This window comes from Rhineura floridana, chromosome 3 (assembly GCF_030035675.1).
Source record: "Rhineura floridana isolate rRhiFlo1 chromosome 3, rRhiFlo1.hap2, whole genome shotgun sequence".
In the NCBI taxonomy this organism is placed as follows: domain Eukaryota; kingdom Metazoa; phylum Chordata; class Lepidosauria; order Squamata; family Rhineuridae; genus Rhineura; species Rhineura floridana.
Genome location: NC_084482.1, coordinates 19,794,082 through 19,932,990, shown reverse-complemented (window position 1 = coordinate 19,932,990; position 138,909 = coordinate 19,794,082). Strand labels below are relative to the sequence as shown.

General features: G+C 45.7%; 3 protein-coding genes and 1 long non-coding RNA gene across 6 annotated transcripts in view; 1 reads left to right on the top strand and 3 right to left on the bottom strand.

Moving 5' to 3' along the window:
- Positions 1-9,286, bottom strand: part of ADCY6 (adenylate cyclase 6) — a 64,168-nt gene extending 54,882 nt beyond the window's left edge. The window contains exons 1-3 of the mRNA XM_061614814.1: positions 8,493-9,286; positions 3,691-3,809; positions 2,339-3,179 (exon numbers count right to left, since the gene is read on the bottom strand). Coding sequence (XP_061470798.1) covers positions 2,339-3,178 — 840 coding nt within the window. The 5' untranslated portion in view covers position 3,179; positions 3,691-3,809; positions 8,493-9,286. The remainder of the gene's footprint in view (positions 1-2,338; positions 3,180-3,690; positions 3,810-8,492) is intronic.
- Positions 9,287-77,245: 67,959 nt separating this feature from the next.
- Positions 77,246-111,704, top strand: CACNB3 (calcium voltage-gated channel auxiliary subunit beta 3). Of its 2 annotated transcripts, none has more exons than XM_061614813.1 (13): positions 77,246-77,525; positions 91,539-91,661; positions 93,854-93,976; positions 97,365-97,480; positions 99,504-99,556; positions 102,101-102,120; positions 103,066-103,146; positions 103,274-103,332; positions 103,458-103,567; positions 106,102-106,253; positions 106,965-107,060; positions 107,753-107,911; positions 108,779-111,704. In XM_061614813.1, exons 1-13 carry the CDS (start codon positions 77,484-77,486, stop codon positions 109,094-109,096), a joined length of 1,452 nt encoding a protein of 483 aa, XP_061470797.1. In that variant the 5' UTR covers positions 77,246-77,483; the 3' UTR covers positions 109,097-111,704. The 2 variants fall into 2 exon arrangements, with proteins under 2 accessions (XP_061470797.1, XP_061470796.1); XM_061614812.1 differs by lacking the exon at positions 77,246-77,525 and adding an exon at positions 78,955-79,203.
- Positions 99,391-109,231, bottom strand: LOC133379468 (uncharacterized). The gene is made up of 3 exons (XR_009761182.1): positions 108,718-109,231; positions 104,586-104,694; positions 99,391-102,100 (listed from the first exon to the last, which is right to left on the bottom strand). It is a non-coding gene; the product is annotated as an uncharacterized LOC133379468 (long non-coding RNA).
- Positions 111,705-114,050: 2,346 nt separating the features above from the next.
- On the bottom strand, positions 114,051-137,921 carry DDX23 (DEAD-box helicase 23). 2 transcript variants are annotated; one of them, XM_061614811.1, is made up of 17 exons: positions 137,762-137,921; positions 136,027-136,235; positions 134,901-135,011; positions 133,503-133,599; positions 132,947-133,012; positions 132,568-132,706; positions 132,297-132,430; positions 130,935-131,047; positions 129,965-130,108; positions 123,089-123,314; positions 122,648-122,793; positions 118,712-118,889; positions 118,184-118,426; positions 117,289-117,440; positions 116,292-116,400; positions 115,605-115,779; positions 114,051-115,051 (listed from the first exon to the last, which is right to left on the bottom strand). In XM_061614811.1, exons 2-17 carry the CDS (start codon positions 136,233-136,235, stop codon positions 114,828-114,830), a joined length of 2,466 nt encoding a protein of 821 aa, XP_061470795.1. In that variant the 5' UTR covers positions 137,762-137,921; the 3' UTR covers positions 114,051-114,827. The 2 variants fall into 2 exon arrangements, with proteins under 2 accessions (XP_061470795.1, XP_061470794.1); XM_061614810.1 differs by lacking the exon at positions 137,762-137,921 and adding an exon at positions 137,359-137,734.
- Positions 137,922-138,909: the final 988 nt, after the last annotated feature.

The following is a 138,909-nucleotide window of genomic DNA, read 5'->3' as shown; positions in this document are numbered from 1 at the left end:
GTGGCTGGTCTCGTGCGTGCGTGCGCTCACCACACACTCCAGGCTAACGGTGGAAGGCCCGTCCAGGCTCCACCGCCAGCGAGCGGGCACCTGCTTTCGGTGAGCACTGGACCGGGTGCCAGGGGGCAGCGGCATCACTAGCGGGAGTACGGGGTGGTGGCTCTGGGTGTCACCCCCCTCATGGTGCCACCCAGGTGCGATCCGCACCCCCCGTACCCTGGTAGTGACCCCCCTGTCGTACAAACTGTTCTAATCCACATTCAAATACTTAAATTTCCTAATTCATTCAGGATCTGGGCAAGATCAGAGAAAAAGAGCAACCCAAATTATCAAGGAGCTGAAGCAACTTTAGAATGAGGAAGGCTACAATATTTTGGGCTTTTTAGTTTGGGGGGGAAGCAAGCAAGATGAGGAGGGGAGAAAACACAATAGAGGTATATGAAATTATAGTAGAGAAAGTGGATAGGGAGAGGGTTTTCTCCCTCATTATATTAGAAACAGAAGGTCATTCATTGAACGTTGAGAAATTCAGGACAAACTAGATGATGACCTTCTTTTCACAGTGATATTTAAAGTATGGAATTTGCTACCATGATGAGGAGAGCCCCACACAGCCATGAAGCTCACTGGGTAACCTCGGGCCAGGCACTGCCTCTCAGCCTCAGAGGAAGGCAATGGCAAACCCTCTCTGAATACCGCTTACCATGAAAACCCTATTCATAGGGTCGCCATAAGTCGGGATCGACTTGAAGGCAGTCCAACACAACAACACCATGATGAGGGCCACCAACCTGGATGGTTTTAAAAAGGGATTAGATAGATTTATTATTTTTTTAAAAGGCTATAAGAACATGAGGTAAGAAGAGCCTGCTGGATCAGGCTGATGGCCCATCTAGTCCAGCATCCTGTTCTCACACTGGCTAGCCAGATGCCTGTGGGAAGCTTGCTAGCAGGACCTGAGTGCAACAGCACTCTGCCCTCCTGCAGTTTCCAACAACTAGTGTTCAGAAGCATGCTGCCTCCGACAGTGGAGGTAAAACATAGCTAGTGGAGTGGAGGTAGAATGTGGTTAGTATCCATCAATAGCCTCCATGAATCTGTTTAATCCTCTTTTAAAGCCATCCAAGTTGGTGGCCATCACTGCCTCCGGGGGGGGGGGGATTCCATAGTTTAACTACGTGCAGTGTGAAAAAGTACTTTCTTTTGTCTGTCCTGAATCTCCCAACATTCAGCTTCATTAGATCTCCATGAGTTCTAGTGTTATATAAGGAGAAAAACTGTTCTCTGTGCACTTTCTCCATGCCATGCATAATTTATACACCTCTTATGTGTCTCCTTTTACTCACTTTTTCTCTAAACTAAAGAGCCCCAAATATTATAGCCTTTCCTCATAGGGGAGTCGCTCCATTCCCTTGATGATTTTGGTTGCCCTTTTCTGAACCTCTTCCAACTCTACAACATCCTTATGAGGTGGGGCAACCAGAACTGTACACAGCACTCCAAGTACAGCCACACCATAGATATGTATAATGGCTTTATGATCTTGGCAGTTTTATTTTCAATTCCTTCCCTAATGATCCCTAGCATGGTGTTTGCCTTTTACCACAGCTGCCACACACTGGATCAACGGCTGCAAGTCATGATGGCTACCTGCAGCATCAAAGGCAGTACGCATGTGAATACCAGTTGCCCACAAATATTCAACCACTCCACCACAACCACAAAGACTGTTCCCGTGCTAAGACCCTTATGGGAAGAATCCTCTAGTCATGCCAGCAGATTCTGTACGGGGCAAAGTGATTCAGTGCCAATTCAGGCCAAACAAGACTTCCAAGGCACTCCTCTGCTATCACCAAGCAATGAAAGGTAGGCAGGAACACACAGATAAAGGGCAGCAGCAAAACGACGTTTTCACACACAAGTTTTATATGACCAAATGCCAAGTTCGGCATATTATTTGGGGAGCTGTAGGAACAAAGTATTCACCCCCTCCAGAAACTGGGCCAATCGCAACAGTGGGAGGAGCCACAGCATAGGCTCCTCCCATGTGACCCAATTCTTCTCCCATTCCCTCCACCCCCCTAGCGGCAGGCCTCACAGGCCAGCAGCTCCCATGCTGCTTAATAGGCCACTTGCCTGCTCCCCCAACAAAAGCCTGGAGAACTAGAACCAATTACCATACCAATCTCTGACTTGGCAGTCTCTTTGTTTAACACCCAAGGCCTGGGTCCAATTAGTATACGGTTTCAGCTCTGCCTTTCCTAGCAGTTTTTGAGTCTTTTCTTTGTCACCAAGGCACTCATTAGCCACAGCCTCTGCCTCATTCCTTCCTCCTTACCTGCTTCCAAAGGAAGGAGTCTGTCCTGTTCTGATGCCAAGAGATTACCAGGTGAAGCACAGACAGCAAGGCTCCGGCCAGCACTGCCACTCGCATGCGCACGGGCAGGAGGGTGTAGATGATGTAGATGAAGAAGACGCTCCACCAGACCCCCTCAGAGGCACTACGTGGCAAGACCAGAAGCGTGCCCAGCACCTGCACCCCACACAATGCCCCAATGACCAGGTAGCTCACAGCCCACATGCAGTCCTGGTGGAAGCCAGTCCGATTGCAGAGGACCATGAGGGAGAGAAAGAGGGCAGCCGCCACAGCAAGGGCAGTGGCATAGGGCACACGGGGGGCACCAGGCACACAGTGGAACAGCAACATGATGCCACAAGCCAGCACCAAGACTCCCATGAGCACCGTCAATGAACTCTGGTTCATCTGGAAGAAATAGCGCTGATAGAGGCGCTCCAGCTTGGCCGAGTGGAAGCGCTTGGAGCGGAACACCTGCAGGAGGCGCCGGCCACAATCACCGGCCGAGAGCCCCTTGGCCTCACCCGCTGGGCCGCTCCCATCCTCGAAGCCCAGGTCCACGGCTTTGAGTCCCAAATCCCCTGTTCCAGTACCAAGCGGAAGTGGCGGCGGCGGCTGCTTCTTGCCATAGTGGTCCTCCTGCCATGAACAGTTCAGCCCCAGCCCCCCACTGCCTCCACGCTCCAGCTCCGGGTCCTGTAGGCAGCTCATGTAGCGCGGGCCACAAAGTGCCGGGCGATGGCGCTTGGGCCCATTGCGCTCCCCCCAAGCAGTCTTCCGCTCGTCCACTTTGGGCACCAGGATGCCGCTAAACCAGGACATACTGTGGGAGAGTGGAAAATGGGGTTAGGAAAAAGCATGAGCAGCAGACAAAACTAGAGAGAGAAGGTTTGCTTGGGCTTGCCTCTCTGCGAGGACCAATTACATGCCCTTCCCCAAGCAGTCTAATAAGGGGAGCAGTTCCTGCCTGGGAGTTCATGCCACAGGCTTACAGCCCAGCAGGGAGAAGGTGCTTACTATCTTCGCAGAGCACAAAGTAAGAGGAAGTATGAAATCCTGACCACTAGCAGCAAGGGTCCCCATGAGTCTCTGGGACAAGCTATTCCTTTCTCTGGGGGCTGGGCCACAGGGGCAGAGCTCAGGGCACTGGGATGTTTCCAGCTTAGATCACGGGACTCACAGCACAAGGACAGTGGCCACCAGACAGGATATGCTTCAAGCACGGAGGTCAAATCAGAAGCACCAAAAAGCAATTCTGCAGAAGCCTCTGGAACACCAATGTACAGCTGCCAGCTCCAGGGGCCCCCCTCTCTGCCATGGGGAAGCTTCAATACCTGGAAGGCCACTCGGAACTGGGCACGATGAGGCGACATGGATCACCGTAGGGAAGACAAAGCAGAAACTGCGAGGGGAATTTCTTATTTCCTCTTCAGCATTGAGCTGTGGCTGCAACCTGCAAGAAGGAAAGAAGCTGGTCCTACATGCTAGATACCATTCCAGAGCCGAAGCCCCCACAGTATCCCATTCCCCAGCTCTCCGGAACTCGTCTGGGTATTTCTCGCCATGGTGGTCTTCACATATTCTCTTTCCATCTCCACCCCCCCCACAAGTTCTGTTCCATCAGCTCCAAATACATTCCCCAACAGTATATGATCCCCAGTGTATTATTCTTTATGCTGCGTAATGCAAAATGGCCATCTATCCCGTATTCTCCTTGCAACAAGTATGAACATGATGCTCTAATGACCAACATATGGACAATAGTAAAGACATAATTACTCTGAATCAGAAAGACAGCCCACACAGTCACTTTTAACCTTAGGGCTGCGTGGAACTACAGCAAAAGAGGGAGACACACAGGTACTTTGGTCACCCAATAATCTGGTGCCGATACTAGGAATCAGAAATATTTTTTTCAGCCCTGCACAGAGCAGAAGTGATGGGTAACTTTAACTAAATGTCACAGGTGGAGCAAGGTGCAAAACAGACAGCAATAGTTGTATTTCCAGAGGCTGCTCAAACAACCAAACAGTGATCAATATGCTAATCTCTTTTTCCATCTTAACAAAAAAAGAAGAAAAGTTCTCAATGTTCAAACCCACTTGAGAATGACCAAGAAAACAACAACCCATGACTGAATTATGAATTATGCAGATAGCTGGGGGTGGAGGATGAGATCTTTACTGAAAGGAAAAAGCTTGACTGTTAATGTCTGGGATCACCAGAGGCAGGGACTGGGATTAGCCCTACCCCAATGGTGTCCTTGAATGCATCTGTTCCACTTCTTCCCATAGGAGAGAATGGCTGTCAATAACTCTTCCATAGAGAAAGTGAAAGTGCTGCATTTGGGGAACAAGTGGCTATCAACACTGCATTGCTCTCACCAACATACACCCCATAGAGGTCCTCCCTCTATACACATCCTGCGCATCATAGCAATGAGGTGGTGTTTTTTGCCAGCATTTATCAACACCCTTATAGAATGCTGTTGTAGGGGGTATAGCTAGGGCAGCCTCCCTGTTTAAGCAGCATGTTAAGGTGGTTTGTGGCATGTGAGTGGCAAGGTGAGTTGATGGAACAGGCTGAAAATCTGAATCCCCTGCCTCCTCTCACCCCTGAAGTTTGATGAGTCTTAGGTAGTATCAATCTGTCAATAAAGGCCAGAGGTACCCCCTCATTTAATGCTGAAAAATGCATTGGAAGATGATCTGAAGGAGCAGATACATGACCATCTTTGGAGCAGGCTGAAAGAAAGCTCTGGTTAAAGTGACATTGGCATCTATGAGGGAAAATTCATTAAAATATATTCAGTGATGGTATTTAACAGTGATTTGTGCCAACCTCAGACATAAGTCCACTAAATCTTTATGCTGAAGTTGCACAAGTACAAGAATGTTCTATCATACGTGTGGGAGTGTGCACATGTGGCAAAATATTGAGAGATAATCTTTCTAGAAATAAATGCACCAACACATCAGACCATTGTGGGGACACCTATGCTAGCCCTCCTAAACATATGGGGGCCTGATAACGAGGAAGCTATGCATAAAGGGTTCATAACTTTTACGCTAACAGTTGCCAGATTGGAATTGGCCAAAAACTGGAAGGGTGGAAGCAGACCGACCGTGGAGAATCAATGTAGGAGACTCTGGCAAATTGCTATAGTGGAAAATTTAACTCATAACTTGAAGGTGGCCAGGGGCAAGGGTAATGTAATAGATTTCTATTCTAAGTGGCTCTGCTTTATTCAATACATTAAGCAATAAGGCTGGGACTTGGGACTTGCACCTGCCTTCTGAAGGCCTTGGGAGAGAAGGTGATGGCAGAAATTGTTCTGAATGGACTTACACTGGGATGAAGGGCTTAGAACACTGGGAATGGGATCAAGAACAGTAATTTGTTTTCTACTGGACATTCAAACACCATCGTAGTTTTTTCCTTTTTTACAACAGCCTTGCAAGGCTGTCAAAGGATGGGAGTTCAAATTTGAATTCATCCCTGGATATAGTTTATTTCCTTGTTACGTTTTGTTCTGTTGATGTGTATTGTTGTGTTGGTGAAAGCAAATAAATATATTAAAAAAAAAAAGCCAGTTCCTAACGTTCCAGCACACTCTTATAGTGGCCAAGAACAGAACAGAAGGTGGAGTTATGCAAATGAAGGGACAGAACTATTCAGATACAACTCAAGGCAACTCCAGCTTGGGGTCACCATGGACAAGGAGCAACCCCGGATGCACCCTTCACTTTTTCCCAAATAAATGAATTGTTGCCAATAACTCTCATTCAGAAATTGGGGGGCACCTTTATGGTGAGGGTAAAAACCAGACCTCTTCCAGGTCACTGGATGTTCCAGCCCTCACTGACAGTGATCAAGTGGAGATACTTCTGAGGCAACACTACAACACACACATACACACACCCGCAACAAAGCCTTTGCAAAACACAAGTCCTTTTTCCACATATACCCTGCTCCACCACTATGATGGGCACTTTGCCAGTGAATATACAGATAAACACACAAGCTTAAAAAAGAAAAATGAGCACAGCCTATGATATGCAGCCTTCTTTATGACATCCAGAAAACTCCAGAAGATCAGACACTTCCCCAACCCATCTCCCCCACTTGCTGGCTCACCTGATCCACAAATCAAAGATACAAAACAAAACTCAATTTACTAGTCCCTTAATTTCATCTCAAGATTCCTCTGCTCTACTAGCCTTTTCCCCATCCTTTCTAACTCTGACGAGTTTTGCCCAGTATGCAACAGGACAAATTATGAAGCCCAGGAAGGTGGGGAGGGGTGGGGGAGAGAGAAGAGAGAGAGCTAGTTTCTGGCAGCTGGATCCCCTTCCTCCAGCCTAACTTACAATTCAGTGCAAAACCAGACTGGAATAGTTTTCCCCTTTTAAACTCTATTTGTCTTGAGTGCCAGCCAAAACCAGGGCTTGTTTTAGCTCCAACCGCTTCAGAGAGCAATTCCAACGCCCTCCCACACAGTTCTTATCTACATCCATCGTGGGAGATGGCGTCAACGTCATGACATCATTGCCCTTTACAGTAGAAACACATGGGGAAGCTTCAGAAGCAGGACCCCTCTTCCCCTCCCCATACCACACATACACACATGAGGAATAGCTTCACACACCAGCAGCGCACTGTTGCAGCCTCCTGTACTGTAGGAAGCAGCAGCCAAAGTAGCACATGAGGACAGCTTTGTGGCAAGCTGAGGGGGTCAAGGGGTGTAGGACATAACCCATCAGACAGAAACTGGGCTGAAATAAAACTAGAGTGTATGGAGAAGGGAAGGGCTTCAGCTTCATAGCAAGACTTTTCACAGCTCAGCTCCTCCAGCATGATTTTTTTAATTTAAAAACACATTCATAAGTGATGCAATAACAAACAATAACAGTGTGATAGGATAGAACAGCACAGCATATTCCCGCAGTCAGAAGAGCGCATGCTTTTTTGCTGCTCCTCACAGAAAGATTGCATTTATCCCACCCCTTGTCTTCCAACATCCCTCACTAAATAGAGCTTGTTCCCTATACCACAGCACCCTTTGCATTTCACCAGGTTATAGGTCAACAACATCCCTGCCCCTTTCTATCCCCTCCCCCAGGTCTTCCCACGAGGGAGGGGTGGGAGCAGCGTTTGCAAAGTTCAATGGGAAAAGAGCTTAAGGCCCCACAGTGACCCTGACAGATCCCCTCCCCCCACCTGACACTGGTGACATGTCAGAAAAAATATCCAGAACACAATATAGAGGTAAAGATTAAGGAAAGTCCACCTGCTCCTCCTCCAGGTATGTAACCTGATCAGGCTGAGAAGCAAAGCTATACAGGCCAGCCCACATCCTGGAACCAACCAATCCCCGCAGAGGGATCCCAGAAAACCAATCCTGGGGGATCCAAAAAGGGGTAGTGGAGAGAGAACAAGTCATACACAGTTTTTAGCCCTTACAAACACAAGAAAGGTTAAATCTGTAAACTCCACGAGTTGCATCAGCACCCCCAGCGGGTAGCTAGGACCTTTTCACTTGTGCCATTCGGATCAGAGGGGAGTTAATGCACATTTGGGCGCCTCCTCCCTCCCCACATAATGCAATAGGAAGGTCCCAATGAGGGGCAGCAACGGAACTTTCCCAGCTCTTGACCGCTGACACTTAAAGGGTCCCTGCAATGACCAGGTGGACAAGTGCGTCCCACGCCCCTTCCCCGGGAACCAGTGCTCCCCTCTTGCGCTCCTCATGGGGCTGCACTATCCGACCCCCACCCTCTTGCATTCCCTGCAGTCCGCTGTATTTCTCGGCCCATCTAGCGCCCCCGGCCGACGTGCTGCGGCCGAAATTCGTTCACCACCGCCCAAATCCCCGAAGTCGCGGTGGGCACGGCCTAACTACTCCCACCCCTTTCTCGTTGTTCCTCTTTCATCCCTCTCGGTACAACCTTCCCCCGCTCTCTCCCCGAAGGCCCAGCCTCTCTGGAACCGGCTGCTCCCAGATCCAGCCCACCCACCCCGGCTCCCTGCGTCCTTTTGGGTGCAAAGCGTTTTCCCCCTAGGAGAGATGTTTTTGCTCCCTGCGCTCTCCAGCTTGCCCCCGTTCACCTCCACCTCTTCCTTTCCCTCCACTCACCTCCTTGCGGCTGGGCCGTCTCTGGGCACGGCAGGGCCCTCCTCTCCCGCGGGTGGGGCGGGGGAGGGGGTAGCAAGCGACGATCTCTCCCTCTCTCTGCCAAGCGGATCCTTCTCCAACCCTTTGCTCTATGTTTACAGCGCGTCCCCCCAGCTCCGTCTTCGCCTCCTCTCCATTCCTGCCTGCTCGCTCTGGGCCCGTCCCCTCCTCCCTGCGTTGTCCAGAGTAAACGCCCTCTAGCCCGGATCCACAAGGCTCGCCCCGCTCCCTGCGCTCCTGACCGGGATCGCCAAGCAGGACGCCTTAAAGGCACACGGTCCCTTTTGTCTGCTTCCCTTTGCCTGTTGCGCTGGGATGCGGGGGCAGCTATGGGGGGGGGGGAGATGCAGAGAGGAGCTGTGATTCCAGACAACGGGCGCGCTTGGCAACAGAGTCGGAGGATTCCGGGCACCTGCTGCAAGCGGGCAGAGAAGGGAGGGAGGATAGTGGCCGAAGCAGCTTGACCCAGGGGTGCAACCCACTCCGGCTGATTGATTCGCTCAACTAACACACACCTGCCCTCCGGGGGTATACGCGAGACCTACCACCCAACATCCCCGGTGCCCTAAAGCACAACTGTAATCTAAGCTACAAGAGTCTCTGGAGTGCACAGTTTGGTCTCCTGGTGCCTCCTCCTCTCCATACACACATTTCCCCCAGTACCTCCTACCCCAGGATAGTGGTCCCCCAACTATTGTCACCTAGGGTGGGGGAATCTGTTAATGCAGTTACGGTTTTGTTAAGTGACCACCTGTTGTTCCTACCTCTTCAAGCAGGACTCACTCTCCTCTGTTTGCTTTATCCCCACGCACCATAAAAACAGGCTGCCATCCTGTATGCACTTACCTGGGAGCAAGCCTTATTGAAAACAATGGGAGTTACTTCTGAGTAGATATGTACATGCTTGCACTATCACCCTCCGGTGGTGAGATCCGGCCATTTGGGTGCCTTCTGACTCAGTAATAATGAGATAGACTGTCCATTAAGAAGCGGCCTTCCAGCGTGTTTGCCCATCTAGGAGGATACCCTGTTTGGCCCCCGGTCCTAGGCAATTTTAGGGCTGATTTGAGTATTTTTCTGCAGGCTTCCAAGCAGCTAACAAGCGGAGGGAGGGGAACGGTAAGGTACCTGCTGGCCCTTGGCTGGCATGGGGACAGTGGCAGGCACAGAAGAAGCCCTAAATCTTATTGTCCATGTCACTCCCTTCATTTGTGCCAGTGAGGGAGCAAGGGGAAGCCAGGCCTTTCTGCAGCACAATCCTCCTAAGAGGTGAGCTTAATTATTAATTAGAAATGAGCCACACTGGGGCCTTGGGAAGTGCCTGTAGTGGCAGGGTTGGCACTTCTTCTTTTAAGAGGATGTTTGAGCGATTCTTCCATTGCATCTGCATCCATGTTCTCCTGCCTTTGGGTGTGTAAAAAACCTCCCCTCTGCTCCCTCCCTTGTAGATTGGCTTGCTATGGAATAATGCCATTAAATCTCCTTAACAGAGTGACTTATTAAAGCGCTGTTTGGGGAATGATTATCCCAGGCACAAGAGGTCTGGGCTTCCCCTGGGCCTTCTTGATTTGCTTCTCCTGGGCGAGGAAGCTGGGGAAGGGGTTGTTAATTAATTAATTGATTCAGACGCCTTTCTCCTGAATGTACCATTGCATCATATTTGGAAGCGTGGGGATTTGGACTGGGTGTCATGTGATGGCCTTAACCCTTTCCAACCTTAACTGGACACAGAAACAGAGCCTGCAAATGTGTCCAAAACTTGTTACATCATGTTTTAAGTACTACGTTTCTTTTCTTTGTCTTCTTTATTTGCATTCTTGCTGCTGAAGGCTTAATACGACTACTTTTCTTCTGCAAAATAAATGGATGCATTTTACTTCTTTCACCAATATCTGTGTGTGGAACACCCTGGATTGTTAATTTGATGTGGTTAAATTTCTTTGCAGTAGGTAAGTTCCCTTTTTAACCCTGGCTAGGAGCAGTTGTTTGGAGCCAAGCTTCCGAACGCCCCCTGGTCCAATGAGTGTATGATAGTGTTTTTAAACTGAATTCCGTGGAACCCCTACAAAGGTTCTGCAAACATTTTCAATGTTCCACTTCAGGCACTTGGCTTTCCTCTCTCGTGCTGGCCAGTCACTTCTTTTCCGAGAGTGGGGTTGTCCCTGAGCAACATGTCGCCAAGTGTAGCCTCATGATGCATATTGCAGCCTTCTGTGCTGAATACTCAAAATCAGTCTTAATTTGAGTTTTGCAATTGTTAAATAAACATGCTTCTAGACAGGGATTTTATGTCTCTGATTCAGATCCAATCTTTCCGTGTGCACAATCAGCATGGAACCGTCAACACACTCCATTTTTAGTCACAGAGCATTCATAGGTTTTCTGCTGTTTACCATCCACACCAGTGGGCACCTTTCACGGAATGTTTCCGTACCAGATGTTCTGGTTCCTCCCCTCAGCCATTACTCTCCTGACATCCACTACCCTTTCCTGTTCTGGGCATGTGCACAGGTATTTCTGTGGCTATGCACATACACTTTTTAAAAAATCACAGGTAGAGCACAAGAGCAAATTTAGCAGCCCATCCTTTATCATGCTTAATAACTATGGGTAAAAGGAAGGCTTGTACTTTGGGGCGGGTGCATATGAGATATTTTCATTTGTTTTGTTTTTTTCTTCTTCTGGAAAACTGAATTACCTATACTGAAATTCTGATAAAGAGGTCTTGTGCAAGACCATATATTCCTTTTTTTTTTTAAAGTCCTGATATATGTGCTGTGATGTCTCCAAGGTATTCCCCCACACGTGTTGAGATGTTAAGAGAATAGCTGTTCCAAACTGGGTTGTTTAAATTCTGACTTGCCTTCAGCATGCGGTAATTGGTGGAAGCAGCCACTCTTATCATTTGGGTTGTGGGAAACAAAATGGCTAGGTTGTGCTCAGGTGAGGAGCAAATGAGTGTGAGTGTGGCAAGTGAGTGTGGCAATAAGGACCACCCACTGAAACATTACCACAGACATGATAAACAGCCCACCCCAAAAATGTGCTAACAAAATGTTATTTGTACTTAACATATTTTCTGTATTAGGAAATCTGGATAAACTGTTTAATGAAATGGACTAGCCTTTTGGATGATGACTGATGACATAATGTGGCTGGTGCAAGAACAAAAGTGTGTGCATTAACAGCAATTCTTCTATAGTAAACCTCCATCTGGAAGCACCATCAGGCTGCAATAGTATACCCAGTTACCTCTTGGGAGTAAGCACCACTGAACTCAGTGGGCCGTACTTCTGAGTAGATGTAAACAATTGAACTGTAAATCACTTACTACTAGATTTTTTAAAAAAATTACATTGTGGGGGGCAGGGGAAAGGGTTGGGGTTCCACTAGAACTCACACGTTATAGGGGGGTTTTAACCAAAAAAGGGTTGAAAACTACTGAATGTAGGGTAGCAACAAATACATAGTTTATTTTAAACATATATATCCTGCCTTCTAAAATCTTCAAGGCAGCTAACAACAAAGTACAATTTTTAAAAATACAATAAAAGCCATAAAAACATTATCAGGGAACAAGCAGCAAATAAAACTAATAGATAAAAACAATTAAGAGCAGCAGTGTAAACACTGAAAGAATCCAAAGAAACTCATTGTTTCACTCAGAGGTAGGCAGTTAAAACCCATTTCAAACCCAAAAGGGGAGGAGAACTGAACCGAACCCACTTTGAAGTTGGAGAGTCAACACAGAAAGGTCAGGCAGGCTTCCACAGGGCCACTAGAAGCCAAAACCCTACCTAAAAAAAGGTAAGTCTTCTTGCTCTGGGACATGGGCATCAGGAAAGGAGAAATGCAGGCCTCCCTAGACAGGGAGTTTCTGAGCCTGGGCATGGCCAAAGAAAACATAGCACCCTCTGTGGGTGTACATGGTAATTTATAAAAATAGCATCAGCAAGTCCCTATCCCAAAAAGCTTACCTTCTAAGTTGCAACATAGGCAAAGGAAGGAAGATGAGTGAGGCAAAGGTAAAGGCAAGAGGGCAGGAATATGCACAAATGTCATTTCATATTCATAACCAGCTTTTCTTTCCTGAAAAAACACACAATGGCTAACAGAAAAAACACACAACGCAACAGTTTTTTAAATGCTGGTGGATTTAGCCTTAGTTTCTCTCTGTGAGTGAGTGAGTGTGAGAAAGAAGACCAAAGGGTGCAATACAACACTATACTAGAAGGGAAGCTTTGACGCCAGGGGTTTCCAGATTATGATTTGGAGCTTCATTCAGGTGGTCTGTGGTGTGTCTGTGAAGAACTCTTAAAACTTAAATTCCATAGAATTCTACGGAATTCAAATTGTAATACAACAAAAACACACTACAAGAAATACAAGTGACAAGAATACAGCATCTAGCACAGCACATTACATTGTGGTCAACCAAAACCCACAGCAATTTTCAAGTGGTCCATGGGGGAAACAAAGTTGGGGAACCACTGGTCTACAGAATTAGAAGCCTGGGCTTTGCCCCCACATCTAAGAAGAAAGGGAAGCTAGAACTATGGCATTTCAAACTGTCTTCTGGAGAACCCTAGAGTTCCTTGGAAATGTATCAGAGCTTCTTTAATTAGAACATCTATCAGTCATTGAAGGCAAACTTCCCTGAAAGGCTGTTTGCCCACTTCTGTCAAACTTCCTCTGTGATGCATGGTCCCAGGAGAGTGCAGGGTGTGTTGTAGGTACATTCTCAGTTCATGCACAGTGACAGTGAAGCCAGACAGGCCTGGCCAATGTTCTGGATGAACTGTGAGCTAGCAAGCACACCCTAGAACAGCCTTTCCCAACCAGTGTGCCTCCAGATGTTGTTGGACCACGACTCCCATCAGCCTCAGCTAGCATTGCCAATGGTCAGGAAGATGGGAGTTGTAGTCCAACAACATTTGGAAGCACACTGGTTGGGAAAGGCTGCCCTAGAATATGCCCCCAGAATCCTCTGAAATGTACTAGGTTTGTAGAAAGTGTCCTTGAAGGTAGAACGTTTGAATATTGGATAGATGAAGGATGCAGGAGGGAGCTAAACACTCTGAGTTCTGTTCCCATTTCTATTATTGTCTCACTCTGTGAGCTTGGATTAGTCTCTTTGTACCTGAGTTTACTGTGTAGGGGAAAATGAGGAGGACAATGGGATTTCCCTGGCCTTGTAAAACACTTCCAAGAGCAGCTGCAGAAAATGCCTGTTTGTGATCATTTATAATTGTGCAGGGAGTCTGGAACATCCCAAAAGCTACATAGACTGCGAATGAATGAGCCAAAGCTGAAACCCAGCACTAGCAGAGGATTAAGTAAGAGAAGCTTTCCTCTCTAATTCTTAGCAAATTGTTAGGAGTGATTTCTGTGGCAGGAAGAGTCCTCTGCAGAGACCAAAATGTTTAGGGCCAGCCTGATCCTGAGACAGGCTTAATCCAAGTCTGAAAAGGTTTTTTGAATCCTGATATTAGATAACCACCTGTGGCCCAAATTTAAAAAGCTTTTACAGCTTTATAGCCAACCAGTCATGCCTCAAGCATGCATTCTGGTCTTGGTTTGGGATGTAAAGTGATATGCTCTGGAAAGCACACATAGGGAATCTCTGGCCAAGGGGCCAAATGTGACTCTCCAGGCCTCTCTATTTGGTCCTCAGAATTCTCCTCAGACCACTATTCCCTCTCCCCAGGCCACACCCTTCACTGGGCCTACTTCACACCTTGAGTGCGTTTGCCTGGCCAGAATGTGCCCCTGAATTCCGATTACTCCCATTGCTTGCCTGCTTGGATGGATGGAGAGGTTATGTGATTGTGTGTAAAAATTAGCCTACTGAACAAGGGTAAAATTTACATTTCTTGCTCCACCCACTTTTGTGTCTGACTCCATGCACATGTGAGCCTTGGAAGGTTGCCAGAACAGAATGTGGCCCTCAGACTGCAAAAGGTTCCCCAATAGGGTTGCCAGGTTCAGGGCCTGAGACTGATGCTATATCTTTAGGAGAAGAGAAAGTCAGCCAAGTGCAGGTGTTGTTGCAACATTGTAATGGGAAAAACCACAAGGTGGATTTCTCCCTTCCCCCTTCCCAACCTTTAAAGATACAGAAGACCTCTTGGAGGCTGAGCCTGGCAACCCTATTCCCCAACGCTGCTGTAGAGGAAGGACAATGAGGAATGTAAGAGCCCAGTACTAATGCAATACACTAGAATTACATTAGTAAGGCTGCAAGCCTATGCTCACTCACCTGGGGGTTAGTTCTGTGGAACTGAGTGGTCATTCCATCAAAAACATGCATTGACTAGCCATGCTACTCAGAATTTTGCCATTGAACTTAATGGGACTTTTTCTTAGTACAAATATTTGTAACTAGGCTATAAGGATGCAGATAAAAAGCATGAAATGCTGCTGCTGTTTCAGTCAGTACCACAGTACTATACTATGGGTCATGAGAAGTCAGCTTTTGCAGTGTGTGGGGCAGGGAAATCTTTAGAGAAGCTTGCCTCAGACACTGCTAAAATAACAGGGGCTGATTCTAGGGCAATGTTTCCTAAACTTCTGGTTGCTGAGGCACAATATTTATCTGAATTGGAAAGGAAAGCACAGCACTCCTAGATCCAAAAAGACTGAAAAGAAACATGGCAGAACAGCAACTTCTGCAAAGATGCAGCAGACAATTTCCTCTAAGGGCAAGTGATTTTAGTGTATCTCTTCAGCAGGTAAAAAATGGAAATGGACTGCCTTCAAGTCAATCCTGACTTATGGCAACCCTATGAATAGGGATTTCATGGTAAGTGGTAGTCAGAGGGGGTTTACCATTGCCCACAGCTGCACAGATGGCAGGGCACGTAACCCCTGAGCCACTCACTGTGGGGGTGATCTTTAGCTGGCCCTTGGCACCCAGGAGACACAAGTGGGGATCTGAACTCACAGACTCTGGACTCCCAGCCATGTTGCGTGTTCCAGGGGTGGGCCCTGGCATTAAATGTATGTTCAGAAGCTGACCTCTGTTTCAAATTCAGCTTTTAACTGAGCTTAATTTGAGCTAATATACCACATCTGTATATTTTCCCCTCAGCAGCTAATAGCTCTTGTGGGGAAGGAGGGTTTGCATCAGGGAACTGGTGTGGATAAAAGAGTTAAACCTCTCCACGTGTTACTTCCTTGATCCAAAGCATGTGCTCTTGCTTGCACATGAACGTACACACACAGCAGCTGTTTTTCAAAAGAGAAAATTATGTCGGAGATGTACTCATGGATCTCCATCATCAGATATAGTTGGGACCTGATGAATATCTGTACGGGAAAAAATGTTGGGGTCAGCCCATAGCAATCCTGGTATGCCTCTGTATACCAGTTGCTAGGCATCACAAGTGGGGAGAGTGCTGCTGTTGCGCTTGGGTTCTGCTTGTTTTCTTCCCATAGGGCCACTGTAAGAACAGGATGCTGGACTAACTGGACCTTTGGTCTGATCCAGCAGGCTCTTCTTATGCTCAGTCCCCAGATCACAGGTGATCAGGATCCACCACATGAGGGACCCTCTTTCTTTAGAATTGTTCCTTGTTGCCACACATAACCCATGCTCCCCAGCCTCACATGCCTCCTGTTCCAAACATTTGTGTAGCTCTGTTGCAGCCCATTTCATGCAGCTACTGCATCTCTCCCCTCCCTCCCCTAGAGAGGCTTGCATCCCACTACTGAGTAGGGAAATCACTGCCACACACACTATTTGCCAGCTCAGTTTGCAGAGCTCTGCGGGGTTAATTATTACAATGGCATTTTTGCTGGGAGATTCCAGAGCAGCGATAAAAGGAACCCACTGACACATCTCAGAGGACTTAAAGTTTATTAACTGAATGCTAGAATCTGCCATGAAGCAAGATGAACCAAATCTATTGTATTAAGGAAGGGAGACTGAGGCTGGGAAAATAGGGTGGGAGACTTACCCAAGGTCACAGAGTGATTCATCACCAGGCAAGACAGGAACAGAAAGGGTTGCCAGAACTACCATGTTTTAAAGGGACTGTACCTTTTACCCCAGAACATCACAACTTCATGGAACATTTCAGAACATTACAGCACCATAAAACAGACACCACAACTTATTTTTAATGCTTCCCCCTCCCCCTTAGCAGCCCTTAAGTCCTGGCCTCCTACCATCTGTTTTTCTTCCTTGTAATTTAGGTTATTCCAACATGGAATTCTCCACACTGAGACTCAAGCTTGGAAGCTGGAGTAAAATGAGTATGTCACGTATGTTCTTGTTGTTATGTGCCTTCAAGTCGATTACAACTAATGGCGACCCTATGAATCAGAGACCTTCAAGAGCATCTGTCATGAACCACCCTGTTCAGATCTTGAAAGTTCAGGTCTGTGGCTTCCTTTATGGAGTCAATCCATCTCTTGTTTGGCCTTCTTCTTTTTCTACTCCCTTCTGTTTTTCCCCAGCATTATTGTCTTTTCTAGTGAATCATGTCTTCTCATGATGTGTCCAAAGTATGATAACCTCAGTTTCATCATTTTAGCTTCTAGTGACAGTTCTGGTTTAATTTGTTCTAACACCCAATTATTGGTCTTTTTCGCAGTCCATGGTATGCGCAACGCTCTCCTCCAACACCACATTTCAAAGGAGTTGATTTTTCTCTTATCCGCCTTTTTCACTGTCCAGCTTTCACATCCATACATAGAGATCGGGAATACCATGGTCTGAATGATCCTGACTTTGGTGTTCAGTGATACATCTTTGCATTTGGGGACCTTTTCAAGTTCTCTCACAGCTGCCCTACTCAGTCCTAGCCTTCTGATTTCTTGACTATTGTCTCCATTTTGGTTAATGACTGTGCCGAGGCCTTGACAAGTTCAGTGTCCTCATTGTCAACTGTAAAGTTACATACATCTTCTGTTGTCATTACTTTAGTCTTCTTGACATTCAGCTGTAGTCCTGCTTTTGTGCTTTCCTCTTTAACTTTCATCAGCATTCGTTTCAAATCATTACTGGTTTCTGCTAAGAGTATGGTATCGTCTGCATATCAAATTATTGATGTTTCTCCCTCCAATTTTCACACCTCCTTCATCTTGGTCCAATCCCGCTTTCCGTATGATATGTTCTGTGTACAGATTAAATAAATAGGGTGATAAAATACAACCCTATCTCACACCCTTTCCAATGGGGAACCAATCGGTTTCTCCACATTCTGTCCTGACAGTAGCCTCTTGTCCAGAGTATAGGTTGCGCATCAGGACAATCAGATGCTGTGGCACCCCCATTGCTTTTAAAGCATTCCATAGTTTTTCATGATCTACATAGTCAAAGGCTTTGCTGTAATCTATAAAGCACAGGGTGATTTTCTTCTGAAATTCTTTGCTCTGTTCCATTATCCAACGTATGTTTACAATATGATCTCTGGTGCCTCTTCCCTTTCTAAATCCAGCTTGGACGGCTGGCATTTCTCACTCCATATATGGTAAGAGCCTTTGTTGTAGAATCTTGAGCATTACTTTACTTCCATGGGATATTAAGGCAATAGTTCGGTAATTACTGCATTCTCTGGGACCCCTTTCTTTGGAAGTGGGATATATATTGAACGCTTCCAGTCTGTGGGCCGTTGTTTAGTTTTCCATATTTCTTGACAAATTTTTGTCAAAATTTGGACAGATTCAGTCTCAGTAGCTTGTAGCAACTCTATTGGTTTGCTATCTATTCCTGGTGATTTGTTTCTTCCAAGAATTTTAAGAGCAGCTTTCACCTCACATTCTAAAATTTCTGGTTCTTCATCATATGGTTCCTCCATGAATGAATTTGTCATCCTGTCATCTCTTTTATAGAGTTCTTCAGTGTATTGCTTCCATCTTCCTTTTATTTCATCTCGGACAGTCAGTGTGTTCCCCTGTTGATTATTCAACTTCCCTACTCTTGGTTTAAATTTCCCTTTCAGTTCTCTAATCTTTTGGAATAGGGCTCTTGTTCTTCCCATTTTGTTGTCCTTTTCTATTTCTATACAATAATTATTGTAATAGTTTTCTTTGTGTACTAGTCGTTGTATAGTTGCATTTAGGGTTCTGACCATGTTTCTATCTCTTTTTGCTTTTGCTTTCCTTCTCTCTTTAACCATTTTAAGAGTTTCTTCAGTCATCCATTGAGGTCTTTCTCTCTTTTTAACTAGAGGTATTGTCTTTTTGCATTCCTCCCTGATAATGTCCCTGACTTCAGTCCATAGTTCTTCTGGTTCTCTGTCAACTAAGTTTAAAGCTTCAAACCTGTTCCTTATTTGATCTTTATATTCTTCTGGGATGTTATTTAAATTGTATTTTGGCATTATGATTGCTTTGTTCTTCTTCTTTAGCTTTACTCTGATTTTCGATACAATCAGTTCATGATCTGTACCGCAGTCTGCTCCTGGTCTTGTTTTTGCAGAAAGTATGGAACTTCTCCATCTTCTGTTTCCATTTATATAATCAATTTGATTCCTATATTGACTATCTGGTGATGTCCACATGTATGGTCGTCTTTTTGGTTGCTCATAAAATGTGTTGGCAAGAAACAAATCATTGGCTTCACAGAATTCAATAAGTCTTTCTCCTGCTTCATTTCTGTCACTTAAGCCCCATTTCCCCACAATTCCTAGTTCTTCTCTGTTTCTTACTTTTGCATTCCAGTCCCCCATGATTATAATCATATCTTGTTTTGGTGTGTGATCAATTTCCTCTTGTACTTCTGCATAAAATCTCTCCAATTCTTCTTCTCCTGCGTTTGATGTTGGAGCGTAGACTTGGATGATGGTTATGTTAATAGGTTTCCCATTTAATCTCATTGATATCACTCGCTCAGACCTTGCATTGTAGCTCCTAATTGCTTTTGCTACATCACTTCTCACTATTAAAGCAACCCGTTTCTTCTTGAACCGTTTCTTCTTGATTTCTCATTTCCCGCATAAAATATTTTGTAGTTGCCTGATTGAAAATGTCCCATTCCAGTCCATTTTAATTCACTCATGCCAAGTATTGTAATGTTGAGACGCTCCATTCTTGCTTGACAATTTCTAACTTTCCCTGGTTCATGCTTCTCACATTCCATGTTCCTATTGTGTGCGTCATACAACTCCGGATTCTCCTTTCGCCTCTGTGCGCATCAGCCTCTGGGCTTCTTTTCGGCTTTGACCCAGCTGTGTCATTAGTCACAGCGCTACTCGTACTTGTCCTTTGTTCTTCCCCAGTAGCTCGGTGAGTGCCTTCTGACCTGGGGGTCTCATCTTCCAGCACTATCTCATGTTGCATTTTGGATACTCTGTTCATAGGGATTTTGTGGTAAGAGGTATCCAGAGGTGCTTTACCATTGCCTTCCTCTGAGTTTGGATGCATCTTAGTCTGGTGTCTCAGCTTTGACCCTTCCACCTTGGGTGCCCCTGCTAGGAGTCTAGCCTCTTGGTCTAAACTCCTGACGGCATTGCTCTCAGCTTCTTCAACACTCTCAAACCCCCTCACCATGTTAACGTGTGCATCCTAAAGGGGGATGTCACATATAGCATTGCTATTTAGCTGTGGAGTTGTCTCCTGTCCCTGCACTGTACAGTTCTACAATGCAGTGGAGATCCAGAGTAAGAGAATAATAGAGAGCTGATGCAGTGGACTGGTCTCATATCTGTGCCACAAACATTAACTGGTTTAATAGTCCTTTCCTCATCTGAGGCAGTGCACAATGGATGAATTCAGATGTAGACAACTATCTGGTGTACAAACGGGTGTAGTGGTTCAAGGACACGGAGGGTCAAAGAACAGGGTCCCAGCTGGGTTCCTATATACAAGCCACTGAGAAGAGGCCTTGTCCTTTTGTGCTGATTGGAGCCAATTAGAGTGAAATGAGATGAGTCTGCCACTGAGAAGACTCTTCTCAGTAGCTGTCGGAAGGCAGAGCTGGGGGCCCAATCCCGGGGAGCTGGATCCCGGAGAGTTGGGAGAAGAGTATTCGGATGGATGGCAGAGGGAAGGGGGAGGAACTTCCCCCCTTTGGAGCGAAGACGAAACAGAGGAACTGCCAGTGATAAGGTCACTTAGCGACGGGGAGCCTGAGCCCTCCCTGGACATTCTCACGCCTCCCCCTCTTTCAGGCTCAGAGCAAGAGGGGAAAGAGGGAGGGCTGCTCACAGCCGAAAAGCGGGGAGGCAGTTTACCATCAGCTCCTCCCCTATCCCCCATCCTGGAATCGGAAACTTCAGAAGAGGAGGGGGTGATGCTTCTCCCCTCACCGTGCACACGCAGACAGCTGAAAAGACAGGAGAGAAGGGGGGGAAGGCGGGCAGTACCTGAGGGGCAGTTAAGGAGGAGTGAAAGATTGCGCGCCCGTTTGGCCCCTTCTTAAAGAACAGGCGGGAAGAAGTCCCTTGCTCTGTCAACTTTCTCCCAATGCCGCAGGACCTGTATCCCTGTATTGCTTCATGAGAAAACGCAGTCTTTGTTTGGACATTACCCTAATAAAACACGAATTAACTACAGCCCTTGGTCTGGTTCCTGAGTCACATCCTGGGCCTGACAGTAGCTAACACAGTCTTCCCTTTCATGCTGATTGAGTGCTAGAGACGTCTGTTGTACTGGAGCATGGGCTTGGAGCTGACATAGAGAGCAAGAGAGATAAGAGAAAGTGGAAAAGGGGGCATGACTGTGTAAGGGTGTGGTGTGACTACCATGAAGGGACCCTGCACTTCCGAATTTGCCGCTACACTACTGTGTACAAGGATGCCCCTTAAAATGCAGAAGTTAGCCAGCCCTGTACTATACGTGATAAACAGTATAGTATGGTATCAGAAGAATACATATACAGGATTGTGCACATGCATGATAAACACAACAGTACTAAACTCTCAAACTTTTTCTAAAATTGTCTCCCTGCTGTGAGTCAAATGTGATGCCAAAAGGTTTTTGTGAGTCCCCCTCCCTTGTCCTTTTGGGATTCACTGCATGACATGGTGGTGGGCTACTGGTTTATCCAATATACACTTACCCGGGAGTAAGTCCCATTGAACCCAACGGAACTTCCTTCTGAGTAGACGTACTGGATTGCAGCCTAAGAAGTCATTTTTTAAAAAAGGCGATGGCCTTTGAATGGCTACTAAGCCATTAGAAGACAGAAAATAAATAGGAACAGGCAGCTTATGTGATGGATGCTGGGGACACATGGGGGGGGGAGTGTTGTCCTCATGCTCTGCTTATAAGTTTCCCAGAGGCAAATCTGGCTGGCTATTGTGGGAACAGAATGCTGGATGAGATGGACCTTTCATCCGATCTAGCAAGACTCTTATGTTCTTACATTGTAAAGCCTTTTGTTGGAAGATATAAGGAAAGTTGGTGTTAATAGAGTTGCCATGATTTAGATGGTATAGTACCCAATCTAGACCTTAGTCTGCCAATGCTTGGTTTCTGTAGATTTCTGATTATAGAGGGCAACTGTAAAATTCTCCTCTAAGCAGCAGAGGTCACAATTTTCTAGCTAGCCTCTCATTTCCTTAGGGAGAAACACAGGGAGACCAAAAGTCATGGAATGCAGCTTTGACCCTGGGCTGGCCTAATGCAGCACTCCCACCCTAAGTGATCTGATCTAGTGGGCTTCTGACTTCACTGAATGGCTTCTGTGTAGAGGAGCAGAGGTCAGAAGTTACTTCTTCCCAATTCCCATGTGCTCCAAATTTCTGCCAAGCTTAAAACAGCAGCAGCAGCAGCTGAAGCAGGAAATGGGCCCCTTGAACAATAGCCCTTTGCAAATCCATGTCCCCAAGGGTTTTGGACAGAGATGGAGCCAACCCGGAACTCTCCAGGCCTAAACCATCGGGGACTTAAGGGGTTGAGGGCGGGGGAGGGAGGAGAGAGAGTAAATCCAACCCTGATTGGATTCTTGAAAGCTGAATCATTTTCAGATTTTGAATAAACTTTTTCTTCAACCCCCTCTCCACTCCCCCGCAGCATTCTTTCCTATGTTTTACAGAAAGGAAGACTCCTGTCTGTCCCACACCATCAAAAGGTTCTGTTTATTTACTTTATTTCTCTCCTGCCCCACTCTTTGCAACTCAGGTGGTGAGAAAAATAGTCCCAAACAGGGACCACTGAAGAACAAGAGGGGAGATATCAGCACATTAGATATGAACACCCAACATTATTTTAATTGTCAAAACCGCCCAATGAGCTAAGCATGTTGTTGTTTTGTGCCTTCAAGTCAATTTCAACTTGTGGCAACCCTATGAATCAGTGACCTTCAATAGCATCTGTTGTAAACCACCCTGTTCAGATCTTGAAAGTTCAGGTCTGTGGCTTCCTTTATGGAATCAAACCATCTCTTGTTTGGCCTTCCTCTTTTTCTACTCCCTTCTGTTTTTCCAAGCATTATTGTCTTTTCTAGTGAATCATGTCTTCTCATGATGTGTCCAAAGTATGATAACCTCAGTTTCATCATTTTAGCTTCTAGTGATAGTTCTGGTTTAATTTGTTCTAACACCCAATTATTGGTCTTTTTTGTAGTCCATGGTATGCGCAACGCTCTCCTCCAACACCACATTTCAAAGGAGTTGATTTTTCTCTTATCTGCTTTTTTCACTGTCCAACTTTTACATAGAGATCAGGAATACCATGGTCTGAATGATCCTGACTTTAATGTTCAGTGATACATCTTTGCATTTGAGGACCTTTTATAGTTTTCTCACAGCTGCCCTCCCCAGTCCTAGCCTTCTTCTGATTTCTTGACTATTGTCTCCATTTTGGTTAATGACTGTGCCGACGTATTGATAATCCTTTACAAGTTCAATGTCCTCATTGTCAACTGTAAAGTTACATAAATCTTCTGTTGTCATTACTTTAGTCTTTTGAAGTTCAGCTGTAGTTCTGCTTTTGTGCTTTCCTCTTTAATTTTCATCAGCATTCGTTTCAAATCATTACTGGTTTCTGCTAGTAATATGGTATCATCTGCATATCTTAAATTGATATTTCTCCCTGTAATTTTCACACCTCCTTCATCTTAGTCCAATCCTGCTTTCTATACGATATGTTTCACATAGAGATTAAACAAATAGGGTGATAAAATACATGTATCACTGAACACTAAAGTCAGGATCATTCAGACCATGGTATTCCCGATCTCTATGTATGGATGTGAAAGTTGGACAGTGAAAAAAGCTGATAAGAGAAAAATCAACTCCTTTGAAATGTGGTGTTGGAGGAGAGCTTTGCAGATACCATGGACTGCGAAAAAGACAAATTATTGGGTGTTAGAACAAATTAAACCAGAACTATCACTAGAAGCTAAAATGATGAAACTGAGGTTATCATACTTTGGACACATCATGAGAAGACATGATTCACTAGAAAAGATAATAATGCTTGGAAAAACAGAAGGGGGTAGAAAAAGAGGAAGGCCTAACAAGAGATGGATTGATTCCATAAAGGAAGCCACAGACCTGAACTTACAAGATCTGAGCAGGGTGGTTCATGACAGATGCTCTTGGAGGTTGCTGATTCATAGGGTCGCCATAGGTCGTAGTTGACTTGGAGGCACATAACAACAACAAACCATTGTCTTCCTCTGAGTCTGAATGCATCTTAGTCTGGTGTCTCAGCTTTGACCATTCTGCCTTGGGTAACCCTGCTAGGAGTCTTAGCTGCTTGGTCTAGACTCCTGACGGCATTGTTCTCAGCTTCTTCAGCACTCTCAAACCCCCTCACCATGATAAGGTATGCATCCTAGAGGAGCTAAGCATGGAATGCCAAATATCAGAAGATAAAAATGGGAAATGAGGTGATGGGGAATAGGTTATTCTGCTTTTCAGGAAAATTGCACGTTGGAACCCTGAAGCAGAAGCATTCATGTTCGGTGGGAAGGATACACTGCAATATTTTGTATATAAAGATATCAATGTGTCTTCAGAAGAGAGCATATATATGTGCAGTTTCTGGGCAATTGACCTTCCAGACAGGGCCAGCGCCAGAGGGTGACCAAGTTGGGCTCTGGCTGAGCGCCCCTGCAGCCCAGAAGGGCCCCTGAAGGACCACTCTTAAGGGTGGGAGGATGGCACTCCTGTTAAGTGATCTGTGGCAGCATTGGATCCTGCAACCTGACCTGCTGCAGATCGCAGAAAGCTCCCAGGCACCCCCCAATACAGACAGCATGGGCTTCAATAAGCCTCCCGTACACCCCACCTACCTCTCCTATCAGTGTGAATGCCATTCCACTGTGCGCACATGCCTGACATCATCCAAGATGGCATCGGGGACTTCCCTAAAGGGCTGACACCCCCGCCGCCATCTTGGTTGATGGCAGGCATGCGTGGAACATCATTCACACAAGAGGTAGGTGAGGCCTGTGGGTGGGATTATTAGCCCCACACCGCCTGTATGGGTGTGTTGGGCTACAGTGCCATGGGCCCAGGGCAGGATGGTGCCCAAGAGCCTAGTCATGCCTGGCACCAGCCCTGCTTCCAGACACAATAAGCAGACAGATGAAATATTTATTTATTTATTTATTTAAAAAGAGCTTGAAAGGAGCTTGAAAAAGGGATTTGTGTTCCGGATGTGTGTGCCCTACCCTTATCCCACTGTTGCCTCCAGTAAGCATATTTTTGCATCGTTTCAAAACCTGTTGTGCCAAGGGAGGCAAAAGACATCAAGCACATCATGAAAAGTGAAGGATGGCCACCCTCCCATCCCCCTCTCGCAAACCATGTTCAATTCTCTTATTGTCTGGCTGCAGTTTTGAGGCCTGCTTGAGTTTCTACTTTACGGGCTATCAGACTAGACTCCGTGTTTACCACAGCGCCCCCTATCGTCGATTGACAAAGAATCCTGTCACGTGTGGCTCGCACCAAGCATTTCCCACGCCGCTTCCACGTACCTGGGAGACTCTTCCCTGGGAGCGCTCAAGCTCCTTTAAGGGCTCTCTTTCCAGACTCACCGTGCCTGAAGGGGCTAACCCTTGTCCCAAAGCAGTCCTTCCCAACTCCTTTGAACTTGGAGGGCATGGGCGGAGGGAGAGAATGAGGGATGAGAAACGCTACGAGTTGCAGACATCCAGGCTTCTCGTTGCCTAGCAACTAGCCCCTTGTCAGATCTTCTTAGGATTCCATTGATCCAAATTACGCTGTAAACAAAGTTGCCGTGGCAACCGATAGAGGGGGTGAAAGTTGGTGAAGAAGACCAATTTCAGGAGGGGGCTGGAAGTGCCTCCGGGGGGGGGACGCGGGGAGAGGGGGAGTGGGGGTGTAAGAATGGAAATAAAAAGAGCCCTGGGGGAAAGCCACCAGTGGTTGAAAGCAATCCTATCTTAGGGGCAGCAAAGTCCCTTGTACCTGCCATCACCTTTTACGCATATTCATCTCTTCCTACCTAAGATGGGGAGAAGACTTTGATCTAGCTCTGGAAAGAGTATTGGGGGTGGGATATATTTGGCGTACATGTGTTTCCAGGAGGTGATGATAGTGATATGAAGGTAGGTTAGCCTTTTTCCAATCTAAGAGTAGGGGACCTGTGGCTCTCCAGATGTTGCGGCTGGACTCCCAACTTCTGTCATCCCTGACTATTGGCCATGCTAGCTGGGATTGATGGGAGTTGGAGTCCAAGAACATCTGGAGGGGCACAGGTTCCCCACCCTTGGATTAAACAAAAGGTTTCTTGGTGACTCGAGGAATCTATATTACTACTGTCCTGCCATCATCGGCAATCACTCATGACCGAGTAAGATTGTCTTCCAATATATTTGGAAGATGCCTGTGCGTGAATTTGTTTTATGTGGGGAGATCGGCACACAACGATCAACACACAATCTTGACAGAAAAAGGCTTTGATCCAATGGCATGGATACCATGACAATTTGAAGTCTTTTGTTTGCTGCAGCCTTCATCCACCTTCACAGCTGTTGTAACACCGTTGTAACATACACATTGTTATCCGCCGCCTGTTCTGCTGTAGAGGACATTCTTGGATCGTTCTTTGTCTGGTTCCTCTCCCTTGACCTTACTGCCATGGGTGACCCTGCTGGGAGTACATGAATCCCGACGGCATTGTTCCCAGGGTTCATTGGAACACTCAAGCCCACTCACCACTACAAGGTGAGGATCCGGTGAGTGGGTGTCCTGCCATAGCATTAAGCAAACCATAGGTCTGCTACACAATAAGTGCAGGAGAATGTTAAAGAATCTCCTCCTCAAATAGCAAATGCAAAATGTGAAAACTTTGCAAAGAGGCTTAGGCATGTCTTCTGCTGTGCGGGAGCTGATGTCCAGACACTCATTAAGAAATCAGTGTATAGTTAACTTACAGTACAATGGCACACATGTCTACTTCAGCAGTAAGTCTCCTTGTGTTTAATGGGGCTTACTTCCATGTAAGTGGGTACTGGATAGCAGCCTGGTCCTTGTTTAGGATTGGCATTGGAGGAAACAGGGTTCTTGTGACTTTAACAGGTATATCTCACAATCAGGACTAGCAGGACATTGCAGATTTCACATGGTAAACAAGAGGTTGGGGGGCAGGGAGAAGCAGCAATGACTGCATTCTCTCTCACTTTGTGTTATGACATGCCATCTTGTGTTCTACCACTTCCCCATGACAGTCATTTTATGACTGGTGCCCACAGCACACTCTCAAAATTCAAAATGTGCCCACTGGTCCAAAAAGGTTGATGAGCCTTGTTCTAGAGCATATGCATTCTAGAGAATTTATTATCCATGCCATTCTGATGCTTCCCATAAACTCATTTCAAAACAAAACCTTACAAAACATATAGTCCTGAACTCAGAAACGCTTGCTTAACAACCCTCTCAATATTCATGGCAATACACAAAACAGTCAGAGAGAATAGAGAGTTCAAAGTCTAAAGAGAGAGGAAAAAAACCCAGGCCCCTTTTGGACTTTTTTCTCTGAGTGTTCTCCTAATCTGTTGAAATCCATTACAAATCAGCCATGTTCACAGAGGACCTGTAATCCTGTTACTGACCTTGCCCCATACTCTGACCTTCATCTTCTGCAGTTTAAAAGTTTAAAAAATGCCTGGCTGATTTTTAATTAATTTAATAAATTTTGCATTGAACTGAATGATAATGTTGGGCATGCTCAATAAGAACCAACTTTCAGGGTTCTAAAAGCCAGACTCCTAGCTGCTTGGCTTAGCTAATCAGGGGGCCACACCCACACCAGACTTTGATTTCATTTGAAACAGTCATGGCTTCCCCCAAAGAATCCTGGGAAGTATAGTTTGTGAAGGGTGCTGAGAGGAGACATCAGAAAAAACTCTAACTGTTAGAGCCATACGACAATGGAACCAATTACCTAGACAGGTAGTGGGCTCTCCGACACTGGAGGCATTCAAGAGGCAGCTGGACAGCCATCTGTCGGGAATGCTTTGATTTGGATTCCTGCATTGAGCAGGGGGTTGGACTTGATGGCCTTATAGGCCTCTTCCAACTCTACCATTCTATGATTCTGTGATTCTATGAGACTGCTATTCTCCTGACAGAGGTCCAGTGGCCAGAGTGGTTTAACAGTCAGCCACTCTGATTGAAGCTCTGTGAGGGGAACAGGGCATCTCCTACCAATTCTCAGCACCCTTCACTAATTACACTTCCCAGAATTCTTTGGGAGAAGCCATGTCTGTCTAAAGTGAAATAAAGGTCTGGTGTGGATGTGGCCAGCAACAGCTTTGGTTGAAATTTGGGTGGGAGGCTGCATGTGCCTGCTGTAGAATAAAAAGATGGGGGAAACCCTGAAAAGCAGTGATGCTATTCACAATGTTTTCCTTTTGGAAAGGAAAGGGTATTCCCCTCTGTCCAGTACCCACCCATCCAATCTCCTCCCCTCCCCGTCCCCTCCCTGCCCCTCCCCCAGGTCAGTGTTGGACTACAACCTGGGAGACCAGGGTTCGAATCCCCACACAGCCATGAAGGTCACTGGGTGACCTTGGACCAGTCACTGCCTCTCAGCCTCTGAGGAAGGCAATGGTAAAACCACCTCTGAATACCATTTACCATGAAAACTTATTCAAAGGGTTGCCATAAATCCGGTCGACTTGAAGGCAGTCCATTTCCATTTTCAAACATGATTGCACAGAAATAAATCCCATTGAACTCAAAAAGTATGCAACTGATCAAACCTACCCTCCCTTCTTCTCCCTCCCATCCCCTCCCTCTTCCCACTTCGCTCCCCCTCCCTCTCCAATCCCCTCCTTCTCCCTCCCCCTCCCCATGGTCAGTTTTACCTATCTTAAGCATGATTGCACGGGAGTAAATACCATTGAACTCAATAAGCATGCAAATGATCAAACCTGCCCTCCCCTACCCCTTCCTTTGCCCCTCCCCTTCCAATCCCCTCCTTCCGCTTCCCTCTCCCCTCCCTTTCTCCTTCCGCTCCCCTCTCCCCTCCCTTTCTCCTTCCCTCTCCTCTCCCCTCCTCCTCCTCCTCCCCCATGGTCAGTTTTACCTATCCTAACCCTGACTACATAGGAGTAAATCCCATTGAAATCAATAAGCATGCAAATGATCAGACCTGGCTTTCCCATCCTTCCCCTCTCCTCTTCCTTCCTCCTCCCCTCCCCTCTTCCTTCTTCCTCCTTCCCTGCCCACTCCAGCCGTCCCTCCCCCCCCAGTCAGTTTTACCTATCCTAAGCATGATTGCACGGGAATAAATCCCACTGAACTCAATAAACATGCAAATGATCAATCCATTCTCAGCAAGCTTGCACAGGATCTCATTTCTTACCTTCCAGATTAAAAAGCAGATAAATTCACTAATAGGCAAAAAACCTTGCGGGTTAAGAATGTACTGTACCTGTAGCCCACAGATATTTCTATCAAGCTTTAAAAAGCAGGGAAATTGGGCAGCTATAGTGAATGCACCAGGGGAGCAGGAGACCTGACCTCCTCTCTGAGATATTGGACTGCCCTACAAATTTGTAAAAATGCAAACACCATTTGGGTTGGTCTTTCACAGTCCAATCCACTTCCTGTGTAGCTTGGAAGAATTTGGTAACATGTGCCTCTGAGCATGTGGTAAGTGGTGGCAACACCTGCAATCAGCCCAAATAATAGAAACAACACATGTGCTGTGTTGATCTTGTTTTAGCAGGGAGGAAGCAACATTATTAAGACAGTTGACATAGTTCAGATAGTCACTTTAAATATGTCTGATTTACTTTGCAATTTTAGTGAAGTTTCCTATAGGAAATCATTTGCTTTTATTTCTGTGAATATGTGAAGCACAGCAACACTGCAAAATTTACACTAAAAGAACTCCAAAAACAATTTTGGAATAATGGCACTGACTATTCTGCAGAATAGTCTCCAGTGAATATCAGGAGTGTCTCAGTTTGCTCAGGATAAAACAGTGGGAGGTGAAATAATTACTCTAGCAAAATCCTAGGTGTGCTCTATGTTTTTAATTGACTGTGCCCACCTTGCCTTAAATGAAGGGGTTTAAACATAGCAGGCTGAAAACATGCATCCTCTTTTTCCCAACAGCTAGAGTCATTGCTGAAGGAGCAACATATTGGAATCAGTCTGATTTTACATCAAACTGCAGTTTCAGATTCAACTGGTAATGCACCCAAAATACAAATAGAACATAACCTCCAATTTGAAACACAAAAGGCTGTCTTCACAATCATATGACACTGACCAATAAAAAGGCTTTGAAATTAATAAAAATAAATTTGACACAGGTTTCTACGATGAATAATGAGAGAAATAAAATGTTCTACATTAGATTCTCTGTAGAAACAATAGTAACAGAGGAATGAAGCAAAGTAAGAAGAACACCAACAAACATACAAAAATCATAGAGTCATAGAATAGTAGAGTTGGAAGGGGCCTAAAAGGCCATCAAGTCCAACCCCCTGCTCAATGCAGGAATCCTAATCAAAGCATTCCCGACAGATGGCTGTCCAGCTGCCTCTTGAAGGCCTCCAGTGTTGGAGATCCTGCTACCTCTCTAGGTAATTGGTTCCATTGTCGTATGGCTCTAACAGTTAGGAAGTTTTTCCTGATGTCCAGTCAAAATCTGGCTTCCTGCAACTTGAGCCCATTATTCTGTGTCATGCACTCTGGGATGATCGAGAAGAGATCCAGGCCCTCCTCTGTGTGACAACCTTTCATGTACTTGAAGAGTGCTATCATATCTCCCCTCAGTCTTCTCTTCTCTAGGCTAAACATGCCCAGTTCTTTCAGTCTCTCCTCATAGGGCTTTGTTTTCAGTCCCCTGATCGTCTTTGTTGCCCTCCTCTGAACCAGTTTGTCTGCATCCTTCTTGAAGTGCGGAGACCAGAACTGGACACAGTATTCAAGATGAAGCCTAACCAGTGCTGAATAGAGGGGAACTAGTAGTTCATGCAATTTGGAAACTATACTTCTGTTAATGCAGCCTGATGTAGCATTTGCCTTTTTTGCAGCCACATCACACTCTTGGCTCATATTCAGCTTGTGATCAACGATAATTCCAAGATCCTTCTCACATGTCGTACTGCTGAGCCAAGTATCCCCCATCTTATAACTGTGCATTTTGTTTCTTTTTCCTAAGCGTGGAACTTTGTATTTATCCCTGTTGAATTTCATTCTGTTGTTTTCAGCCCAATGCTCCAGCCTATCAAGGTCCCTTTGAATTTTCTTTCTGTCTTCCATGGTATTAGCTATGCCCCCCAACTTTGTATCATCTGCAAATTTGATAAGCAAGCTTTGTACCTCCTCATCCAAGTCGTTAATAAAAATGTTAAAGAGCACTGGGCCCAGGACCGAGCCCTGTGGTACCCCACTCGTTACTTCCACCCAGTTTGAGAAGGAACCATTGATAAGCATTCTTTGAGTACGATTCTGGAGCCAACTGATAGTTGTTCCATCCAGCCCACATTTAGCTAGCTTGCTAATCAGAATATCATGGGGCACTTTGTCAAAAGCTTTGCTGAAGTCGAGGTATATTATGTCCACAGCATTCCCACAGTCTACAAGGGAGGTTACCTGATAAAAAAATGAGATAAGATTAGTTTGGCAGGATTTGTTCTTCATAAATCCATGTTGGCTCCTAGTAATCACTGCATTGCTTGCAAGGTGCTTACAGATTGACTGCTTTATAATCTGCTCCAGAGTTTTTCCAGGGATTGATGTTAGGCTGACTGGTCTGTACTTCCATTGTCGTATGGCTCTAACAGTTAGGAAGTTTTTCCTGATGTCCAGTCAAAATCTGGCTTCCTGCAACTTGAGCCCATTATTCTGTGTCATGCACTCTGGGATGATCGAGAAGAGATCCAGGGCCCTGGAGATTTGAACTCATTCAAAGTAGGAAGATATTAGAGATGGGGTTGAAATGTCCCCACTATTGCCCCCAGTGGCAATCGGGGCATGGTGCAGGAGCTAACACCAAAGTGAAGTCAGCTTGACCGTTAGGTCATCAGCCAAAGAAGTCAAATAACACTTTTCAGAAGTGGCAGCTTTAGTTAGCTTTAAGCAAATCATCATATTGTTCACTTGCTGCTGCTTATTCCTGTCCCCTCGTGACCAAGGACAGTGTTGGCTCCGAGTTTCAGGGGGACCCTTGGGCAAGATGTCCTCTTTCACCTCCATTTCACCTCTGCCCATTCAGCTAATAGAGTGGCCAGGTAGGATAATGGGACTATCAGTTGCCCAACAACTGGTGAATGGGCCAGGAAGACCCTTTTGTCACTGAAACTCTTCAGGAGAGCTTCCCTCCCCTCCCCCCGGCTGCTAGGAGAGGCTTGTGTTGTCAGTCGTGAGGAAGAATTGCTGGGAACTGGAGGCAGGCAGAGAGACTGGCTGTCTGCACCATGGCATTTGGGGTGCCTCCTGTAACACTGATGGAAAAACTGGATTTGGGACTGCTGATGCCTTGAACCCCTCCATCCTAAGCTCAGGTTGGATGTGTGTAAATAAATAAACCATATTTCATAAAGACACCACAGTCTCCGCTGACCTTCTTCCCAAAGGAAACCAAACCCTGGATGAGCGCAGGGACCCCTGAGATCTCACTGCTTGGAGATTAGAGAGGCATGCAACAACTTGCCCTCTTCTTCTTCTTCTGGGTTCAAAGTGCACAAATGCCCAGAGGGAGAGCAGAAGGCAACTGAGAAATGCTGGCCCATCTCCTCACTTTTGACACTACTTGCATGCTCAGAGAAGGGAGAGGAACAGGCAACAGCAGCAAGGAGAAGGAGGCGCAACTGAATCAGGAGGCTCCAAGGATCAGCAGGGGGGCCCCTGAAGAGGTGGGGGCCTCAGCAACTGCCCAACAGTCAATCCCTGGTGTGGGTCCTGACCGAGGCTTTTGCCTCGGCTAAGACAAAGCCCTATGAGGTCACGACAGCAGTGCTCCTCTCCTCAGACCACTACTCTTAATTGGTTCAAATCTAGAGATTGGCTTACGCCTCAGCCAAGTTCTGGTTCCAAGTAACAAAGGGCAGAGGAACACATCTCCCTCCTCCCCCCTTCCTTATCCTGCAGTTTTATTCCTGGGTAGAGTCCCAACTCTACTGCAGAGGAAACCAGAATCAGGATGAATGGTTATGGATTGTAACAGTACTGCTGTTGAAATCCCAAGCTCTTACTGCTCAGATAGATGGTTCCTGCTAAGAAAGCTGTTGGGTCAAAAAACCTGCTGTTCAATGTCTCTTCCTCCCCACTCCTCCAAGCAGTGGCTGAATGCACTTTACTGAGTTAGACTGCATGCACATGGCCAGTGGGAAGATGGAACAATGCCATTCTGTCTGGTCTGCTGCCCTCACTAAGCCTCTGAGCAAGAGACTAATTTACATAATTTAACATTTGTTTCATAATTGCCAATATATTAGATTATATTAGCTGCTCATTATGTACCCCTATCCAGGTTGCACCCAGGGCAAGTGCACCTATCGCTGTGACCAAACACTCTTCCATTAATGCTGTGGGTGTTTGCAAGTCTGAATATCTGAATGTTTGCATGTATGGGTGTGCCCATATCTTTGTAAGTGGATTTGTACATTTGCACATCAAATACCAGAGTGGATCACATCAGTGGCCCAGCCCAGGGAAGGCTCAACAAACTAAATTTGACTTTGACCAACACCAGAGGTTGGTTTGTATGTAATTGGGGGCATTTCTATGGCATATATGTATGCATATTTCTCCTAACAATATTCTCAGCAGGAGATCCATAGCTCTTGTCTAGTGTAGCATAGTGATTACAATGTTAGACTAAGATTGGGGAGACCCAGGTTTAAATCCCTCCTCAGCTATGAAGCTCATAGGGTGACCTTGGCCTAGCCACTCTCAGTTTAATCAACCTCATAGGGTTGTTGTGAGAAAAAAATGATGGAGGTGGACTATATATACCACTTTGGAAGAAAAGCAGGATACAAACAAAGAAGGGAAAGCCCTTGCACAGTTTTCCCTCCTGCCCTTTACCATGTAGGGTCACCAATTTTTCAACTGGCCATGGCAGCTGTGTCTTTAAAAGCAGCTTGATGCACAGAAATTAGCTTCACCTGCTCCTTTCTACTTGGGCTGTTGTTGTATTTTAGGCACAAGAGCAGGCCTAGCTGGGTTATTTTCTGATCAGTTGGCGACCTGATTGCCAGGGTATCTTTTTGTGAACATCATGTTGAGTCTGTAACTCCAGCCCTGAGCCTGTAAAATTAAGGTATTGTTCATTTCCAAGTGAAATTCTTTCCACTGAGCGTACCCATGCACTGTGGGAACAATCACACACAAGGGAGCTTGATCCCAAAATTAACATGTGCTGTCATCATATTACTGGATACCATAAAAAAAATAATGGTTTATATATGCTTTCTTCCCTGCTATTGTGGCTACATTTCAGTAAATGAGAAATAGGGCTGAGCATGCAAGTTGTAGGCAAGATTCCGCAGCTGAGTTTGTTAAAAGTCACAAGGAAAACTTCCTCACCATTGTATAGCCATTGTGTGTACAACCAGTACACAAGGACTTAGATGTTTACACTAGATTTGAAAACAATCCCTTTACCTGTGTACTCAGGCTTTGACATTCCTTAAACACATTTTTCAGACTGGCTTCCAGGTCCTGCTGAAGAGCTTCTCTAATTTTGCCGGGTAACTCAGATAATCTTAACAAAAGCAAAACACAGGCTGCAGTTTTTAAAGTCTCTGTAGCTTTTGGCCATAAGAGCTTGCCCAGCTTCTGTTAGCTGAAGGGCCATACCTCAGTGGCAGAGCACATGCTTTGCATGTAGAAGGTCCCAGGTTCATTTCCCGGCATCTCCAGATATGACTGGGAGATTCCTGTCTGAAACCCTGGATAGTTGCTGCCAACCAGTGTAGATAATACTGTGCTAGGTGCACCAATGGTCTGACTCAGTATAATGTTGCTTCCTATAACCCTGCCCCCCCCCCCGCAATGAATTATCAACTGGTGAATGGAATGTGTAGGAACATTCTGATTGTTCAAAAGTGTAAAAAAAACACAGCCAACACACAAGGCCTAGGGACAGGTGCAGCTGTGCTGCTGGCGAGAAGGGGTTCAGTAGAGAAGAAAGTAGGCAGTATTTTTGTATGAAGTCCAGGCTAAACAGATGCAAGAGAAAGCACACTGTTTAGCCTTTTGAGTGTTTGTAAAGCAGTAACTCCCCTGAGCATTGATATCAGAATTAAATTTGGTACACACATCCAGGGAATGATGTTCAAGTGCTGCCTGATTTCAGCCAAGCTGCAAGACTGTAAGATGTACAAGGCCTAGAGGAGACTGAATTATGCTGCTGGTTCAGCAGCATATAACGGGTATCCAGGAACCATGGGCTTAGAGTTACTAGGTATCCGGTTTTCGGCCAGAGTCTCCAGTTTTTGGGGGGTCCCTCCGGCCCTCTGGCTAGCACCCCTTAATCTCCGGACTCTCAGCTTCAATTAAAAAAAAGAGTTTCTAGGTGGTCTGGTTCCCTAGATATACACCAAAATGTCAGCCCCCCCCCCGCAACTGTTTAATCTATTTAACTGATACGATGCTGAAGTTGGTTCCTAGTTCCCAGTTCCTTATTTGCTTGAAAGTTCAAAACACTAAAAAAGAAGAGTTGACAACTACAGCAACTTCAAACATGTCTCTGAACCCCAAAATATATGTTGGGGTACCCTGTATGATATATCACTGTGATCGGGGGACTCTCCCCATCAAGAATAACAATACATTTATGCAATCAAAATCATCAGGCTTCTGATATTATCATAAATACATAATGATGTCATAAAATCATAAAAAATAAGTAACTGGGGGTGCCCACCCCAAAATCTGCTCTAGGACAGGACAAATCATATACCCCAGGAAAGGGGAGGGTGTCCTCTACGAGATGCCACTGCGTCCCACCTGGCCCAGAGCTTCTGCTGGGCGCAGGGCACGGAGGAGGGCATCTATGCAAAATCAAAGCAGACCAAAACATACAGGAAAAAATAAGTAACTGGGGGTGCCCACCCCAAAATCTGCTCTGGGACAGGACATACCCCAGGAAAGGGGAGGGTGTCCTCTATGAGATGCCACTGCGTCCTGCCTGGCCCAGAGCTTCTGATGGGCACAGGGCACAGAAGAGGGCATCTATACAAAATCAAAGCAGAAAAATAAGTAATTTGCTCTGGGCCAGGACAAATCATACACCCCATGAGATGCCATTGTGTCCCGCCTGGCCCAGAGCTTCTGCTGGGCACAGGGGAAGGATGAGGGCATCTATGCAGACAGAAAGGGTACAGAATCATCTTACTCTTACTCATTTCTCAGACCTCTTTCTGAAGTGAAGGGTCAAATCTGTAAAGAAGTTTGGAGCAGCCACATTAAAAGATAAGGGCGGGCATTCCAGGCAGGGGGTTGCCAACCCTGCTTGGAGATGGATGTCTTTGCAGAGGATCCCTAGTCAAGCTTTACCAACAGCACAATCCAAACTATATCTACTCAGAAGTAAGCCCTGTTGAGTTCTATGGGGCTTAGTCCCTTAGTACGTGTGTTTAGAATTGCAGCCTTCAGGGGCATCCATCTTTACTCCCGAATGCTCCCATCTAACATCTCCACAACACTAGGCTCCTTTCTTCCTACAGTGACCTTCTGGTACTGGCCTGGCCTGAAGGCACTTAAACGCTTCTTGCCAAAAGGAAGTAGACTAGATTAAATGTTCCCTACCCAGGCTCCATCTTTTAGCTAAAATGTCTAGCTTAATTTCCAGTCAGATATTTTTTTAATTGTACGCTCCAAGCAACTGTGATTGATGATTAATGTATCATGCTTAATGACATCACTTGGGCCTGCCCCGTGACATCACTTGGGCCCGCCCCTAAAATCTCAGGTTTTGGGATGCTTCTGACCTGGCAACCCTAGGGCTGCATACACACACCATTCATTTAAAGCACACTCGCCCTAGAATCCTGGGAATTGTAGTTTGCCCATCACAGAGCACTCCCAGCACCCTTAACAAACTACAGTTCCCAGGATTCTTAGGGGTGCTTTAAATGTATGATGTGTTGATGTTGTTTCAGTAAAGATGTGAACATAACTGAAAGTCTGTGATGTAGTGGTTAGAGTGCTGGACTAGGGGAGACAATGGCCAGTCATTATATCACAGTCTAAACTGGAGCTCTTCAACCTTGGGTCCCCAGATGTTGCTCGACTATACCTTCCATCGTCCCTGACCATTGGCTAAACTGGCTGGGGCTAATGGGAGTTGCAGTCCAACAACATCTGGGGAAGAACTCTGACCTACCTCACAGGGCTAGGGAACCTTTGGTTCTGTGTGCATTGGCCCTGCTGTTGAGCTATGAGAATTGCAGCTTGCAACACCTTACCCTCCTAGGCTATTGGCCCCTGGACTCTGCTGGGCAAGAAGGGATATAAAGGCTTCCTGTCTGAGTTGAGACTTTGCCTGAGCAACATTAGTCTTCCTGATTCAGAAGTGTTTTGATGTTCCTTGGCTCTCACTCACTTCTGACCGTTGCCTATGACCCAACATTGCCCCTCCTCCTTAGAAGTCACCTCTGCACCAGAATTATTGTCTGAGGGACCTTGAGACTTGGGCATGTCAAACACCCTTCCACACTCATTTTTAAAATGAAAAGAATGTGCCAAATGTGATATCTTCCATGGAGTTTGAGACATCAAAGTGAATGTTGGTGTGTGTCTTCAGGACAACCTCCTACGTTCCAAGTTTGAACCTCAAATGTACCTCTCACACCCATTTCCAAGGGGGATTAGGAATACGTATGTAAAGCCCCAATGTGATATTTCCCTTGAAGACTGAAACATCAGAATTAAAGATGATGTGTACATTCAGGACAAAACATTCTGTAGTTTAGGGATGTCACCCAGTTTGACCTCTCTACCTGTTTTTAAGGAGAACATGCAGGTTGGAAAAAACACAATGTAATTATGGTATGTCTCCCTCAAACAGATATGAGGAATGTGCTGGACAGCCATCTGTCGGGAATGCTTTGATTTGGATTCCTGCATTGAGCAAGGGGTGGGACTTGATGGTCTTATAGGCCCCTTCCAACTCTACTGTTCTATGATTCTATGAACCTGTGGCCTTCCAGATGCTGTTGCTACAACTCTCATCATACCTGACTGTTGGTCATGTCAGCTCGGGCAGATGGGAATTAGAGTCCAACAACATCAGGAGGGTCACAGGTTCCCCAAACTAGCATTAGAATGAAAGTTGCAATGTGCTATAAACTCCAGCGGTTTTTCAGAAATACAATTGCTTATAATGTAGGGTTGCTAACTGCCCAATTCTCTGTCTTTAAGAACAGATTGATCTTCAAAAGTCAGGAAGTGACATATCGCACGGCACAGAGATAAGCGTTATTACGGGTTAATGTCTGTGCAGATCAAAGTGCTGTTAAAGACGCAGAAACAGAGGCATGTAAAAAAGATGTTGGCAACCCTACAGTAAAGTGCTAATATGAACTTGTATGCAGCTTCTTAAGGCACATATACAATATATTGTATCAAGTGACCCGTTTGGTCAGCAAGCCACAAACCTTTCACAATGGACTCCTGTGGAGTTCAGCTGGTGACCCCGTTGATTGTTAAGCTTGTACCAACAGGGTTTGGGATCGTCAGGCCTGGGGGCAGGGGCAAATGTGGCCCTCCAGGCCTCTCTATCTGGTCCTTGGGATTCTCCCCAGGCTACACCCCTTAACTAGCCCAGCTCTGTGCTCTCCTTGAGCGCTATTGCCTGGGTAGGAATTTGTCCTTGAATGGTAATAATGTTTCTTGCACGCCTGGAGTGAAGATTGAGAAATGTGGGTAGGTGTATAGAAGCCTCTGACCTTTATGTGGCTGGAATGCAGCCCACTGCACAAGAGTAAGATTCACATCCAGTTGGTCTGCCTACCACTGCCTCTGCTCCCACCCACCAGTGGCATGCAGCCTTTGGAAGATTGCCATGAGGGAGTGAGGTCCTTGAGCTGAAGAAGGTCCCCTCACTTGTCGTACAACAGTTATTAATGGGCCAGAGGTGATGCCCTTAGCAATCCAAACACCATCCAGGAGGAGGAAGGGACCAAACTGCAAACAAACAAATAAATAGTTTTTGTACCTAAGATTTCAAATAGATAGGGCTGTAGTTCTGATACTGGTGCTTGACAGACAACCACAACAAAACAATGCTTTCAGTATTTCATCTCAAGTTGTGTAGATGAGAGCAAAGGTATGAAAATATATTACTGTGCTATGAAGATTGCCCAGGAACCGTTGCCAGGTTACCTTGGTGTTACTCTTGGTAGAACGCCTACCTCTTGACAGCACATTGAGCAGGTGAGCAAAGCAATCAAGTCCTGTGTGAATGTGATCCATGGGCTGATTGGTACAAATGAAACTGAACATCAATATGAATATAGGAAGCTGCCTTATACCTTTGGTCTGTCTAGCTCAGTATTGTCTCTACATTTCAGGCAGCAGGAGTTTTTTCTAGCCCTACCTAGAGGTTCCAGGGATTGAATATGGGATCTTTTGCACAAATGTGCTCTGCCATTGAGCTACAGCCCTATCCCCTGTGATGCTTGTACTGTTAGTCACCAGCAATTCTATGGCTAGACAATCATCATCATCATCAAGCTTTATTGCCTAGCCATGGGCCATTGCAACATACATAAACGAAACGATCAAGACGTACTTTAAAAACAGTAAATAAATATAATAAGAACATACAACAATACAACTCAAGTTGGTTATCTTTAAACCCCTCTAGGAAGTACTCAGCAATTTTTCTGACTGTTTCGCCCGTATCTTTTGTGCCACAAGGGCAAAAAGGGCAACCCTATGGGTAACTGAGAAGTCCTTAGCTGCTAAGAGGAAGGCTATGGTGTCCTGCAAAGGCCTCCCTTGTAGCAATGACAGCCAACCACTCAAAAGTTTGGTCCGTGGATGGGAGTATAAAGGGCATTCTAACAGATAGTGGGGTAAATCCTCAACCACCCCAGAGCCACAAATAATAAAATAAAATAATAATTTAATTTATATGTCGCCTATCTGGCCGATGGCCACTCTAGGCGACGTACAATTTAGTTGCAATAAATGCATCATAATAAAATACACATAAAATACATATAACAGTAAAACTATGAATAAAGAACAATAACAGTTCAGAGTAAAGGCGATTAGTCCTAAAAAATTAACCCTCCCCGGAAGTCCCAAAGGCCTGTCTGAAGAGCCAGGTCTTCAAGGCTTTGCGGAATACATTCAGGGAAGGGGCATGCCGAAGATCATACGGGAGGGAGTTCCAGAGAGTGGGGGCCACCACTGAAAATGTCCTCTCCCTAGTCCCCACCAACCTAGCTGTTTTAGTTGGTGGGACTGAGAGAAGGCCCTGAGTGGCTGATCTTGTCGGGCGGCATAATTGGTGGCGCTGGAGGCGCTCCATCAGGTAAACTGGGCTGAAACCATGTAGGGATTTAAAGGTTAATACCAACACCTTGAATTGAGCCCGGAAAATAACTGGAAGCCAGTGTAGATCGAACAACACTGGGGTGATATGTTCCCGGCGGCGACAATTTGTGAGTAGTCGAGCCGCAGCATTTTGTATAAGTTGTAATTTCCGGACTGTTTTCAAGGGTAACCCCATGTAGAGCGCATTACAGTAGTCTAAATGAGAGGTGACCAGGGCATGTACTACCAGTGGGAGCTGATGAACAGGGAGGTAGGGTTGCAGCCTACGAATGAGGTGTAATTGATACCAAGCTGCCCGGCTCACTGCCGAGATCTGAGCCTCCATGGACAGCTTGGAATCAAGAACAACCCCAAGGCTGCGGAGTCGCTGATTCAATGGAACCTGTTTATAGTGTTTATAGTGGCTAGACAATATTAATGCTCATGTACATACCACATCAATGTCTGCTTTAAGGCCATACCATGCTGCAGGCTGCCTTGCTTGTATATCAATGGTTCCCAAAAAAATTTCCCCCATGGGCTTCTTGAAAGTTGCTAAGGGTCTTGGTGGACCAGTTACTGATTATTTCTGCCTGCTGTAGCAATTATAATGTGTTGTGCTAGATGCTGTATGATTTTTAATTGTATTTTTATTGCTTCTTTTATTTCAGATATTGTATTACAATTTTAATTTTGTAGAATTCAAATGCAGTACAAAAAATATAATAGAAGAAGCAATAGAAGCAATAACAATACAATTAAAAACCAATATGAATATTTAATACAATCAATGTGCCATCTCCCATCTTCAACCACAAATCCACAGACATGCCACAGACTACCGGTGGTCCGTGGACCACAGTTTGGGAACTTTCTGTACTTGGCATATTCCCGGATATAGAACAGTTGATGGATAGTTAACAAAGAAATTGAGCTCCCGGAAATGATCCAGTGAAGACAAAAAGGGAAAATATTAGGAATTAATAAATATGTAATTGATATAATATATAGCATAAATGGAAAGTCCAACTTAATACACGGATTTAAGGAATTGAAGTATGAAAATGTAATTATGAATTCTGTTGATTTTTAAATATCTTTTCTTCTTTCATATTGTTTTTATGCGTTTGTAATGTTAAAGGAATTAATAAAAATTATATAATAAAAAAAATCCAAGTTGGATGTTGCATCTTCTTGCAATATTTAGAGCTGGGATAGCCAATGTGGTGCTCTCCAGCTGTTCTCAGACTCCAGTTCTGATCAACCCCACCCCCAGCAGTAGCTGGAGGGACCACTGATATGGAGCCTTCCAGGCCAAATGTCAGACAGAGAATGTTGTAGAAGCTGAGAGGCCTTTGGGAAAACCTAGCAGTGTATACTAAAGGTACAAGAAGTCTAGATATAAAAATGGATTCCTTACCTCAAAATGATGTTTCTGTTTTTCACAGGTAGGGTGACCAGATACAAAAAGGTCCAGGCAGGCTCCTGCACTTTCATAATTGCATGGAAAAGGGAATTTCAGCAAGTATAGCTTTTTATGGCAAGATACACCTGCTGAAATTCCCTCAGCTATTATAGGTGCAGGAGCCTTGGCCTCTCTTGCATCTGGCCACCTTATCTGTATGACAGTAAACGGCATCAGTTAATAAAGAATCAATTCACAAATGCCACAGTGATCCCTTGCCTCTTGCTCCTTTTGGCTCCTTTCCTTCCTTGGTGGCAGAACGTGACTATTAGTCACATTAAGTCGTCACATGGTTACAGGTTGCACAGGTGGTAGTCTGAAGGAAACCCACTGTCTGAGCAAGGAAAGCCTTGGAGGTCAACCCAATATATGCCTTCCTGGGTCTGTAATAACAGAGTACACGTGACTGTCCGATCAACAGCATCCATTTTTCTTCCTCAGCTGTGGCAGTTTCAACTCATAGCAAATAGGGTTGCCAGCTTTTTAAAGATTGCCCCCTTCCTGCTCCTGTGCCTTTTCTAACTTGATGGGCAGCCATTAGCAGAGCTCACTTGTCACCCTTTTTAGGCCTATGGGCACATTTGGTTTTTGAGTAAGTGCCATGGGCACCATCTCTTCTGAACTTTGCTTTCCCCACTCCCCTGGCTCAGTCCTTACCCCGCCACACTACAAAACTTACATAAAGAGAGAAAGTGTATGCATACAAATGTTGCTTTTTCAAGTTATCTGGAAACAGACAGATCCAGTAGACTTAATTTGAGCCTTAACAATCACACAGAGCTGAAAGAGGAAGTTGGAAAGAGCATCACTCTTACAACTTCATCTGTCAGCTCTTTCAGGTACATCACCATCTCATGGCCAAGGGAGTGGGGTGGTGGTGTCAGAGGCTAAGTGGGTGAAAGGGAAGGACCTCAAGGGCACATTGCACCCATGGGCACCATGCTGGCAACATCTGCATTAGCAAGCGATAATGTTTATCTCTATGCTGCAAAAAAGCTTTTCCTGCTTATTCCTGCATATCAATATTAAAAGTGTAAGAGCAGGTCATGCTGTTATTTTCTTTTCTTGTCAGGGCTACCCACAATGTCTTTCATGTGATCTTCCCATAGGAAACGGTAAGAGACACATATATATGCCTTCAGCTTATTATAGTTGCTCTTACTCCATATTGTTCATTTGTTGGCTTGGCCAGAAGCAGAATAAAGCACTCTACCACCAGTTCCCTCCTGCCTCAAATAAGGTGATCAAGAGGGAAGAGATGACAGGAACCATGCTATAAAAAGGTACCTGGGCTAGGTGCTAACTTTTGCACTTAGATCTTAGGGGAGTTTGCAGTTTGTTGCTTGATCCTTTACTGTCAGACGCACCTGCCTATTTACACTTGTTAAGGCAGCAGTGCCTGCTGGTGGCACATTTGTGCATTGCCTCAGTGCTTCATAAAACCAGAGAGGGGCCTGTAATGGCTGAGCAATGGCCAGTATCCGTGATTGGTGGAACATATTGGTATGTGAGGAAGAAAATGCCATGTTTTCTGTGTTTTAAAAGAGCTTGTGTACATATGCATACATGTTTGGGAACATATTGATGTGCAGTTGAAGTTTGTGTGTGTGGGTCTGAGTGCAAGAGATTCTTCAGATAGGCTTGTGTTCTAGATGAAGTTATGCATTTTTACCACACAGGGGCACCCTTCACCTCCCTTTCATTAACTCCAGTTGGGGAATCTTCCTTCGAACATTCCAGAGATCTTCCAGTATTTCTACAAAGCTGGTTGCTCAGCATGAGACATCCCCCAGAAATAGCATTAAGGCAAGGTTGTTGCAGGGCCAACACAGGCACTTGGCATCCTTGGGCAACTTTAGGGGCTCAGTGGATGCCTTCCCTGGGATCTCCCCTTCACATTTCCCCCCCACCTGTACTGCTCCAATTAGTGCTGGGTAGCTGGGTCTGGTCACCGTTTTGACTTCCCACAATGCTGCAGCATGACACTTATGTCGGGCATTGTGGAAAATTAAAATGGCAGCTAGATCCTGCCACCCAACACTGAATACTCAAAGCACTGCTGTTTCCATTGCCACCAGATAATTCCCCTCCAAGGCCCACTGTCAGAAGAGGGAACACAAGAGGGCACTTAACCCTGCCCCCCCTAAAATCTGGAGCTGGCCCTGGGTCGTTGAAATGTGGACTACAATACCAAAGTTCCACATATTGTGTGAAGATCCATGTGGGAATCTCTGGCCTCATCATAAAAGATTGCTGTGCTTGTGTATTAGTTTTGGTTTACTGATGGTGCTGTAAATGTATTCATCCATGACCAAGCATTACGTTAACTGTGACTGTTGAGATGCATAGCCAAGCATTGCTCTTCAGATGCTATAAACCCTAAGGGTGCTAATGTGAGGTGGCAGATTCTGGGAGATCATTAAAGATGACAAAGGGAGACAAAGAGATCTGACTCAGGGCCAATAACCCACTAGGAAGTTCATCTGCTCAAGCCCTGCTTGGGGTAAATGGAAGTTGTGCAAGGCCATTTCAATGAGGCTCGCACGAGATAATTTCCAGGTGGATTCATTCATTCATTCATTCATTGGCGATCACTCGTGGCCAAGTAAGATTGTCTTCCAAGATAAGGTCTTTAACAGTGGGCCCGTAAGTGACTGTGGAGGCCAATTCTGGATCCATACAGCCTCCCACAGTGAGGGCATAGGTTTCCAGATGGAAGATGGTCACGATGAGGATTTGTTTGATGAGCCTTCCGCTTAGCTCGTTTGTCCCATTCGCCCTGTATTCATGCTTCTTCAAAGTCCACAGCACCTTTGATAATAGCCAACCTCCATTTGGGACGTTCATGGGCCAAGACTTCCCAGTTCTCGATGTTCATGTTACATTTTTTTAGATTCACTTTAAGAACATCTTTAAACGTCTTTTGCTGTCCACCGATGTTCCATTTTCCATTCTTACGTTGGGAGTAAAGTAGCTGCTTTGGAAGACAGTGATTAGGCATTCAAACAACATGGCCGGTCCAGTGAAATTGATGTTGAAGGATCATTGTTTCAACACTGGTAGTCTTTGCTTCTTCCAAAACGCTAACATTAGTCCTTCTGTCTTCCCAAGTAATTTGCAGAATTTTCCGGAGGCAGCGTTGGTGGAATCTTTCAAGAAGTTGGGAGTGGCGTTTATAAATGGTCCATGTTTCACAGGCATACAGTAAGGTTGGCAGTACAATGGCTTTGCAAATAAGCATTTTGGTCTCCCTGTGAATATCCCAATCCTCAAACACACTATGCTTCATTTTGGAGAATGCGGCACTCGCAGAGCTCAGATGTTGAATTTCAGCATCGATGTCAGCTTTTACAGAGAGATGGCTGCTGAGATAGGGGAAGTGATCAACGTTCTCCAACATCACACCATAAACCTGAGTTGATGGTGCTACAGAGGGACTAGTTCATACCTGTTGATGAAGCACTTTGGTTTTTTTAATATTAAGTGAGAGCCCAAGCTTTCCATATGCTTCTGCAAAGACATTTAGGATAGTTTGAAGATCTTTCTCTGAATGTGCAGAGACTACATTATCATCGGCATATTGAAGTTCTATGACAGAGGTTGACATTACCATACTTTTTGCTTTCAGCCTACTGAGCTTAAAAAGCTTTCCATCTGTTTGATATATGATTTCCACACCAGTAGGAAGTTTCCCCTCAATAAGGTGTAGAATCATAGCAATGAAGATAGCAAATAAGGTAGGAGCAATGACGCATCCCTGTTTTACGCCTGATCCAACTCTGAATGGATCGCTCTGAAAACCATTGTTGTCCAAAATTGTTGCTGTCATGTTGTCATGAAGGAGTTGCAAAATATTCACAAATTTATCAGGGCATGCAGTTTTCAGAAGGATGATCCAGGGAGCGGTTCAGTTCACAGTGTCAAAGGCCTTAGTCAGATCAATAATTGCCATATATAAAGGTCAATTCTGCTCCCAGCATTTTTCTTGAAGCTATCGTGCAGTGAATATTATGTCCACTGTCCTCCTGGAAGGGCGGAAACCATTTTGAGATTCTGGGAGGACATCCCCTGAGATCGGCGGGAGGTGATTTGTGAGGATCCTTGCAAGGATTTTACCTGTGGTAGCAAGGAGATACCTCAACAGTTCCCACAATCTGTTCTATCACCCTTCTTAAAAAGGGTGATAATTATGGCATCCCTAAAGTCTTCTGGGATCTCCTCCCTCATCCAGATTTTTTCGATGAGTTTATGAAGTTGTTGTGTAAGTTCAGGCCCACCTTCTTTAAAGACTTCAGCAGGAATCCCATCAGATCCGCTAGCTTTGTTGTTCTTCATTTAATTGATGGCTTTACTGACTTCATCCAAAGTAGGGGATACTGCAAGCTCTTCTCTAGTTTGTTGTTGTGGAATTTGCGAGAAGACCGCATCAGCTACAATAGAGTTACGATTAAGGAGGTCGCGGTAATGGTCTTTCCAGCGCAGTGCAATAGACTCTTTATCCTTAAGAAGTTTGCTACCATCCATTGAATGTAAGGGATTTGTACCATAATTTGTTGGTCCATAGATGGCCTTTGTGGCATTAAGAAAGCCCCGTGCATCATCAGCATCTGCAAAGTGCTGGATTTCTTGAGCTTTCTTTATCCACCAGGTGTTCTTAAGTTCTCCAGTTATTCTTTGGACTTCAGACTTTGCACTGGCGTAGATTTGTTTCTTAGCAGCGCAGTTAATGTCTTTCTGCCATATTTGGAAGGCTTTCCTTTTCTTGTCGATGATATGTTCAGTCTCACTATCATTCTCATCAAACCAATCCTGATGTTTCTTAGTTTGGTGTCCAATAGTTTGTTCACATGCTGCAATAATGGATGTCTTCAGTTTAATCTAGTGTTCCTCGACATTTTCAGGGAGTTCCGTCGGTAGATGTTTCTTGAGAGTTGTTTGAAAGCAGGCTTGCTTAATAGGATCTTGAAGGGCATGGATGTTCATTTTACACCTTAGTTTTCTTCTTTGGAGCCTATGTTGAGGAACAATATTAATGGCCATAGTGGATCGAATTAATCGGTGATCTGTCCAGCAGTCATCAGCACTCATCATGGCCCTAGTGAGGATTACATCACAACAATCTCTGGCACAGACAATTACGTAACCCAGGAGATGCCAGTGTTTTGACCGAGGGTGCTTCCATGATGTTTTAAATTTATTTTTCTGACAAAAGAGTGTGTTTGTAATAACAAGATTATGCTCTGCACATTTAGTCAGAAGTAGAATGCCATTCAGGTTACTATTGCCAACTCCTTCTTTCCCAATGGTTTCTGGCCATAAATCGAAATCACGCCCAACTCTTGCATTGAAATCACCAAAGAGGATAATTTTATCCTCCTTAGGTATCTCTGATAAGATGGTGTCCAGCTGGTTATAAAAATTTTCCTTAATGTCTTCATCAGCATCTAATTTTGGTGCATAAGCACTTACAATAGTTGCCTGCTGGTTTTTGGCACATTTTAACTGGAGAGTTGAGAGTCGTTCATTAATGCCAATAGGAACTTCTGTCAAGAGCTTCACAAGATTATTTTTAAAAGCAAAGCCTACTCCATGTATTTGTCGTTCTTGTTCAGGCAATCCTTTCCAGAAGAAGGTATAACCTCCTTTTTCTTCCTTCAGTTGTCCTTCTCCTGCTCTTCGAGTTTCTTGGAGTGCTGCTACGTAAATATTAAAACATCTCAACTCCCTCACGATAATGGCAGTCCTGCGTTCAGGACGTTCACTATCTGTATTGTCCAGCAATGTCTGTATATTCCATGTTCCAAAATTCAATTGTCTTTTGCGACCACTAAGTGGTGACCCCACTTGACGTGGTAATCCAGTCAGGGAGAGAGATGAGGCAGATTATGTTTAGGGCACCTTTTCTAGCCCCCTCCCCATATGGGGTGAGCAGAGCGGATCCTGAATAGGACTGCTCAGTTGTGGATATAGCTGCCGAACTACTCAACTGCCTCAGTCCTTGAGCCAGGATGACTGAGTCTGTATCCACCGCCATGTGCCGGTTCATAACTAGGGGCTTCCGGATTTCACAGTCCTGCCCCCGTCGCCATTCATCAATCGCCATGGGACTTTTGGTTTGGTTGGAAGACACCTGTGCGTGAATTTGTTTGATATGGGGAGATCGGTGCACAACAATCAACACACAATCTTGACAGAAAAAGACTTTGATCCAATAGCATGGGATACCACGACAATTGGAAGTCTTTTATCTGCTGCAGCCTTCATCTGGCCCCAGACCACCTCCCCTCAAAGAAATGCGGCCCTTGACCCCAAAAAGTTTGCACACCCCTGCCAGTGTGCATTATGTCAGGATTGGACAGAGTCCACCCAGAAAAACTACTGGGATGCCCCATTATTGTTAGGGGGGAGGGGGAGAACAAGCATCTAGAACTCTACAACAGCAATCCTGCCATCCCACCCGATGCTTCCTAGATGCAAGAGGAATACTCTTGTGCTTTGGCCAAAGGTCTTCTAGGGGCTCTCCTTCACTACCTCCTCTGACCCAGAGAGGATTGCTACCCAACTAGCCAGGAAGAAGCTGCTTATAGAAACAGAGCATTCACTTTATTACTTTCTCCCAGATTGCTCTACTCTAGTAGAGCAGATGCGAAAAACTGGCAGAATCAACACTCCCACAGTCTCCAGGATGGGAAGAGATAGAGCCAGCCAACTATTGAAACCCCAAGTCTGTGGATGACAGTTGCTTGTGAAATAGTCTTTTTATATAGTTTCTGAAAGCTTGTTCTCTTCCACTCTGTTGGGATCCCACAATCTACTTCTGTTGAACTGTCCTTGAAATTGGCTGGAATTGCAAGCCTTTGTCTTCCTCACCTGGTCCTGTCACCCTTGAGAAATGGGTACCCAGCTACATTCTAGTTACTGTCAGCTCTTCACTGAGACAGCAGTGTCGGTGGGGGTGCAGGCAGGGCTGGAGATTCCTTGGTAATTGCCAGGCCGTAAGTCCTCAGCCGGCAGCTTGGCTATAAATCTGCCAGGCTAGCAAGGAGGAAGCAAGATAAGGGCAGAGGCCGTTCAAAGCTTACGTGCCAAGCCAGAAATCCAGAAGAGACATCAGTGAAGGTCCGGGTCTAGTTTGCCGAGAGATCAGTCCAAGTCAAGGTTCAGGGGATAGGAAGACACACAGTGGTCACGCCTGACGTTGTAGTCAGCAACAAGCTGAAGCCAAGGTTTGACTTTTAAGGAGCAGGTTTGTCAGCAGGTGTGAGCCATCAGCGTTTTGGCCTTAAGTGGACAGGCCTGCCCCTCTTCTGCCTGACCTTCTGTTGTCTACGTTCTGCAGGTGAGGGGGTTGTCTCCTGTTCACTGTCTGTGTCTGGCTGAAGGGCTTCAGCTGTGTCTGAGGTGCTCTGCAGCTGAGGGGGAGAAGGAGCTCGGTTCTCAGGAGTTTCCTCCGTTTCTCCTTCTGGGTCTGCTGCTTCTGGGTCTGCTGCTGTTACTCCCGAGTCATCCTCGTCTGATGAGTCCTCTGACAGGGCCATGACAGTTATAACCTTGTATATGAACCTAATTCTGTAGAAGATCCAGTCTCCCAAATATTGTGATACCCTAGCACCACCTTTCTTATCTCATTGCCGTTAGAATCAGCTACATTATGCATTAAGAGATTTCACGGTGGTGCTAATGAAGTCTCTGGCAGCAATTGGGTGAGCTACCCTGATGTAATGGAAGGAGTGGAGAAAGCTGAAAGGTCCCTGGCAGAAGAGGACAGAAGAACTTATCCAGGGAAGGGTAGAAGAAGCAAGAGCTAGGTAACAGTAAGAAGGAAAGGGCTGGCTGGAATGCAGGCCAGTCATTTTTATTTATTTTATTTATTATTAAATTTATATCCCATCCTTCCTCCCAAGGGGAGCCCAGGGCAGCAAACAAGTGATAAAACACTAAAAATGTATTTTAAAAAAAAATCTTAAAAACAAAACTTCTTAAAAACCATCTTGAAAGACAATTACAATACAGTTGCAGACTGGGATAAGATACTGTACAATTATTGGAAAAATTGAAAGAAACAGCAAATAAAAAGTTATCCTTATTAACATATCTTAGATTCAGGGAAAGTAAACAAAGACTATAACTTTATGACGAGATGGATAAACTTTACTCAGTATAGCAGGAGTGCCAAATACAAGTTATGGGTTATATTCAACTAACGTTTACTTAGAGTAGCCCATTGAAATTAATGGACCTAAGTTAGTCATGGTCATTATTTTCAATTATTTATTTTATTTTATTTATTATTTGATTTATATCCCGCCCTTTCTCCAAGCAGGAGCCCAGGGCGGCAAGCAGAAGCACTAAAAACACTTTAAAACATCATAAAAACAGACCTTAAAATACATTAAAACAAAACAATGTTAAAAACATTTTAAAAAAGCGTTAAAAATATCTTTTAAAAAAGGGTTAAAAACATTATTAAAAAAAACATATTAAGCAATTCTAACACAGACGCAGGCTGGGATAGGCCTCAACTTAAAAGGCTTGTTGAAAGAGGAAAGTCTTCAAAAGGCGCTGAAAAGATAGTAGAGATAGCGCCTGCCTAATATTCAAAGGGAGGGAATTCCACAGGGTACGTGCCACCACACTAAAGGTCCATTTCCTATATTGTGCAGAACAAACCTCCTGATAAGATGGTATCTGCAGGAGGCCCTCACCTGCATAGCGCAGTGATCAACTGGGATATAAGGGGTAAGATGGTCTTTCAGGTATCCTGGTCCTGAGCTGTATAGGGCTTTGTACACCAAAACTAGAACCTTGAACTTGGCCCAGTAGCAAATGGGCAGCCAGTGCAATTCTTTCAGTAGTGGGGTGACATGTTGGCGATACCCTGCCCCAGTGAGCAGTCTTGCCGCCGCATTTTGCACCAGATGCAGCTTCTGGACCAACCTCAAGGGCAGCTCCACATAGAGCACATTACAGTAATTGAGCCTGGAGGTTACCAGTGCATGGACAACAGTGGTCTCAGGCTATTGGTCTATTCTGAGTAAAAGTTAGTTGAATATGACCCATTGGGTTTACAATATTTTGAAAGCAATTAAGATGAAGCAGGACTAACAGTGATAACTCTTATTTCTGAATATTATATACTACATTATTATTTAATGCATTTCAGGGCAAATAATACAGAAATATCCTCGCGGTGTTTTCATCTTCATTCCAATTTGTTTGGCTAAAATATGTATTTATTGGATTATGATATTTGTGACATATATTATGAATATATTTAAATCCAAAATAAAAACAAAATCACAGTGGACAATAGAAGACCACAATTTTGGATGTCATATAATTGATTTTGACTCTGAGCAATATGGGCTTAGGAAAATGCACATAACTGGACCTCTATCACAGAAGCATCAGAGAACAACTTTCTAATGCCAAACTTTGCAGATCCCCTGACTGAAAACCCCACTGAGTGGTATGGAGGGGGAAAACAGTATGCATACCCACCCAGCAGTGTTCAACAGGAATTCAACCTGTTGGAATAAATGTACAGGTCAAGCAATCCAAGACCCAAACTGCATGCAAATGTATATCATGGTACCTGAATTGAAATTGGAGAGGTGGATGGGGACGGCAAGCATAACCATTCCCTTCCCAAATGCCCTCTCAGCTGCTTTGGATTCACCCTTGCAAGGGCAACTACACTTTTGAAATATGATGGAGAAAAGTTACTGGGGAAGGAAGCTGCAAGCAGGGAACTAAGCATTGTCCTTTACCCCCTGCTGCTTCTCTGCTCTGTTGCCTCTCTCCAACATGGCTTTTCAAGCTAGAAAGGGGCTAATGGCCGCAGTTATATGCAGAGCTTGGAAGTAACTAGTTGCAAGTAACCAATTACTTGTTATTTATTACTTTTTTGAGTAACGAGTGGGTAACTTCATTATATTTTGCTGATAATAGAACAAGTAGTAACTTCATTACTTTTGAGGAGTAATTGTAATGTTTCCAGCATTACTTTTGTGCATTACTTGGGGGGGAGCAGGGGAAGTCTTCTGCTCCTCTGATTTGTGGATGAAAATCATGTGCTTCAAATTGGGCTTCTGTGCAGCGTTGTTCTTTCTTCATGCTCTGTGGGTGCTTAGGAGGCAACGAGGGAGGAGGTGGAGAGTGAGACGGCGTGGAGAAAACAATTGTTTAAAAATTGACAGGAGTGGAAGGAGAAAAGAGCTGGAGGCAATATATATATACACAAAAATATGTGCGTTGGGGTATCATCATTGCTGGGGGTGGGGTGAGGGGATGTGAGATTCTGTTATGCCATTCTGTTAATCTTACGGATAATAAACTTTATTCTACTACCCTCTGTGCGTGTGCTTATTTTTAATGTTGTTTTAGGCTATTTAGATGTGCAGCAGCCAAGGCCAGCACCTTGTAGGCAATTTTTTCTAAAAAGTAACTAAAATGTAATTGTAGCAATTACTTTTGAGTAAAAGTAAAGTAATCAGTTACTTTCAGAGCAATTGCAATTGTAACGGTAATTACTACTTTTTTGGGCCATGTAACTGTAACTGTAATTTATTACTTTTTAAAAGTAATCTTCCAAGCTCTGGTTATATGGGCATTTGTGTATAATGTGCAGCTTGGTCCCCCAAAGAGTCCCTTGTCTTATCTGTACATCTCTATCATCATAGAAGGGGTACTTGGTTCTGTGGACTGTAGGAACCCTCATCCTCAGGGTATATGGCAACATTTTCTTACAGGTCCCACTTGTTCCCTCAAATAGCACTCCTGCGGTGCTTCCAGACCACTGCTACTACTTGTTGGGATTCAATCTCACATTGGCAAATTCAGGTTGCACAATTATAGTTGACTGAGAGGTCTAGCACAACAAACCCACTTCCATTGGGCTTTTTGCCATAAGAAAAGTGAGGGGAAGATGCACTGGAAAGTGTGGGATAACACTTGCTTTGACAGAACATGATCTAACCTTCCCACATACAAATTGAACTTAATGTTTATTAAATAGCCAACATAATCTAATCACCCTGCCAACAAACACTTAATAAACAGGTCATCTTGAAGTGCTTGTGGTAGGGTGTCAGTGAAATGGGTGACCTGCAAAAACAACAACAGCTGTTGTGGTATGTGTATCTCCGTGTGTTCCTGTGTGTGTGGTGTCTGCATACTCAGGAGATTCCCCATAAATGCAGGGAATTATTATTACTTTTTTACAATGAAACAAACCCTTCCAGATGAGAGCTCCACATGCATAAAGCCCTCCTGTAAACCAGGCATAGCCAACCTGGTTCCCTCCAGATGTTGCTGAACTACAACCCCCATCATCCCCGATCAATGGCCTTGTTGGCTGGGCTGAGTATAAACAACATCTGGTGGGCACCATGTATGTTGCCTACCTCTGCTGTAAAGAGTTAAAAAGGTGTGACTATGGCAAAAGCAAGAGGGGGGTAATTTTCCTCAATTTTCTTCCCCTCCAGCAAAGACTACAAGATGGGAGGGAGGGAGGATTCAACAACAGCCCTGGGGCCCTCAAAATGAGGGAAACAGCAGCAACAAGAGCAGTAGCCAGGCATCTCTCCATTGTGCCTGGATTCAGCTTCCGCTGAGAACCTCCCTCAGCAGCATATTGTGTTGTATGTTAATTGCTGCGAGTTGTTTGGGGAGCCAATTTTTGGCTGAAAAGCAGGATAAAAATACAGCAAACAAGAGGGAGGGGAAGAAAAAAAAAGAACTCTCTCTGGCAGTGTGAGGAGGCGGCAGTAAAAAGACCCACCCACTTTCCTCTCCTGCTTCCTCCCTGCCATACTGCTCAGGTTTGGGGGTGGTTGTGTGGCCTGCTCTCATCTCATAGTGTTACAGGACATAAGGTTCAGGGCTGGATCCTGGCAACACAACACAGGCAGTGTGAGATTGAAGCTCCATGCTGAACCACTCAAGTTGGAAGGGGGGGCTGTCTCTTTCTGCCAATGATTGTTTTGGGAGAGAAGGAAAGTACATCTGCTGCTTCAGAGCTATTGTTTTTACCCATATGCAAATTTAATTAAGAGTTTAATCAAGGACATCAACTAAAAAATCCTCATACAATTCATCAGCAAAGATCTTTTTTAATTGGTTGTCAGCGCTCCTTAGAGCCCATGGGAAGCAATCCTTGGAAAAGTTTTAACAGAGTCTCCAGGACTTTGACCCACCATTAACCTGAGCCCTGAGGTAGACCCCATCTGCACTATATATGTAAAGCACTCTTATACCACTTCAAACAGTCATGGCTTCCCCCAAAGAATCCTGGGAACTGTAGTTTGTTAAAAGCAGAGCTTGGAAGATTACTTTTTAAAAGTAATAAATTACAGTTACAACTGCATGCCCCCCCCAAAGTAGTAATTACTGTTACAATTAGGATCCTCCATGGTGCAGAGTGGTAAGTGGCGGTAACGCAGCCAAAAGCTCTGCTCACAGCTGGAGTTTGATTCCAACAGAAGGAGGAAGTCGAATCTCTGGTAAAAGGGGTCGAGGTCCACTCAGCCTTCCATCCATCCGTGGTCGGTAAAATGAGTACCCGGCATATGCTGGGGGGTAAAGAAAGGCCGGGGAAGGAACTGGCAATCCCACCCCATATATACGGTCTGCCTAGTAAATGTCGCAAGACATCACCCTAAGAGTCGGAAACGACTCGCACTACAAGTGCAGGGACACATTAACTTTTACTGTAACAATTACAATTGCTCTGAAAGTAACTGATTACTTTTTCTCAGAAATAATCACTACAATTACATTTCAGTTACTTTTTTTAAAAAACGCCTACAAGGTGCTGGCCTTGGCTGCTGCACATCTAAGTAGCCTAAAACAACATTAAATATAAACACACACATACAGAGGTAGTAGAATAATTATTTTTATCCATAAGACAGCAATGGTGGTCTCTCCAATGGTAAGGGAGATGGGGAGGCAGGCAGAGGCCACTACTCAGATCTTTGCACATCAAACCAAGTGAAATCCCCCCCCAATCAGCCAGCAAGCGTAATCTCTCTCACTTAACCACCTCCCAGACCCTGCCCTGTCACCAACTAAGGGACACTCACCCAAGCAAACATTTTTATGTGAGATACAAAAAAATTAAAATACTGAAAATGCAGCACAGAAGCCAGAGAGGGTGGTGGGGGCCACTTTGTGTGCCAAGTGCAAACACAGTATTCACACACACACACGTTTTCATCTTTCACCTCCACTGTTCTTTATCTCCATTCTGCTGCTGCCTCCTTCTCCTCCTTTATCCATGTTCTTGCCCTTCGGCTCCTTTTCCCCTCCACTCTATTCTTCACCACCACCATCAATTTTTAAAAACAATTGTTTTCTCCACCCTGTCTCACTCTCTACTCTCCCTCCCTCTCCTCCCTCATCACCTCCTACCCACCCACAGAGCATGAGGGAAAAGTGAGGCTGCACAGAAGTCCAGTTTGAGGCACATGATTTTAATCCACAAATCAGAGGAGCGGAAGACTTCCCCTGCTTCCCCCTCCAAGTAATGCCCCAAAGTAATGCTGGAAACATTGCAATTCCTCCACAAAAGTAATAAAATTACTCCTAGTTCTATTACAATCAAAATGTAGAGGAATTACCCACTCGTTCCTCAAAAAAGTAATGAATTACAAGTAATTCATTACTTGTGACTAATTACTTCCAAGCTTTGGTTAAATGTGCTGAGAGTTATTAGAAGACTATTGTTCTTCTCCCAGAGCTACAAGTCCCAGAGTTCCTTGGGAAGAGGGACTGATTGTTAAACCACTCTGAGAACTGTAGCCCTGGGAGGGGGAGGGGATCTTGTTACAACTCTCAGCACCTTAACAAACTACACTTCCCAGGATTCTTTGGGGGAAACCATTACTGTTTAAAGTGGTATAAGAGTGCTGTATGGTGCAGATGGCACAATAAATTGCCAAATTATTTTGTTCCTCCTGCCCTTTTTAACAGAGATTTGATCTGCAGAAATCACAGAAGGGGCAGCATTCCACAGCATAAATCTCATCATTTGCCAATGTCTGCACATGGAGCTGCCATTAAACTGCAAGAACTGCTTGAAATGCACAGCAACCCAGATGCACCATGATACAAATACACAGTGGTTGCATTGCATATAAGATCACTATAAATTAGGATGGGCATGTGCCCTACTTTACACAGGACAGTCCTCTGCTTGAAAGGGTCCTCTGAAGGTTTGTCTGGTCCAAATCCAGTTTAAAGATAAAGAAGGGAGAGCAGGGTGGGAATTGAAGTTCCCTATCAACCTCTAATTAGCACCTGGAGCAGGCACACACAGGTCACAGGCTTTCCGGCTATGGGGAGATGTGCTTTCTTTCTATTTAAATTATAGTTATTATTTCTAAATTTGCATCTATACATATAAATTAGCATGTGCAAATGTGTGCTGTCTTTTGTCCGTTTTTCAGTGATGCATTTCCTTTTTTTATTTTTTGGTGATGCTTAAGTGGCCACCCTACTTTAAATGGGAAGCCTCACTGACTGCTGTTCCAGAGCTCAACATACAGCCCATTGTCAACAGCCACATTTCTTCAGATTTTCTTGCAAAGGAACACTTTCTGCATTTGGCACATCTGCCATGGAACCCACATGCATCATAAGGAATTCTGGGAACATGCTCCATTCTAAATTTGCCTACTTTTCAACAGGCCCCTACCGCTGTGCCTTCAATAGCCACGCAGCAGCCAGTGGAGGCTGGTCCATTAGGACAGATGGGGCACTGCCCCACTAACCTCAGTCTGAGCTCAGCCAGCCCCCACCTGCCTGCCTTCGTACTCACTGCCAGTCAAGAGACTGTCAGATTCTTCTTCCTCCTCCTTAGTCTCAATGTTGCCTCTTGTATATAAAATATAAAGTAAAACTAAACTTGTAGAACTCAGCAGGGGGTAGGGTTGCCAGGTTCTTGGCCTGAGACTGATCCTGTATCTTTAGGAGAAGAGAAAGTCAGCCAAGTGCAGGTCTTCTTGCAACTCTGTAATGGGAAAAACCACAAGGTGGAATTCTCCCTCCCCCCTCCACAACTTTTAAAGATACAGAAGACCTCTTGGTTGCCAAGCTCGGCCTCCAAGAGGTCTTCTGTATCTTTAAAAGTTGTGGAGGGGGGAGGGAGAATTCCACCGTGTGGTTTTTCCCATTACAGAGTTGCAAGAACACCTCAAGAACACCTGCACTTGGCTGACCTTCTCTTCTCCTAAAGATACAGGATCAGTCTCAGGCCATGGACCTGGCAACCCTAGCAGGGAGGAGGATGGGGACAAAAGCAGAGTTTAGTGGGCTCTGCCTGTCAATGGCTCTGGGTCCACCTGCTGTTGACCTCCCTGTCTTCCAGTCCCAACAGGCACCAACAGCCACCACTGGCAGTAGGGTGAAGCGATTTGCTGCAGGCAGCAGTACGAAAATGGAGGGGAACAGCTGCAGGCCCGAAGTGATGTCTGAAGACTTTTTAAAGCATTTGCCTTAACTGGGGGCTTTTGGGCTCCACTTCAGACAGCAAGGTACTTGGACTGGCACTGTATCAGCTGCTGCATGTGCAAGACATTAAGAGACGCTAACAGTTATCTCCATGATGTTAATGGTCAGCTTTATCTGTACATTTCTGCACATGAAAGGGACAGGAGCATGTCAGATTCTGGCCAGTTGGCAACCCTACGTAGTCCCTACAGAATGCTGGCGAGGCCTATCACTGGGCATGAAATGAGAGTGCCCCCTTGTAACATAGGAAGCTGCCTTATACTGTGTCAGACTATCCAGCTCAGTGTTGACTGTCTCGCTCAGTATTGTCCATGTTGACTAGCAGTGGCTTTCCAGGGTTTCAGGCATGAGACATTCCCCATCCTACCTGGAGATGCCAGGGATTGAACCTGGGATCTTCTGCATGTAATCAGAGTCCTTCTCCTGATAGGGGCTAGATAGGGTATGCACAATGGTCCTCTGCAGCTGCACATTCCAGGAAACAGAAACAGTGGCAAGCTACTTTCAGAAACGTTTGGCAGCTCTTGTTGTAATTGTAATAAAGAAGCCCCTACTATGCTCCTGAGGAACTGCAGAGTTCACATGATACACAATCTGAAAACCAGTTGTCTATAATTCATATTGATCTGTTTTTCACAAACAGCCTTTCCTACCTTTCCTCGAGGTAGCCCCCATAGTGTTTGAGAGTGAGTCCTTGTGAGTTAGGCTACTTAGAGAGTAAAGTAAATCCACCCAAGGAACTTCATGGCTCAGCAGAGATTCATACTCGGGCCTCTCCAATCCTAACCCAAAATACCACACGCCACGTTCACTCTTGCTGTACTGGGGTACTACAAGTCAGCACTTTAATCTCCTATTGCTTGCAGTGGGAGAAAGACAATCCTGTGCTCATGGTGCCATAAACCAGCAAGTAACTAGATGCTGCTGTCATTTAAGTGTCTTCTTTTGCCACAACACATTAGAGGCAGATTCTCATGACCATGCTCTTTCTCATATCTGGTTGCGCTGCACATGTGAAGAATGTGTAATTTGAATGATTGCTGAGACCCAAATAGCGAGCAGACAATAAGGATTCAGCCCATATAAAGAAGAGTCATGATGGCACAGAAAATTATGCATTGTGCTTTATGCTACCCTTTTCAGACAACCTTTTTGCTGGATACTAGGGATGGGCAAATCTGTTAATTTCACTTTCTCTCCATTTATCATTTTTCCAGTCTGTAAATTCAGATCTCCACATTTCCACATCAATGATTTTTTAAAAAAGTTTCATGAAAATTCACCAGCGTTTTAGTGCAAATTTCTCCTAATATAAACATTTTTGTATGCAATTTTGTCTAAGTACATTTTTACAAAGCAATTTCCTAACATAACACACAAACATATGCACTTTTATGCACATTTTACCCTAGTATATTATTATTATTATTATTATTTATTACATTTGTATACCGCCCCATAGCCGAAGCTCTCTGGGCGGTTTACAAGTATATGCATTTGTGTACACGTCACTTAATTGGAGAATTACACTGCAAAATTTGGTGTCATGCAAATTTCGAAGGATGGCTGTGTTTGGGTTTGCATGTTGTTTCAGAAAGCACAAGTTGGGTAGATTCACCTTTAAATCAAAACTGAATCTAATTTCTATCTAAAGGAGCGCCTCCAGCATCATAAGCTATGCCGCCCAACAAGATCAGCCTCAAAAGACCTTCTCTCCATCCCATCCGTCAAAACAGCCAAACTGGTGAGGACTAGAGAGAGGGCTTTTTCAATTGTGGCCCCCACCCTGTGGAACTCCCTCCCAAATGATCTCCGCCATGCCCCTTCTATGATAAGTTTCCGCCGGGCCTTGAAGACCTGGCTCTTCAGGCAGGCTTTTGGGGTGGGGTGGTTCTTCATTGTTTTTAGACTCTCAATGTCTAGGCATTATATGCCTACTCTGTACGTCGCCCAGAGTGGCTGGACAGCCAGCCAGATGGGCGACTAATAAATTCTATAAATAAATAAATAAATAAATAAATAAATAAATAAATTTCTCTCCCAACCCCACTGGATACACAATCCAGGAAGGAAGCAAAGTATTTGGATGTAAACATGCAGAATGGTTGTATAAATGGGCCTTAACATGGCAAGTCTTCTGGAATTTGTCTCTGGGTTTGTTACCCAACAAGGAGCTGGTCTCCCTCCATTTGTTCCTGAGTGCCAGATGCTTCTGGTTCTCAGTAAAGCCACAGTTCTGTGGCACAGCACATACTTTGCATACAGGCATCCTCAGGTTAAAAAGAATAAAGTAACAGGTGATGGGGAAAGACTCTCTGTTTGAGACCCTGAAGAGCTGTCACTTGCCAGTTGGCTGTACTTCACTATTCCAGACTATTTTCAAGTGGAATTCAAACACATACCGACACATTCAGGTTGCAGAATTATACATGATTGGGAGGTCATGTGCAACAAACCTGCTTCCCCAATAGGTCAGACTTTTTGTGGAAAGGAAAAGTGACCGTGAAAATGCATTGGAAAGCACAGGATAACATTTGCTTTGACCCAATGTTGTATAACCTCCCTGCAACTCAATCAGAATGAGTGCATATCAAACAGCCAATGTCGTCTAATCTCCTTGCCAACAACTCAGAATGAATCCTCAATGAACAAGTTGCCTGGAAACACCCTATGTTACAGTCAAGTTGAATTCACCTGGGTGGCTTTTGAAGACATAGCATGTTTCCATACCATCAAAAGACACAGCACCCTCTCCATTCCTCAGTAACGTCTCATAGTCCCAAAAGCGTATTTGTAACGTTGTTGCACTCTGATTTTCCCAGCCCTGTGTTTCTTTTGATTAGTTGCTGTCTCTGGGGAAACTCACAATGTGATGACATTGCCACCATGCTTGTTGTTGTTGTTGTTGCATTACAAAATGCTACTGTAAGAACAGAGGGAGAAATGAAGGTGGCCTGTTGTCAGCAGCCACCTGTGCTGTATGCCAGGGTATTGCTTGGAACTTAAAGGGCTCAAGGCACAAGACCATGGCATGTCAGGGGCTGATGCGAGTTGTACTCCAATTATGTCTGTAGGGCAACACATTGGCTATCCCTGTAAGGTGACCGCTAATGGGTTGGGTAATCCACATGCTGCCATCTCCTGAAAGCTACCCCACTGCTCCCTAAAGAGGGCTCTCTTTCCCCTCCCATTGGTCGCTTGCCATAGACTGGGTGGCCACAGGCTTAGCCCACAGGACAAATCTGCTCTTGACTTTGGCTTTCCAGGTCAGACTTCCAGTATAGTACCGCCTAGATATTGGCTGCTCTCCCCAACCCCACCCAATATTGATCCTATGACACTCTCAGCCAGATCGCACCTCTCCTTCCCCTAGAACAGACAGCCTGGAGCCAGAGCCAGACCAAGTTATTTTGCTGCTGTCTGCAAAAATGGATTTCCCCCACCTGCATCTCCGCACCTGCATCTCCTCATACATAGCAAAGGGTGAGAGGAATTATAGCAGTTCCTTATTTCCTTATTTCATTTATGAATTGTTTCCTATGAAGCACATTGACAGCTGGTATAGCACAGTGGGGAGGAGAGCTTGGCTGGGAGTCCAGAGTCTGTGAGTTCAAATCCCCGCTCGTGTCTCCTGGGTGTCAAGGGCCAGCTAAAGATCACCCCCACAGTGAGTGGCTCGGGGGTTACGTGCCCTGCCACCTGTGCAGCCGTGGGCAAGCTGCATAGTCCCAAGGAGCCCAGTTGCCCCCCAGCTGGCAGTTGTGGACAAGGAAGGGGGTGGCTTGTGCAGCTGTGGCAAGCTGAGCAGGCCCTAGCCAGCTGGGGAGGACTAGCCTCAGAGGGAGGCAATGGTAAACGCCCTCTGAATACCGCTCACCATGAAATCCCTATTCATAGGGTAGCCATAAGTCGGAATCGACTTGAAGGCAGTCCATTTCCATTTTCAGGAAGCACCTTGAAGTATTTCACAATACAATATGATAAAATAACCAAAAGAATTGCGTACTGTACATAAAAACAGTTACATCAAAGGTAATTAAAACAATGAATTAAAGATAAAAAAGCAATTTCAAATCAAATACAAAGTCCTTTCCAAATGGGAGGGCCTTTTTGTCCATTCATTTGTTTGGGATGGAGGAAATGAGATGCAGCTGGGAAAAGGCAGGGGCACAATTGTCCCCACACACCTCCAACCATGTTGTTCCAAAGGGGTGTGTGTGTCTAGTGAAATTGTTGTGTTCCCACATAGGGACTTTTATGCAGGACTTTTCCAGATTAGTGGAATTCTGCTACCAAGACAGCTGCCTAGACTGCCCTATCTGGATGAGCCACAAAGTGGGATCTGGTACAAAGACCACTTTCTCAGGTACAGTTCCTGAACATGCCACTATCACCTTCTGTCCTCAACAGTTCTGTAGGGTACATGAGGCTGCAGGAGTGCATCCAGCTGAGAAGGATTTGAATCTAGGGCTGTGTATGGATGTATGGGACCTTCATGGTGAACTTGCATGGAAAGAACACTCATTGTAGGGGTGTTCAGACAAATCCCCATACAAAGAATGCATGAGGTGGGGTAACAGGTCAGTGTGGGCTTGGCCTATTCCCCTTTGCTGGTATGTCCAGTAGGTGTACTCCACTGTCAGTGTGTTCTGCGCATGTAAAAAGAGATTGGTTTAGGATTCCTATTTGTGTGAAGGAGTTCTACATGCATACGTTGGTACATGTAAATTGTTTTTTTTAAATTTTAATTGTGTTTTTAAATTGTTTTTTGTGTTTTAAAATTTGTATATTTGTTTTTAATGTTTTTGATTGCTGTAAACTGCCCAGAGAGCTTCGGCTATGGGGTGGTATATAAATGTAATAAATAAATAAATAAATTTGGAGAGCCGACTTTGGGCTCAGCTCAGCTAACACCCCTTCCCCCCTTCTTCTCTGCCCTGCTTCTCCCCGACCCCTTTGCAATGCCCTGGCCCACTTCTACCCCCAACCTTTCCCAAACCACCTGGCAATCGTCTTTCTCTACAGTCCTCAATTATTCATATGCTGCGGAAGCTGCTTTGCAAGATGTCCTAATTTTTAAAACTCTCTTGGTTTGGGAGGTGCCCCTCCCCACTCTTTCCTCTTCTACACCCCCACACTCTGTAGGGAGAACATAGGGGACTCTTTGGAATATGATAAGATAATACAGAGGGATAGAGAGGAAAGAAATCACACACACAAATACATACATGGCCTTGTCGTTGATGTGATGGGCTTTGCTGCATCCGGGTGAGTATTAGATAGTTAGACATGCTATGGGCCTAATCCTGTGTTTATTGGATGGGCCTGAATCCAGGGCATTTAACTCTACAGTGTGAGGGATGGGGCAGAATAAAACATATTCACCCCAGATGTCCAACTAGTCCTCCTGAAACAGAAGGACAGCAAAATAAGGAATTTATTTTGGAATGTGGGGAAGCTCTATTCTTGGCCTGCTGATGTGACTGGCATTGAAGCTGAGCTAGGGGTTTGATTGCTAACATCTCATTTGGTCACTATTGGTAAGGACCATAGCTCAGTGGTAGAGCATCTGCCTTGCATGCAGAAGGTATCAGGTTCAATCCCCAACGTTTCCAAGTTGGGCTGGAAAAGTCTGCCTGTCTAAAACCCTGGGCAGCTGCTGCCAGTCAGTGTAGACAATACTGAGCTACATGGACCAATGGGCTGACTCACTATAAGGCAGCTTCTGATGTTCCACTAGTTAAAACCCTCACAGAACTTCACCTCTAGGGGTTCCCCAGGGAGATGAAATTACTATTAAAATCAGACGGGCAGTGAAATCCTATACAGTGCATGTCTACTCAGAACTTAACCCCATTGAACTGAATAGGATTTGCTCTCAGGTAAGTGAACACAGGATTGCAGCCAGGTAAATCGTTAGTATAGATATGCCCTCTCTAGTTAGATGCTAGTGTCCAGACTAGAACCCTTTCTTTCAACATATTCCCCTTGCCTTTCATTGCTAAAACAGCCTCCCTATGGATATACATTATATAGCATGCTTTTGCCACTTGTTAAAACATTATTTGTTTACCTTGGAATTTCCCAGTTGTTAATAATGACTGCACATGCCATTATCTACTGAAGATTTGGTTTTATAACTGGATTAGTTGCAATATGTTTTTCAGTTTATTTTATTGTTATGCTATATTTTTATACGGTTATAGATCACTTTGAATAACTTTTATATAAAGCAGTATAACATTTTGGGCTCCTCCCGGGAGGAAGGGCAGGATATAAACTAACTAACTAACTAACTAACTAATTAACTTGGTGGACATGTGAGACTGCAGCAGTTCCTGTTTGCTGGATCACAGGGAATATTGGACCATGATCCAACTGGCAGCAACTCTTCCCCACCTTTCAATTCCTTCCTAACCCTACTCTGCAGGACAGTGAAGAAGCATCAGAAGAAGTTGCTGGAGTCTCAGTCTGGAGGTGTAGAATGATGTGGGTCCACCTATCATTTGCTGTTTGTACATGTACTCTATACTTCCCAGCTGCCCTCTCTAACCAGCCTGCTAGAACAGAGATGGGGAATTTGGGGGATGGGGGCTCTGGACTCAGCCAGCATGGTACAATGGTCAGGGAATATGAGAAACGTAATCCAGCAACATCTGGACTACAAGTTCCTCATTCCTGAGCCAAAAGCAACAAGTAGTAATGGGGGATTTCAATTATCCTGATGTCTGTTGGGAGACAAATTCTACCAAACACGGCCCCTCCAAGAAACTTCTGACTTCTGTTGGAGATAACTTTTTCCTACAGAAAGTGGAGGAAGCAACCAGAGGATCAGCTATCCTGGACTTGATTCTAAGCAAAAGAGATGATTTGGTGGATGAAGTGGCAGTTACGGGAACTCTGGGGGAAATTGACCACACCATACTTGAATTCATGATTTTAACAGAAACAAAAGCTGAGAGTAGCACCCTGGACTTCAGGAAAGCTGATTTCAATAAACTCAGAACAATTTTAAGTATGGTTCCATGGCAAGCGACCCTAATGAGAAAAGGAGTCCAAGATGGGTGGGAGTTTCTAAAAAAGGAAATTCTAAAAACGGAATGGCAAGCAATTCCAACAAGGAAAAAAGGGGGAAACAGCAGAAGAAGCCAATGTGGCTTCACAAAAAGCTTAGAGATGACCTGAAAACAAAAAAGGACACATACAAGAAGTGGAAAGAAGGCCAGGCCACAAAGGAAGAATACAGGCAGGTATCATGGAATTGCAGGGATGGTGTCAGGAAGGCTAAAGCTGAGAATGAGCTGAGGTTAGCGAGGGATGCTAAAAGCAACAAAAAAGCTTTCTTCAGGTACATCCATAGTAAAAGACAGAGAAAAGAAATGGTGGCACAGCTACTCAATGAAGATGGGAAAATGATAACAGATGACAAAGAAAAGACAGAAGTGCTCAATTCCTACTTTGGCTCAGTCTTCTCCCAAAAAAGGATCTGTGACCCTCCCGGGAAACATGAAGTAGAAGGGCAGGATTGGAGCTTGAGATTGATAGACAAATGGTCAAGGAATACCTAATCACTTTGAATGAGTTCAAATCGGCAGGGCCCGATCAACTGCATCCTAGAGTATTGAAGGAACTGGCTGAAGAACTCTCAGAACCGCTGTCTATTATCTTTGCAAAATCAAGGAGGACTGGTGAAGTGCTGGATGACTGGAGGAGCTAATGTTGTCCCAATCTTCAAAAAAAGGCAAAAAGAAGGAACCAGGGAACTACAGACCAGTCAACCTAACATCAATCCCTGGAAAAACTCTGGAGCAGATTATAAAGCAGTCAATCTGTAAGCACCTTGCAAGCAATGCAGTGATTACTAGGAGCCAACATGGATTTATGAAGAACAAATCCTGCCAAACTAATCTTATCTCATTTTTTTTACCGGGTAACCTCCCTTGTAGACTGTGGGAATGCTGTGGACATAATATACCTCGACTTCAGCAAAGCTTTTGACAAAGTGCCCCATGATATTCTGATTAGCAAGCTAGCTAAATGTGGGCTGGATGGAACAACTATCAGTTGGCTCCAGAATCATACTCAAAGAGTGTTTATCAATGGTTCCTTCTCAAACTGGGGGGAAGTAACGAGTGGGGTACCACAGGGCTTGGTCCTGGACCCAGTGCTCTTCAACATTTTTATTAACGACTTGGATGAGGAGGTACAGAGCATGCTTATGAAATTTGCAGATGATACAAAGTTGGGGGGCATAGCTAATACCATGGAAGACAGAAAGAAAATTCAAAGGGACCTTGATAGGCTGGAGCATTGGGCTGAAAACAACAGAATGAAATTCAACAGGGATAAATGCAAAGTGCTACACTTAGGAAAAAGAAACCAAATGCACAGTTATAAGATGGGGGATACTTAGCTCAGCAATACGACATGTGAGAAGGATCTTGGAATTGTTGTTGATCACAAGCTGAATATGAGCCAAGAGTGTGATGTGGCTGCAAAAAAGGCAAATGCTATATCAGGCTGCATTAACAGAAGTATAGTTTCCAAATTGCATGAACTACTAGTTCCCCTCTATTCAGCACTGGTTAGGCCTCATCTTGAGTACTGTGTCCAGTTCTGGTCTCCGCACTTCAAGAAGGATGCAGACAAACTGGAACAGGTTCAGAGGAGGGCAATAAGGATGATCAGGGGACTGGAAACAAAGCCCTATGAGGAAAGACCGAAAGAACTGGGCATGTTTAGCCTGGAGAAGAGAAGACTGAGGGGAGATCTGATAGCACTCTTCAAGTATATGAAAGGTTGTCACATAGAGGAGGGCCGGGATCTCTTCTCGATCGTCCCAGAGTGTAGGACACGGAATAATGGGCTCAAGTTGCAAGAAGCCAGAGTTTGACTGGTCATCAGGAAAAACTTCCTAACTGTTAGAGCCATACGACAATGGAATCAATTACCTGGGGAAATAGTGGGCTCTCCGACACTGGAGACATTGAAGAAGCAGCTGGACAGCCATCTGTCGGGAATGCTTTGATTTGAATTCCTGCATTGAGCAGGGGGTTGGACTCGATGGCCTTATAGGCCCCTTCCAACTCTACTGTTCTATGATTTTATGACTTTTAGCTCCCACTCCCGTTTTTGTCCTATTAATGTTGTTTGCGGTTGAACCCTCTAAAAATACACTCCATGAAGACTTTATTTTATTTATTTATTTTATTTATTGCACTTGCATACTGCCCCATAGCTGAAGCTCTCTGGGCGGTTTACAGCAATCAAAAACATTAAAACAAATATTTGTTGTAATGGTGAAACTAAAAGAGAGCATTTTTAGGCCTCTTGGATGTCAGCTAGGAAGGGGCAAATGTTGACTTTGCTAAGCACGTGGTTGAGCTAAGCAGGACTTTCATGGCATCTGTCAAAGCTTGTGAGAGTCAGCAGGAAGCACGCTGGCCAGATAGTGCTGCCTGGATCTGTCTCGCTATTTTTATATCTAGCAAATGCTGTGTCAGAGGACAGCATCCGGAGATGCTGAGCCCTCTGAAATACCAGCTGGCAGGGTGACAAGGTGGGCAATTGCTGTCAGCTCAGCTGGAGAAAAAAGGAGGGTGTGCATATGGAATCCATGCTGAACCTCTAAATTACAATCCAAATGCTACCATTTGGTGGTGGTTGTGGCAGGGAGTATCACATATTAGAATGATTAGTCACAGTGTGCCTTTTGAGCACTGGTGCAGCTCTTGCACATTGTCTTTGCACATTTGGTGACATGTTAAATTGATTCTTCCTCCCCTGCACCACACATGCAAAGTTGTCTTGGACTTAGTCAGACCATCGGTCCATTTAGGCTGCAGTCCTGTACAGACTTATCTGGGAATGAGTCCTATTGAAATCAACAGGACTTATTTTTGCGTAGACATGCATAAGATTGCACTGTTAGCCCATTACAAATGTTTTGGCGGGCACGAGCCCTTCAGCCCCTTAGATTTAGGTCTTCTGGGTACCTAAGTCCCAAGACCCTGGGGAAAATAAACCTTGGAGGCCTTCCTAGGGATGGGAAGAAGATAAATTGAGATCTACTGGTAGATCTCCAGGTTATTTTTAGTAGATCAGCACGGATTTCTGACTCCCAATGTTTTAATATTAGCAGTACCAACAAAGTTTTTGCTCCTCCCCTAAATCAGGCTGCTGCAATCAAGAAAACCTGGTGGGAAACAGCAGTAGATTTGTGTGTAAAGGATTTGTGTGTAAGCTCCAGGTCTGGTACTGAAAACAAATTCTTGCTCAGGGGCACCTTATTCTGCAATTCTGAGCCACTGTTTTGTATCCCGCTCCGGTTGGTGAATCTCAGGTTTCTGTTGAGAAAAAACAACAACCCACTACTGTATACCCTGTACCAATTTGGTATTTCCAGCCAGCAAGTAGAGGCCTAAAGCAAGCTGTTATAGCCTTAAGTTAATCAATATATATCTAATATGTATTTGTTAGCAAAGCCTGGAGGCTTGTATTCCCCTTTCAGGCCCCAGCATCTTTGGGTATGTCAGATCACCTCATAGCCACCTGCAGTCTAATCTAGGTGTTTTAATGAGGATATGATGGCTTGCCCAGTATGATGCTGGGAATGTATCTTGTTAAGTATAAAGGCATCAAAGGAGCCCAATTAGGCATAGGTTCAAGTATATGTTTATTAGTAGGCAGTTTATAGTTGGCTTGCCTAGTATGATATTGGAAGGCACCTTGTTAGACTTCAGAGAGTCCTGATAGGCATAGATTCAAGGATACAATGGATGGGTCGAAAGGACGGTCAATGAGCAGATAGTGCAGCTGTGACTTGTTAATGTACAAGTCAGGTAACGGTCAATGATAAACTATGTTTGTTAGTAGAGATGAAGATAAAGATGATAGCTATGTAGTTTGCCAAGGGAGGATACCAAGGTGTACCTGGAAAGATATTATAGTTTTTAGCAATTAGTCTGCTTTGAAGATGTTCTGTGAAAAGGTCAGAACAGCCAATTATGTGCAACAGATGTCATAATATGCTATTTCAAAGTGTATACTCTCATTAATCATATATGTAACTGCATGTGTATGCCAATAATATGTGCCAAGATTTATGCTATATAACCATGACCTGTGCCCGGTATGGGTGTTCAGTCTCTGACGTCCGCTACTGCAGAGCGGTGGAACTGATCCACTTTTATTGGGAATACTTGGCTGAATGCTGTGAGTTACTCAATAAATTTTAACTCTTTGTAAGCAAACCTCTTGTCTGCATCTCATCTCTGGTAATCCGAAAGAATCTGACACAACTACCCACAAAACTAAAGTATGCCCACACCTGATGGCGCACAACTTAGAATGATTGGCTCTGGTGGCCTGTGTCACCACTGTGTCGTTTGCCTCCAGAAGGGGCTTTCTTCATAGAAAAAAAATTATGGGGGGAAGGGCCATAGTTTAGTGATAGAGTATCTGCTTTGCATGCAGAAGGTCCCAGGACTGATTCCTGCCATCTCCAGTTAGGACTCGGAATGTGCCACTTTTGAAATCCTGAGTAGCTGTTGCCAGACAATACTGAGCTAGATGGATCAATCCTTCTATTCAGGATAAGGCAGCTTTCTATGTACATCTTTGCTGCTAGCTGCCCCCCAGGAATAAGCTGTATCCATGGCACAAGATCATGCCTCCCCCTCTCCATCAGTTTACAGCCCAATGCTCAACAAGGTTCAGACGTCTGCTATAGGGTATATTCAAGATCACAGTGCCAAAATGCTCTCTCTCTCTCTCTCTCTAATATATATATAACAACCACAAGCCCATTTATGATATTGGGTAGGTTGAGGCAGCAGCCTCAGGTGGAAGATGCTGGAGGGCAGGGTGGTATCCTCCTACATTTCCCTGAGTCCCCTAAGCTAGCCTTCCCTGTGCCCCCTAACCTAGACCACTGTCCCCAGATGTGGTGGAAGGTGTTGTCCCACTGCTAGTGTTAAAATAAGCTTCAGCTGCCAGTCCAGTTGGATTCTATAATGTGGAATAGGAGGGTGCCATCTTGTCCTTTGACTCAGGCAGCAAAATGTGTTGGACAGGCCCTGAACAACCAGGAATACCAAATGGATGCTGCCGACGAACCGTCATATAGTTTGGAACAAAGGAAGGAAAGTACTCTCTGCTCTCCCTAAATAGCACTCCCATATAAGCACAATCTAGGGCTGAAAATCTGGATGCACTAGCACGTTAAAAACAATGGGAGGGTGTTTCTCAGCAGGGAAGCTATTTTGGTAGGGCCCCTTTTGCCAAGTACCCCAAGCGGTAATGGGGCTGCCAACATAAGTCCTCTGTAAAAGGGATGGGGGTGGGAGAAGCGGGTGATTAGTCACAGAGTTCAGTATGGATCTCTGACAGAAGGGAGCTCAAGAACTGTCCTTCTCCCCCCAATGCTAAGAGAGGGAGAGGGCTCCCCCACAGCCTTTCCTCCTCCCTCTATTCCCCCCCCCATTCTTTTTGAAAGTGAAGATGCTTCTTGTATCCCCAGGGCCTTCCTTGGCATCAGAGCGCATCCATTAGCAGGCCATTCTGCACTCCCCCCCCACTACCCCACCAAGCTTTGTGTTTTCTTATTTATGAAGCTGCTCTGAGGCAGCCAAATTGAAGGATTCTCCGCACACACATACATTCACTTCCAGCTCTGCCTCCCCCACTCTTCCAAGCTGAGTGACTCACAACAGGGAGTGGGGAGGGGGCCCTGATAAAGCCAAAGCATTCCAGAAAGGCTCCTCATCCTTTTACACCTTCAGGGTATAACTGAGCACAACCCAAGAAAAATGCTGCCACATTGGGGTGGAAGAGGAGGTGTAAAGAATGAGGAGGTGAAGGGTGCTGTCTGAGGGAACTGAGATGAAGGGTCATAGAAAGGCCTGAGGGCATTCTGCGCTTCTGGACCACAGCACCATATCCTCCCATAGCCTTCACCAGCCTGGTGACTTCTAGAAGTTTTGGACTACAACTGCCATCAACCCCAGCCAGTGCTGACTGGGGCTGATGGAAGTTGTGGTGCAAAACAGCCGGAGGGGTGACAAAGGCTGCACTAGCAAATCATTGTGTTTGCTCTCTATAGGACAACTCTAAAGATCTTCCTGCAGCCGCAACTGTTCCTATATCCCTGCGGAGCACTTTATTTACTCCCACAGGAAGGCATCATCCAAGCAGAGGGTAACGTGATTTGCCCAGTGACAAGTAAGGCAAAGGTTTCCCACCAATCACAGCAATGCCCAGTGGTGCAAAATAATTTTATCAGGAAAACCAATAGATGAGGGGTGCAGGTGTGTGTATGCTTGACTTAGGACAAAAGTGACCCATGAGAAGGCAGGAGTTAAGAACATAAGAAGAGCCTGCTGGATCAGGCCAGTGGCCCATCTAGTCCAGCATCCTGTTCTCACAGTGGCCAACCAGGTGCCTGGGGGAAGCCCGCAAGCAGGACCCGAGTGCAAGAACACTCTCCCCTCCTGAGGCTTCCGGCAACTGGTCTTCAGAAGCATGCTGCCTCTGACTAGGGTGGCACAGCACAGCCATCACGGCTAGTAGCCATTGATAGCCCTGTCCTCCATGAATTTGTCTAATCTTCTTTTAAAGCCATCCAAGCTGGTGGCCATTACTTTGTCTTGTGGGAGCAAATTCCATAGTTTAACTGCGCTGAGTAAAGAAGTACTTCCTTTTGTCTGTCCTGAATCTTCCAACATTCAGCTTCTTTGAATGTCCACGAGTTCTAGTATTATGAGAGAGGGAGAAGAACTTTTCTCTATCCACTTTCTCAATGCCATGCATAATTTTATACACTTCTATCATGTCTCCTCTGACCCGCCTTTTCTCTAAACTAAAAAGTCCCAAATGCTGCAACCTTTCCTCATTAGGGAGTCACTCCATCCCCTTGATCATTCTGGTTGCCCTCTTCTGAACCTTTTCCAACTCTATAATATCCTTTTTGAGATGAGGCGACCAGAACTGTACACAGTATTCCAGATGCGTCCGCACCATAGATTTATACAACGGCATTATGATATCGGCTGTTTTATTTTCAACAGCTCAGCTGTTGTAAGGAAAATGGTGGGGGTGGGATGGGATTTTTCAATTTCCAGAAAGAGGACATTGTTATTTCTTTATGTATTATGTCCCAAGCGGCTCAAAGTAATGTACAGGGATCTCCCCTGCCCCCATGTTATCCTAAAAGCAACCCTGTAAGGTAGGATAAGGCTGAGAAATAGTGACTAGCCTAAGTGAGCTTAATGGGTGGAATGGGGATTTGAACCCAGGTCTTCTGGGTCCTACTACACCTCATCTAGAGGTTCCCTGTGTGCCATTAAGGGAGAAATGAGGAAGGTGGTTCTAGCTTCTTATATTTCCAAGATTCTGAATATTACATATTGCCCTATTTCCTCTGGATAATCAATGTTACTGTTCTGAAGCAGTGTGGATACTTGCATATAAAGGTGGTTCCAAGAATTTGTTGCATTTTACAGTGATCAAGAAACAGGGCCCAGGAAGTGGTGTTTAGGCAGACAGGAGTAGGTCTGATTTTTACTTGCCGGGGTCACTGGGGGCAAGGAGTAGGTGGAGCCCTCACACAGCAACCCTGAATACATCCTCTTTTTTCCCTAATAACAGTGAATGGATATTTACCATTCCTATGCAGAAAAATTATTTAAATGCACTTGGGAAGAAACAGAGAGAAAGAGAAGAGGGTTGAGACGGGGTAGGGTGCCAGGAAAACAGTAGAGATGGGAGGGAAAGCCAGGGCCAGAACTGGGAGTGGGGAGAGAGCTAGAAATCCAGGGGCTACGCGGAAGCCCCTTACACACAGACCCAGCATCAAAGAAGGAAGGTCCATAGCTCAGTGGCAAAGCATCTGCTTTGCATGCAGAAGGGCCTAAGTTCCTCTCTGGCATCTTCAGATAGGGTTGAGAAAGGCCTCTATCTGAAATCCTGGTCAACCACTGCTAGCCAGTGTAGACAATATGGGCTAGAGATGGACCAATGGTTTGGTTCAGAATAAGGCAGCTTCTGTGCTCCTAAGTGGAGGTGTAGCACAGGAGAGAAAGCAGGTCAGGGAACCTTCATATCTAGGGAACTGGAGTGATCTGGTTGGCCACTGTGGGAAACAGATTACTAGACTAGACCAGACCAGGAATGGGGAACCTGTGGCCATTTGAACTGCTTCTCTCATCATTCCTGACCATTGTCCTTGCCAGCAGAAGCCGACAGGACTTGCAGCGCAACAGCATCTTCAAAGCCATAGGTTCCCCATCCATTGAACAGATGGACCTTTGGTTTGACCTTATTTTCTTATGATATTGGTGTGAGGAAAGAATAGGAGAGCCAAGGGAGTATTTCCAGTAAGAAAGGAGTAAAAACATGAAAAATGCCCTGCAGGGTTAGACGTGGAATCCATCTTATACCAGCATCCTGCTTTGCCAACCAGCAAAGCATAGGGATGAAGAACTAGTGTCCTGAAAAGATAGACTAGAGGATAGTGCAAGGGGCCAGAGTTCACCCTCCTCATCAGCCTCTCCCCTCCACCATAGTATTTTCACAGGCCTTTATAGCACAGTGGGGAGGACAGCCTGGCTGGGAGTCCAGAGTCTGTGAGTTCAAATCCCCACTCATGTCTCCTGGGTGTCAAGGGCCAGCTAAAGATCACCCCCACAGTGAGTGGCTCAGGGGTTACGTGCCCTGCCACCTGTGCAGCCGTGGGCAAGCTGCATAGTCCCAAGGAGCCCAGTTGCCCCCCAACTGGCAGTTGCGGACAAGGAAGGGGGTGGCTTGTGCAGCTGTGGCAAGCTGAGCAGGCCCTAGCCAGCTGGGGAGGACTAGCCTCAGAGAGAGGCAATGGTAAACCCCCTCTGACTACCACTTACCATGAAAACACTATTCATAGGGTAGCCATAAACTGGGATTGACTTGAAGGCAGTCCATTTCCATTTTGGTCATCATTTATATGAAAGGCAGCTTGGACCTCTGTTGTTTGGTCACACTGAACATCTAGTAGCTGGGAAGAAAGGATAACACTCTGGGCACTTCCAGACAACCTGTTTATTGAGAATTCAGTCCAATTTGTTTCCAGGGAGATGTGACAACATTGGCTATTTAATGAGCATTTGTTCTGATTTGTTTGCAGGGAGATTACATGACGTTGTGTCAAAGCATGTGCTACTCTGCACTTTCCAATGCATTTTCCAGTCAATTTCCTTATCGCAAAAAGTCTGATATTTTGGGAAAGTGGACAAGACCTCCCAGCCCAAGTGGACAAGACCTCCCAATCAGCTATAACTGTGCAATCTGCATTTGACAGCATGTGATACAAACCTCACGTGGCACTAGCCTGGAGTCCTGGAAGGAATGAGATGGAGAGAGGAAAGAAGCTTCCCTGCACCCTCACAATCTGCTTGATTGCCTCTCAGCATGGTACTTGATGATCATGTACCTAGCATGTTATATTGTGCATAAATATTGGTCCACTCAGGTCCAGCACCAGACTGCAGCAGGCCCTCAAAGGAGGTGGTGGCATAAGCACCCGTTGGCAGGATGTGGGAAATGGTGTGGCTAGCCTGTGGCAGCGGTAAAGGTGTTGCCTGGGAGGGTGGCTTCTGCTCTGCGATCCACACTAGCATTGGGGCATATGCTTCATGACCTGATGCTAGTACAGATTGTGGAGCGGGAGCTACACCCGCCCAGCCCCAGCAGCAGGGGCCCCTCTCAGCCACAGGGGCCCTTGGACAGTGCCCAACCTGGCAACCCATTGGTGCTGGGCCTGGGTCCAACTGAGGATGATAGAGAGGCCATCCATGGTCTACAAACGGAACCAATTATGAGTAGAAGCCATAACTGGAGCATCCCAGCAAGGAGAGGGAAACTAATGTGGACCAAGAGGCCTTTGGGTGCTGCTGGGTAGGATCGCTTGCTAATTGTGCACCACCTCATTTAAAAAAAAGTTTCAGGATTTGGAAGGATTTCCCATGGAGGTTTAGTATTTTCTTGAGCTCAGCCGATCAATTTTCAGCCATTGGTCTAGAAGTGATAACTCCATTGTGCTGCATAATTTCCCAGCAGCCACTTTCAATGGCCTGGAAACCCATGCACAGAGCTCCTGTGAGCTATCGCCCCCACCAAGTGAAAATTATTGTCACAAAAGCCATTAGTGCTATAGACCCGAGAGGCTTGAGCTACCTACCAGATAGAGTGCTCCCATTGTGTCCCAGAACCTATGAGCTGATAAATTGCAAGCTGATGGCATGCACAAAGCCTGTGTGTGATGCTTAAATGCATTGTTGCACAAACTGCCGGTGCACTGTCCCACACTGGTGTCCATAAGCCAAGTGGCTGTTTGCGCCTGGTGCTAAAAGACAGTTCACACAGCTGACCTTGTGATACACACACAGACAGACATGCACACGCATACACACTGTCCCATGAGACTCTGTGAGCCAATGGGATGCTTGCATACAGCACCACAAGACAACAATGTGCAGGGGAAACTGTAATGCTTGTGAACCATTGCACAATTTGCTTGTGCCCCTGAGCTTGCAGGCTGCTCACTCCCTGTCCCACGAGAGTCCCTGTGGGCTGGGCTTCCCATCTGCCTTGTGAGCTGGGCTTGGTTCATGAGAGGAGGGTAGAGGGTGTGTGTGTGAGCCAGCCAGTGTTGCTGCCGTCCAGCAAAGCAGACACCTTGCATGTCTCTCTCCAAGTCAAGTGTCTTCCTGCTCAACGAGGTAAAAGTGGAATAATTGTCTCTTGGAGGTGGGTTGGAAAAAGAGGAGTGGGGGAGTAGCCCTGGGAGTGGGCCTGGGTGGCAGAACTACAGCGTGAGAAGGTGATGGCCAAATCAGGAGATATGGGTTGAGATATGCCAGGCTAGCCACAGCTGTCCAGAAGAGTTAGGTTTTCCCAGGTAGGCAGATGGCCTCAGCTTCAGTGACTCACGGCTCCGTCAGTGGCAAAGGGTTTATTGGGCTTTTCTTTGCCCATTAGTTGCCCCCTTCCACCCTTGCCCAACACCCAAGGCCTGTGCCCTGCAGTGCCCCCTGCTGGGTGAAGCCTACCAAGGCAGGAGCACCCTCCAGCAGCGGTATAGTTTCTGATATACCCCCTGGAGTAACTAAAATTCTTTCTTCTCTATCAGCATTCCAGTGGTGCTCTCCAAAGTGCTTATCCCAAACAGTGAAGTCAGAAGCTCTCCACACCACCTCAGCGCCACATGCAAAGCTGGGACTACTGCCCTTCACCCTGTAGCGTCCCCTGCAGGGCTGGAACTACTAAGAGGCTCTAGTCTAGTTTAACAGCAGTGCAAGGTTATTTCCACAGGCTCATTCAGCCTACTTTTCTATTGCACTGTGCCAGGGTGGCAACAAAGCTGGTCTCCCCCCCTTTTCCCTTCCCCCTGGCTTCCTCCCCATGCCAAGTGCAATGGTGGTACAGTCCATGCTGGGCTAAGCTTTTCAGCTGGATTCATTTGTCCCACCCTCAGTAAGAGGGTCAGGTGGCATGACTGATTCTTGTATGCCTTCTTTCTTCCTCAAATTCAGCTGCTCCTTCATATTGTACATACTATACATAGCCAGTGTGGTGTAGTGGTTAGTGTCAGACTATGACTTGGGAGACCAGGGTTCGAACCGCTGCTCAGCCATTAAATTCACTGGGTGACCTTGGGCCAGTCACTGCCTCTCAGCCTAACACACTTCACAGGGTTGTTGTGGAGATTGAATGAGGAGGGGGAGAACCATCTATGTACATCACCTTTATCTCTTTGGAGAAAAGGTGGGATATAAATGCAATAAATGAATAATACATAAACATGAAATTTTATTTATGGCTCACATTTCTGTGCCACTTTTCACAGTCAAAGCCTGTATTCACTGATGCCTGAAGCCTTATCCTGGGATTAGAAATAGGATCTGATTTGTGTATCCCGTTTTGTTTTTTAAACAACTCCCCAGCAAGAGAGGCTGAACCCTAATTATCCCGGTTTTGCCATTAGGGGGCACTATAAAAATTGGGGCAAGGCGGTTGGATATACTTTAGTCAGATTGAAATTCCACCAGACAGGATTTAAGTGGGAAAGATCTGGCAGCAAAGAGAGAGAGATGTTTTTTGCTTTGTCCTGGTCGGGAATGAAGTCAATGGGAAAGGGCAACGCTTAATTTATAGAAAAAGAGATGCTAGGACTGGAGTGTCTGAAAACAGAACTCTGTGACTGAAGCTGCCCTCCCGCGCCCTCAGCCATGCCTTACGTGGAGAGGCACTGTGTAGTTACTCAGCGGAATGGCGTTCTGCACTTGTTCTGGGGTCCTTTCAACATCTTTACCAAGGTTGAGGCCCTGACCTGGAAAACCGATCGCGGCCCTTAGCTCTGGGGAGGCCAGGGACAAATAAAACCATGGGACAAAAGCGACGGCGGGGGCGAGGGGGGGAGTGGAGAGCGACAGCGGAGGGATGAGCGGTTTTCATCACTGTCTCCAGCTTCCTGGATTTTTAATGCCACCCCCCAATATATTTCTGCTGGATGAGCATCTGGGAGATTTTCAAGGGACAGGGAGGGACGGAGCGAGCTGGGTCATCCATTACAGCCTCCCCCCCTCTTTCCCCCCACCGCACCCCCCCCCGGTAGAGGATAAGAGATGGTGATGAGAGGAGATCGGTGAAAGCGAAAAGGTGGGAGAGGCGCGACGGGGGTGTGTGTGTTGAGAGGACGCCAGCAGCCGTAGGAGGCTTGCTCGCCTGTTTTGCAGGGCGCATCCTCCCGCTAATGTGATTATATAGCGCCTGGCACGTCCCCGCGTCCATTATCGGAACGGCGCGTAGCGGGAGGAGGGGAGCGAAAGGGAGAGGAGAGGGAGGCGCGGCGGCGCGCACAGCCATCGCCGGGAGGAGGAGGAGGGAGAGAGAGAGCGGGAGAGAGCAAGAGACGGCGGCGAGAGCAAGGCAAGCGCTTGGAAGCGGCGCGGCGGGAAAAGCAGCGGGGGCGGGAGGCACCTCCCTCCCTCCTTCCTTCCTTCCCTCTCAGGTGGCATAGCATCCCGGGCCCCGCCGGCCGGCCGGCTCCTTCCCCGTCCGTCTATGTCTTTTTCTGATTCCAGCGCAACCTTCCTGCTCAACGAGGTAACTTAATAGGCACCGCGCCGCCGCCGCCGCCGCCTCCCACCACGCCGATCTCAGCCCCCTTTGCCTTCCTTCCCCGCCCCATTCTTCGAGCTCTCTTCTTCAGTGCTAAGCGCAGGATCTCTCTCTCTCTCTCTCTCTCTCCCCTATACATTGCTTACCCACTCCCTTCCACCCGTGGCACGTCCTGGCCGATCCAGAGAGCGCAGGGGACGGGGAGACCGACGGCTAGGAATGGAAGAGAGGAGGGGCAGACAGCTCCCGGCGGCCGGCCCCTTCTCTCCCTTCTCCCGCGCATGCCGATTGTGTTTCCTAGGCTGGGTCCGGGGTGGGGAATCCTATGTTAGGAGAGAGAGAGTGGCACTGAGCCCCCTTTTGCAAAGTTTGGTGGTGTTATGTGTGTGTTTTAATCTGGGTGGAATTGACTGGGCATCTCCCCAACTTCAGATGGGAAACGGGTTTATGGGGGTATAACTAGTGCCAGCAGCTTTGGCACCGAGTTAGGGAGGCATATGGACACAGAGCGTGGGGAAATTGCAGGGGGGAAATCCCCATCTGGCCCCATTTCCTCCAAAGCCATTTCCCCTTCCTGCCCCTGTCAGCCTTGGCCATATTTAGGAGAGGCCAGGCCAGTGGGCAGGCGTACCTGTCCCGAAGTGGGTAGAGGGGTGGCGATGGTGAAGGCGACATCCTCATCTGCCGGTTAGGGATGGAGCTGTGTGTGTGTGTGATCTTGGTGGGCAAACAGGAGATGCCAACAAAGGTGGGAGAAGGGTTGGATTAATTAGGGGCTCTGTCGGAGAGTGCAGCTGGCCATTGCGGGGGTCGCAGAGAAACACTAACCATCACTATCTGCAGGCAGTTAAGGGTGCTGGTGGTTGGATAAAAGGTGGTGCAAAAGGAACCGGGGTCAATGCGCTGTGGTGGTCTGGACTTCCCTTTTTCACCCTCTGTGGTTCACTTCCCACATTCCTTTGCTTGTCCAGCAATGCTGTGCCCTCCCCTCTTCCCTTAGCTTTCCCCCTCTGCCACCCTTTGTTTTTAGAGTGCATCTAGCAAGCACACTTTCCTGCACTGGCTGGCAGCTTGGAAGCAGAATAAGGGTTGGTGGGACACTGAGAAGGCACTTGCAACGCTGTCCCCAAATCTGGTGGCGTTACCCTACACTTCTCTGTGGCTTTTCCCTCTCTCCATCCTTTGTTTCCTTTCTATCTGCACCATGCCCCTTGGCACCCCCCAACACCCCCTCCCTTTCGTGTTGCCCCAAGCAGGTGGGGACAGATCTGGACAGTTCAGTAGCTGTTCGCTGCCTCACTTTTCTCCCCCCCCCCCGCCTGCTTGCTTCCGTATTTGCCTGTTTCTGTGCCTGCCCCCAGGGGAGGGCTGGTGGGTGGGCGCTATTGTTTTTGCCGTCTGCTGCTGAGCTGAGAGAGAGCCAGAGCATCCAGGGTGGAGAATCTTATCGGGTAGAGGACTGAGCCACTTTGCCATTGCATGCCATCTGCTGCCCCCAACCCAGCTGGGGCAGGGGGCACAGCACTGGACATCCCTCTGACTGGAAGAGCTACAACCTTACTCCCACAACCACCACCTCCTATCTGCCCTGGTTCCTGAACTATTCTTTCTTTCCCCCATGTATGACGACTCCTGTCTCCATGGATTTGAAGACTCCGAGGTGGTGAGTCTAGAGGCTGGTAGAAGGGCCTATTTTAAGCATGGGAACCGCCCACTTAAAAGAACCTGGCATCGTCCTGGTTCATGGGGGATGGGGGGGTAGGAGGTGAGCTCTGGGGAGATGGTTTTGGAAAGTTGGGGCAGAGAATCCATAGGGATGCTAGGTGGATGTTCCTTTGTGGGGGAGATAGTGGAATAGGAGACTGAGTTCATGGCACAGTCGCAAGGGGCTTGTGTTAGTTGGCCATCTTTGATGGAAGGGCAGTAAGGCATGCTAGGGGAATTCCTTAGTTATGGGGTGGTGGTAAAGAGGTTGCTTTCCTTGTCTTCTGTTTGGATCACAGGTTGTAGATACTCAAAGACTTGGTCCTCCTCAAGGAGTGGAGAAAAGTGGCTCTGGGTAGATGAGCTGCGATTATGGCTGGACGGAAGGGGGTAGTTAGGTTTCCCTGGCGTCATAGGGAAGTGGTGTCCTTGGACCTAACAGCTCCCCCTGCTGGCTGGTGAACCCAGTGCATGTAGAGTACTGTCCTTTGAGATGGGTGGAGGGCACGCTGAAGGGACCCTGACATGTTCCCATGTAGTAGCAGTTTCTTCTTCTTGTGAAGTGTGTGCTTTGTGCTTTCTTGAGGCAGGAGCAGAGGGGATAGTGCAAAGTTCCTCAGTCCATACATCTGTCAGTTGAGCTAGCCCTTTCGGGACAGATCCTTGGTTAGATATCCTCCTACGCAGTTTGGGGAAGAGGTGGAGAAAGTGTCATGTCTCCCCCAGAAGTGGGATCCCAAAAATAATTCCACTCTGAAAGGGGAGGGTGTTGTTTCTTTTCAGCAGTTTTCCTGCTGGTTGTCACCCAGGCATTTGAGCTCCCAGGAGGAATGGCAGGAATCCTGGATGAAGAGTTTGTGCAGGGCTTTGACTAGAGGGCATGGGTAAGAAAGCATGTGTTGTATAAACTTGATAGATGGAAAGGAAGAGGGCATAGGACTGCTGGGGAAATCTTCACCTGGTAAGCCAGTTCAGCAGGTCTGAACTGAGCCTCTTTGTCAATCTCCACAGGAGCCCATCAATAATAAGTCAGGTGGCTGGGAGGGGGGGCTCCCTGCATGATGCCAGAACAGTTCTTATCATGCCCAGACCTTGGACTTCCTGCCCACCTGGTTGGGGTCAGGCATCCATGGCAGGCACAGCTGCTCCGCTTTGAAATGTGTGGGTGGGTGCCGGCAGGAGGAGGTGGATGATCAGATGACATGACGGAACTGTGCTGCGGGGGGGGGGGATCTGGCATTTCCTAGAGTGTCTGCCTGAGTTGAGTGTGTGTGTGTGTGAGAGAGAGAGAGATGTGTAACTGCATGCTGTAAGTGTGAGATGTTCCCCTCTTTCCTCCCTTCCATTCCTAGCACCTCTTACCTAAATCATAGCCACTTTTTAAAGACTGTTGCAAAGTATTTCTCTCTCTCTCACGTCTATTGATCACACTCCATGTGAAAAGGAAGGGGAGGAGAAGGAAGGTGCAGAATTGGGGAAGATACCACAGGGCTGAGAGCTATAAAGAGCCATCACATTTCCATTCTCACTACCTCCTGGGCTGGAGAAACATTCCAGATTCTGGAAGCCAGAATCAAGTTGTCAGGCTTTTGCCCAGAAATCCTGGCACCTGATTCACCCCCCAGTCTTGCTTCTTGGTCTACAGGAACTGGTTTGTTTATTTACATTTTTTATTACATTTATAATCTGTCTTTTTCCCCAGGGAGCTCAAGGTGGCGTACTTGGTTCCCTTCCCTACATTGCATCCTCACAACAACTCTGTGAGGTAGATTTGGCTAAGAGAGAATGACTGGCCCAAGGCTGCCCGGTGAGCTTTGAACCTAGGTCTCCCCAGTGCTGGACTGATGCTCTAAGCATTACACACCATACTGGCTCTGGTTGTGTAGCTTTTTGGAGGGTGAGCCAAGAATTGGGACAGATCACAAGCCATTGGGCTGAACTGGAGTTGGATTGGTGGCAGAGGGAGAGAGGAAGAAGAAGCAACGGCCAGCTTTGGTTTTCAGGTCATTCTGAATTCAGTTGTTGCCGTGGTAAACAGAATAAACTGTCTGGTGGGGTAGCCAAGGATGGGCTGGTTTCTTATTTAGCTTATGATACTAGGGAGGCAGTACGCCAGGAATAACCAATATGATTCCCATCAGGATGTTTCTGGACTCTAGCTCCCATAATTCCCGCTGAGCATGGCCACTGGTCAGGGATGATGGAAAGTCTGGGAATATCTGGAGGGCATCACGTTGGCTCCCTCTGCAGTACATTGTCTCCCCTTGGCCCTCTTCCTCCTCGCTTTCTAAATGCCCGATTCTACGTCCACAATCCTCTTCCCTGTGTGGACCTTGGAAGTGCTCAGAGAACCCCACATCACACATCCTGTGGTTGCCCTCCTGCTCCAAATCTTAGTCAGGATGGATCGCCCACCTCTGAAATCCACAGCCCCAGTTTCCTGTCCCTAAAGTGTTCCCCAGTGTAGGCAGCGAGTTGACAGTGTAATCTCTTTCTGTTTACATTGTCCTTTAAAGTAAAGGATCTTGTGTGTGTGTGTGTGTGTGTGTGTGTGTGTGTGTGTTTTCCCCTGCAAAAGGAGAGGCAGGCCACGCTAAGGACAGCCAATGTAGTGGGTGAGATTGGAAGGAAGCTTGGTGAAGTGCTAAAGCTTTTTAGTTTGGGAGAGGAGAGGGAGGGATAGCTGCTCAATGACAGCTTGGTTCTTAAGCTCTTTGGCCGAGATTCATTTTCCTCTCAGGGGGACTGCAGTTGCAGCTGTGACAACACAGATTGGGCCAGAAAGAGCCTTTCCCTTTGTTCCACCATGGGGGGAGGGGGGAGGAAGGATAGCATGTTAAGGATGTTCCAGTTGTGCTTTCAAGTCCAGTTCCTTTCAGGCGGTCTTGAAGAAGCCACGCTGGTATGTTGGTGCTAATCTCTTGGGTACCTACACTCCAGGCACCCATATAGTGATAAGGTATCTCTAAGGTGGGGGTGGGGAGGGACTGTGGCTCTCCAGATGTTGATGGATCCCAACTCCCATCATCCCTGACCACTGGCTATGCTTGCTGGGGATGATGGGAGCAGGCATCCAGAATATCTGGAAGGCTACAAGTTTCCCACCCTTGCTCTCTAGGGCAACAGTTCTCAAACTTTGTTGTTTTTTTGCATAAAGCGGTTGAAAATTGCCAGAGGTCAGAGGAAACCATAAACTTTTTTCCCCAGCTGCAAAAATCATGGAGCCTAGGCCAGGCTGCTGAGAAGTCCCACTTTTACTGATATTTTCAGGAGGAAATTGCACTGAGAGAAAAAATAAATCCAGTACAGATATACTTGATTGTTTTGCAACCTTTGCATGTACCACCTGAATGGAGCTTGTGGATCACCAGTGTTTACTTTGAACAGGGGTCCAACAGGGCTCTTTAAGACTGGAACCTGTACCAGCACTGGAAGATATGAAGTAGTGGTAAAGGAAGGAAAGATATTTTGGCCATGTGCAGAGTGCTTTTTTCTCACCATAGGTATTCCGGGTGCCTCTGATCCGACATTAGGATATCACTACCTCATGTCTTCCAGTGCTGTAACAGGTTCCAGTCTTAAAGAGCTCTGTTGGTCCCCCTGCTCAAAGTAAACCCAAGAGCAGAGGTTCTGAAACTGAAGTCCATGGGACTGTGCAGCTTTGAGGACAATGGACATAACTTCCAACTGGGCTCTAGCAACATCTCTGTTTTTTAGTTGTGTCTAGCGAAGCGCAAAGTACTACTCTGGTGTTATTAGGGTTATTCCTCTCCTGCTTGTCTTCCAATTCCCCCACTGCCCAAGCCAATGTTGAGGTTCAGACACGGGTAGAATGGAGGCTTGATTCTATTCATGCTGTATTTTGTTTCACATTCTCCACTCCTTTCCATTCCCGAGGCAATGGGCGCTTCAGAGCGCAACCTTTACAACAGAGATGGGGAAGCTGTGGCCCTCCAGATGTTGCTGGACTACAATTCCGGTTATATCTGACCATTATACTGGCTGGGGCTGATGGTACTTGGAGTCCAACAACATCTGGAGGACCCAGCTTCTCCAGCACTGTTTCACAATGTCAGTTTCCTTTAGAGGAGAGAGCACTAGAGATTGAGCTGTCTCTTCATCATACTGCATTTGTACATGTACAGGTTGAGCAGGCATTATAAGGATTGAGGTATAAAAGACTACAAGCCACGATGGCTATGCTCTGCCTCCACAGTTGGAGACAGTCTGCTTCTGAATACCAGTTGCTGGACACCGCAGAGGAAAGAGTCCTCTTGCTCTCAGGTCCTACTTGCAGGCTTCCCATGGGCAACTGGTTGGCCATTGTGAGAACAGCATGCTCACACTAGCTCACATTAGATGGGCCACTGGCCTGATCCAGTAGGGCTCTTTTTGTGTTTTTATAGGGGAAATCAGGTAGAAGTCCTGAAGGAAACATCAACACACGAGAAACCCCAAAAAGCATTTCTGCCAAACCTATCCAAGCTGTTGGTATTTATCTGTCCAGGCACGTTACATGCAAATGTTTATGACAAATTCCTTACAGTTTTTAAAGAAATGACGTGCAGCTTTGGGAGACTGCAATTATGAGTGGAGGAATGGTGGCAGCAGAGGCTGATTCACCCTTTCCTCACCAGCTGTTTTTCTGCTCAAAAATCACCCACACCCAGGAGTACAAGGATATGTGGGGAATGGCTTAAGCAGCCCCTCCTGCCACTGCTTCTCCCCTGAAAATTCTCCACTCTAAATCACAGATGGCCATAGCTGCTTTTAAGTTAACAAAGCAAAACAAAAAATCAGAGGTCTCCAGTACATGTGCATGATGCGTGTGTTTGCTGCTCAGACAATACCAGTTTGTGGCCACCGCCCTGCCCTGCCCCAAACTGGAGGCTGAAGTGGCTCACATTCTGGATGCTTGGAACAGCAATTATAGTGTCTGTTGTCCTATTATCACTGCTCTGATGCAAGCCCAAAATAGGGCTTTGAATCAGGGGCTAGTTTGGCTCAAGGTAATATCTTGCAAACTTGACAGTGGACACATAGATCACAATTTTGGAGCCTTCCTGTAGCCCAAAGTGTACCGGGTCAGGGCAAATGAAGTACAAGAAGAGGAAAAAGAGAAGCAGGTTGTAATAACCCCTTTTTGCTAGTGGTAGCATCTGCTCACTTTGGATTTTCTGCTTTCTTTTGTTAAATCTGAAAGGGTGCATTTACAGCTTTTGTTACTGCTGCCATGGATCACTTTTGTTAACCTAGCTAGCTGATGCAAATTTTCAGTGCACTCCAATCCCTCATTTGCTCCTAGAGCTCCTCTTGCTAACAGCACATCCCAATAGCATCATGTTAAGTTCCAACGCGCATACCTGTTCCCATCAGCCAGTACTTCTGGGAGTCCCCAGTGGGTCCCATCATCTTCTTGTCTTTGAACAATCCTGTCCAGATCCTTTCTCTGGATCATCAAATGTTGCTGTTGTTATCTTTTCACGCCTAGCATTTGGAGGCAGACCCATCCCCTTCCATTGCTATTACAGTTGATTTATTTATTACCCTTATTTCCCACCTTTCTCCCATTATGGATCTCAAGACTGCAGCTCCTGTCCAGGTCCAGTCTGGCTTAATGTCAGTGTTGCTGCATCATGTGGCTTTAGACCAGGAGTGGTGAACCTGTGGCTCTCCAGGTGTTGCTGGACTGCAGTTCCCATCCTCCCTGACCATTGGCTATGCTGGCTGGGGCTGATGGGAGTTGGCAGTCCAGCAACACTTTGAAGGCCACAGGTTTCTCATACCATGGGACTCCTTGCCCAGCCCTTCCTTACTTTTCTGTGGCATCTGATCCTCCTTCTGCCAGTGAACAGGAAAGTAGGAATGCCAGGGTATGGCTAGGTCTTTCCATCTGCTGATGCCCTAGATGCGATGATGTATACCACATCCCTTGCGGTCCTCATCTAGTGATAAAGTCAGCTCTGTAAAACACCCTGCGGATCCCCCAGTTTCCTGCTTTGGGAAATGGGCACAAAAGGGCTTCATTTGAGTTGCAGATTAGGTCTAGAACCATTTTGGAATATAAGAATGTTGCCCTGGCACATTTAATCATAAAGGGATGGACAGCCTAGTCAAGATAACCAGTTTTATAAAAAAAATAAGAAAGAACGACGATGACTTAATGATTTCTCTGATAAATGGGGGTTTGCCCATGAGTTTTTGAAAGAACAAGTGTCCATCGCCCAGGCTGATAGGGACATTCTAAACATGCTGTGAATGTCTGAATTTGAACTGTATTCAAAAATAAAAAAGCAATTCTTGTATCGTACTACTAGAGAACGACCTATCAATACAACATGCATTTGAAAGCTGTATTTAATGTGTTTATAATAGTAATTAATTAATTAAAGAATTTTTACCCTTTTCTTTCTCCAAAAAGGCTCCCAGATCAATAAGAAACTAAGACTGCCCCTGCACTGAGGCTTGCAAACTAAAACACACAACGCAGAAAGGGGAAAAGGGGGAGGGAGTATGAAAAAAGTGGTTCTTGGAGTTACTGGTAGGAAGCAAGAACGGGAGAGAGGCCCTCAGAAGCCTTGGTTTTGTTTGATATTTTCAAAAGCATTTAAACTGGCTGACTATACACAAGGAACAGAATCCAAAATGTAGTTGACCTGAGCATACTTCAGAAAACCCATATACATTACTGATTTGTAGCTATTACTGAAAATGGGTAGTATCCATTTCTTTCCTTCATCAATACTCTCCCATGTAAATTTAACTTCCTAAAGCGGTAAGGAGCATTCTGCTTAGCAATGGAGAGCGCTCTTGAGTGTTGAAAGAGCTTCCCATACATTTATCATCATACAAGAACTCTGAGGACGTAGCTTGCGTAAGGTCACCTAGTGAATTCACTGGCAGAGGCGATATTTGAACTTGGGGCTTCTTGATTTGCAAGACAGCCTTTTAGCCCCTGCGTCACACCATATTCCATTAGTTTTTTAAAATAGTAAATAAAAATCCATACAAAACTGGAGATACGGGAGAAGAGAGCCAATGAGCATGTGCAAAATGCCTTTCCAAATCCTACCTTCAACCGGTGTTTGTAAAAAGGCTTCAAGGCACATTTCTCTCTCCTTTTTTTTTTGTTTTTATAACCCTGGGAAACGAGGACCCAGGGTTAATGGGGACTGTTTGGGTTCCTGTGGTTTACAGTCCTGATTCCCCTCTCCAGTTTATATGCCATTTGCATTCTGTTTGCTGCAACATTAAGCTCATGAACAGACAAGGCAATGAGGAGGTGCTAAGCAAATGTCCTCTCTCATTCCCTCTTTCACACACCCACCCCACTCTTCCAGAGCCACTGAGACACCTCTTCAGACCTCAGCCTTGTGGAATAACATAGCGGGCTGCTGAGTTTCAGCCACCATGCATATGTTGGCAGGCAGAAGATAAAGGGCTTCCAGGCTGAATACATGGTTGGAGCTGATGCACGTAGATACCAAGGCTTTGCACACATGCACATCCCATTTCACATGAGATTTAAGTAGCATCACAGGCAGTGGACCGGATCCTGTGCAAGGCTTCTATCACAAGGCTCTTTTGGCATGTGGACATGCAGCAATGTGAATGTGTGTGTGTGTCACGCTTTCTGCAAAATGTACATATACAGACACTCCTGGGGATTTATTTAGATCCTTACATGAAAGAGGTTGTGTGTGCAGCAGCTTGGAGCCATCCAGCATTGCATCTATCTCTCAGAGCAATATCCCTCCCACCCCTTTTGATTCTTCTGTGCGGAGGAGCGGGAGTGTCTGGCACACGTTCTCCCTGTAGCGTTGTGTTGCTGTGGTGCTATCTCCCATTTCCTTCACTCCCTCTTTCTCCCTGGGGAAGAACACCACTGTCCCCACAGTCAAAAAGAGGGAATATTGAAGGCTGGCATTTAGTCCCCTGTTCTGGTTCAGCATTGCATTTTTTGTGCCAAGCTGTTGGGTGTGGGGAGAGACAAAAAGAAAAAGAAAATCCTTCTCCCACCGCCCCTGAATTTTCCTCACTGATGTCTTCGGGTCGCACTTAGGTGTGTCTGAAAGTGCAGAATTTCATTTTGGAAGGCGTATAAGGTTACCTTCTGGAAGCAGTTAGCACCAAAACCAGGTACATGTAATACACTTCTGCTGCCTTGTTTCCTTGCATCTTTAGGCTGCAATCCTAATTCCACTTACCTGGGATCAAGCCCCCACTGAATTCAGTAGGACTCATTTCTGAGTAGACGTGGTTAGGATTACACTATTGTTGTTGTTATGTGCCTTCAAGTCGACTACAACTTATGTTGACCCTATGAGTCAGCAACCTCCAATAGCATCTGTCATGAACCACCCTGTTCAGATCTTGTAAGTTCAGGTCTGTGGCTTCCTTTATGGAATCAGTCCAACTTTTCTTGAAGTGGCAGAAGGAGAATTAAATGTGCAAACCCCATCAATTAACTGCCTCTTTTCTTTTAAAGGTCATGTGTGAAGCAGCAGGTTCCATACCTTTTGGGGTGGGGTGGGGGGCAGGAATTAGTGCATCTCTAAATCAATGTGCAGAAAAGAGAATTTTGGGAGCTACATTTCACTCATCACAGTGAAGACTTTCCCTTCTGTGCAATTGTTCAGAAGTACATGACCCTGCTCTATTTTATACAGTAGAGGACAGCAGCAGGGACTCAAGAGAGATTTGGTTTAGCCAAGGGATTGGAAACGTGTAGCCCTCTGGATGTTGCCAGACTCCTGCTCCCATTGTCCTTGACCATTAGCCATGCTGGATGGGGCTGACGGGAGCTGGAGTCCAACAACACAGGGAGGGGCACAGCTTCCTTACCTCTGCTTTAGCCGTTTGAGTTGTGCTGATTAGACTTTCTCAGGATCCTTTGGGCCCCTTTTTAGAGTTGCCAGCCAAACCCTCCTTTTATTAGAGCATCCTTGCAGTCAGAATATCATCTCAGAACAGACACCCCTCTTATATCCCACCTTACAAGGCTGTTGTGAGGATTCCTGAGATAATGTACACAAAATGCTTTAACATTGAAAATATACTCTATAAATTTTGGTGGTTGTTGTTTTTGTCATGTCCAGGATGGTATTCTCAGACGCTTTCCTGGTGATACCACTTTTGGTGTCAGCAATCTCTGCATCATCTGTTAAAGAAACCCCTTCTCTACCTTTAAGGACCAGCAGTCAGGCTGTTAGTGCTTTTGATTGACAAGGCAGGAGGCTGCTTTTGCCCATTAACCCTCCCCTTCTCAGGTCACAGACAGCTGGTATAGCACAGTGGGGAGGAGAGCCTGGCTGGGAGTCCAGAGTCTGTGAGTTCAAATCCACACTCGTGTCTCCTGGGTGTCAAGGGCCAGCTAAAGATCACCCCCACAGTGAGTGGCTCAGGGATTACATGTCCTGCCACCTGTGCAGCTGTGGGCAAGATGCTTAGTCCCAAAGAGCCCAGTTGCCCCCCACATGGCAGTTGTGGACAAGGAAGGGGCTGGGTTGTGCAGCTGTGGCAAGCAGAGCAGGCCCTAGCTAGCTGGAGAGGACTAGCCTCAGGGGAAGGCAATGGTAAACTCCCTCTGAATACCACTTACCATGAAATCCCTATTCATAAGTCGGGATCGACTTGAAGGCAGTCCATTTCCATTTTCCCAGGTCACATCTTCACCTCTTCTTTAATTGAACCCACTTCATAGGTCTGTGGCCAACCAAAACTTTTTTGGGGGGATGTAGGGGGATGTTCTGTGAGAAATCTAATTATTTGTTTTTTGTAAACTAGAAAATAAGGGGGGTGCCCCCAGCCTCCCTAGCTACAGGTCTGTCCCCAAGGTTGCAAGCTGTGTGGACATGGGGTGGGGGCTCCTGAAATCTTTTACTGTTTGCTTAAACATACAACACCATTCATTGTACAGGTCACATTCTAGAATTTCGTAAGCCAATATAGACATAAGAACATAAGAAGAGCCTGCTGGATCGGGCCAGTGGCCCATCTAGTCCAGCATCCTGTTCTCACAGTGGCCAACCAGGTGCCCGGGGGAAGCCCGCAAGCAGGACCCGAGTGCAAGAATACTTTCCCCTTCTGAGGCTTCCGGCAACTGGTCTTCAGAAGCATGCTGCCTCTTGACTAGGGTGGCAGAGCACAGCCATCATGGCTAGTAGCCATTGATAGCCCTGAATTTGTCTAATCTTCTTTTAAAGCCATCCAAGCTGGAGGCCATTACTGCATCTTGTGGGAGCAAATTCCATCGTTTAACTATGCACTGAGTAAAGAAGTACTTCCTTCTGTCTGTCCTGAATCTTCCAACATTCAGCTTCTTTGAATGTCCACAAGTTCTAGTATTATGAGAGAGGGAGAAAAACTTTTCTCTATCCACTTTCTCAATGCCATGCATAATTTTATACACTTCTATAATGTCTCCTCTGACCCGCCTTTTCTCTAAACTAAAAAGCCCCAAATGCTGCAACCTTTCCTCATTAGGGAGTCGCTCCATCCCCTTGATCATTCTGGTTGCCCTCTCCTGAACCTTTTCCAACTCTATAATATCCTTTTTGAGATGAGGCGACCAGAACTGTACACAGTATTCCAAATGCGTCCGCACCATAGATTTATACAACGGCATTATGATATCGGCTGTTTTATTTCCAATACCTTTCCTAATTATCCCTAGCATGGAATTTGCCTTTTTTACAGCTGCTGCACACTGGGTCAACATTTTCATTGTGCTGTCCACTACAACCCTGAGGTCTCTTCTCCTGGTTGGTCACCGCCAGTTCAGACCCCATGAGCGTATATGTGAAATTCAGATTTTTTGCTCCAATATGCATAATTTTACACTTGTTTATATTGAATTGCATTTGCCATTTTTCCGCTCATTCACTCAGTTTGGAGAGGTCTTTTTGGAGCTCTTCGCAATCCCTTTTTGTTTTAACAACCCTGAACAATTTAGTATCGTCAGCAAACTTGGTCACTTCACTGCTCACTCCTAATTCTAGGTCATTAATGAACAAGTTGAAAAGTACAGGTCCCAATACCGATCCTTGAGGGACTCCACTTTCTACAGCCCTCCATTGGGAGAACTGTCCATTTATTCCTACTCTCTGCTTTCTGCTTCTTAACCAATTCCTTATCCACAAGAGGACCTCTCCTCTTATTCCATGACTGCTAAGCTTCCTCAGAAGTCTTTGGTGAGGTACCTTGTCAAACGCTTTTTGAAAGTCTAAGTACACTATGTCCACTGGATCACCTCTATCTATATGCTTGTTGATACTCTCAAAGAATTCTAATAGGTTACTGAGACAGGACTTTCCCTTGCAGAAGCCATGCTGGCTCTGCTTCAGCAAGGCTTGTTCTTCGATGTGCTTAGTTAATCTAGCTTTAATAATACTTTCTACCAGTTTTCCAGGGACGGAAGTTAAGCTAACTGGCCTGTAATTTCCGGGATCCCCCCGGATCCCTTTTTGAAGATTGGCGTTACATTTGCCACTTTCCAGTCCTCAGGCACGGAGGAGGACCTGAGGGACAAGTTACATATTTTAGTTAGCAGATCAGCAATTTCACATTTGAGTTCTTTGAGAATTCTCGGGTGGATGCCATCCGGGCCCGGTGATTTGTCAGTTTTATATTGTCTATTAAGCCTAGAACTTCCTCTCTCGTTGCCACTATTTGTCTCAGTTCCTCAGACAGGTCCCTTTCCTTAAGGAAGGAAAACTCTGGCCCTCTAGATGTTGCTGAATTGCAGCTCTGATCATCCCTGGCCATTGGCTTTGTTTGCTAGGGCTGGGCTCTTCAACGCTGGAGGCTTAACTTGGATTCCTGCACTGAGCAGGGGGTTGGACTCAATGGCCTTATAGGCCTCTTCCAACTCTACTGTTCTTTGATGGGAGTTGTAGTTCAGCAACATCTGGCAGGTCAAAGGTTCCCCACCCCTGCCTTAAGGAATTTACAAATGAAAATTGACAAGTGAGAAGACAGCTCAAGAGAGGGGGAATGTATGCAAATTTAATTGCATTGATTACAGGCCTCATTTGGGTTTCTTGAGGTAAAAGTAGGGTTTGAGGAGGGATTTGAAGGAAGAGAGAGACAGAGATGTGGCAATTCTTGCATATTTCTTGATAGCGCTTTCTATATGGTATGGAGTATAATGGAGAAATGGTAAGGAGAGGTTGGCTGCTCAACCACAGGAATAAGGTTTTAGGAATATCAATACAAAACAACAGCATCAACAATATCCTGATTTCCAATTAGGCGAAATCTGTTACCTCACTTGAGTTTTTTCCTTCTCCTCAGGGCTCAGCTGATTCCTACACCAGCCGCCCATCGTTGGACTCTGACGTGTCGCTAGAGGAAGACCGCGAGGGTGGGAAGCGAGAAGTGGAGAACCAAGCCCAGCAGCAACTTGAGAAAGCCAAGGTACTGGATGGGGAGGGCATGCTAGCCTTGTTTGGCTTTGGCTAGGCTGAGTGTTGTTAGGAGACCCCTATTCCCCTCAGGGGCTACCATACCCGGAGTGGTTTAACAAGCAGACCCTCTTCCCAGGGAACTCTGGGAATGGTAGTTCTCTGAAGGGAACAGGGGTCTCCCAACAACTTTTAGCATCCTTAACAAACTGCAGTTCCCAGGGTTCTTTGGGGAAGCCATGACTTAAAGTGCTATGATACTGCTTTAGATATAAGGTGCAGATGCTGGGGTAGGGAGCCTGTGGCCTTCCAGATATGGCTGGACTACAACTCTCATCATCCCTGGCCATTAGCTATGCTGTCTGGGTCTGATGGAAGTTAGAGTCCAACAACAACATCTGGAGGGCCACAGGTTCTCCAGCCCTGACCTAGGTTTGCTGAAAAACAATTGTAACAAGCAGTAAAGTGTGTGTGTGTAAATGTTGTATTGCCATCCGTTGCACATTCTGGAAAGGATGAGGCATCTTTCAAGAGAATGGTATCTCAGGCACCCCACCTTCCCTAAACAATGACCCCAAAGTGATCCACAAGCATGTGCTTAATACATAATGATGCCATTTCTGCTGGATGATGCTGTATATGAGTTGGGGTGGGATTGCTCTTCAAATGCTTCTTGGGTGGCACCATAGCTGCCCTTTGTTCTGGATTCTGAAGACTACCCAGAGCAGGGGAGGGAGCAGTTATGGCCATCTTCTCATTGGCTTTCATGACAGTGGCTTCTTCTCTTTTTCTTAGATTTTAATCAGTGTATTGAAAACATTTATGTCCATTTGTTCCAAAGGCAGCTTGCAGATAATACGCAAGCCAATGGAGTGACCTTTATTAGTGAACAAAAGGGGAACAGGCTCCAATCAGGTATGGGAAGGAGCCTACCAGTGGGTACTGTGCACATTCTCTGGCCATAGCTAAAGTCTAGACTGAAGGCAACGTAGACATTACAAAGCAGATTCAGGTAACAGTTTCCTGAAGATTTTTTTATTATTAAATGAAAAGCAGTGCTTGAGGCTGTGGACCTGATTAGAGGAGTTTTACAGGGGGAGGAAAGCATTGCTTTGCCCTTTCCCCTTGTGCCTTTTTTTTTGGCTCAGATTTCCTCCTGCAGCTGCTTTTGTCATTAGTGAGGAGAAAGTATGGGTGTCTGAAGATTTCTAAATGTGACGTTTAATTTGGCCTTAGGAAGCTGTTTTCTGTGTAATCTATATTACATTAGTTGAGATATGTGTATAATACAATGGCTAAGAGGCCAGGCTGTGAATGAGGTTGTCTTTGGTTTGAATCTTGCTACAGCTATGAACTCATGAAGCAGCTGTACCCTGTCCCTAAGCGACCCTTACCTGCAATATGTGGATAATAAAAGTGATCTACCTTGTGGGGCTGTTATGAGGATTATACATGAAGTGCTTTAAACTATTATTATTATTATCATTATTATTATTACTATTATTATTCTCCTGCCCTTCCTCCCAGAAGGAGTCCAGGGCAGCAAACAAAACACTAAAAACACTCTACAACATCTTAAACGCAGACTTTAAAACATATTAAAACAAAACATCTTTAAAAACATCTTAAAAAGCAATTCCAACACAGACACTGACCAGGATAAGGTCTCTACTTAAAAGGCTTGTTGAAAGAGGAAGGTCTTCAGTAGGCACCGAAACAATAAAAGGGATGGTGCCTGTCTAATATTTAAGGGGAGGGAATTCCAAAGGGTAGGTCCCACTACACTGAAGGTCTGCTTCCTACGTTGTGCGGAATGGACCTCCTGATAAGATGGTATCTGCAGGAGGCCCTCATCTGCTAAAAGATATGAGACCATCCCTGTCTAATCAGGGAACGGCAGGGGGGTGGAAATGTACAGAGTGAGCATCCTAAAGTCCTCTATTCAGATGACTCCAACATCCAAGCCAAACCTTGTTCAGTCTAGAGATCTTGCTAGGGAACTAGCCAGCCTCAAGAAAGGGCAACAAAGACCAAATGGTACGTTTCTTTGTCCAGCTTCCTCAGTGGGAAGTCAGCTGCCCTCTGGAGCTGGCCATAATTATGATGGTGATTGATCCTAGGCATTTGTTGTGGGATGGGATGTGACAAAAGTTGCAGAGGACCTGGCACTGACAGACTCCCTCTCTGGTTTCTTTTCCCTCTCAGCACAAGCCAGTCGCGTTTGCTGTTCGTACCAATGTCAGCTACTGTGGTACACTGGATGAGGAATGTCCTGTGCATGAATCTGCCATCAACTTTGAAGCCAAAGACTTCTTGCACATCAAAGAGGTGGGGCCTGGGTGGAATTAGGGATAGGTGCAAGTTGTGTGAAGAGAAGATATGGAGTTTCCAACAGCAGCTTGTGTTTGTAGTACCTCTATTTCCCAGAGGTACGATGCCATTGTTTGTGCATGCATGCTCTCTCATAACAGCAGAACTAGAAGTGGAATGGGGGGAGATTCAGGATAAGCAAAAGGAAGCACTTCTTCACATAGCACATAATTAAACTATGGATTTGCTACCACAAAATGTAGCGATGGCCACCAACTTGAACAGCTCCAAAGGGGGATTAGACAAACTGATGGAAGATAAAGCTGTCAGTGGCTACTGGTCTTGATGGCTGTGTACTGTCTCCAGGATCAGAGTCGGTATGGCTCTGAATACCAGTCACTGGGGAATCGAAAGTGAAGAGAGTACCATGTCCTATTGTTGGCTACCCAGAGGCATCTAGTTGGCCACTGGGGGAACAGGATGCTGGATTAGAGGGACCTTTGGTTTCATCCAGCAGAGCTCATCTGAAGAGCTCTTTTGCATATATAATTTGGAACCTCCTTGCCCCAGAGACTCACTGAAGGCCAAATCTAGGTGGCTTCCAGAAGTGGTGTCTAATCTTTTAAGTTCAAATAGGCTTTTGATGGCAGAAATAGTATGGAACAGGGCAAGAAGGAGAGTAATGAACTTATTTTTTTTAACTGAAATATTTTTAATATTAGCATGCAAAGCAAACATACCTGCAGCAGCATACCCACTCTGTCTGGATATCCCAGCTTCTTTCCATGACCCAGACCTAGCAAATACAGAGGAAGAGAAAGAGAGGGCGAGAGGAGGAAGGGGACTGGGGAAGAGGAAGTGAGACTAATTACAGAAATGGGGGTGGGGAAAATAAATTATTTAATTAATTAATTAATGTATATCCCTCCCGTCCTCCTGAAGGAGCCCAGGGTGGCAAAAACAATTTAAAAAGAAAAACGTACTAAAAACATTCCAAAACACAGTAACAATTAAACACATTATGGAACACAGTTAAAAAATATCCTAAAGCACAGCTTAAAAAAATTATTTCATCAGTGATCTTCAGATTGTCAGGAACAGTCCCCTCAGCCATCAAATGCTTGGGTAAACAAGCATGTTTTCAAGTTCCTTCTGAAAGTGGGGGAGACAGATGCACCTCACTGGGGAGAGCATTGCATAAATGGGAAGCCACGACTGAAAAGGCCCTGTCATAGGTCAGTGCCAACTGGGCAGTGCTCTGTGGCAGCACCCCCACCAAGGCCTTTTTTGCCGATTGTAAGGTCCGAGATGGTTGATATTGGAGAAGGTGCTCTTTTAGATCCCTGGGTCCCAAACTGTTTAAGGCTTTATACGCTCATAGTGACACCTTGAATTGGGCCCCAGTAGCTCACATGGTCCCATTGGGCTACCCCACTTCCCAGCCTAACAGCTGCATTCTGCACTTGCTGCACCCTCTGCAGCATCTTCAAGGGCAGCCCCATGTACAGCGCATTACTGTAGTTCAGATGGGAAGTCTTCAAAGCATGGACAACTGAGGCCAGGCCAGGAACTGCTGTAGCTGACAAATCAGCCTCAGCTGAGCGTAAGCACTGCTAGCCGCAGAAGCCACAGGATTCTAGTGGTCAGGTGGAATCTAGGAGTACTCCCAGACTACGAATCTCTTCCTTCAGGGGAGTACAATCCCTCCCAGAACAGATCACATACCTAATTCTCAGATATGGGAACCACCCACCCACAGCACTTCTATCTTATAAGGATTCAGCCTCAGTTTTTTAGCCCCTATTCAGCCCATCATTACCCCCCTCCAGGCACCTGTCCAACACCTTCAGAGACTCCTGATTCATATGGAAAGGAGAGACAGAGTTGCGTGTCATCAGCATACTGATGGCACCGTGCTCCAGATCCCAGGACGACAGCTGTCAATGGTCTGATATAGATGTTAAATAGCGTAAGAGACATAATGGACCTTGGGGGACTCTACAGCCCAAAAGCCATGGAGCCGAGCAACATTCTCCTAGTACTATTTTCTGGTAAGGGCCCTGCAGGTTGGAGCAGAACCGCTGTAATAGCAGTATCTCCTCCCACCTCCTGCAATTGCTCCAGGACACCAGGGTCAGTGGTGTCAAAAGCCACTGAGAGATCAAGGATAACCAACTAGATCACATTGCCCTGTCTCTTTCCTGATAAAGGTCATAAATCAGGGCTACCAAGGCTGCTTCTGTATCGAAACTGGTCGGAAGCCAGACTGGAATGGATCTAGATAATCTGCTTCCTTCAGGCATGTGTGAAGCTGGCCGGCCACCAACTTCTTGATCGCTTTGCCTAGAAAGGGATTATTAAGAGACTTCACGATAGTTTTTTAAAACCCCTGTATCCAGGGAGAGCCTCTTCAAGAGGGGCCGCACCACCGCCTCTTTCAAGTCAGTGGGCATAACTCTCTCCCATAGTGAGGCATTGACCATTCCCTGGAGCCATCCAGTCAATTTCCTCCTAGATTTTACCAACCATGATGAGCAGGGATCAAAAGGGCATGTAGTTGGCTTCAGTGCCACAAGTGTCCACATTCTTGGGCTGCAACAACTGAAACTGATCCCACAAGCTATAATTCGATAGTGCACCAGGGACCTCCAAGAAACCTGAACCAATTGTGGCATCAAGTTCTGCACGGATCAGAGTAATTTCCCCCTCAGACTGATTTGCACATCTCTCACAACAGGCTATGGAGTGGTGCGTTGTTGATGATACCACACTGGTCTGGATCAGCTCATTTACCACTCTAAACAGTTCTGCTGGGCAATTCACTGAGGATTCAATAGAGGCAGAGAGATATGTTCTCTTCACCACCGCCACCACCACCATGTGGTAGGGATGGCTATACACTCGTATCTCTCTTTGGTCAGGTTCATACCAGGAGTTGCGCCACCTGTGCTTTAGTCGATATCTGGCCTGCTTTGTTGCCTGGTGAAGCTCTACAAACATAGACTGGATGCTGTTTAATTTAGCGCTGGCTTCTCACCTTTTGAATGCTACGAATTTTGTGATTGCCACATCCAGAAGTTCCTCTGTCTGATATGTGACTTGGAATCAGGTTGCAGCCTTCCAATATTGGAGGGTGAGATGTACTATGGTGGCTTGCAATATTTTTCGTTAATTTATTAAAAATTAACATATTGTTACCCTGAAGATTCATAAATATAAAAAATATAAATTCTATACCCAACTGTTGACATGAGTAGCTTAATAAATGAGAGACACTTCTCCCTCCCTCTCTTCCTATAAATGGAAGGGAAGGATATTTAAAGGGCCCTGTTCCCCACCATTCCAACCCCACAGATCTTTGAAGCGTTAAATCTAATTTATGACTTCTACCATGCTATCTCTCCAGAAGTACAGCAATGACTGGTGGATCGGGCGGTTAGTGAAGGAAGGGGGAGACATCGCCTTCATCCCCAGCCCGCAGCGGCTGGAGGCCATTCGGCTGAAGCAGGAGCAGAAAGCTAGGTAAAAAGAGACATAACTCTGGCTCAGTAGGCCACATCAGCAAAAGAAAGGGTGTGATGGTTGTCTGTGGTGGGAGGCAGGAAGTAAATCTGGGAGTACACTGCTTTTATTATTAATAGTAGTAGTAGTAGTAGTAGTAGTAATTATTATTATTATTTGTCACTTATTACAAATTTTGGCTCAAAGTGACTTACAGTTTTTAAAAGCATCTAATATAACATTTAAAATCCATTAGCAAAACAAAAACATTGTTAACTAAAAGTGCTCATGCAGCAATAACATCGAAAGGACATAACCTACTCCACCCCAACTAAAAGATGAACACCAATTAGGAGCAAGATGCCTGGGTGAATAAAAGCATTTTCACCCGCCACTTAAAGATTGAGAGCGATGGTGCCTGGTGGACCTCTCTGGGGAGAGCATTCCATAGTTGGGGAGCCACCACTGAGAAGGCCTGATCTTGTGTTGCCACCCTCCGTGCCTCCCTCAGACAGGCACATGAAGAAGGGTGCCTGGATACAAATTCAACACATAAATCAATAAATAAGGCTGTATAGGTCAAAACAAGCACTTTGGCTTGAGCCCGGAAACTAACCATCAGCCAATGCAGTTGGGTCAGGATCAGTGTTATATGATCAGACCTCCTACTTCCAGTCAACAATTTAGCCACTGAGTTCTGCACTAGCTGCAGTTTCCGAACTGTGTTCAAAGGCAGCCCCATGTATAACACATTGCAGCAATCTAACCTAGAGGTTACCAGAGCATAGACAACAGAAGCCAGGCTATCCTTATCCAGATAGGGATTTAACTAATAACTTCTTCAGATTGGAACCCTGGGCTCTCCCTGCTTTTAATTAACAATATTATGATAATGTAATTTGTTATTTAATTTTTGTAAATTATATTGTTTTTATTGTATTTTTATTGTATTTTATACCTGTGTTTATTTTTGTTTGTAAGTCGCCTTGAGGGCCTTTGGCCGAAAGGCGGGGTATAAATAAAATTTAATAATAATAATAACAACAACAACAAATAGGGTCGCAGCTAGATCTGGATCTTAAAGTACCTCCAAACTGCACACCTGCTCCTTTAGAGGAAGTGCAACCCCATCCAGAACAGGTTGAACCCCAGCTATCCAGTGAGAAACCACCCACTAACAACACCTCAGTCTTATCTGGATTGAGCTTCAGTTTATTGGCTCTCATCCAGTCCATCACTGGGACCAGACAGTGGTCCAGCACATCCACAGCCATGCCTGCTAATGTAAAGGAGAAACAGAGTTGTGTGTCATTTGCATATTGATGACAACACACTTTGAATCCCCTCATGACCTTTGTTAGTGATTTCAGGTAGAATTTAACAGCATGGGGGATAAAACCAACCCCTTTGGCACCCTACATTGGAGGGTCCATGGTGCAGAACAGCATCCCCCAAGCACCACCTTCTGGTGGTGGCCATCCAAGTAGGACCGGAACCACTGTAAAGGGGTACCACCCACACCCAAATCGGACAGCCACTCTAGAAGAATAGCATGGTCATCGAATGACTATTCAATGGTATCCAAAGCCACAGAGAGAACAAGGAGAATCAACAGGGCTGCACTCCCCTGTCTCTCTCCTGACAAAGGTCATCAAACAGGGCAAGCAAGGCAGTTTCTGTGCCAAAACCAGGCCTAAATCCCAACTGAAATGGATCTAGAAACCTTCCTCCATCTAAAAAAGTTCTTAGGTAGGCAAATTCGGACCAGTGTGCAGAATTGTGGATGATTTTAATATACATATTCAGATGATTTGATGCTGATTTTAAGATCGGCGTCACTGAAAAGTAACATGGGAAGCCAACATTTGTATTGTGCATCACCTTCAGTATGCAGCACTGAATCTTATTTGTTTGATAAAACTGGGCTTTGAGAGAGGATGCTTTATATAGGTGGCTGCTGAATCTTCTAGGCTTTGCGGAGAAGCTTGAGTTGAACATTTCTCTCCTGTTGTCAAACTGACTTTCTCTCTTCTTCCTCAACTAGGCAATCTGGAAATCCTGCCATCAGCAACAGGCGATCGCCTCCCCCATCACTAGGTAAAAGTATAAATAGGGCTGGGGGGTTGTCATGATTCCGAGGGAGTGCTGTATGAGGTACTGGGTACAGAATCCAACTTCTTGAGAATCTTTTTATTCAAACCAAACACAATCACAAAAGCAACTTTCTAGTCCTTATGGCAGCAATTATATGCTTGAAAATGTTTGGATGCCTGTCAAAATCTTAACGTGTTTTTGTGAACAGAAAACAAAAGAAATAAACCATAGACACTTTTGTTTAAAACTATTCTGGTGTTATGTTCACATTAGCAATGATTTATGTAGTTATGCATGATCTAATTAACGCATGTTGACAACACAACATACAGTATTTTTTCTTGCCATCTGGAAAGACTCATTGCTCAAATATGAAATAGCTAACCACAAGCCCAGGGTGATCACAGTGATGCTGGGAGGGCAATAATCGCTATCCCACCCTGCGGGGAGGAGGATCATCCTACCCAATTGGAAATACCTAGAAAGAGAACGGAGGAAATCAAGAGTTGAGAGCAATTGGAAGATAACTCATATTCTACTTGGCACCAGAACAGAGATGGGGGAACTGTGGCTGTCCAGGTGTTGTTGGGTTCTAGCTCCCATCAGCCCCAGCCAGCATGGCCAATGACCAGGGATGATGGGGGATGCAGCCCAGCAGCACCCAGAGGGCCATTGATTCTCCATCTCTGCACTAGAAGATGCATAGCGCCAGGCGGTGGATTTGAGTTAGAGGTCAAAAGCTCTTCTCTCTGGCCTCCTGGCAGAAGATGAAGCATGGAATCCAGGGAGCATGACTTCTTGCTAACTCCTGCTGAAGATACTTAACATAAGACCTATTGTACATTTATAGGAACTTGCCTGTGAAAATGATGCAATGATATGACCAGGTTTATGACATGACATGATATGACAAAGGTCAACCCATCCAATCAGTATGCACTTTTGCTCCTTAGGAATAGGTAGCAGCTCAGGAGTCTAGGTGAAATAAAGGTCAGATACAGACTGACAAAATTGTGTGTGTGTGTGTGTGTGTGTGTATTTCTACAATTTTATCTTGTAACCCTAACTCTCCGTAATACCAGTACTGGGCTGGATTGCTTCAGTCTTTAGTGTTTCTGCATGCCCTGACCCTAGCCTTGGCCCTTTGCTGTGGGGATGCTAGGAAATGTAGTCTTCTCTGCACCCTCTACAGAGGAGCAAAAAAGTGTAGAGATGATTATCCTTAGTCAGCCCTGTCCCATATCTCTTTCTCCCAGTCTGCCTGTCTCTGAAGAGAGCACCACCCAAACTCCAAGTCATTCATCCGGATTCACATTAATATTAAGAGTTTTGTGTGCGCAGCCATCCACTGAATAATTTCTAACTAAATGAGCAGTGCTGAAGCCTGATCCTGCTCTCAAGTTGCACCTTTTGACATGCTGGATCCACAAGCCTTACTTTTTTGTCCAAGAATTTTCCATATATGGCAAGGGAAAGGCCCTCTGCATGTGCTCAGAGGCACTCTTTGAAAAGTAGAAAGGGCATTAAACTACTGCTACTGAGGCAGGCTTTAATTCGCCACCCCATTTTCAGAAACAGCATGTGTGTGCTCACTAGTGTTAGTGTGCACCGTATTTTGTTTGTTTGTTTTGTGAAAAATGCCTGACAAGGCTTCCACCTTGCCAGTTTTACCTATGTCAGGACTTCTGTTTTTTCCTTGCCAGTTTCACTTGAGAGAGAGGGGACCAAAAAGATATTGCTGGAAGGGTGGTTGGATAGGTAATGCTAGAAGGGGAGAGTTACTTGTATAATTATCACCAACAACACACTGACACTCCTCCATACTGAGTGAGACAAGGGCACTGCTATCTCAGTACACGCTGGGAAGAATTGCGTTGCAGCTATATTGGAAGCTAAAAGAGAAGGAATAGAGAATTGCTATAAAAAGTCACAAAAATGGGGGTGGCACAGCAGTGTGATCATTTGTCTGGATTCTCAGGAAGAAACGAGTGCGCACATGGTGTCAATACTAGAGAGAAAGGCTCGTGTGTGAAAGCACCCTTGGAAGCCAGAGGAGCTGGTCAAAATTTAAGGGCTAGAACTTTACTACGTAGCGTAGACAGATAGCTCATTGCCTTTCCACACAACTAGCAAAACCACATTAAACCACACAAAATAGTAGCAATTACAGAATAGGTTTCTGTTTCCTTAGTACAAGATTTGGATTTGGTATCCTGGGCATCACATGTTAAAAAACTTTTAGTGCCACACATGCAGATCCCTGAGAATAAGCCACTGTTGCCAATGCTGTGACTTCAGATTAGTCTCTGCAAGGGAAGCTGAGTTAGACTTACCTTGTACCTGTCACATTTGGTAATGATGCCAGATATACCTTGGATGAATGAGGTTAGGAAAGCAGCTGAATTAGGAGTGCAGCCCCTTGCTTATGTTGCAATTCCAAGAGAGCAAATCTCCTATATTGCAGGGCCCCTAGTACTTCCTACAGTCTTTCTCATTTGCTGATTCTTCACTGTTGACGATCCCATATTTTCTTTCTTTTCCAACAAGCTAAACAGAAGCAAAAGCAGGTAAGGACTTAATACTGGGATTGTACTTGTTCAATGTTGTTTCAGTTCTACAAATGGGAGACGGGGTGTGAACTGTGAGGCCATCCTGTCTAACTCTGAACAAAGTGGCTTTGATGCTAGAATCGCATCTGACATGGAGTTGCTTTAGGTTGGCGCAGCTGTTTTGTGTGCTGCAGTGGTGGGACTTCCTCTACCACAGGACCACATCAATGTGCGTGTGCGTGTGCGTGTTATTCACTTTGTAGGCCAGCACAGAAATGCAGCAGGCTACCTAAGCAGGAAAAGATCAATCAGTCCCTCCCTTGGCTTCCTCCCCATACCCAGCATGGGAATACGGGAGGAGAGAAAGGTTGGTGGCATAGTGTCCACTGGAGCGGGGGAGGGGGAGGGGAGGCAATTGCTGTTCCTCAAAGAACCAAAATCTCTAGATTTCCAGCTTTCACTTTTTAAAAAAACGTTTCTAGCATTTGTAGAACCTTAGATACGAGTCAAAATTTATTGGTGCTCTTCTCATTTGTGTGGAAAAACTAGCTTGCTCCCCTCCCTTTCATTGTTTTACTTTACCTCCCCCCGTCCTCGAAAAAATTCTTGCGAACACCCATGATTATCGGTTTTGATTGCTGTGGCTTCCCTTTATGGGCACAGTTGGAGAGGGCAGCACAGGGCTGCGGAGAGGAGGGTGAGCGGGAGAGCCCCCTGCAGGCCCATAGGCCAGTCGTTTTCTGTGGTAGGGAGTTTGCAGCCTGCTCCTGTTGTGTGATACTGCAGCAAAAGCAAAGCAAAAGAGATTCTGGGGTGGAGAGATCTGGGGCCTCATCACTTGGGGTTGTGTGCATGCATTTCTGAAGAAAGCCTCTACTTTGTCATTACTGCTCCTCCTTCTACTTTCTGGGCTGCAGAGGATGGGAACAACAAACACTTTGTGACATGCCCTCCTTTTTACAGGCGGAGCACATCCCCCCATATGATGTCGTGCCCTCCATGCGGCCAGTGGTGCTGGTGGGGCCGTCGCTAAAAGGATACGAGGTATGGCAACCTGGAAGGGGCAAAATTCTCCTCTAAGCCCACATTCCCAAATATGCTACTATTGGCTGTTGTAGTCATTTGACTAGCACCACTGCACTTCCCCTGCCCCCTCTGTCTTTCCTTTCAGGTTACAGACATGATGCAGAAAGCTCTCTTTGACTTCCTCAAGCACAAATTTGATGGCAGGTAAGACACTGTCTGTCTGAAATGAGCCATTTCTCCCCCACCTGCTCCACCCCACTCCCCGCTCAGTTCCTGTGCCGCAAGGGAATATGGGTAATGGGCTTGCTGCCTGTCATCCTGTGTTTTAGGATCTCCATCACACGCGTCACAGCTGACCTGTCACTGGCCAAGCGCTCAGTGCTCAACAATCCAGGCAAGCGGGCCATCATTGAGCGATCCACAACCCGGTCCAGCATCGGTGAGTCCCATCAGGCCCCTAAACGATGAAGGGAGCTGACAGGCAAGCAGTTGGCATTGTTATGCCCTTTCTCTATCGGGCATCCCAGCCTCTCTGTATATAGCAACTGTGTTCCTGGGAGAAAGCTAGGCTAGTTTCTCCTCTTTCTATGGGTAGTATGCAGTTTGTGGGTGTATCAGAATTCACTGCACTGTTTCCTTCATAGCCATCTCTTGCTTCTTTTTCTTTTTCCTGTTGCTCCCCCCTCAATAATTTTCAGGATCTTACTTTGAATCTGTATTCCACAGAGGACTTGGGGGGGGGGTGCACTCTGAAAATTTGCAGACTCAAACATGCCTGCGGAAACTAAACACTTAAACATTTCTTTAAAAAATTTTTTTTTAAGGGGGGGGTTGTTTGTTGCTGTAATGCTGTGACTGCTTGCCTGAGCATGGCTGTGGCAACACAGTTCTAAAATCACCTGGTCAGAGGCCAGCCTTTCCATGTATTCATGTTCAGGAAGGGCTGTAACTAAGTGAAACCCCAGAACATACTTAGGGTGCACAGGGCAGGAAGAGAGGAGATTATTCCATTGCACAAGGAGAAATCCTTGCCGTGACGGAACGGTTTGCTTAGCACTGTGTTGAATATAACCTTATCCTGTCAAGAATAATTTGGCTAGCTTTTCAGATGTGTACACTCAGAGTTGATACTGTTCGGAAACTCTGATCCTGCCACTGATCAAGGTGAGCTCACACAACTTGCTTTTACTGGACAAACGTTATTATGATGTGAAAAGTTCCCATGTTTTTTTCATGGTTATCCGTTCTTATGAACCCATTGCCTCATGTGGGGTAAAAAGAAAAGGATGGCACAATCAAGTGCAATGTCCTGATGCTGCTTCTTACACGTTAGATGTACAGTTATAATTGCACATGTGGGAATGTGCTTGTGCAGACTGCAGATGGAGTGGCAGAGCATCATGTGGCTGCATCTCAGAATGAGAAACCTTAGAAGAAGCATGTTTTTTTCACCTCACCTTGACATTGCACTGTAAAACTGTATTGTGTGAGGTCACCTGAAGTCTCTTGATCAGCAGCCTCATTGTTCTCCTTGAATTCACCTGATGTCTTGAGTTTCTCTGCCTCCTGCAATAGCCATATTAGCCACATGTTGAAGTTATTTATATACCCTTTATGTCCTATTGAGATAGCTTATAGCAGCATTTTCAAAAGTACTTCCTGCTCATTTCCCAAGCATACACTCTTGGACCTCATTAGCATGTCACGCTAAGCCAAACCATGGCTTGGTGTGAGTGTCCAGGCTCCCAGAGGGGAGATTGTGGTCACTTTGATCCTTCCTTGTCATTTTGCTGCTGTGCCTTGCTGCTGTGCCATGGTTTGGCTAAGTCTGAACCCAGGCTTATTGTTTAGCTCTCTCCAGACTAGTGATATGCTGTAACCAAGGTTTCTTTAATGATTTATGATTTGTGGATTGTCTAGGAGAGCTACGCTATGAGCTCAGGTTTGGATGACATGCTAAGCCAAACCATGGCTGAGTTCAGTGCAGCAGCAGAAAAACCAGGGAGGAGCAAAGCAGCCGCGATCAATTCCAGCACCAGCCCCTGCAGGCCCCTGCCTCCCTCCTGCACATGTGCGCACTTAAATGTGCCACAGTGCCACCATCCGATTGTGGCCTGTGGCCTGATGCTGGTGGGGATCACTGAATAGGAGATCCACCCTCCCAGCTGCAGAGGCCCTCGGCCAGCCACAGGGGCCCTCAGCCAGTACCTGTCCGGGCTGCCTGCTGGTGCCAGGCCTGGCTACAGTTTTCTCATCCAGAAGCTATGCACTCATGATTCACACTAAACCATGGTTCGGCTTAGCGTGATGTGCAAACCAGGCTTTACTCTCTTCCCTACACATTGGAGTGCATCTCCCCAACTTTCCCCTCCTGCTCAATCCCCTGGCTCCTCTCCCATTTTCCTCAACTCTCTGCATCTCTCCAGACTCTTTCCTTATTCTTTGCATGGTCTCCCTTGCAATGCAGGTTGCCCTGTGCGACTGTAAATTTTTATAATATTATTACAGTTTATTTGTATACCACGTTTGGCCCAAACACCCCCAAAGTTGTGAAAAGTATATTAAAACAACAACAATCTACGGTGGCATAGATCAATCAGCTAGTAAGCCAATGAAAGACAGCAAAAGAATGTAGGAGGGCCAGAGAGAAGCCTTCCCAAGCCAGAGGATTAAAGGGTGTTGTTACCAACCGAACATCCAACACTTTTAGGGGCTAGAAACCTGAACAGACAATTAGAAATACTAAGAAAGCTTACCCTAACTAGAAGAATTACAAGTGAAGATGGTTCTCCAGCCTGCAGTAAAAGCTGCGGTTTGAAAAGTGGTAAGGCGCAGTGGAGGTGAGACCCAAGAGAGGCAAGTGTGGGAATGTTGATGCCTGAGAGCTGCCAGAGGGATGGTGACAGACCAAAACCCTGTTTCCTGCCTGTTAGAGAGGCATCTGAGGCAGCCACCCTCCTGTTTCTTTCACAGCTGAAGTCCAGAGTGAGATTGAGCGGATTTTTGAACTGGCCAAATCCCTGCAATTGGTGGTGTTGGATGCGGATACCATCAACCACCCTGCCCAGCTGGCCAAAACCTCACTGGCTCCCATCATTGTCTACGTCAAGGTCTCCTCCCCAAAGGTAAGCAGGGTAGAAAGGGGATTCCTCTCCTGTGATTTAAATCATTCCTCATTTTTCTGAATGCCCTTTCAGCTTTTTCCAGTTGTGTTTTCCCTAGTGTTGCATTGGGCGATTGGTTCCTTCTGGCTACACTGTTATTCATCTAATCATTAGTTAAGCTGATTTCTGCTTAGATTTTTTAAAGTGTCAATCCCACCTTTTTCCTGACAGTATGGGGCCATGTGCAAAACAGAGATAGGGGACTTGTGAACCCCAGATGTTGTTGGATTGCCAGCTCCCATCATCCCTGACTATTAGCCTTGCTGGCTGGAGCTGATGGGAGTTGGAGTCCAACAACATTTGGAAGGCCCCAGGTTCCCCACTCGTTTAACCTTACAATTTTTTTTTATAAAAACGGAACCCCCGCAGTTCATAAAGTTAGCATTTCAGCTCAGGGCTTGGTCTCAGCTAGGTTTGTCAGATTGCAACTCGGAGATCTCCCCTTCCAATTGTCTACCCTGTCCAGATGTGGTCTACCCTCTCCATTTTCTATTTTACTGAGAAGGAATCCAAGGTGTGCTTGAGAATGGTGGCTGAGAGAAACCACTTGATGGTTTCATAGTAAGTACTAGTTCACAGTCTAGTCATCTCAGCCAGTGCACTATGCTCATTCTAGATGGCCCACTGGGTACCTTCCAACTCTGTAGCTCTGTGTCTTTCTTTTGTCGGAAGGTGCTGCAGCGACTTATCAAGTCCAGAGGGAAATCACAGGTGAAGCACCTCAACGTGCAGATGATGGCGGCAGACAAGCTTGTGCAATGTCCTCCAGTGAGTTTCTGAGTGGGGCTGTGTGTGTGTGGGGGGTATGCCTCTGCCCTGCCCTGGGCTCTGGCATTCTCTGTGCTTCCTCTAACTTCAGAATGCCACCCTCCTCTAGGCTTCCTCCTTTTAGCACTTCCTGGTCCCACTCTCAGTGGAATAAAAAAAACCCCTGGCAGGTGCCATTCCCATCTGTGGACATGCCCTTTCTTTTAAGAAACAGATGTGAAGTAATCTAATATGGTAAATGTGCCTTTGAGCATATCCAGAGTGCCTTTCCTACACCCCTGAACAATACAAGTGTGGTCTTAATGCATTTGGAATTCAGGAGTATCCTCACAGGACAAATGGCAAGGATTCATTTGCAAAGCTGAGTTCCAGCACCTTCTTATAGAAATTAAGCACTGCCCCTACCTCATCTAACAAACATTTTGAGGATGTAATCTCCCCTCTCTGTTTTTTTTGTTTGGGGGGGGAGGGGGAGAAATGTAAAGGTTGGAGCTTTTGGTGGCACACCTGTGCTGCTGCTGTCCATTATGCCAGTATCCTGTCCTTGCTTACGTTCACCACAGAACACTGTAAGCCTCATATTCTGGCTTGCTCACCACTCTGATGTCTGTGGGTGCGTCTGGATTCTGCCACTGAGGATCTGATCCTTTTCTCTGCCTTCTCATCCTTGTGGCTCATCCCCTTCCCCCAAGGAACTCTTTGATGTGATCCTGGATGAGAACCAGCTGGAGGATGCTTGTGAACACCTGGCTGAGTACCTAGAGGTATACTGGCGAGCAACCCACCACCCCACACACACTGTTGGTGGCCAGAACCTCATGACACCTTCTACTGCCATTCCAGGCCTGCAGGTATATAAGACAGGGATGCAGGGGGTGGTGGTGGAGAGAACCTGTGGGCCTCCAGATGTTGTTGGGACTGCAGATCCCACCGTCCTTGACCTTTGGATATGCTGGTTGAGGCTGATGGGAACTGAAGCCCAACAACATCTGGAGGCCCACAGGTTTTCCCCATCCCTGACATGAAAAATGCCTTGCTGAATCAGACCCAAATCCCATCTAGTTGTGCATCCTATTTCTAACAGCGGTCTGCCAGAAACTCACATGAAGGCAGCTGCCCTTTCCTGTGGCCCTGTCCCCAGCATCTGGGACTTGGATGTATTTTGCCCCTCAGACCCCACTGGCACACCAAGACCTTTTTTTTCTGTTTGGCCGCTTGAGGAATTCTCATTCAGCTGCACTGCCTATCCTAAACAATTTTAGGGAGGGTGAAAGGAATCTGTAGATAACCAGACTTTGGATGCATTCCCATATCTTGGAGGAAGTCCCATTGCTTCTGAGTAGGCATGTCTAGGATTTCACCATTTTTTTACAAAGACAGCTTTAAGGGGACCATCAGAGACAACTAAAATGAGTTGTCCTTAAGTGCAATTGAAATTAGTTATATGAGACGCATGCAGCACAATTCTATGCATGCTTACTGGGAAGTAAGTTCCATTGTATTCAGTGGCATTTGTTTCCAGGTAAGTTTGCATAGGATTGCTATTTTTAGTCACAAGTTAAGTTATTTCAATGGGATTTAAGTGTAATTGTAGTTGGATGACAGACCCTGCGCATAACCTGAGCAAGAGCATTGACTGCCTGGATGTGGTACACACCACTAGAGGGTGCTGTGTAGTTTGAAGTTTTTGTGACCCCACGTTACGTTTTCCTGTCCAGAATCAGGCCCCGTTGGGCAACGAGCACGGCAGTGAGTGCTCCCCGGTGGAGCATGACAGCTTGATGCAGTCAGACGAAGCCAGCAACGCTTCCCGCAAAACTTGGACGGCAGCATCTCAGCGCAGCTCCCGGCACCTAGAGGATGAATATTCAGATGCCTACACTGACCTGTACCAGCCTCATCGCAACCACAACAGCGGCCTCCACAGCACCAATGGCCACGACTCACAGGACCGCCTCCTGGAGCGTGAGTCTGAGCACAACCACAATGAGAGGAACTGGCAGCGCAACCGGCCCTGGGCCAAGGACAGCTACTAAGACCACCTGGCCAGGCACTTCCCACCCCTGGCCCAGGCAATCAGGGAACATAGGTCAAGGCTGCCGCTGCTGCCTCCGCCACCACCACCGCCACTACCACCACCTCTGCCTCCCGGGCTGAGTCAATTGCCTGGTATAAGCCTTCCTCTCTTTTCCCCTCCTAGCTCAGTATACAGGTCCTGCCCCAGTATACAGGTGCTATCCATGGAACCCCAGACACAGCCACAGCTGCCTGATTCCTATACACAGGATGGGTGAAGCCTCTTGCCCACCTTTGTTTTGGGTTATGAGGGCCACAGTAACGTTCTTGCAGGGTAAATTCCATTGGCAGCTTCTCATCCCAGGTCCATTGTTTTGGGGGAGGAGGAATTTACATATCTGTATCTCTAGGAGAGAGACACGCTGCGTGTGTGTGCGTGTGTATAAGAGAGAGGGAAAGGGAGTGAGAGCGCTGTGATTCTCTTTTTCTAATTCCAGGAGAGCAGGGCTGCATATCGGGACAAAGGAGGTTTAGCAGCCAGCAACACTGGGCTCGGTTTTCCTGGTGAATCTGAGTAGATGGTTAAAAAGCAAAAGGCCCAGAGAGTTGGCTTTTCCTTCATGATAAAGACTTGAACGTCAGTCCCATTCTTTGCTTTAGGCTAGTTCAGAAGTTACATGATGCAGTTGATGAGGAACACGAAAGTGTCAGCTATGGAAACTGCTGTGATCTGTGAGTTGGTTTTCAGATGGACAGCTGCGGTGAATGAAATCATTACATGTGTGGCACTGGTGTCTGTGCAGGTGCTTTGATGCATCAGAGACAGCAGCAAACAGCAGTTGAACTGTCCCTGGACTGAACCACTTTAGGTTGCACCAGGGGAAGGATTGCATAGCTGAACTTACCAGAAACAAATTGTCCACAAGGCAGAGAAAGTTTGACTGAAGTGCTTCTACCTCACATTTTGTTTTTGTGTGCAGGGAGCTTTTTAAAAAATATAGATGCAGAAACAGTCAATCATGCGATTCCCTTACCTATAGCCTGAAGTGGTACAATCCAGAAACAGTTCTTCCATATTTTCCTGTTTATGGCAATGGAGACATGAGCCACGGGATCAAGCTGTAGATGACAAGTTGCCTGCTCCACACCCCTTATCTGTGGCGTATCAAAGCACTCACATACAGTCACTGGTCCAAAAGAGGTTAACGCACAGCAGCTTTTCCACCTGAAGATGTTCTCCTGATGGAGGTGTATGTTTTTGAACATCATTGCTCACAGATGCTGCTGAGGCCAATGAGAGGGCTCCATGGCCTTCACCTTACACGGCTCCTATGAATGCAGAGAAAGAATGTCTCCATGTGCAAAGACATGCTCCAAAATAATATCGAAGCCACTCAGCATGTCTTTCTTTTTCCCTCTGTCACTCCTGATTTGGCTTCCGTGAATTGGAAACCCTACTAATTTTTAGGAGCCTAAGAGGCAAATTGCACATTTTACACACGCACATGTAAAAGCCTGATGGTTTAAAAAAAGTTTTAATAAAAACATTTGAGAGGGTGTGATTTTGGATAGGGGAGCAGCAAGCAAGAAGGGGTGCTCAATCATTTCCAAGCTGGCTCTACTCAAAATACTCCTCCGGTTGCTTCTCTGCTTGATGGAAGTCTGGATCCAGTCGGTGGGGAGAGGGTGGCATATGAGGAAGCATATTTTTTTGGGGGGGGTGATTTTGAGTAGCAAACAGACAGTGGAGAAAAGATGAAGCACCCCCTTTCACCCCTGCTGTCCCTCTGCTCAAAAATTTCAGCCTCCTCAGGCTGGGCATATAATGTTCTAGTTTGCTCCTAAACACAGGAAAAAGCTTTGAAGGAATGAACCATCATCTCCTTAAGAGTTAATAGTCTAAGCCTGTGTTTGACCCCTCTCCCCCTTGCACAGACTCTTGTCTCCTTTCAATGCACAGCCATCCCTCTGGTGGGATAACAGCATTTGTAAAGCAACAACATAAGATTCTCCCCCCCCCCTCAAATTCTCCATCCTCCGAGTTCTCTGCTATAATTGTATGAGGCCTTGATCTTCCATATTCAGTCTGTCTGGGAGGGGTGGGGAAGGTGCTGGGTACCAGCCGGCTTTCCTGCTTGGCAGTAATGCCTATCATCACATTTGGATTCTGTCTCGAGAAGGGAGGCACAGGGCTAGAGCCACCCCTCCATTTCCTGCTTCCTGTTTCATGCACAAAGTCCCCTACCTACCCCCACAGGCCCAGCTGACCTGCCTTCCCCTGCCCCCCAGACACCTCAACCACATCACTGGGCCATGGGTGGCAGCTCCCTGCCCTTCAAAAGCATGTATACACCTATCAGAAATCAGCCTGTAAATACTGCACGCTACCATCAGGGAGTTGTTTTGAGTGTCTATCGATTGCCCTGGACTGCCTGAAAGAGCTAAGGGAGTAGTGTCTTCCCCATCCTCAGCTTAGGTGGCTCCAGGGGTCAGGGAGACTGGGTTCTGTCCCTGCAGTCGCTGTTCAGTTGGCCACAACAACAGCTTTGTTACTATTCTTTTGTAGAGAGCACTTATTTCCCTGACAACGTGTAAGCGGTTTGAAACAAGCAGTTGCTGTTTATAGAATGCGGTTGGTCTGTCTTTTATTTGGAATATGGGCGGAAAGGCAGTGGGTCTACCAGAAAGGAAATTAAGACAATATTTTAGTTGGTGTACGCGCTCTTAAAAGAAAACATTATTAGGCCAACAGTGGGTTATAGAGGGAATATATGTGTGTAAGGTAGTGGGGCCTACAGGTTGGGCTGAAGTATTCAGTGCGACTCCCAGATTCAACACATCATCCACATCACAGCTGAGTTGACTAGTTCTTTGAGGCAGGGCCTAGGGGAGGCGGGAGGCATCGTAGACCCTTCAGAGACCAAATACAGTTCTCTAAGCCTCAGGACTCTTCCCCAGGCTATAGCTCCTCACTGGCCTTCCTCAGCACCCACCCCAAGCTGCTTTTACCATATAGAAATGCAGCCTTGGAGTGTGATTATCTCTCTTGCTTGCCTTGATGGAGAAACCAAGGGGCAGTGAGGGTGGAGGGTAGGAAGGAATGTAGAAGCCTTTTGACATATGTGGCTGGAACGTACCTTGCTGTACAAAGGGGGAAGAGTTGCATCAGTTTCTCCACCCGCTCTTTTCCTCTGGCATGTGACCCCAGGAACGCTGCACAAGTGAATGTGGCACTTGGGTTCACCCTGAGCCTAGGACTCACTTTTCTACCTCACAAACCTATAGGTCCCACCATTCCTTAAGGGAATCTGTGACAGCTAATGTGGTGTATAAAAACAGGCGTTCGTAGTGAAATAGAAAATCAAAAAGAGCTCAGCTACAGTAAGTTTCATGTTAAGAAAATCCCCAAACACATCTAATTGCTATAGATGGACTTAATGAGGCATCCCTCACATAACTACACTATTAATGTCACTTGTGAAAAGGAAGGGGCAGGTAAGAGAGGTGGTTAACATTTAATATGGGCGTGCTGACTATTGCATCATATATTTCTCATATAGCCTTAAGTTAGAGTCTACTCTTTCAAGACCTTGGCTTTCAGAAAGTGATTTAAAGAGAACAATCAATCTAGCGTGCAGCAGAAGCTACAGAAGTGTAGCTACCCAGTGGCCAAAGCCCAGAAGACAAAGCTGGATCAAGAAACTGGTCAGCTTGTGCACACTGCCCTTAAATATATGTGGTGCAATCCTATACACCTTTACTCAGAAGTAGATCTTCTTGCTTTCACTTAGAGACTCCACAGTTAGTAAGTTGCAATGCTAAGTTCACTACTATACGCATCGTCATCTCTGAAGTATCACGCTTCCTGATCAAAATGCAAATTTATTGGTAGGCCTTGGGCACTTGATTTACATTCGGTTATGTAACGCAGCATAATTTGTTCCAGTCACAGCAGCAGTAGGGGGTCTTCTGGTACACACTTATTGAACAGGTCAGCAAACTAAAGGCAACGTCACTCCAAAGCATGAAGGGCTATGCAAGCAGTATATAGTGCGTGCCACAGTGGAGCTATGTTGAACTTAACCTGAGGCACTCTGGCTACCTCTAGATGGCAGTAAGAGCATAGGACTGCTTCTCACTGGACATAATTCATATACAAAATGTGTCTTGTGGTGGCTGCAAATAGTGCATGTGCATTTCAATACTTTTCTGGACACAAACAAGGTCCCAATTCTTTCCAAATTTCTACTTCAGATCTAATGAGAGGGGGTTTTTTTGGTCCATTGGAAAGGCACTAAGGGATGAGCAGTAACTATTTAGCATGCTTCGCTGACATCACCAAGACAGACCTGCCTGGGACTGTTACTTCTCTGAAACCCTTGGAGAGCCAGTCAGTGCAGGGAATACTGAGCTAGATGGCCCAGTGGTCTCATTCTGTATAAGGCAGCTGCTTCCTATGCATCAGATGAGAGGTGGTCCTGTGAGAGAGTGATTTTTCCAAGTCCATCTCACACCCCCATCCTCCACCATGGAAGCAGTTGTGTAGCAGCTATTATGAATGTCAATCTTGCTAGGGTAAATATTTTGTTTGTTTTAAGCCCAACACTTCATCAACCTTTGATGTTAGGGAGATGAACAAACCATTTCTGCACATTTTATTTTTTTTAGCAAAAATAAGTTTCCCTTTTATTCTAGCCCTCCACAGTTGACACACTTCAAGCACCATTTTGTTCCAACTACTGCTCCTGCTGCATGCATGCATGATTGAGAATATCAGTGGTCCAAAACAGGTTATCTTGCTTCTAGTCAACAGTTCCATAAATGCCCTTTTTTAAAGAGTGGTTGCTACATTCAAAAGGCACAATGGTGGTATACAGAGGAATCTCAGCTGTACAGAAGGGACACTGTTTGAATGTGTGTCCCTGGTTTTGCTTGCAAGAAGCAAAGAAGAAAGACAAACAGACAGACCTGAGCAACATTCACATGGATTTATAGAAGCACAAGAACATCAATGAAAAATACCAGTCTTTCTGTACATCACCTGTCTCCTACTACTGATGGAGGCCAGTGCTAACCTCTGAATAAAACATGTTATCTTCAGGAATCACCCCACCCTTTCTTATATTACTACATTGGACAATGGTATTGGAAATAGGGCAAAGACCTCATCATAGGAGAAAAAGAGGGCCCTGCAGCAGCCCAACTACAGCGCCACAAACAGTATTTTCACTCAGTCAGGACCAAACAGCAGAGTCTTACCTGATCATGGAGTTGAGAAGGGTAGCGGCAGACATGCTCACAAGGGCTTAAAGCCACCAAGTGTCACAAATCAGCAAGATGAGACTGCTGGCCACCTCTTGGCCTAGCCTAGCTCAGCTTCTCAACTCAAAGGTAAATGAAGCTTTTCTGGGTAGCATGAGCTCCAAGAAGGACAAAGCAAGGAGACTTCTCTAGATCAGGGTTCCCAAGATGCCATTTTATCTTTGATTTTTTTTTTAAGACTGAAGTCCCCATTGTTTGGTCCTGAATTTTTGCTGGGTGTCATGTCACCAGCTTGAGGAGTGTACCTACAATATTTGAAGGCAAAAAACATTTGAAAGCCACTGCCTTTAAAAAGCACCTGGGACTGGAAGAGCCATTTCACAGCAGGAGGTTCTCTCTCTCTCAGCCTTGCCCAGGCTCCAGATAGTGGCAGAGTGTGTCCCCTGGTCATGGTTAAAACAGGCCTCTTGAATAGCAACTCTACAGGACTCAGGCAAAAATAGTCTCCTCCCGCCGCTTCTTAGTGAGGATGGTTCCTGGTTTATGCTGGGCATCTGGATGGTTGGCCAGTTCTGGTGGGCATGAAGACACTGGACTCTCAAGGATAGCTTGCTTAAGGTCATAGAAGACTGCAGAGTCCTCCTTGGTGACAAAGGAGATGGCTACGCCGCTTTTGCCAGCTCGTCCGGTTCGGCCAATGCGGTGGATATAATCTACAAACAAGGAGGAATGAAGTTGTCAAGACACAGCCAACTTATGGTGCACTAACAAAAGCTAAGTGGTGGCTCACATCCAAAGGTTCAGGGACAGAATCTGACCCCTTAGAAGTTACAAAACAAGAGATTAAAGAAGATAATGATGATGATAATAATTTTCTATAGGATTTCAATGTCCAAAGCACTTCACATAACAACATTTCAGGAAAGTCCTATAAAAAGATAGGTCATTCTTATTAAACCCATACTGTGAATGAGGCTGAGGGGAAAGGGCTGTCCAAAAACACTAGCGAAACAAGAAATGTCCTAGCTCATGCACTTTGCCACTGCACACCACCAGCTGTAAGTAGTGGCACGCTAGGGACCCACATCACTTTATGACTTAAAAGGTGGCAAAAACTTCCAACAGCACAGCATACCAGTCACCCCCACCACTCCTCTCCCATGCAGTGACAAGAACTCCTGAAGTTGTGCCTCACAGGTGGAGAAGGGTTCAGGGGAATGCCCACAAAAAGATTTCTAATGAAAAGTGGAGAGCACTATAGTTCACCTTCTATGTTCTTAGCCATGTCGTAGTTCACCACCATGGACACATCCTGGATGTCAATACCACGTCCAGCCACATCTGTGGCCACCAAAATATCCTTGGCACCAGCCTTCAGGTTGGAGAGGGCAAACTCTCGCTGCTCCTGACCTTTGCCGCCATGAAGGGTGCAGGCATTGTACTGCAGAGATTGGGAGAGCAATGGGTTAAATTAAGCCAGATGTTTATTTGGGTGGTGAGGGTAGTAACAAACAGCAATAATCCCCTCCAAAGACAAAGACAGCCAAGTGTTTGAACAGGAGATGGCAGGGCAGAGAACTCCATCATTCCCAGGCACTCCTAGTGAGCATCTTCCTGGGGCAAGGGGGAGAGAAGAGAAAGGCAACTGCCAGACCAAGAATCAGCATGGAACTCTCCATATTCAGACCTCTACAGGTAGGGCTCTACACAGTCACACAGGAAGCATCTTATCAGTTGCCATAAGCTCAACATCTACACTGCATTATTCTGATACTTTACTGATTGGGTCAAAGACAGAACCTATACATCTTTCCCAAAGTATGGCAAAGGCCACAAGGGCCCCATTCTGGGAGCCTGGATGCCTCAAAGAAGGGCTGGTAAACCTCACATAGGCCTAGAGTACTTTGACATAGGATATGCGGTTCTCCAACCTTGCATGGGATTACTACTTACCCCCATCTTCTCCAGGGATTTAGCCAGAACATCACAGCCTTTCTTCTGGTTGACAAAGATGATGATGGGCGGGTCAAAGCCCTGCTCCAAAATATTCAGCAGTTTCTTCCTGTGTGGGGGAAAGGAGAGATGACAATAATAAACAGGCCAGTGAAATCTGAAGATGCCATCTATGAAGTAGAAATGTTCTTTTGCATCCCTACCCCCGATCCTAACAGTACACTGAATTGAATGATATTCTTGTGTCCTCTTTCCAACTCTGGCCAATGGGTCACGTTCCCTGTTCTGCACTCTCACAAAGGAAAGCATGAACTGACCGTTATCCTGACCCAGCAGTCCTCCACCACAATAAATGCAAGACCATGTTTCTTTCTCTTCATGCTTTTCAAGCCACCACTATCTTCTGTTTCTTGACAACTGGGTATGTGACTCCTTTGCACCCCACCCACTCTGTTCAAGTGGTCTGGGAATAGTTTTATGGCCCAAGTCATGAGGGATATTGAAGTGGAGCCTAGCAGGCCCGTTACAGAGCCCCCCTCAGTTACTTGCATTACAGTAGAGGCTCCATGTTTGGCTGGGGCCCTACTTCACAGCCAGGACTGTGTTTATACAATGCTTCTGAAGGAGCATTAAGAAAGCATATAATATACTATTGTGTATGAATTGCCTTGAGAAAGGGCAGTTTTAGGGCACTGTTTTTTTAAGCACTATGTCTATAGCAAACATAGATGGGTTAATTCAAGTTCTATCCCTACTACACCCCAAGGGCCCAAACCTTAAAGGATCCTGTTGCCTTCTTTCAACTAGACCAGCCTTTCCCAACTAGTGGGCCACCAGATGTTGCTGGACCACAATTCCCATCTTTCCTGACCATTGGCAATGCTGGCTGAGGCTGATGGGAGTTGTGGTCCAACAACATCTGGTGGCCCACTAGTTGGGAAAGGCTGAATTAGACAGACAAAGCCCCTTGCCTCCACCTCCCATGCCAAAAGATTACCTCTTCTCCGATTCAGACATGAGGAAGACCTTCTGCTCCACACGCTCATGCGGTTTGCCAGCAGAGCCAATATAGACCACAGCTGGCCGGCGTAGGTAACTACGGGCCAGCCGCTCCACAGCAGGTGGCATGGTGGCTGTGAACATCACAGTCTGCCGGGGTGGGAGGGAAGAGCATGGAAGGAAGAAGAGACCATGAGTGCACAGGAGACCTGCCTCTCCTCCCACAGTAGAACTCCCCCAAATCCCAATAGAATTAAAGAAAGGGACGGCGTGCTTACACATATCACATTGCAGGGAATATGTACAAAGCTACAAAGAAAACTCTCTCATTCGGAAAGTTAGCTCCAATCATCACTAAAATAGTCTCCACACTTTCATTTGGTGTACTGTATATCAGCCAGATGTACAGGAACCCAGTTTAGATTTGTTGAACCCTTCACCCTGCAAGGCCGCTTAGTCCCACCATTTTATCATTTCTGGCTGGTAAGCATTTCTATTGTGAATGTGCCAACCTTAAATTTCATCCTTGTTCTGTCATTCTCCCTTTCAAAGTACATTTTCAAGTACTCAATACGTTCCACTGAAAAGGGAATGCCTACTTACACCAAGCATTCTCTTAACCTCATCTTTTGTGCCTATGAATCTGAACTCTCAAACACGGTTTCCTAAGAAACATAGCTTTCAGTGATAAAAACATCCCCCACTCACAAACAACCCCCCCCTTCAAACCAAGCATCTTAGCCGTCATGTAAATTTGAAAATGCTGCTGAACAGATTAAGGGACTGGTATCTATGTCAAAGCGTGGGACTCAATGCTGGATTTGAACCCTGGTACTTTGCTTTTTACAAGTTAATACATCAGAAGCAACAGCAAGGCATCCAAGCGCACTAACCTGCCGGTATTTGTGCTTGCCCGACTCAAAGTTGGCCAACATCTTCTCAGGGTCTTCAGCCTCATCAGTATCAGGTTTCTGATTAGTGACAGGCATGTGCTCCAAGATCTTCTGCACATCAGGCTCGAAGCCCATGTCAATCATGCGGTCAGCCTCATCCAATACTACATAGGTGCAGCGGCTCAGAACCAAGTAACGGTTCTCCAAAACGTCAATTAGACGGCCAGGTGTAGCAATCACAATCTGTGGAGTTCAAATGGAGATGGTAGGTTCAAGGAGACGGAAATGAATTTGTGCCTGCTCTTGCAACCAGTATCCATTTTATTTTTCTCCATTCCTCCCTGCTGAAATCAAGAAACAGTACAACATTTCCCAATGTTCTGTTTAGGCAGGGAAGCTGAGACAGGACCCGAATTATTTTTATTTATCATTCATAGGTGCACTGCGTTAATGTACAAAGAGAACATTTATACTTGGAAAGACATGCCATCCGTCCTAACCTTTGCAGCCAAAGGGCCCACCTCTTACCTCACAACCCATGCGCAAGCGGAAGCCTTGATCCTCACGTGAGATGCCACCAATAACAGCCACAGTGCGGATGCCCAGGGGCTTTCCAAACTTGATGGTCTCTTCCTCAATCTGCTGGGCCAGTTCACGGGTGGGGGCCAGGATGATGGCATAGGGCCCTTGATCTGACTCCTCAATCCTGCAGTGAAGAAAAACCACGAATTCAGCTCAAACAGTGCGAGACTACTTTCTCTCTCTGGCCTACAAGACTTCACAGCAAAGACAGATTCCCACCCAAAGAGTTCCCCAGCCTTCCTGCCGATATATTAGAAAAATGAGAAATTTAGGATCCTTTTAGGTGCTCAAGTACCTGTATATATTCACTAATAGACAAAAAGCCTTGCGGTTTAAGAAAATACCTATAGCTAACAGATATTTCTATCAAACTTTAAAAGGCAGGGAAATTGGGCAGCTATAGTGAATGCACCAGGGGAGCAGGAGACCAGACCTCCTCTCTGAGATACTGTACTGCCCTACAAATTTGTCAAAATGCAAACACAATTTGGGTTGATCTTTCACAGTCCAATCCACTTGCTGTGTAGCTTGGAAGAATTTGGTAACATGTGCCTCTGAGCATATGGTGAGTGGTGGCAACACCTGCCATCTCCAAAGATGGAGAATTACATTTTTGTATGTTTGTTGGTGTTCTTCTTACTTTGCTTCTTTTCTGTGTTCTACTGTTTCTACAGAGAATCTAAACTAGAAAATGATATTTCCCTCATTATTCATCGTAGAAATCTGTGTCAAATTTATTTTTATTAATTTCAAAGCCTTTTTATTAATCAATGTCATATGATGGTGAAGACAGTCTTTTGTGTTTCAAATTGGAGGTTATGTTCTATTTTGATTTTGGGTGCATTAACAGTTGAATCTGAAACTGCAGTCTGATGTATAATCAGACTGATTACAGTATGTTGCTACTTCAGCAATGACTCTAGATGTTGGAAAAAACAAACTTGGCTTGCCCAGGAGATGCATGTTTTCAGCCTGCTATGCTTAAACCACTTAAAGAAATCATGCTTAGGATAAGTGAAACTGACCTGGGGGAGGGGCAGGGAGGAGGAGGGGAGGGGAGAGGAAGGGAAGCCCCTTTCCTTTCCAAAAGGAAAACATTGTGAACAGTATCATTCTTTCTCAGGGTTTCCCCCATCTTTTTATTCTACAGCAGGCACAAGTAGCCCCCCCACCCAAATTTAAACCAAAGCTCTCACTGGCCCCACCCACACCAGACCTTTATTTCACTTTAGACAATCATAGCTTCTCCCAAAGAATCCTGGGAAGTGTAATTAGTGAACAGTGCTGAGAATTGGTAGGAGATCCCCTGTTCCCCTCACAGAGCTTCAATCAGAGCGGATGACTGTTAAACCACTCTAGCCACTGGAGCTCTGTCAGTGGAATAGGAGTCTCCTCTCAGCACCCTTCACAAACTACACTTCCCAGGATTCTTTGGGGGAAGCCATGACTGTCTCAAGTGAAATAAAGGTCTGCTGTGGGTGTGGCTCCCTGATTAGGCAAGCCCAGCAGCTGTGAGTCTGGCTTTTAGAACACCAACAGTTGGTTCTTACTGAGCATGCCTGGGCTTATCATTGACTTCCATGTTAAATTTCTTTAATTAAAAATCAGGTAGGCATTTTTCCCCACTTTTAAACTGCAGAAGATGAAGGTCAGAGTATGGGTCAAGGTCAGTAATAGGATTACAGGTACTCTGTGAACATGGCTGATTTTTAATTAATTTCAACAAATATGAGAACTCTGATAGAAAGAAGTCCAAAAGGGGTCTGGTTTTTCTCCCTTTCTTTTTACACTCTGAACTCTCGATTCTGAGTGTTTTGTGCATCACCATGAAAATGTACATAACAACAAAAAATGAAAATTTAGAGGGTTGTTAAGCAAGTGTTTCTGAGTTCAGGACTGTAAGTTTGGTAAAGTTTTGTTTTGAAATGAGCTTATGGGAAGTATCAGAATGGCACAGAGGGTATTTTCAATTTAACATTGTGGAATGCGAAAAATTCATGCTGGCTAGAGCATACAGCCACTCTCGTGGTTGTATAATTTGTTACCTGGATCTAGCTGACCAGCACTGAAACAAAATTAAGAAAGGGTGGGCATGAAGGGAACTTTTTTTAACAGCAAGAAGGCATTCCCTAGTGTGTCAGCCCAGTGAAGTCAATAGGCTCCAGTTGAACCAGATTATTTATAGGTTGCCTAGAAGCAACAGTTCACTCAAGTCATTCAGGTCTTTACACAGACTGAGCAAAGCAAAAACTGCAATGACATCACTGCAGTGCACACAGAAAGAAAAAAGCCATCTGTCCATTGTGGTTTGGTTAATTTCCAGCATACTTGGCTTGTGAGCTCCCTAGAAAGATCTGGCTAAGCACTGATGGAAACATATAGACCTTTTGTCAGTCTTAACAAAGCAATTCTTATGTTTGTATCACCCCATGACTGTGCTCCTCCTCACTCACTGCTACACACCTGGGAACAAATACTTTACTATGGAGTAAGATCCTCATCTCCTCATCTTTCTCCCTCCCTCCCTCCCTCAGTCTTCACTATTGAAGCCCCTAGGTGCAATTCTGAGCTTTGCCATTACACATTACTGAAACTTATGGTATAAGATAAATTTCATTCCCTCAGAAATATCACCCTGTGAGGCAGGTGGCCAGATTGGGCACTGGCCAGGGGCCCCTATGTCTGAGACGGGCCCTTGTGTCTCGGACTGGGAGGGTGAAGTTCTTGTGCTGCAACCTGTGCCAACACCAGTTTTCGGCTGTGAGCCGGGCAGCACTGTATCAACTCCATCTGACATGGAGACTACGCCCCTACCTTCCCAATCATCTGCTCCCATCGGTGGTACATGCCTTGGTCTCCTCTCGCCTAGACTACTGTAATGCGCTCTACCTGGGGCTACCCTTGAAAACGGTCCAGAAGCTGCAACTGGTACAGAATGCGGCGGCGTGCCAGATTAAAGGCAGCTGCCGGCGAGATCATATCACTCCAGTGTTAAAAGAGTTGCACTGGTTACCAGTTGCTTACCAGGCCCAATTCAAGGTGTTGGTTTTGACCTTCAAATCCCTATATGGTTTCAGCCCAATATATCTAAATGAGCGCCTCCAGCATCATCAGTTATACCACCCAACAAGATCAGCCTCAAAAGACCTCTCCATCCCATCAGTCAAAACAGCCAAACTGGTGAGGACTAGAGAGAGGGCTTTTTCAGTTGTGGCCCCCACCCTGTGGAAGTCCCTCCCAAATGATCTTCGCCATGCCCCTTCCATGATGAGTTTCTGCCGGGCCTTGAAGACCTGGCTCTTCAGGCAGGCTTTTGGGGTGGGCTAGATTTTATCTTCATTGTTTTTAGATTTTTAATGTCTAGGTATTGTATGCCTATTCTGTACGTTGCCCAGAGTGGCTGGACAGCCAGCCAGATAGGCGACAAATTCAATAAATAAATAAATGTGACTTTCTGCACCACCACATCAGCGCATTGAGTGTGGGCACATGCCTGTCATCACTCAAGATGTCAGCAAGGATGCGTTGACAACCCTTCCATCATCTTGGCTGATGGTGTGCATGCACAGCACACTGTCACAGTGACCTAGAAAGTTGCATAGCCAGGCTTATTTAAGCCTGTGCTGGCAGCATGGGAAGGATGCTGAGGGCTCACTGCAGTGTGGTGCCAGCCTTGCCCTCAGCAAAATGCCTGATGGCACCAGTGCAGACCAAAGTCCTGGTGAAACATACGCATGTGAGCATTTACCCAGTCCCAGAGCCATGACACTTGCCCACCTAAGCACGATGGCCCTCTAATCCCCAGGACCCTCAAATGTCCTTCTTTCTCTCCCTCTGGGAAAGTGTTGCAACATGTTGCACACCCATCACTCATTCGCTCACCTGTCAATCTTGGGCAATGTTGTGATCCACACCAGCAGTGGGATAAGGAAGGCAGCAGTTTTACCACTGCCAGTTTCTGCCACACCAATGATGTCACGGTTCTGCAGACCAATAGGGATGGCTTGACGCTGGATAGGAGTTGGTTCCTGAGGAAGACAGGGGACAAAATCCGACAGGGTAGAGTTAAACCCTTTGGGAGGGCTCCAAGAGAGTTCAAAGAGACAGCACCAGCACTAGGAATCCTGACTCCTAGCCCTTCCCAACATCCTAAAGGATATGTCTTTCCAAGAACAATGCTGATCTCCAGATGCCCTGATCCCACTCCCGAAGCAAAAAGATCCAGCATTTAAAATAAATACTTACAGAATCTCTCACAATAAATCAAAGCTACAATGGTTAATGAAAGTCCAATCAGTCTTGATGACGTGGGTTGGGTCTCACCTTGTAGCCGCATTTGTCAATGACTTCCAAGATGTGAGGGGGCAGTGAGGAGTCTTTCCAGGAACGAATAGGGTTGGGGATCTTGCCTCCTTTGGTGGTGATGCTGTAATCCTCCCGGAAGATACGCCAATCCCTGTCCGTCATCTCCTCCAGTTTCTTTTGAGACCAATGCCTATCATCCCAGCGTTGCTTGGCCTCCTTTTTACGCAGCTTGCGCAGACGTGCCCTACCAAGCAGGAAAAGCAAATCCCAAGAGGATCAGAAGAGACAGACAAATGGTAGAGGACAATACCAAAAAGGCAGCCAACTGGCAGAAGCCAGTTTCTATTTACCCACAAAAGCACGTATTTATCTTTTACTTATTTATTATTACATTTATATCCCACCTTTCCTCCAAGGAGCTTGTGATGTTCCTATATTAATGTATATATGGTAAGTGTTGGTTGTTTAGAAGATACATGGTAAGTGGAGTGAAAGAGGAGGGGGAGTGAATGGGCAGTAGAATGCTAGATGATTGGCTGAGTGTTTAAAATGGAGGAATGTATAAAAGGAAGAGAGACAGTGGAATCTGAGAGGTGGTGGTGGTGGATGAGGTGAACTGAGTGGGTTGCTTGGTGGGGTTTAGAGAGTTGTTTGCCAGGAGAGAGTGGAGAAGGAGGGGGGTGGAGTTCGGATTAGTATTGAGTAAAACCATATGCTTATGTGCCTTAAGAAGAAATCTTGTTAATCTTGTTATCTTGGTTATATTTAATAAATACTTAATTTGGTTTACCAAAGGCCTGATCCTTGGCTGGGGTTTCACAGACCAGAAGGGAGGGTAAGGTAATGACCAAGGCTGAAGGGAAACTGTAACAAATGGTGGCAGCGGTGAAGAGAATAACAATACCAGTATTCAGAGTCTCTGGGAATACTAGTATTAGGACGTGACTGGTGGTTGCCTAGCAGGGGGATCTGTTGAGATCTGTGCTAGAGCGGGAAGAGAAACAATAAAAAAGGACAGTCCGGACTGGTGGAGTCCCTGGTGGTGCCTAGTGACAGGCAGTAGCCACGCGCAGGTAGGAACCTGACAGGGAGAGCCAGGGAAGGGCGTCACAGGTGGTGGCAGTAGCGGTGGGATACGAACAACAGAGAATCCGGATACGAACCAAAGAGAGTCCCAAAGACACGTGGTGACAAAGGAGACTACGTCACAAGTGTTGGCTGTAGCAGTGAGATACGAATACTAGAGAATCCCTACCAGTGGTGTGGCAAACAGAAATAACAAAACAAGATTACTTGTGAGAGTGACTGGCAAAGAGTGTGTGGCAAAGAGTGAGTGACCATGGCTGAATATATAAAGATGAAAAGAGAGGAGCTGGTGGAGAAGTGCATAACATTCAATTTACCTCACGAGGGTAAAGGGGTAGATGAATTGAGGGTAGCACTTATAGGATTTGCAACTGCCCAGCAAAAACAACCTGTCAGAGAAGAGACCCCAGAAGGATACTTAAGCAATCCCGCTTATATAGAGTACTTGAGAGAGAAGTTAAGATGGGAGCATGAGTTGGAAACTGAGAGATTGAGAAGGGAGGCTGATGAGAAAGAAAAACAGTGGGTCTTTGAGGCTGGGGAAAAAGATAAACAGCGAGAGTTGGAAACTGAGAGATTGCAGATGGAAACTGAGAGAATGAGAGTGAATGCGGAATTACAGGCAGAAAAGTTAAAATTTGAAAGAGAGAAGTTTCATTCTGATGAAACAAGAAAGGACAGAGATGGAGCAAAAATAAAAATTACTCCAAAGGACTTTGCTGTCTATGAGCCTGGTCAAGATCCTCAAATTTACCTCAGCACCTTTGAAAAGGCAGCTCAGTTGTGGGGGCTACCTGAAGATAAATACATGCAGTATTTATCAAACCTGATTAAAGGGGAATTGGCTGAGGTATACCAATATTTCCCCTCAGACAGGCCCGTCACCTATGCTGAATTCAAAGAAGCAGTGTTTAAAAGATTCAGACTGGGGCATGATTATTTTAGAAAGCTTTTCAGAAACTGCCAGATACAGACAGGGAGGTCTTTCGTGGAGCTGGGGGCAAAACTGATGGACATATTTGGGAAATGGCTGACAAGTGCAAAAGCTCAGTCTGTGGAGGAGGTGAAAAACCTCATGATATTGGATCAATTATACCATCAGTTACCACCAGAAATAAGGCTCCTGGTCAAAGACCGTTCCCCTACATCGGTGCAGGAGGCCGCAGAGATGGCGGATCACTTCGCCTCCAACAGAACTGGCTGGGTGGGGAAGACATCAAGAGATTTTAAACCCAGACCATATAATGCTGGCAGAAGGGATGTGGTACCACAGCGAGTGAGTCCTCCAGTAAAATCTGAAGGGCACAGGACACCCCAGAGTGGATCTGTGTACCCTAAAAGTGAGGAGAAATTATGCTACAAATGTGGTAGACCGGGGCACCTACGTTTTCAATGTGAGGTTGCCAACCCCATTAGTAATCCTGCTCAGACAAGGGCAGTGAAAACAGAGCCCAAGGCTTTAGAAACAGCGAAAAAGGTTCAGTTCTGCCAGATAAACTGGACAGAAGTAACAGACCTTGATTCAAGTCTGAGAGAGGAAGTGAGTGTACAAGGGGCAAATTATTGGGCATTGCTTGATACTGGTGCCGCTCAGACATTACTGAGGCCAGATTTAATAAAATCTGAGGTAATATTACCTCAGGAAACTGTGACTATCCAAGGAGTGAGAGGTCAACCAGAAAGTTTGCCTGTGGCCCTGGTGGAAATGACTTGGAGAGGCCGAGAGGGCCGATATAAAGTAGGCATTAATGCCCAGCAACAAGAACCAGTAATACTGGGAAGAGATGTAATGGGAGCCCAAGGAAAGATCTATGTAGTGACCAGACAGCAAATTGGCAGAGAAAAAGAAGCCATATTAAGGGGGGCTGAAACAAACAGGGTGGAATCTGTTAACCAGCCTCAGGTCACCATAGCAACCACTAGCAGGCCTGCTGAAGGAGACAAACTGTATCAAGTGGTCTCTGATAAGAAAGAAGCAGAGCAATTCAGGGAAGAGCTGCATAAAGATATAAGTTTGAAGCAGATAAAGGAACAAGCTCTGACCCAACAGATTCCTTTCACTGACAAACTGAGGAATCAAGTTGTGTGTGAGAATGGGATTTTATATAGATTGTGGATGCCCGCTGAGAGAAAGGATGAATGTGAACCAGTGAAGCAATTGATAGTACCCAGCAAATACAGAAACAGATTGCTAGAGGTAGCCCACGATGTCCCATGTGCAGGACATCTGGGAATAAAAAAGACCAAGAGGAGATTGGCTGCACATTATTATTGGCCAAATATCTCCAAGGATGTAAAACAACATTGTCTATCTTGTGGAATATGCCAAAAGGTGGGAAAGAGTGGAGTAAAGACTAAGGCACCCTTAAAGCCCCTTCCTATAATTGGACAACCCTTTTATAGAGTGGGAATAGATTTGGTGGGCCCTTTTTCCAAGCCCACAAGGCATGGCAAGAAATATCTATTGGTGGTGGTGGATTTTGCCACCAGGTACCCAGACGCAGAAGCACTAAGATCTGTAGAAGCCCCTGTAGCGGCAGAGGCTTTATTAAAAATCTTTATGAGGCTGGGTTTCCCTCATGAAGTGCTGACGGATCAAGGCAGTGTATTCATGGGAGAAGTGATGCAATGTATGTGGAAATGTTGTGGTCTAAAACATCTAAAGACCACTACTTACCATCCCGCCACTAATGGGCTGAGAGATTCAATGGAGTTTTGAAGGGCATGATCAGAAGCTATGTTCAAGATCACCCACAAGACTGGGATGAACGGTTGGGATGCTTCTTATTTGCATACAGAGAAGTCCCTCAGGAGTCAACAGGCTTCTCACCCTTTGAACTCATGTTCACTAGAAAAGTGAGGGGACCTTTGGAACTATTAAAAAATTCATGGGAAGGAACCCTGGGAGAGTACAAAACATCTGTAGTAGATTTTGTATTGGAATTCCGCAATAAATTAACATCAATGATGGAGGTGGTGAAAAAGAATTTGAGTCAAGCTCAGGAGAAGCAACGTTACTGGTGACAGAACAGCCAGGGAACGTGTGTATGATGTGGGAGATATGGTTATGGCGTTCATACCCAGGAAACATGACAAATTACAGGCTAACTGGGAAGGACCATATACCATCAGAGAAAGGCTTGACACAGTGACGTATGTAATCACCACAGACCAATTAAACAAAAGCAAAGTGGTTCATGTAAATACGTTGAAGCCTTACCATACCAGGGATGTACAGGTGTTGCAAGTTACCTTATTCCCTGAGGGAAGTGGGCCTGAACTTCCGGATTTGGTACAGGAAAGCAAAGACAAAGGAGGGGTAGATCAAGTGGAATGGTCAGAGGAGGTGAAGGAGGAAGTAAAAGAAGAGATTCTGAGAGTTTTGAAAACCTACAGGAATCTCTTTAGTAATAAACCTGGCCGAACCAGTATAGTTATACATTCCATTGATACTGGAGAGCATGCCCCAGTCAGATCTGTACCGTGCTGTGTGAATAGGAAAGTTGTGAGTGAAGTAATCTATGTAGGACATAAGGTGGGGAGTGGGAAAATCACCCCCTTATGGAGCAAGGTAGAGGCAGTGCAATCGTGGTCTATCCCCTTGCATGAATTGACCAAGAAAAAGTGTTCTGAGCGTGTGGTATGGACGGATGAATGTCAGAAGGCTTTTGATCTACTGAAGCAAGCCTTGTGCCAAGGACCCATATTAATAGCACCAGACTATGAGCAACCATTCATCGTGGCTACAGATGTGTCAGACCTCGCGCTGGGAGTCGTCTTGCTACAGGAGAGAGAAGGCACCAGACATCCAGTGGCGTACCTGAGTCGCAAGCTGACGCCGAGGGAAAAAAACTATTCGTCGGTCCAGAAGGAGTGCCTAGCGGTCGTGTGCGGACTGAACAAGTTGCGCCCGTACATGTGGGGACGAAGATTCACAGTGACTACGGATCATCGGGCCTTGTTATGGTTGCAGACTATGAAAAACCATAACACTATGCTGCAGAGGTGGTCCTGGGCCCTACAAGACTATCAAGTGGACTTCCAGTTCATCAAAGGCAAGGACAATGTACTGGCCGATGGACTTTCCAGGCAAGTGGCCGGGACTGCAGTGACGTGACCAGATGAAGGAACAAAAAAGACATTTTCCCCATAGAGACTTGTTATATTGTTAACGCGACGTATAAATCCTGAAACAGGAATAATACTCTGCCGTTGTTTTAAGGGGGGGGGGAAATGTGATGTTCCTATATTAATGTATATATGGTAAGTGTTGGTTGTTTAGAAGATACATGGTAAGTGGAGTGAAAGAGGAGGGGGAGTGAATGGGCAGTAGAATGCTAGATGATTGGCTGAGTGTTTAAAATGGAGGAATGTATAAAAGGAAGAGAGACAGTGGAATCTGAGAGGTGGTGGTGGTGGATGAGGTGAACTGAGTGGGTTGCTTGGTGGGGTTTAGAGAGTTGTTTGCCAGGAGAGAGTGGAGAAGGAGGGGGGTGGAGTTCGGATTAGTATTGAGTAAAACCATATGCTTATGTGCCTTAAGAAGAAATCTTGTTAATCTTGTTATCTTGGTTATATTTAATAAATACTTAATTTGGTTTACCAAAGGCCTGATCCTTGGCTGGGGTTTCACAGACCAGAAGGGAGGGTAAGGTAATGACCAAGGCTGAAGGGAAACTGTAACAAATGGTGGCAGCGGTGAAGAGAATAACAATACCAGTATTCAGAGTCTCTGGGAATACTAGTATTAGGATGTGACTGGTGGTTGCCTAGCAGGGGGATCTGTTGAGATCTGTGCTAGAGCGTGGAGAGAAACAATAAAAAAGGACAGTCCGGACTGGTGGAGTCCCTGGTGGTGCCTAGTGACAGGCAGTAGCCACACGCAGGTAGGAACCTGACAGGGAGAGCCAGGGAAGGGCGTCACAGAGCTCAAGGTGGCAAACAAACATATGCAGAAACTTTTATATAGTGCAAGACAATGACCATGCCAGGAACGATGGGATTTGGCTTCCAGCACAGTATCCAGTATCAATTTTCATCTTTAAAAAAATGCAGTAAGATTTTAGCCATTACTGTTATAAGGATATATCTGGTCAAAACTGTGACGTAAGAAGGGATGGTGTGGGTGGGACTTTCAGTATGCATGGAAAGGATCTGTTTAACTGTCACAACTCTGTCTACCTCTTAGTCTAAACTCACCTATTCTCTAATATCCTACTTCTCCCTCTTGCACTATTACTGCAATATTTTGTAAAGAATTATGCTACCATAAAGATTGCCACCTTTGTCCTGGCAGGCAGATTCTCTCTGCTTTCAACAGCTGCATAGAGAACAAGAATTCAACAGATACGGTGTTTCCCATCATTTCATCTCTGTGTCAGCAAAAGCTGAACCTGTTGAATTTCTGCCTATTAGGCAGCTGTTAAAGGGAGCCAGAAAAGAAAGTGTATAGGTACAAACTAGCTCAAGAAAGCTATTGTTACTTCTGTAGATGCTGAATGGCACGTGTGGCTAATAAGCCCAGTAATGAATTAGATCTAGTATGCAAGTATGCATATAATTTGGACAATTTTTATGATTTACGCTGCTCACAATGTACTTTCAGAGTTTGGCTTTTTTGATCAGAGAGCGTTGGTTGCAGATTTGTAAAAAATGAAGTTCCTTGTACATGTGATGAAAGACTTCCTACTTCCACCTGAACATCAAAATCCAGCAAAACCACACAAGTCTACTATCTCTCACAAGTTGGTGGCATCATCTGAAACCTTGCCAACCCAGCATTTCCCTCCTATCCCACATGCAACTTACTCCTCTTGCTCTTTCTCCTCCAGTGTGCGCCGCTTCTCCATCAAGTCTCCATAAAAACGTGACTGCTCCCGCTTCTGCTGTTTCAAGTCAATGCCAGCAATGAAGCCACGCCCCAGCAGTTGAACCTGATGTCGCTCCTTGTACCTGTTGAACAGCATGTCAAATGGTACTGTATACACCCCAAACAGTATACGGTACTCCCTCTTAATGCAGAATCCAGTTTGCAACTCCCAGAATCCTGTGAACCTTATGAGTCTTTTTTGTTTGTTTAAAACACAGAAGCAAGTTTCTAGCCCTCAAATTGTAGACAGACAAGTAAAAGACACACACATACAGGTTCACATGAATAATATGGTACCATTCTGGCTGCTAATGCCTCCTGTACAACTTTCGTATGAGTGCCAACTGTCCCTTCAAATGAATGTATGAAGTTGCCCTGTATTGTTTGTCTAGCCCAGTGCTGTCTCTTCAAATTAATCTCCAAGATCCTTCACAATCCCACTACCCAAACCTCCCTTTTTAAAAAATTGAACCTGGGACCTTCTGAATACAAAGCATGTGCTCTATCACTGAGCTACGGCCCCTCCCCACTCATTAACAAAGAAGCTGGAACAAAACAAGATAAGCCAACAAGTTGTAACCTAAATGAAGTATGCAAACAAAGCAATTTTTCACAAGCCTGATTAATTTGCACAACACACTTTCACTGCAAAATTTGTATTTTTAGGGAATAAGGACACAGCTTTTTATTAGTGCCAAATCCCAGATGTCTAGTTATCCTCTCCTCAAAGAGACAGGGATATCCTGATTCACTTGTGTCACCTTGAAATGCTATACAGAGGCTGAGGAAGAATGGGACTTTCAGATTCCTCCCAGGAGCAAGGATACAGATATGCTGCTGAGTGGACACCAGTCCCTGTACTATGAAACAGCATCCCACAGGGGATCCACCTCCCACCATAGCACTCACAGGGGATTGTAGTCAATGGAAGTATCTTCGGAAGCATCCCACTCAAAGACAAATTTGCGGTCATTCAGGTGCCGAGTACGTCTCCGCTTCTTGACCCCACCTAAATACCGCTCCTAAGGGGACATGACATTTATTTACTCAGTTTATGTCCTGTCAGCCTTTTCCAAAGGAAATACAAGGCAACATTTCCCAAGGGAACACCAGGAACTCGGGCTGCAGGAAATCAAAGCAAAGCAAAGGGTTTTCAAAGAACTCTGTGTGCCCTCATGCAACAATTCAGACAGACCATGAAGGGATGGGGGTATTTGGAACTCCTTTTGCTGAAGATGCCAAGAAGCAAAATACATCCTAAAAGACAGACACAACTTTTATAATCCAAAACACACCAGTTGGATCAACAAAATAAAATCACAATACTAAACATTTATACTGCGCTTTTAAAGCTTTTCAAGCACTTCACCTACCCTGTAAGGTAGCTATTATCATTCCTCATATTGCTGACTAAGCAGCTGAGGATGACAGGCCTTCCCTAAGCATTAGTGACTTCCCTAATGCCACGTAGAGACAGACTTACAATTTGAACTAGGGACATCCCAGCTCTGACTCTTTTTTGTATATTACAGTAGGTCTCAGTCAGCTTTTCACCTCTTGAGCTCATCTCCATATTATCACCTTCATTCCAGCTCCACAAACACACCTAAGAATCTGGACTTTGGATTCTAAGACCCAGGAAAAAGCAGGAAGAACGGGCCGGCACAAACTCTGGCCTCAATTTAGCTTTGCCACAGCAAAGTAGAAAAATGCTTTTGATTCCAAAACTATGTGTCTGAGGATATGCTCCTACTGACTCTTCTCCAGCTGCCTGGTCCAAATGTGGAAGAACCCGACAGAAAAGTCATTACAGTAGCCTGGCCTTAAGGTTATGAAGCCATGCTCAGGACTGGAAGGAGATGACAAAAGAAAGTGGTCAAACCATATATATTATGGGTAATTTTCTACAGGTTGAAATTAACATGTTGGCATTGTTGGTACTGGGTACATGATTTTCTGATCTCTATGCTAACAACCAACCCACATCAGTAAGATTTTGACAAGACATACCAAACCATGACCTGGACTGTGCACTGACTAACTCAAAAAACTTTTTGAACACATTACATCTATTGATGAAGTCAACTCATGTGGACTTCAGCCTGGAAAATCTCTTGTGTGTCTGAAACCTACATTTTAGATGGAGACACATCCATGACACCCTCCTGACATAGTCCCCTTGCTCTAACCCATTAATCCTCCCCTCCAAACCTCTTAGAGACAGAGATAATATGAGGTGACCTGGACACTGTCCAGCCCAGCCAGCATTACCTTGATGGCATGGAGCTCCTTGCTCTTATCTTTCTCCTCGCGTATCTTCTGCCGCCCCTCCTCATCTTCATTGCCATTGGTCTCTCGTTCCATGCGCTCTCTCCGCTCTCGCCGCTCCCTCTCCTGGGGGTCTTCTGTAAGTACAGTAAGTGGCATATTGCCAGGAAGTGTGGCATCAGGACACACAAGCTCAGAGGAGGGAACTCGTTGATCAAATTGCATGATGCCCCACAACTGGAGATCTGGCTGTCTCCTAGGAGGAAAGCCTTACCTAGCATCTTTCTCCCCATCTCTTGGAATTGTTTTCTCTTTTTCCTCTCCTCTTCTAGGAGCTGCTGCCGCTCCTCCACCTCCTGCTGCCGTCTCTTCAAAGCCTCAGCCTCTCGATCTGCCTTGGAAAGGAACTTTGGCTGCAAGAAATCAGAGCAAGGTGATGAGTACAGAAGGAAATTCTGTGCCTCCCACTGCAAGAATTCAGATTGATCATGAAGGAATGGGGATATCTGGTAGCCCTTTAGCTCAATTTGCCAAGAGGCAAAGTGCAACTGAAGACACACACAGCTTGCTGTAATCCAATACACCCACCAACTGATCTCACATAGGCAAGGGGAGGATGGCAATGAAAAGGGAGGCATGCATCATGCTCTAACCTTGGCTTCAGCCTCTTCCTCGGCTTTTTTCTTGGCCAGTAGCTCCTCCAGAGAAAGTGGCTGGGCCTGTGAACAAAGTAGATGTACGTCAAAATCCAAAGGAAAAAACACACCAAAGAGCAGGAATTGCTACCTTTAAAGCTTCAGGGCCTATACTTTGGACTGCAGTGAAGTTCCAAAGAAGGCAGCTTGGAAGAGCATGTAAGCAACTGTTTTTAAGCAATGTGGTTAATTGAGGAGAGCTGCCCTTTCATCTCACAGTATGCACTTTCCAGATACACAGTGCAAAGAAGCCAACAGTTTAAAAGTGCCAAAGAGAAAGATTCATAGTATGGTGGTGGTAAGGTCTTACAACCAAGAAAGATTCTTATCTAAGTCACTCTAGAAACACACTTTTAAAGATCAACATGGACATTGTGTGTGTGTGTGTTTTACTAGAAGAGTTCTTCAATTAAGAGAATTAGGGTAGAGTGTGCGATTCATACCCATCCAGCTTAACTGGACACGCTACAGAGAATTGAGCAAACACTGGAGATCTGCAAAGTGCATGTAGTACCTTTTCCTTCTTGGACAATGAATCATCATCGTCATCTTTGCGAGAGTCTCTGTCCTTCCTGGATTTGGAGTCTTTGTTCCGACTTGGAGAAGTGCTCCTGCTCGAGAGGAAAAAAAAGAGTCTGAAGTGAAGGAACACCGCTCCCCCCCATTCATGTGACTACCCGCCAAAGGGGGTGGAAGCATGGTCTTCACCTGACATCACACTGCATCTCCAAAATGTGCTGTATTGCAAAAATAAACCACAGCTTTCAGCTGGAGTCAGGAGCAGGGAACCTTCTGGCAGTTGCACTGCATTTCAGAGGTCCTTGGAAATCTAACGAGCATGACAAGTTGCAATTCTCCTTGCAAGTTGAAGTCTCTGCAGGTGCCCAGGGCTTTGGAAGTGCTCAGAGCACTTTGGAAGCCTAGCACAATTGCAGGAATGATCCCCACTCACCTCTCCAGCTCTAAACTAGAGAAGAACACTGGGGCATGTTTTTGCAGTGGACTCCAAAAGCACTTCAGAGAACCTTGGAAGCACAGTAGCAAAATGACAGGCCTATTTTGGTGCTGCTCTAAGCAACTCTTCAGTGCAGCACCTAAACAAGTCCAGCCCTCCACCCACCTTGGGGAGGAGGGAGGGGGAATTGTCCCCACGGCTGTGCTGCATTTTGGAGGAGCTCCAAGTTCTTCTGAAGCATTACTGAACTGTGAGAGTGATCCTCTTTCCCCTCTCCATCTCCCAAGACTGGAAGAAAATCATCACACCAATCAGAATATGGTGCAGTTCTAGCCATGGCAAACCGATTGGTGGATTCCTGCCCCCACAGTGTTCTTGAGAAAATCTGCAGGTTCTCTAGCTCCAGATTATGTTAAAAGAATGGGCTACTCTTCAGTGAAAACCCCACACCAAGATCAGCAAAAGTGGCCAGAAGTATGCTTGTCAACTCTACGTATTCATTATTATTTATTAAATATATATCTCACCCTTCCTCTCAAAGGTGCTCAGGACAAGTATTCTATATAGAACAAGTGTACTGCAACATTACCCATTAAGGCAATGTGGGGGGAGAGGATACTTTCTGCCACTGGCAAAATGATTTATTCAACAAATTCTCAGTGCCAGACACTCATAGTAATTGATGATCCTTCTGGACTTGCAACAGGCACCTAGGCAGTGTGCCTTGAATTCAACTTCAATAATTATCACTTGAGTTTATATGAAGCATCTTTAAATTCTCACATATTGTAAAAATGGTGAAATTAGGTACCCTTTTTGTCATGTACCCACAAAAAAGTAGCAAACTTTGTGTTTCACTCTAACTATCCATGAAACAATGCTATATTCTGCAATAGTTGCAACACCTCATAAGCAGCTGCATTCATACATCTTTTAGGAAAATAGTGCTTTCCTTACCTGGACCGTTTACGGTCCTTGTCCCTCCGGTGCCCATCTTTCTCACGATCCCGGTCCTTCTTGCTGCGCTCCCGTTCTTTGTCTCGCTCCCGCTCTTTATATCGCCGTTCTCTACAGATAGTTATTCAGTGTGTAAACTAATGTCAGTGCATACAGTTCAAGCCACCCACTTCCATTAGACTATAGAAACCTGAAGACACATTCGCTTTTGCCCAAACTCAGTCCATTTCATTCAATCCCACCAAATTCAAAAAGCATCCTCCTATATGGTCCCTCTTTATGATTTGTTCACACACCCCACCCAGCCTTTGGGGTACAGCTGTGGTTTATCTGCACCAAAGACCTAGAAATGCACAGAAATTGTCAACGCATGTAATCAGGACTGTATGGATGCAATTCTGCAACAGTATCACCCAAGCGCTGAATTTGGCACAGGGCATAGAATTCAGCATCATAAGAATCTCTGTTGTTGTTTTTAATGCAAGAAAAAATTCACATCGAAGTGTACAGGCAATGCCTAGCCAAAGTTCACATTCAGAAGGGAAGGATCAGGGCACAGCAGCATTTTCAGGAGTTGGTCTTCAACAGCCTGCATAGTTTCACAAGCTCACCCCACCCTATCTAGCAGAAGGCAGTTAAATTGTATCAAGAAAAGTGATTTAGCATGCAAAATGTTTGCTGGTCTCAGAAACCAAGTTCTCTCAGTGTGGTTTGGAATAATTTTGTACACAATTCTGATTATTTTAAAAATCACAGACTATACCCAGCCCCAGTGTAACAAAGACACAGAATAGTATGTACACAAAGGGACATGCACAACGTGTCCTTAAACACCTGAAGGTGTCCTCAGCAAGCACCTGATGGGAATGGATTATGCCACTATGGCTTAATGCAGCTTTCAAAGCATTTGAAAGAAGCAATAAACTGGACACTATCTCAGTAAATCACTGGTATGAGTAAAAACTCTGGTTCAGTGCTAAATTGCTCAATCTTACTGGTAGCCAAATAAAAATTACCAGCATTCCCTTCTACTTCAGACACTCAAGGCTCACTAAACTAAGCCATCTTTGTGACAAACCAGATGGACAAAGCTGTCTTCAAAGACTGACACCTAGTCTGGCATTACCTCTCAGTTGATTTGGACCTAGATCGGGATCTTGACCGACTGCCTCTCCTCCTTTCACGGGAACGATGTCGTTTCCTGTCCTTGGCAAGAGGGGAGCCTTTCCTATCACGTTCTCGCTCACGTTCTCTGTCAGCTGAATGTGAGCGTCTGTGCTCTTCTTTGACAGGTGAAGAATCTCGCTCTCTCTTTTCAACAGTTTCCCCAGCCATCTGGATTAGGAAAGTGGTATTAATATGCAGCAAAAACAAAAGACATGGGGGGGGGGGAATCTGCTTCTATATGGAATTGTCTTAAACACCTGTAGATGTAGACTAATGGAGAAAGTGAAATCTCACTCCTCTAGAAAATACACTACTTATGTCATACCTGAAATCCTAAGCTTTTCAAGGCATGAGAGTAGGCTAGGGATCAGCAACCAGAGGTCCCTGGTCCCCAAGAAAAATACCACCTGTCCACCTCCCAGTTACTGATTCAGACATGAAAAAGAAGTTTGGAGGGGATGGCATCTCTAAAAGAATGATTTGCAGACAAGCTATTTTGGGAGTCTTGGGATATTACCTTCCACTCCATTCTCAACAGAGCCCACTTAGAATAACTAATTACTGATTAAATAGGTTCTTGTTACCTGACCCAATTTTAACACAGCTGTCCTGTTTTTAGAAAACAACCAAAAAAACTAATCAGGAAAAATGTTTAAATGCTGCATACATTGAAATAAGTTAACTTCTGCACATGAGGAATAGTTTCAGGTTCATATAGACTGATGGGCAACTTCACATGTAATCGTTTTCCTTCCTTTGTGAAGGAAAGCACACACACCCCAAACCATTATGTCCACCATCATTATATGAGCATGTTTCACTACATATAGCCAGGATAAAAAGCCATAATCATGTACATGCATTAATATGCAGTTCTCACAATTGGTTATCTACATGTGTGTTCCATGGAAGCAAGCGTGGTGTACCAGTTAAGGGTGTGAGGCTGGGACTAGGTTTCAAATCTCCTCTCAGCCATGTAAAGAGTGGTTGTAAAGATAAACTGGTGAAGTGGGGGAATAAAAGGAAATGCTACCTTGAACTCTTTGGAAGAAAGATGGGATATAAAACGTAATAAACAGATTAAAAAATAGAATATAAAATGAAAGTCCATGTAAGGGGAAAGTGGCATGTGGTGAATGATGCCAATCCCGGTTGCTCAGGGACAAATCTAAACTTCATATTCCTTAAGTCATCTGAATCATCAAGACTCTACTCCTTCAGTCAGGATTCAACTCAGGAGACCTGCATCACAGCAGCACCCTACACTCCCCACAACACAAAATCCACTCACCCTCTAAAGTTGAAAGGAGATAGTCAATTTCTTGGGAAGGGGCGGGGGAGAAGATAGACCTCAAGTCAGGCTAGATCAACACCACTCTTCGATCTGGATGTCCTTTCTTTCCCTGATGCGCAAGACGTAGTTATCGAGTTTAGAAAGAGAAGAATTCGGCGCTTGCTCAGGAGCACCTTCGCCTATGTTTACACCATATGTTTCAGGGTTGAGCATTGCGCCTGAAAACAAATTCAGCCAGAGGAGGGATTGTTCTCTTCCACTTCCGCAAAACTCCTGGTAACCTGAAACAAACAGTCCCTTCCACCTCCGACAACAGCCCTCCCCCCTTCCCTGGAGGCCTTTCTCCACTTGCAGTTCCTGAAAATACAAAAAATATGGCGGGGTAGTAGATATGTCTCACCTGTAACGTTCCTCGACGTTAGCAGCAATTCACCACCCCTCCAAAAACGTCGCCATCTTAGTAGAGCTAATTCCGCTCGCAACAGAGGCTTTGCCGTTCAGCATCATGGGAAAGCAAGTCCACTTTGCTTCAACTACTCGTTTCAAAGCCCAAGCATAGGACTACAATTCCCAAAGGAAACTCGAGTCTAGGGCAGAAAAATAATTAACATAAAATCCCAGCATGCACCACGCCAGAAAGCTCTATGTTAGCCCTACAGATTAGCTGCTATTAGCAACTTCTTGAGCCTGAGGGCAAGAAAACTACAATTCCCAGAGGACATTTCGGTGCTTTAACCGACGATTTACGCCAGCTTTTTTCCTGTGTGGAGCTCTGGGAAATGTTGTTCTGACGGGACTGAAAGACTTCATACAGGAACACGGCTTGTCTTCATGCGAACAGATGGAGAAGCGCTGCTTGTGAAGGAATTGCTGGATATGTCCTCAAAAGGAAAAAGAGCCCAGAGTTTATATTTCACTTTACATTATTCCTCCTCCCTTGCGAAACAGCAAAAACACACCATCCAAATCAAAAAACCGAGTAACCATTTAACCACTTGTAAGTTTGATTTTATCGTGTGTCCTTAATTTTGTTTGACATCGACTTGAATGACCAGATGCCGTAGAGTAAAAAGAAAGTTTTGAATAGCCGACTAACCCGTTTTAGGGCTGCGAGAGGCAACTTTTAGTTGTGGGTTTTAACAAATACTTTGCAGGTGTAAATTGCTACAGCGGACGTTAGAGGGCGCATCCACTCTGTATCAAAATTATTTGCAGTTCTCGTTTATTTTATTTTTCGTTTGTTTATTGAAAGTTTTTCTACCGCCGTCCCCCTTAAGTTGGAAGAATTCACAAGGCGCCTCTTAGCATAAACCAAAACAATAGCAACAATAAAAATCATAACACATCATATATTATTGTGTGGAACCTTGATTAATTTTTATTATTGAAGTTTGCTGCGTGCTCAGCTAATTGTAGTGCTGGTATTAGTAAGCATTTCTGCTTCTGGAAGATGTGTTTGAGGGAGGAAGAATTCGGGATTGGGGGGGCAAGGGAGTTCCTCTGGGGCATCTATTGGGGGAGAGTTGGCTGTGCCAGGTAAAGAGAAGG

Bases quoted from the DNA above. Each gene is read 5' to 3' on its own strand.
- CACNB3 (XM_061614812.1), top strand. From the start codon at position 79,159: ATGTATGACGACTCCTGTCTCCATGGATTTGAAGACTCCGAGGTG. The intron at 97,481-99,503 runs GTAAAAAGAGAC...TTCCTCAACTAG, and splicing joins AAGCAGGAGCAGAAAGCTAG to GCAATCTGGAAATCCTGCCA. The intron at 99,557-102,100 runs GTAAAAGTATAA...TTTTCCAACAAG, and splicing joins ATCGCCTCCCCCATCACTAG to CTAAACAGAAGCAAAAGCAG.
- DDX23 (XM_061614811.1), bottom strand. From the start codon at position 136,235: ATGGCTGGGGAAACTGTTGAAAAGAGAGAGCGAGATTCTTCACCTGTC. The intron at 132,707-132,946 runs GTTAGAGCATGA...GATTTCTTGCAG, and splicing joins AGGAAGAGGCTGAAGCCAAG to CCAAAGTTCCTTTCCAAGGC. The intron at 118,890-122,647 runs GTGAGCGAATGA...TCTTCACTGCAG, and splicing joins ACATTGCCCAAGATTGACAG to GATTGAGGAGTCAGATCAAG.